At 39.6% G+C, this 144,179-nt stretch overlaps 1 protein-coding gene and 2 long non-coding RNA genes across 5 annotated transcripts in view; 1 reads left to right on the top strand and 2 right to left on the bottom strand.

Annotated features, from left to right (window-relative positions):
- Positions 1–70,961: 70,961 nt before the first annotated feature.
- LOC309720901 (uncharacterized protein) lies at positions 70,962–111,240 on the bottom strand. Of its 3 annotated transcripts, none has more exons than XM_082558137.1 (4): positions 110,493–111,240; positions 108,683–109,748; positions 75,789–75,846; positions 70,962–71,428 (listed from the first exon to the last, which is right to left on the bottom strand). In XM_082558137.1, exons 1-4 carry the CDS (start codon positions 110,715–110,717, stop codon positions 71,407–71,409), a joined length of 1,371 nt encoding a protein of 456 aa, XP_082414263.1. In that variant the 5' UTR covers positions 110,718–111,240; the 3' UTR covers positions 70,962–71,406. The 3 variants fall into 3 exon arrangements, 2 of the variants coding, with proteins under 2 accessions (XP_082414263.1, XP_082414264.1); XR_014280588.1 differs by having other exon boundaries at positions 71,401–71,428; positions 108,672–109,748; XM_082558138.1 differs by lacking the exon at positions 75,789–75,846.
- Positions 111,241–129,512: 18,272 nt separating this feature from the next.
- Positions 129,513–131,965, top strand: LOC309719840. The gene is made up of 3 exons (XR_014280334.1): positions 129,513–129,613; positions 129,905–130,772; positions 131,202–131,965. It is a non-coding gene; the product is annotated as an uncharacterized lncRNA (long non-coding RNA).
- Positions 131,966–143,251: 11,286 nt separating this feature from the next.
- Positions 143,252–144,179, bottom strand: part of LOC309720706 — a 4,526-nt gene continuing 3,598 nt past the window's right edge. Inside the window, exon 2 of the long non-coding RNA XR_014280560.1 lies at positions 143,252–144,179. This exon is cut by the window's right edge and continues 372 nt beyond it. This is a non-coding gene — a long non-coding RNA (uncharacterized lncRNA).

Here is a 144,179-nt window from a genome sequence, read left to right as displayed (position 1 = left end):
AGTTTACTATTAGTCTAATGCTGATCGCTAAAGACAAAACCAAAAACACACAACTAAAAATGATCGTATGAAAAATGTAGAGAAGAAGAGTTGGATCTCATTCTGAGAAAAAACATAAACAAAGAATGTGACTCAAAAAACAAATAACATAAGAAAAAAATCACTTTACAATTAGAATGATGAAATCAAGTCAGGAATCCAAAGCAACACAATTACTATACAGGGACTGCAACTCAGATACACTATGACTCATGATTACTATGACGATAATAGTAATTAAAAAAAAAAAAACTCCAACAGAAACCAAAACTTCCAACACTTACAATAACAATAAAGCTTTTCAATATTTTCAAAGAATTCACAACCCATAAACAACAAAACACCTTTGGCCATGACCATTAATGTGAAAAAAGCTAGCAACTATTATTCATCGGTCGTTGTGTGCGAGACAGTTTACTGATTTGGGGTTTACTTTATGAAAGCCATTATGAAAATAAAATAAATAAATGTCATCATCAGTCTGACCCTGTTTATAACACACTTTTTTCTTCTTCTTTTTTTTTAAACCTGGCAGCGTGCTGAATAACAGCCTGTTACAGAAGCTCATGGTTTTTGTTTTTGCTTTTCACCTTCTTTCTTGAAGTGAAGGGAGGAGGCTGCTATTTGTTTCCCAAGTCTTGCAATTCTGCTTGTGGTTTTTTCTTTATAATATAGAGTCTTTGGCAGCTGACTGCACTGGCAGTTCAACTGGCTGAAAGTAATCCTGCAGTCCTGGAAAAGCTACAAAGAAGACAAATGATTTCCAGAGCTGGAGCAGTTAAAACTAAACTCGCAGAGTTTCTGGTGCTCAGTCAGCTCAGACCATTTTATTGTCCATAGACATCACATTCACCATGATGATTGCTTTATGTTTCATGGAGAGATCAATTAAATCACACTCTTCAGCCCACAGTGTGAACAAACAGTAAACAGCAGGATTAAGGCAAAGAAAGAAACATACCCATATTTCTGCTTAGTGTTAAACACATCTGATCATCCAAACCAGAATTCCCTAGAAAGGGTAAATTTCCAGCTGTTTATTTCACTTGTTGAATTGCATTTATGCACATCCTGCAGCTGAAAGCTTTGCAGTGCATGGTGTCTCAAAATTGTTACACACATGGCTTATTGGCTTTGCAACTGATGGGACAGCTGCTGTGATGGGCCGATACAGAGGAGCAGGCACACTCCTGGGTAAAAAAAATCAATTCTAACATAACCACTATTTATTGGCTTAATTGTGAGTTGGAGCCTATGGTCCATAATTGTGTAAAACACACTGAAGAGCCTCCTCATTTTCACAAACTCACAAAGTCGGACTTTTCTTTCCTTGAAAAACTGTGGCAGAGGAGTATACTTTGTAAATGTAAGTTAATTAAGGCTTAAAAGTGGTGGTGGTGTATTCCAGATTTTAAGTGGTATAGAAATGTTTTTGGTTTACACATAAAACTCAGACTTCTGAGCAAACTTTGTAAGTATTTTTCATAAGATCTGACTGATAGCAATTTTTCTGTGACCACAAAAATCAAACTTGACTTACATGGTTCAAACCATTTTCTCATCAGCAACCTAGGGTTGCAGGGGCATAAAAAAAAGCCATCAATCAGGTGATATAACCAATGGCGTGTCCAGCGGGGTGGCCTGGGGGGGCACAGGCCACCCCCCCAACCAGACTGGCCACCCCAGGTGCCACCCCAAAGGCAAAACAATAAAATTCAATCAAATATCAAATGTACGATTATGTTTTCACGGTGAAGCTCAGATATCCAAGTGTAAGTGAATGCAGCATCGGCTTCTGCGCTATGTGCATCACGTTAGCAAAGGTAGGAGAGCCAAGCAGAAAGACGGCACTGCAGGAAACAATTTTTCGGTGAAAGAAAATGAGGACAGAATAAATGTCCCGGTAAGTAATATTAAGTTTGTTGAGTTTAGTAAACTTCGGTGAAATTAGAATACCAAGGAAAAAATAACACTTAAAGAATTATTGCAGCCCTCGAATATTTCTGACAGTATGCTACTGAGGGCAGCTAACATAAGAGTTATGAGTTATAAGATATAATCTAAGTCGTAACATTGCTGTATGGAGCTGCAGATTTGGTTGCAGGTTAACATAGCTGGACTGGCCATCGGGTATATGTCCAGTGACTTATTTTTTATTTATTTTTTGTAATGGCATGAACAATGAGAGGTGGTGGATTGGCCAGATGCAGGTCAATGTGTAAAAATGACTCAGTTGTTTGGTGGTGGCTATGGCGGGGCTTCCACAGAGGCAACAGGTGGATGAGGGAAGGGGAGGCAGGAGGAGGAGAGACCCGAGGCGGCCACCAGTCCGAGTGTCAGGTGAACTGAACTTCAGGTAAGAAGTTATGAGCTGCAGTCTATCTGGGTCAGATATGAACCAAGTTTAGGTGGAGTTTATTTTCGTTGTGCTGACTTTTTACCCTCAGTTGCAATAACTCGTACTGCTTTCTAGCCAGCTTGATGGAGTTTTTAGGTGGGTGGGTGCTATGATGTTACTGATAGTGAACTTTATTTTATTCATAAGGTTAGTTAGTAGAGTTGCCAACGGCTCCTTAAAAAAATGGAATGGTCCCTCAATCAGAGAAAATATTACACGTTTCGTATTGAGCTGAGAAGAGACGCAGTTTGTCCCGGACTTTAGCTAGAATGGAAAAAGACACAAAGCTGGAGTTATTCTGTCATTACGCTGTCAGCTGCCTCTTCTTCTCTCATTCTCTCCCCCCTCCCTCTCCTGTTGCTACTTCAATCATGAAACTGATCAATGATCAGCTGATCGTCTCTCTTGTTTATTTATCGCCCACTTTGTGCCAGAAAGAGGAAACCAGCAGATGTCGCGCTAAACAACAGCAGCACGTTTAAGCTTGATCAGCTGTTGTTAGAATTTATTTAATATTAATTTCTAGTATCAGCTGATGTTTGCTGGAGCCACAGCTGTAAAGCTGTTGGTCATGATGTCGGTTTGGATATGTGGTGAGAGGGAAACATGAAGATGAAACCAGGAGATGTCCTTACTGAATCATCAGAGCTGTGATGGAGAAACAGGTTTACCTTTTGGGTGACATGAATGAGTTGAAGGGAAGTTATGATCTGTTTCTGAGAGACAAATAACACCAGCATCCCTTTCTAAGCAGCTGACAGCTGGTAACTGTGCAGGGGCAGATCTAGCAAAGTGTTGCCAGGGGGCAGGTAGGGCATTAACAGGGAAAGGGGGGCACAAAGAAATACTTTTCTTTCTTATTCTCATTTAAAATATCTCGCTTTTATTAAATAATTATCTAAATCTTACAACCAAAGTTTTTATCTGACGTAAAATGTATAGAAATCATACATATACCAACAAGACTGTACATCACTGTCACAACAGCATTTGTTTTCAGTCAAAGGCTTTATGGCTTTAATACCTGGGGGGCCGGTCTCTAGTCAAAATGCCCGATTTTCTGTCCCAGTCCAGCCCTGCAGGTTAATACTGGCAGTGTCACCATGCCAGCTGACTGGATTTCATCATCAGCCAGTGTTGTTCTTTATCAATATTACCAAAGTTTACCATAAGGCAGCATAGAAAGTATTTGTATTCTATTTTTATCTTATTGTATATTTATTTTATTTTATTCTACTGTATATAGTATTTTATTTTATTCTATTCTATACAGTTGTGTACTGTATTTATTCTTATTGTATTCTAATTTTTGCCTCATAACTTTTGCACTGTCCACTTCCTGCTGTGACAAAACAAATTTCCCACGTGTGGGACTAATAAAGGTTATCTTATCTTATCTTATCTTATTTACTTGCCTTTAGGTTTCATTCAAATGTTAGTCTTTTCAGTTGTTTCCCCACTTTTTTCCTGTTTCACAATCAAACACCAGTTTGTGAGAAGATTATCTTCTTTTTTTAACAGGCAGATAAAGTTTTGCATTGGCTAATTTGTCAATTGTTTGTTACAAATGTTCATATTTTAATATTAAAAAATGTTTTTGCCCAAAACATATGTGTACTATATGTCAGTAAAAATACTATGCAAATATTGCTGTCTTTGAATGCTGAGTAAACACTGACAAAACACTGATTGTATCTCTTGTCCTTTATCAACGCAGTATCTAAAAACTTTGCACAGTAGTGGTTAAAATCTCATTCTAATAAGAGTTAAAAGCGCATTCGGTTATTAGGTTTACAGGGTTATTGAATTATGGTTAATAGAATTGTTTTTAACATTATCTGCCAATTACATCTGCCACCCTTCTCCAAATCTGTGCCCCTACCTGGCCCCCCCAACAAAAATTTTCTAGACACGCCACTGGATATAACCACACACCACCAGCAGGATGTGCTAAGGCTTGCTTAGCTCATTTCCTGTTATATACAGATGCTTTTATTTTTCGATTTGTATTCATAAACCAAACTATTTTTATGTATATTTCTTAAAATGTAAGAACGTTTATGAAGAAGATCTATCTTTTCTACTTTTAGACCTTATGTGTTTAACCAGACTGCAGAATAGCTCAATATCAAAATTCATTTTGCAGAATATTTCTTCTTTAGTCAGAGAATAAATAATTTTTATGTTATTATACAAAATGTGAGTTCTGTATGGTTATTTCAGACAGATGGAGTTAGTAATTCAAGAAAATTTACATTACCTTTTTATACAATATTATATTATCCTAATAGCTACCTATTTTTAGAGGCTCAAATTAATTGGACAAACTATTATAGATTTAAATATAAAAAAATTTTTTAACAATAATAATTGGAGGAAAATCCTTACATTCGGTCACTATTTAAACTCACTAACTTGATGCATGATGCATTTACTCTCTTGAGATGCTATGCTAGACCTTTATCTCTGTTCCCTTCATTTGCTGCTTGTTTGTGAGTGTATCTCTCTTCAGCTTTGTCTTCAGTAACTTAACATCATGCCCTAGTGAATAAATATCAGCTGACTGACTTTGCCGCTGAAAAATATAAATGTTCTTTGCACTGGCAGACATGCCCAAACCATAACAGTGCCCCCATCATGTTTGACAGATGTGTTTTTATTTCAAATCATATGCTGTTTTTTTTCCTTATATCTACTTTTGTGAAATTTATTTTGTCATCTACATTTCTTTAAAGGATAATAAGATTGAAATGATTTTACTAGAAGATTTTATTAGGATAGTGGAGAGAGTTGACAGGAAAGCTGGAAAGAGTGGCATGCACAAAATGGTCTGAGACTAACCTGAACACAGGTTATCTGCTCAACCAGGTGAGCTATAGCGGTGCGCATCCATACTTATACCATTCTTGTTCAAATTGATCTTGGTTTCATCTGTCCAAAAAGTTTTTCACCAGAACCGGGAAGGCTCGTTTAGCTGATTTTCTTGATTCCTGTTCTTTGTTCCTCGCCATTCCTGTATTTACATTCCCATCTGAAGGCCTCCTTCAGTTGCATTGACATTGCTTTGAATGCTGTACTGAAATATATGGTGAAAAGCTGCAAAATGCAAGTTCAACACCTGGAATCAGATATTATTTGGGAGAATGCATGGATTGAACATCTCCAATCTAGCCATGAACCTACTTGTCAAATTATTTTTGATCCTTTGAAAATGATGGACTATGTATAAAATGACTAATTCTTAAATGTTAATGCAATGCTTTTTTTAAACTCCTTGAAGCATAGCTGAAAGTCTACACTTCAATCAAATCTTAATTGTTAGATTTAGAATCCACCGATCAAGCCCATATAGAAAAAAAATAGAAAAAACTTATATAAGACTTGCATAAGATGTGGCCTACTTTATATAGTGAATCATATAAGGCTTACATGATTTACTCATGAAAGTGGCCACTTTCATGAGTAAATCATATAAGGCTTACATGATTTACTCATGAAAGTGGCCACTTTCTCATTACTTTCATATATTGTTTTAGTAAGTATCCAAAACATACAAGTTTCATTTATATAATTTTTCTATGGATCTTATATCTGTTTTCACTCTTGTATGCTTTTCATACAAGTTTCACACAAGACAGATACAAACTTTATAAGATTTATATACATCTTTTCCATATGGGAGTACAGAAGCAAATTCCAAAAACCTGTTTTTATTTCAGTAAATGGACCACAGGTCAACTCTTTCCTAGTCTTCTTTCCCAATTTTGAGCATTTTATTGTCATTTGTGCAGATGACAGACTTAATACTTTTTTAATGTGACCAGTAGGAATATACTGGAGCTACTTATTTATTCATGTTTTGTACGGAAATTATGATGTACTATTACATATTCAGATTGTTCTATATTAAATATTGAAATACAGTGACATGAAAAGGGGATTTATTCTTGGTGTAGTCAATGAACATTTACCATCCTGATTGATTGCATAGCAAGTGTCCATTCATTTAGTACAAATTCACAGTTATCCTATATATGTGCCACCCATTTCCTAACACACAAACAAAATTCTAGTCAACACAGACTGTATATCATCTGTTATTTTACCTACTGAAAAACACTGGCTCTCCAGGCATCAGTGAGTGCCTGTTTTATGTGTACATGTATAGTCTGTATTAGCTGAATAGCGTGAGGTATACTTGATATTCTGTTGCTAAGTCAGAGATGACACTGAGTGACTTGAGAAGGAAGCAGTCAGGACAAACGGCGTTATTACTCATTGGTTAGTCATGCAGAGTGGAAAGTGTAATATTAAGAAAAGAAAAGGCAAATTTTATATTTTGTAAGAGAAAATATTCTTATGCAACACACATGTTTAATGAGATAAATGTCGTTTTTGTTATTTATTAAACCATATAGCCATCCACAAATCTAGGCATCTGTCCAGCTAAATGTTATTTCACATTGATCTGTGGCTAATAGCTTGTGATACATCATTCACCGTCCACTCATGAAATGAGAAGACAGCTGCAGGATGAGATGCAGCCCCTAGCATTTGTCAAGTTTCATCCTCTCGCCATATGTCCTGTCACGCCTGACGCTGTGAAGCAAAAAACACAGAAGCAATCTTTAAAATGAAAGAAATGCATCTTGAGACCTGACAAATCTCTCACCACTAACAGGGGCTCGTATTTTGTCAGCTCTGTGATCTGTTGCCTTCTGGCAATGAGCTGACTGATTAGTTCATGAGCAACCTAAATTTAAAGGAGTGCCACACCTGCATGTCAAGTTCAGGAGTAGCGTAGGTGAGTAGATTGTGTTGATTTTGGCGTATTTCAAGGATGTAAAATAGACAACTGAAGAAGTAACAAACATGAGAGTTTGGTATCTCATGACAACATAAATGAATCAGCTCAGCAGGAACTGCAGCTCATCACCACTAATGTGTGAGCCAAGTTCAGCTTTGAGGCCTCTCAAAGTCCTGCGTTTGTCTGGCATTTAATGCTCTTCGTAAATACAGGCTTTGTAAAACTTTGTACAAAAACTCAGATTGCACTGACACAATGCAGTACTAAATCTAGCCCAAAAAACTTTGCATACAGCTGGCTAATTATATAGCATATGGCATGATATCACAAACAAAAACTTTTGTAAAGGAAAAGAAACACTTATACGTGTACACTAACATGTTTTTCTTCTGTTCCTCTTGCTTTCTTGGGAGGTATCTCACAAGTCAACTCTTTAGAAGAATTTATGAGTTGGTAAAATCTTTATGGATTGTGATGACTGCAGTTACAGCTACACAGTGGTAATATACCAAACATCAGTGTAGAGGCTTACTCATAACACTACACTTATATTTTTCTTTCTTTAAATATAGGATTTAATTTACAGGATAATAAAGAATTGGTTTAGAATTAATTTACATACTCTTATAATACTGTATTCTAAGATAAGTCCACACATTTTATTTTACACTGTTATGTATGATTTAATCTTTCTCTGTTTTCTGAGTTAGCTCTGTGGCAGCTGCTCCCAGTCCCTTGGTTGATGAGTAAGTGGAGACCTGATCATACCACTGGATCATGGGGGTGGGCGGGTGGAATTTGTTATGTTAGATTCAGTTGGGTTTTGTGTGTTCTACCCCTTTTTGTAAGTTTGTGTGCTGATCAGCCACTATTCGTCTCGTTGAGGTAGGTCAGTTTGTTTAAGTTAGTAGTATTGTTTGTGTTCAGCTTTTGAATCGAGTTTTGTTACTTTTATGGGCCCAAGATTTGGATTTTTCTGTATAATTTAACCAAATTTGTTTCTGGGTTAAATAAAAAAACTTGTTTTGGACTTTAACCTGTGCCTGACGTTCCTTCACTGCTCGGTCCATCACATGGATACATAGAAAATGTATGCATTTGTGTACATAAAAGTGACACAATTGGAAATGTAATCAGTTCAGTTTCTAGTTGATGACTCAACAGGTCTGATCCGGGTTACATTTTCACGTTGTTCAAAACACTATTCCTTTTAAGGTGTCTGTTGGATTTTTTTGGTGTATTTTATGAGTGTTGATGGTTATCTTTATTCCAAAGCAGTCTTCCATGACTTGTGTTTGTACCCATTTTATCAAATGATACCAGCAGTTGAGAGAAGTCTACACAGAGAGAGCTTCTCTCTGTGTAGACAAGTATAGGATTTATGCGCACAGCTGTGTTTTGTTGCTCTCGCTCCCTCCCCTTACCCCCATCCACTCTACTTTCATACAGTTTGTTTCTAAGTCCTTGAAATCATCACCAAAAACTGATTTTAGGACAGCACACCATAGGTTCTGACATAGTCCCCCCTATACAGTACCAAAAGAAAATGAGGACTGAGACATTTAGCAATAACAGCTGCCTCTGTTAAACAAGTAAACAATCATAATATTTTAATGCTGGATTCATAGAAACAAATAGACAGATACTGGAAGTAACAATATATGTTTGTAAGCATACTGGGTTACAGGGCTGTAGCTCATTCAGGTAGAGTGGGTTGTCTGCTGATTGGAAGGTTGGTAGTTTGATCCCTGGCTGCTCCAGCCTCAATCTGAACAAGGCAAGTTGTATAAAATCCTTTGAGTGCTCACCAATGTAACCAATATCACCTCCAAATCATTACTGTGCAAGTAGATCTGACAAATGAATTTGTTCTGTGAATGCATTGTTAGGAAATTTTACTGTTGAGCTTCACACTGTCACACTGCTTTGACACTGCTTGCAAACAATGAGAAAAAAATAAAATGGATACAGGATGAGGCATGTCCTTCCTGCACACTGGTACATGGCTGAGGAGCTGCAATATTGAGGGTCAACCCTCAATGGAAGATGTGGACTGGGAAATCTTAGACACTCGTTGAGCTATTAGCTCTGAACTGTGAAACAATTTGTACCCAGCTGCTAATAAACAACATTATTCAATCCTAACTGATCTACGGGTTACATCAACATCAAGGCTTCTATAGCTGAAGCCTTGATGTTGCTGCAATCACCCAGGCACACTGTCCCACACCATGATAACAATAAAACCTGTCACATGCACTAACATGTCATTTGCAATCGCTAAACATTGATTAAACCATTAATGTGTCTTAATATTCCAGGTGGGGGGTCAAGGTGATGAGACTTAGTGCTCAGAGAGAGAGAGCTCTGAGGGTATAATTTGGTCCTTTGTTAGCAGTTTTATATTTGTCCATATTAACTCAATCTTCAAGGGTGTGGGCACTTGGCTGTAATTGATTTTTTACTTGCTAATGGTGGTTGCCTGCACATGGGACTAGTAACTGCATGCTTCAAGCACTCTCTGTCCTAAAATGAATCAATTCCTTCGATTGGTATGATGTTAATTTTACAGGAAAATCTTTCTCCACTTGAGCCTGTGGCTTTCACTTCTTAGTCAAGAGGTTCACATGTAATAAATTGTTGTAATTGGAGATAGTCAATACTAAATTAGCACGGGGGGGGGGGGGGGGGGGGGGGGGTTGTTAAGAGAGCCTAGCAAAAGGTTAAACTATATAATGTATTTTGTTGCTTTCTATTTGAAGAAAACAAAAAGAAGTTTTAGTGATTCATATTGAGAAAAAATGTAAAAAATGTAAATAAAAAAAAAAGCAGGTAATTCAGTAACATAATTTTGTTACAAAGTCACAAACTATTTTCATATTTCACATATGTAAAACTATATCACATAATGAAACGGCACCCCAGTCACCACTCACAGACAGACCTCCCCTGTCCCGGCCTCACTGAAATACAGAAGGCTGTTGATTAGTAGATCCTCCACAGCTGCCCTCCCTGCCTGCCCACCACTACACCCCGAGCTTGCTGTGCCACCCCTCTCCTGTAGTACAGGGTGGGCCATATATATATGGATACACCGTAATAACAGCAAGAAGGTCCTGAGATCAATTCCAACATCAGGCCGGGGTCTTTCTGTGTGGAGTTTGCATGTTCTCCCCGTGTTTGCGTGGGTTCCCTCCGGGTACTCCGGCTTCCTCCCACCGTCCAAAGACATGCACTTGGTGGGGATAGGTTAATTGGATAACCCAAATTGTCACTAGGTGTGAATGTGCGAATGAAAGTGAGTGCGAATGGTTGTCTGTCCCTGTATGTTGGCCCTGCGACAGACTGGCGACCTGTCCAGGGTGTACCCCGCCTCTCGCCCTATGACAGCTGGGATAGGCTCCAGCGCCCCCCGCGACCCTGAAAAAGGATAAGCGGAAGCGAATGGATGGATGGATGGATGGATACACCGTAATAACATGGGAATGGTTGGTGATATTAAAGTCCTGTTTGTGGCACATTAGTATATGTGAGGGGGCAAACTCCTCAAGATGGGTGGTGACCATGGTGGCCATTTAGAAGTCGGCCATCTTGGATACAACTTTTGTTTTTTCAATAGGAAGAGGACCATGTGACACAAACTTATTGGTAATGTCACAAGAAAAACAATGGTGTGCTTGGTTTCAACGTAACTTTATTCTTTCATGAGTTATTTACAAGTTTCTCTTTGTTCACAGCCATTGACATGTCGAAGAGGTTAACATGTGAAGAGCGGATCGAAATTGTGTTGATATCTGGTGAACGCAGTAACCGGGTCATTGCAGCAGATTTCAATGCAAGACACCCTACGAGACCACCCATCTCCCATGCTACAGTTCAGTGTTGGATTTGCCAAAATGTGGACGCAAGAAAACTGTCACTAATGAAGAAACATCAGTGGCTGTCCTAGCTTCATTCAGCAAGAGCCCACAGCGTAGCACTCCCTGCATGTCACTGGAGAGTGGCATTAGTCGAACATCCCTTCGGCAGATATTAGCTACTCACAAATGGCAGCCTTACAAACTCCAGCTACTGCAGCATCTCAACGAGGATGACCCAGATCGGCGCAGAGAATTTGCAGAATGGGCAAAACAAAAATTGGAACAGGACCCTCAGTTCACGCAGAAGATTTTGTTCAGTGATGAGGCAAACTTTTATGTGAATGGTGAAGTTAACAAACAAAACCACCGTTATTGGTCTGACACTAACCCACATTGGATGGATCCCTCCAAGACTGTTGGAACAACAAAAGTGGTGGTTTGATGTGGTATATGGGGTACAACGATAGTGGGTCCAATCTTCATCAATGGAAACCTCAAGGCCACTGGATATTTGAAATTGCTACATGATGATGTGTTTCCCTCTTTATCCACTGAAGCTGGCACGTTCCCTGAGTTTTTCCAGCAAGATGGTGCACCACCACATTATGGGTGCCAGGTCCGAGCATTCCCAGATGAACAGTTTCCTGGAAAGTGGATTGGTCGTCGTGGGCCAGTTGAATGGCCCCCAAGGTCTCCCGATCTGACCCCCTTAGACTTTTATCTTTGGGGTCATCTGAAGGCAATTATCTGTGGTGTAAAGATACAAGATTGGGTTCCGAGAGACTGGATTCCTAATAAATCCCAGGCCTGTTATGTTTTTTTTTTTTTTTAAAAACCATGGTGTGATATAATCGACATGTCAGTACTGAGGCTCAAGAAAATACATCCAGGTAATAGCCTGCATGCAATTTCTTGTTTGTGTTTCTCTCTCGCTCACTCACTCACTCACTCACTCACTCACTCACTCACTCACTCACTCACACACACACACACACTTCTTACTGGTGCTATTATAACAGTAATGTCGCATACTGCTGTTTCTGATGTCATTTAAGAAAAAAAAAAAAAAAAAAAAAAACACACACACACACACACACACACACACACTTCTTACTGGTGCTATTATAAAAGCAGATGCCATCATTCATTATATACTGCCATTTTGCCTGCAGCTCCACAAACAGCACAAGGTTAGGGAGGGTGGGATTCTGCCTCTCATTAAACCACCTCGTCAGTTAGGGTGGTAATCCAAGCCATATCAATCAAGCCTAATTGGAGTAAGGCTGCAGAAAATGCTGCACTAACAGATTAATGATTCCCTAGTGAGTGAAAGGAGATGGTAAAAAAGAGAAGTGTGTGTAGGTGATGGGATTTTCTGCTGGGTCATTTATACCACTGGCTCCTTAAAAAAAATCCTGATGGCGCTTGTTAGCTTTAAGTCATACTGCATTTTTGTTCAAGGTGTATGTGACTTTGTCTACATTAGGAATAAGTACTGATCATTGACTCCTTTTTATTAAGACCCATAAAATGCAGAAGTGTTCAATTCCTGATCCACAGATACTGCGAGTTTTCTCTTGTTCAGTACAATGGACTTATGGTTCTGTGGGATGAAAATAACATGCAGAAATAATTAAAAATGCTTCAAATAAAAATTTTCTAAATGTCTTTTTCTTTTTGATGTTATGTATTTTATACAGAAGAAATTCTGCATTCTTTGTTATTTGATGTGATAAGAATTCCATTACTCAATTCAATTTAAATTGTATTTATGTAGCACCAAATCACAAAAACAGTTGCCTCAGGGCACTGTATATTTTAAGACCCTACAATAATACAGAGAAACCCCAACAATCATATGATCCCTTTTGAGCAAGTGCTTTGGTGACAGTGTGAAGGAAAAACTCCGCTTTTGACAGGAAGAAATCTCCAGCAGGACTCAGGCAGGGGCAGCAATTGGTCATGACCAGGTTAGGCTGAGGGGAGGAAAACACAGTGAAAGAGACCCAGAGATGAATGATAACTGATGATTTAATGCAGTGGTGTATAAACATTTAATGAGTGAAATAGAACAACTCAATCCATCATGGGAAGCCTCCAGCAGCATACACCTATTACAGCGTAACTAAGGGAGTTAGAGATTCAGGGTCACCTGATCCAGCCCTAACTGTATGCATTATGAAAAAGGAAAGATTTAAGCCTAATTTTAAAAATAGTGAGGGTGTCTGTCTCACAAAAAAGTAACAAAGCCTGCTAACTGGGATCTCAGGGATCCAGGTGACCTTTGCAGTTTCTTTGAGGTCACATCTGCAAAGTAAGCGCATCTTAGGCACGTTGAGATCAGTGGTTTGTGCTGCAGCTCATAAACCGCAATGGTTTGTTTTTATTTCAGCTAAAGCTGCCACTCTGAGGGAAATTAACTAGCTTGCTGCTGGTTATATTCAAGGGTCAGTAAACTTAAAAGTAAATGTACAGTAGGTTCTAGGAATAACCAGAATGCACAAGCTTAATATAAAGGAGTATTTAAATATTTCTGAATATTTTTATTCAGAACAGTGAGCTTAATGCAGAGTAAACATGCAGAAAACCACACCGAGTACCACTTTTGTCAGGAAACTGAGGCTACAATTTGCACCAAGAGAAGAGAGAAGTGTGTGTGTAAAAATGTTTCATGGTCTGAGTCTCAATTTCTGTAGCTACATTCGAATGAAAGAATCATAATTTAGTGTAAAGCACATGAAAGCACAGATACGCCAGACTGTGTATCATAATAGTTGGTGTTATTCAAAATGGCTGTTGTTCTTGATAGAGTTTCACAAAATGTGAGTTAATGCAATTCATAAATTAGAGTCTTTGATTTCACAAGTAATGTTACAATGGCCAGTATAAAAACAATATTCATAGTTGTCTTCATTGACTTATCCCTGCAGGGCAGGGATAGCTCAGTAGGTAGAGAGGTTGGGGGTTTGACTCCACTGAACAGCTACCCTGAGGTACCCCTGAGCAAGGTACCGTCCCTACACACTGCTCCCTGGGTGTTGCATTGGGTGAATGGGTTAAATTCAGAGGAGCAATTTCCCTACGGGGACCCACACACATTATAAAACATCACTTTACAACAACAGTTGTCTCAGTGTGCTTTATATTGTAAGGTTCTACAATTTGCCCACAAATGTTAAAATTAAAAATTAAAAAAAAAACCTTTGAACTATGATGGTCTATATACTATATAGACATATATGTAGCATATAGACTAGTATCGGCAGTTGTGGATTAATCTGCTGCTAAAGGTAGATACCAACAGTTTCAACTCTTGTTGCCAAAGCATAGTAAGCAGCTGTTTTGAGAAATTCTTCTCTTTTCCTAAAGATGTGTTTAATCATTAGGAAAGTGCATGGAATGAAACACACCTAGTTTATAGGATATCCACTTTAAGACTATGAAAAATTGAAAGGAGAAATTTGACACTAAGAATTTTGACAAAAATAAATTACCGGAATTTTAAGCAATCAATCAATGTCAGTTTCACACACAGGACTTTTAGCAGAGCCTGGTATTTCAGCACTGCTGTCTCAGCTCTGTAAAGCATTATTCTCAGAAGGAAACTTTGGGCTGCACGCTAATTCTTCTCAGCTATGTCACCATCTGATGCTCGCCTATTTGGCAGGTAAACACTTGGGATCTTATTGTGTGTCTATATTTAGACTGGAAAGCTGCTCAGTGTGACACCAAAGGTGCAATTGTACACAGCAATGTATATCTATCTATATCTATTCAGTGAAAACTATGGAATTAGATTTCTATCAAACGATGTGTGTGAGAAAAAGCTTATAAGCAAATAAACAGGGGCCACTACTGTGTAGAGGGGAATTAACACCACACCATAAAATTAATTGGCTGCACTCTGTCACCCAGGAGGCCATCCCCAGATCCCCCTGTCTCAGAAACAACAGTGCTATTGCAGGTCACCCTTTGCACCCTGCCCATCAACTGTTTGGCCCGCTACCCTCTGGTTGGTGCCTCAGGTCAGTCAGGTCCCACAACTCCATTAACAGGTTCTCCCACTGGACCGGTCGAACTGTTTTTTGATTCTCTTTTGCCACTGATTAAAGCATGCAACTAAAGAGGCATCTTAGCAAAGTGCCAGTCATGGAGAAAAATAGGGACAAAGCAAATAAAAGAACAGCAAACAGATGAAAGGGGAGTAACAGTTAAAATGACTGAAAGATGTATTGGAGGATGACAAGATGAATGATGGATGGTAAAAGAACGGAGAGAAGATATAAGGGCTGGTTCTGGGGACTGCAGCGTGCCTGACACCATGATTCCTTTGAAATGTTACTAAGCCTTTGCTCTTCTGTGTTGAAACAATTCATCTCAATTTACTCTGCTGACAGTTGTGAAGCAACACTTACAACTTACTCTCTCTCTCTCTCCCTGTCATTTCTAACTTGATCTCTTTTCCTCCACCAATCTAGTTTATCCCCCATACTGTGGATCTCTTCTTTTGGTGGTGGGGGTGGGGGTTAATGATTTTATTGATGTTTTTTGTCACTTCTGCTACATCTGCTGTTGTTATTCATTAAACAAGAAGTAGCTAATCACAATTGCCATGTTCAGTATATTTATTACTAGTGCTATAATTTCAGTATATTAAATGGTACATATGTGAACTCAGTTTACTCACAGTGAACTCCTTTCCTTTCAAATGAGGAAAAAATAATAATTTGGAAAGGTTGGGAGGACACTGGCAGCACTGCAGCTTCAGCCCTGGTGGTGTGTGATGTAGACTGTACATTTGCACTCTTCATCACAAAAATGGCCACATGTATCTCCTTAGGGGTCCCTAGAGAAAAAATGTTGCTGGTGGGCTCCTTACTTTCATGATATGCGAGTTTGATTATTTTTCCAGACCTCCAGAAACCAATCAATAAAGCTGAAATGATCATTTAAAGTTGATTTGTCAGGTAACAAAAAAATCTATGAACTGGTTCTAGCTTGTCAATTGTGGAAATCTTCTGGCTTTCTATGGCAGTTAATCCAAAATCTGTCCTTACTTAATTTTCTAAGATATATTTTGTGGTATATACTGAATTATTAAAGAAAATCGCTTTTAGTTTACTCTGTTGTTAACCAGCTGTAAGTAACATGAATTATACTTAAGGGGCATCCACCATGCTGAATCACAATGATTTTGAGCAAGAATGCCAGACCTTAATTTTTCCTGGCTATCACATCCAGGTCTTTGGTGGAAATACCACTGACATTTTCAATACAGCTGAGAGACATAATCTCTAACAAGGCCTAACTCTGCCACTCTGAAATCCCCTCCCAAATGTAATGCTTTACTAAGGAGGTATCCACATTCCCTCTTAGTCTGATCTCTATCTACAGGGAGTGCAGAATTATTAGGCAAGTTGTATTTTTGAGGAATAATTTTATTATTGAACAACAACCATGTTCTCAATGAACCCAAAAAACTCATTAATATCAAAGCTGAATGTTTGTGGAAGTAGTTTTTAGTTTGTTTTTAGTTTTAGCTATTTTAGGGGGATATCTGTGTGTGCAGGTGACTATTACTGTGCATAATTATTAGGCAACTTAACAAAAAACAAATATATACCCATTTCAATTACTTATTTTTACCAGTGACACCAATATAACATCTCCACATTCACAAATATACATTTCTGACATTCAAAAACAAAACAAAAACAAATCAGCGACCAATATAGCCACCTTTCTTTGCAAGGACACTCAAAAGCCTGCCATCCATGGATTCTGTCAGTGTTTTGATCTGTTCACCATCAACATTGCGTGCAGCAGCAACCACAGCCTCCCAGACACTGTTCAGAGAGGTGTACTGTTTTCCCTCCTTGTAAATCTCACATTTGATGATGGACCACAGGTTCTCAATGGGGTTCAGATCAGGTGAACAAGGAGGCCATGTCATTAGTTTTTCTTCTTTTATACCCTTTCTTGCCAGCCACGCTGTGGAGTACTTGGACGCGTGTGATGGAGCATTGTCCTGCATGAAAATCATGTTGTTCTTGAAGGATGCAGACTTCTTCCTGTACCACTGCTTGAAGAAGGTGTCTTCCAGAAACTGGCAGTAGGACTGGGAGTTGAGCTTGACTCCATCCTCAACCCGAAAAGGCCCCACAAGCTCATCTTTGATGATACCAGCCCAAACCAGTACTCCACCTCCACCTTGCTGGCGTCTGAGTCGGACTGGAGCTCTCTGCCCTTTACCAATCCAGCCACGGGCCCATCCATCTGGCCCATCAAGACTCACTCTCATTTCATCAGTCCATAAAACCTTAGAAAAACCAGTCTTGAGATATTTCTTGGCCCAGTCTTGACGTTTCAGCTTGTGTGTCTTGTTCAGTGGTGGTCGTCTTTCAGCCTTTCTTACCTTGGCCATGTCTCTGAGTATTGCACACCTTGTGCTTTTGGGCACTCCAGTGATGTTGCAGCTCTGAAATATGGCCAAACTGGTGGCAAGTGGCATCTTGGCAGCTGCACGCTTGACTTTTCTCAGTTCATGGGCAGTTATTTTGCGCCTTGGTTTTTCCACACGCTTCTTGCGACCCTGTTGACTATTTTGAATGAAACGCTTGATTGTTCGATGATCACGCTTCAGAAGCTTTGCAATTTTGAGACTGCTGCATCCCTCTGCAAGATATCTCACTATTTTTGACTTTTCTGAGCCTGTCAAGTCCTTCTTTTGACCCATTTTGTCAAAGGAAAGGACGTTGCCTAATAATTATGCACACCTGATATAGGGTGTTGATGTCATTAGACCACACCCCTTCTCATTACAGAGATGCACATCACCTAATATGCTTAATTGGTAGTAGGCTTTCAAGCCTATACAGCTTGGAGTAAGACGACATGCATGAAGAGGATGATGTGGACAAAATACTCATTTGCCTAATAATTCTGCACTCCCTGTAAAAACTTCAGCCACACACTCACGTCACCATAATAACATTTAGATTTCTGTGGGAAATCAACCTTCTAACATACATACTAACCGGAAACCTTTTATCCCTACACTGCAACCTTCAGTGTCATTCAAATATACAGCAATTGCTTCTTTTGCTGAGTGTTTGATTCACTGTTGTATCCTTGTATTTAATGTTTGCCTCTTTTATGTTATTGCCACAAATCTCAAATTTGGATTATTTAAAAAAGAATGGCCATGTTTTAAGTATGTAGCATTATATGCTCTTTGAATATCTGATTATTTCCATGTTGTTATTCAGCTATAACCGGTATTCTACATTGTTGGAGACATTTGAAACCCACGTTGCACACTACTGAAAGACAGGTGACTAATACCTACAGTAGCGGTCCTCATTTTTTTTGGTCTTCATCACACACAACTAAATAAATGCAAGCACTGAGTCAATGAAGACTGCTCTTTACTAGATGGATGATGTTTAAATAGCAATCCATAAAATCGACATGCGGAAACAATGGAGAATTTTATATGGCTCTATTAGGCTTCCTTGCTCGTAGAAACCAAAGAGAGGAATGATAAAAGTGAAATGCCTGACTTTGGACATTTGATTAATGTTCCTCGCTCGACTCTTCCTGCTAAAAACATCTCTTTCTGTTTTTCCTCCACATCTTCCTCCCTTCTTCTCTGGCTCTCAGTCCTTTATTTTGTTTCCTTTTCTCTGGCAGTATCAGTGTCTGTTTATCACATCACTGTTCACTTGCCAAATAGGCCCACTGTCAACAATAAAAATCCAAATTTAATAACCTCAATATCTCACTGTGACCAGTTCAGTGACTGCACTACTACTGTTAAACGCTCACAAAGAGACAAGAAGGCTAGGTTTTATATGAATTTGTTAGGAAATACATTTGATGAAATTTAGCATGAACACAGAAGATCAAAGTCGTTGTAACTGAAAGCTCCATCAAAACATATCTTGTAATTCTTTTCATCTAATTAAATGTATTTTGAATCTCGATATTTTTTGAACCACTTCTCTATTAATTTGCTTTTCATTTAAATTCTGTGTATTCACCTCAGCTGCTGCAGTGATATAGCACAGCAGAATCCTTGATAAAATATCCCTACACTGAGACCAGAGTCAAGAAAAATATGTTGTGGCATCTCTTCATAATTAAAAACTGAATTTAAATGGCATTATCCCTACTGATCGAGGTTGGGATGGTTAAATGTTTTGTTAACCAAGCTTTTATAGAATGCTTAACTGAAAAAAAAATGGCAACGTAAACGTGAATACCTGACTACTTAATATTTAGAGATTTATGTTATTTCACTGGATATAAATCTGGTAAAATGTGATTTTAGCAATTAAATTAAGAAAATTAAGGACAAAAAAGAAACCATTTAATAACATCTATAACATAATGTAAATACTCACACACAGTGGTAGAAAGCTTGGCTTAATATGGGCATGGGGTTTTAGTCCAAGCAAGTGTTGAAACTGTTAAAATGGTGGATGAAGGGGAAATAATATTTAGTCATTGTGCTTATTGGCAGTCACATGTACAATTGACAACTGAAGATGAAAACATCAAAAGGGCGGCACGGTGGTTAGCACTGTTGCCTCACAGCAAGAAGGTCCTGAGTTCAGTTCCACCATCAGCCTGGGGTCTTTCTGTGTGGAGTTGGCATGTTCTCTCCGGGATCTTGGACTGTGGCTTCCTCCCACAGTCCAAAGACATGCACTTAGTGGGGGTAGGTTAATTGCAAACTCTAAATTGCCCATTGGTGTGGATGCGGGAGTGAATGTGAGCGCGAATGGTTGTCTATGTGTGTGACAGACTGGAGACCTCCAAAACATAACTATCCAGAGTTGCGACCAAGGAACAGATTTTTAGTCTCATATGCTTCACTCCTCCTTTCATCACCTAAAAGCTATAGAGACCGTGTCTTCTCCCAGACCACCAAAAACAAAAATCAGCAAAAAACGATTTAAACATAAAAGAAGAACATATCTTCTTCCACTGCAAGAGTAAAACTGTGAAATGTGGATTTTTAAACATTATGTCTCTCTCTTCTAAGCCTGTTTAGTAAATTATTCAACAACTGATCAACATATTGATTTACAGAAACCTTGTATCAGAATCAGAATCAGAATACTTTATTGATCCCTGGGGGAAATTATTTTTTGTTACAGTGCTCCATTTTAAACCAACATTAAGACAAGACAGACAATACGCTAACTAAGAATAGTACAATATATACATATATATACATACATACATACATAAGTCACTTATAAATAAATATTTGGAAAAGAAACATGTGTAGTTGTAGCAGCAAACAGTGTGTTAAGTGGATGCGTTGTACAGGGAGATGGCCACAGGCAGGAATGATTTCCTGTGTCGTTCAGTGGTGCTTTTCGGTAATCTCAGTCTCTCACTGAACGAGCTCCTGTGACTGACCAACATGTCATGGAGTGGGTGGGAGGTGTTATCCAACATTGTCTTTATCTTGGACAGCATCCGCCTCTCCGACACCACCTTGAGGGAGTCCAGCTCCATCCCCACAACATTGCTGGCCTTACGGATCAGTTTATTAAGTCTGTTGGCATCTGCGACCCTCAGATCAACAGGATTATTATGTTAATTTAAATGACTTACAGTAACACCTCCGAGTCATACTACTGTAACTGTCTGAATCCTTAAACCAGAGACTGAAAACAATGTTTTACTCCAGCTTATTAATCAACCAAAGACTCCCCCGACAATTCATTTGACAGTCTAACTCTTTGCCTTTGTAATATTATAGAGTCTTTACCTTACAATGTAAAACCCCTCTGAGGCAACTGTATAAATAAAAAGTACATACACTGTTAAGATTAACAATTTATATAAAACTACTGACAATATTAGAATACTATGAAAATTGGTTGCATTATCTTTTTCCTCCACATTTTTGTGAAAATCACATTCAGGGTGTACACTTCACCCCTAGCGTCGTTGCCCACCTCTCAATTTTGAATACACTTAGACATTGAGGGCTAACAGGAGGAACTATGCGCTTACCTGCTGCTCTCTGGCAGGTAGCTCCATGCCCTCCTGGGTTTTAATTGCACCTTAGAACACACATGCATCAACACTACAATGAGCGGGTGGAGGGAGGTTTGGAGTCTTCTCTCACCCCCATTCTCTGCGGCCTGCTGGAGCGGGGGGGCTAGGAGGAGTTAGCCGTCCAACTGCGGTCTGGAGTGTGGGGCCTCCCTGCTGCTGCGGAGTCGGGGCGGTCTGCCTCTCCCCACCGCAGGGAAAAGGGTAACACCACCTGGGTCTGGGTGCAGTTCCCCCCTCCAGGGGCAAGGGTACCTAGACCCGGTTTGTAGAGTACGCTTGGGGAGTGTGATCGTGTGTACAGCGTCTCTTTATGTCTGTCTCCACGTTGGTTGAGTGTGGAGTAAGTGCATATGAGAGCATGAGGGTGGGAATGGATGTTTGTGTCTGTGTGTGCCTGTATGTCTATATGTCAGGTTGGGTATCAGATGTCACCTCTCTGGGGACATCTCAGGCCCTCCAAGGTTTGGAGGCCTATCTCCACCCACCACTTCCCCTGCCAGTGGCGGACTCCCTCAGGTGTCGGTGCGTTGGTGGTTCTTTGTGTCTGGGGGTGGGCGTCCGGGTACACACCGGCTCACTCCTTGGCAGCCGCTTATCGGGGCCTGGATCCTGGGGCTCGCTCGGGCCACTTCGGAGGTGGGGTGCCCCCGGCCTCTCGGCCTGGGGCTCGGTCACTCAGGCACAGCTGGCTGCCGGCGGAGCTCACGGGCGCGTCACTGCAACTCCCCCTGGCTTCTGCTCCGCGGCTGCTGAGTGAGCCCTCATCTGGGACTCTCCTCAGCTCTTACTGGGACAGCGGCGCGGCTGCCCCTCTGTTGGTCTTCCTTGGTCTCTTGTGTTCTGGGGACCTCTGGATGTCTGGAGTTTTGATCTCCTCCATACCTGCTTCATGCCCTGGAGGACGGGGCTGTGGCTCCCCACACTCCCTAGCAGATCGTTACATGGAGAAACCTTTGGAATGCAAGCATGTTGATCCACACAGGTATGCACACAGGTGTCCACACGGGTATTCACAGACGCGGACTACAGCTTTCTTGGCTGCTGCCTCAAAGCACATTGTGCGCTGTCTATCTTGCGTGCTGCACAATATCGTTTATTATCTAGTATCTACTGATATCTACTGCTAGCTAGTTTATTGTGATGGTGCCGTTTTTTTTATTATGTTGCTCTTTGTTGTTTGCTTTCTCTTCTGTTTTTTTTCTCCATACAGGTGACCCGGGTGGGTTTTTTTTTTTGTTTGTTTTTCTTTCTTTCTTCTCCCCCTTCTCACCGTCTCTTCTCCCCTTTGGTTTTCTTTCTCTCCCTCTCTTTCTTTCATTCTTTCTCCCTGTCCTATCCCCCAGTCATGTCTGTCCCGTTTGTAGCAACTGAAAATAAAATAAATTCATAATTATAATAAAGGTCAATCAAATGGACCAATATGGCAAGGCCATGATGATCCACTTGGTAAAATAAATCCGCTTGGCATCTTTCTTGGCCTTAAGACAACAATTCTGATGGCTAAAGATCCAAACGGGACACAAAAAAATAAATAAATAAATAAATAAAACGACTTCCGCAGTCACCAGATTTTAATCCAACTGTCATGGTCCGGGTGTGTACGGGGTTTTTCCACTCCGCTGGGTTCCACCTTCAGGCAGAGACTCCAATCAGCTTCCACACCTGGTTCCAATCAAGTCACCAGTATATAAGACCAGCATTCACAACAGACCTCTGCCAGATCTTTTGCTAACTCACGACCCACCTGGCAGTCGCACTTCCCAAGCTAAACTACTCACATCTCCGCCTGGATGCTGGTTCTGTCATCTGGTTGCTTCCTTTCCATCATTGGACTACACCTGCCTGCCTCCCTGCCAAGTCCCTCACTCCAAGTATATTCTGGATCCTCTCTGGACACTCCTCATCCGGAACCCCTTGGACACCCCCTCCTCGCATGACACTTTAACCTACAACGCTGACTGCGTACCTCCATCCAAGCCGCTGCCCCTTTTTCCATTCCCAGGATCCATCCGTGAAATCTAGCACCTAGTCATAGCACTCAGAGTTTCATGTTCATAGTTTGGCCTCACAATTCACAGTTCATAGCTTCCACAGTTTCCTGCTTTCTAAGTTCACTAGGCACTGTAAATAAAGCACTGTGTTCACGCCCAAAAAAAAAAAAAAAAAAAAAAAGATTAACAATTTATATAAAACTACTGACAATATTAGAATACTATTAAAATTGGTTGCATTATCTTTTTCATCCACATTTTTGCTTTTGGTGAAGGAGACTCCTTCTCAAATAAAAGATAAGTTTAGTTGATGCTAACCTGATCTCATGGCAAAAAGTGAAATACACGTCATCCATGGACAAAAGCTTTCCTGTTACAGTCATCATCAAATTCAAACAAATGCCATAACTAAAGTGAAAAATAACACTAATGAGAGCATAAAATAATCTACATAAGACTCCAACTATAGGTATAATTATAGCTGTAAGGGATCAAAGAGGCAAACAATGACCCCTTCAGTCTTAAAATATGGACCATTTCATTCCTTTAAATTGATGAAAAATGTCACTTTGTTTACATTGACACAAATCAATAGATGTGAGCTTTCCCTGATGAAAAATGTTGCTCGTGGAATCAAAAAACAAAACACAAATAGCAAAAATCCACAACCAGGAGCGAATCATTACAATAAATGTCATGAAGACTGTGTTGTGTGTGAACATACAGAAAAAACTGAAACACTAGTCCATGTGAAGTGCAAGTACAGTATCTTTGTATGCTGGACAGATACTTTCTGGGTCTGAAACCCTACAACAAGAGCCCATCTGTGCTTCACCTGCTTTCTCCTGTAATCCCTCATTCTCCAAAGCAATTACTAGAGCTCGGAACTTCAAGGTGTCATCCAGTTAATTTTCAGTGACGTGCCACTCTGGCAACATGTGTGCAGAATATTCAAGTCGGGATCGATAGCGACGCCTCTTCATCAGTCAGCAGAGCAGCTCAGTGAATTGAACCCTGCCACCAATGTCATTTTCTGTTAACTTAAATTGGCTAAATTGCATCAGACTACTTTGCCTATCATACTATTTATCCTACTGATACAAGTCCTATATCTCCTCCATTCTGTGTGTACAATAACAGGGGTAAGCTAATTGCTGCACCCATACAGAAAACAAGAGTAACCTTCAGATATGCTGTCTAAGCTGTTTGTTTTGGTTTCCTTGCTGGTAACCTTTTCACAGTAAATCCTGCCTCTCTTTCTTCCACAGTCCTTTGCATTCTGGGTTGTAAGGATCTGTCTACTGTCAGATAAATTTGATTATTTACCCCAATTATGTCATTTTGCTCACTGTCCAGGAAAGATGGTAATGTATATGTGACTCACAGTGACATTTATAGGTAATGGAAGATACCATGCAAATAAATTATGTTGCTATTTCTCTTTCTCTGTGTCTTTTCTCGTAGTGACTTTATGCAGGGATTGGAGTTATAAGGTTGGCATGTGTGACATAACTGTCTAGTAAAAATATTCTGATATTCCTGCACCAGCTGCAGGCTCAAATTCATCTGTAGTGCTCTGTCTCAGCATGAATTCACACTTGGCAAGGTTTTAATGGACCCACATACTCACATCTGTTGTTCAATCCATAAATACATTTTACTTACAAATGTGTCACCATTTAAGGTGAAATAAAATAAAATATAAAATAATTTCTTTCTCATCACACAAAAAGAAAGAAGAAAACAAAAATATTCAGGAGCTAGAAAAAACCATCAAATCCTTAGAAGAAGCCTACACGTGCGACCAAGATCAAGAAATAATGAACAAAATATGCAAAACAAAACTAGAGTTAAATGAAATTATTAATAAAAAAAACGCACTTCCTAGTACAAAGACGTCGCTTGCAGAATTTTGAACACAGTAACAAATCAGGTCGATTTCTAGCTAACCAGTTAAAAATAAATGAAGAAAAAACAACTGTAGGTACTGCTAAAGATTTATCAGGAAACACAATATATGACCCTGGAAAAATAAACAACATTTTTAGGGATTTCTATGAAACTCTATATTCACCACAAATAAACCCATCTAAAAATGAAATTGATCAGTTTCTTGACAACGTAACTCTTCCAAAATAATGTTTAATGTTTAAAAATCCACATTTCACAGTTTTACTCTTGCAGTGGAAGCAATGGCACTGGATTCGCCACTGACGCCAGGTGAACTCCAGGAAGCCCTGATAATTTTAAATTTCTCAATTTTAAATCCATGTAGACATTGAGGGTTCTCGGGAGGGGCCGTGCTAACACCTGCTGCTCTCTGGCAGCAGCACCATGCTCTCCCGTGTTTTAAATGCACCTTAGAACAACACGCGGCAACACTACACATGAGCGAGAGGAGGGAGGTTTGGGGTCTTCACACATCCCTGTTCTCTGCTGGCCATCAGGGCGGGGGGGCTGGGAGGAGGTGTTGGCCGTCTGATTGGGATCTGGGATGCAGGGCCTCCCTGCTGCTGCGGAGCCTGGGGCGGTCTGCTTGCCTCCACCCCGGGGGAAAGGGTAACCTCACCCCTGGAGGGGGAAACGGCACCTAGACCCGGGGTATATAGTATGTTTGGGGAGTGTGACTGTGTGTACAGTGTCCATGTATGTCTATCCCTATGTTGGGTGAGTGCTGAGTATTTGTATATGTGTGCATGAGGGTGGGAATGCATGTTTGTGTCTGTGTGTGCCTGTTTGTCTGTGTCTATGTGTCAGGTCGGGTCTTACGCTCCACCTCTCTGGGAACTCCCAGGCCCTCCAAAGGCCTATCTTCCCTCACCACACTCCCTGCCGGTAACTGATGCCCTCAGGGGTCGGTGCGTTGGTGGTTCTTGGTGTCCGGGGCTGGGCGCTCAGGTATGTACCAGCTCACTCCCGGTGACTACTTGGCGGGGCCTGGTGCCTGTTGCTCGGTCAGGCCTCCTCCGGGGCAAAGGGGGCCCTCGGGCCTCCGAGCCTGCGGCTTGGTTCACTCTGGCACATCTGGCTGCCGGCAGAGCCGGCGGGCACGCCACTGCAGCCCCCTCTGGCTTCTGCTCCGTGGCTTCCCAGGAGGGTGGCGCGGATGCCCCTCCGGTGGGCCTCCTTGGGCTCTCGCACTCTGGGGCCTCTGGATGTCTGGAGCCTGGATCTCCTCCATGCCTGCTTCATGCCCTGGGGGACGGGGCTATGGCTCGCTACATCCTCTAGCAGACCATTACATGGGGAAACCTTTTGAATACAAGCGCGCTGATCGACACAGGTGTGCACACCCGTGTTCACTGTTCATAGACATAAACTGCACCTTTATTGGCTGCTATTTCCAAGCACATTGTGCGCTGTCAGTCCTGCTTGCTACACAACAATATTCAATATTTAGTATTTATTGCTGTTTACACTTAGCTAGATTAACGTGATGGTGTTGTGTTTAGTATGTTGCTCTGGGTTTTTTTTTTGCTTGTTTTCTCTTCTTTTTCTCTAAACAGGTGATCCAGGAGATTTTTTTTCTCTTCTTCAGTGAGAAAGTGCCTTTTCTCACTGTCCCTCTTCCCTTCTGTTTTTCTTTTCCTTCATCTTTCTTTCTCCCTTTCCTATCCCTCAGTCATGTCTGTCCCGTCTGTAACAACTGAAAATAAAATAAAATAAATAATAACAACAAAGGTCGATCAAATGGACCAATATGGCAAGGCCGTGATGATCCATTTGGCAAAGTAAATCCATTGGGTATCCTTGTTGGTCTTCAGACAACAATTCTGATGGCTAAAGAACCAAACGGGACAGGCAAACCAATGTAATTGGTGTCCTCCCTTTGGAAGGGGGCCTGTGTGTCCTGTTCTGTCGCGGCTACCTGAGCTTGAACATGTTGTTTTAGAGCTTAGGGAATCTGTGGGTCCCTGAACAGAAAAATTCCACCTAGGATTTCAAATTTATACTATAGGTGCATCTTCCAAAAAGTCTCAGACTAGTTTGGATCTTAGTGACCTTCACCTCAAGGTCAAGTTTTCTTAAAATCCTGTGAATGGGATAAGTCAAGAAGGAAGCCACCAAGAATTTTCAAATTAACATCGTAGATGCATATACTAGGAGGTTAAGGTGTAGCACTGGTGGCTGTCAGTGTTTTCAGACAGTGCATTAATACTTGGCAAGTGAAGGGCCTTAATCTGTAGTCTGACACATAACAAACACAATTTGATAATGAATTGTAAGGTCTATTGGCAACTAACAGAAAAAAAGCATACATTGCAGTAATCTCATTACTGCAACAAAGCAATGCCATTTCATTATGAAACGGTCACCACAAGGTCCCTTGAGGATAATTACATGCCTACCATTTTTTTTGTGATATACACAAACCTATCCATTGAGACCATACAATATAGTGCACAAATGATATATGTGCCCTTTGGTTACAAAGATGTATAGCATGAATGTGTGGTGTCTGTGTCCTCAGTAGAAAATAATCTTTGCTTAATGAGCTGAGGTAGAGAGCTTTGCTCTTTTGCTTTTAGGTGCTTGGGTCATTTGATGATGACACCAGTGGGTTGTTTCCTAGCATGGTGGAGTCAACAAGGACCAGGAAATGATCCTGAGGAAGATATTGTCATTATCCTTGTTTAGACTGCTGGCGCTGAAACCCAGGTTTGAACACAGTGCGTTCGTACCTTTTCTGAATGACGTCTAAAGAAACTGCCTAGTTATTGTTTTTAAAAGGATCCCCTTAAATTTTTCATTTACCCCAGATTAAAACAAGAAAAGCCTAATTGGCTCAGGTTATTATCTCTACTCATGTGCTTGTTGAAGCTTGGGTTACAATCCTGCTCTTATGCACCTCATTATTTCTTAGAGGTTCTGTTTTATTCTGCTCCCTTTATGTCTATCAGTATAAAGCTCTTGTAAACACACACACACACTGTCACACACACACCCACAGGGTAATGAAATAAAAAAAAAAACAGCCTTCATGTCATCTGTGTTAGTCTGTCTGTGAAGATCTATGACACCAAATGCAGTCTTAAAGACCTTTGAGAGATTGCAGCTGTGCTTTTGCTGACACAACAAGGTTATAGAGAAGTGACCATCTGACTCTGCCAGGCTGAAGGACGTTTTCAACAAAGCAGCATGTGCTAAAATATAAAAAAAGGAAAGGAAAAGAAAGAAAAGGAAAATAATTAAATCATTTGAAAGCAGGAGTACCCAGAGCCATTTGCCCACATCATAACCAATGTCCTCCAGCAACTGTTGATAACAGTGTAGTTGAATACGCTAGACTGGTTGGATGGGATGTATATCTTCGACATGAAAGCCATGGGCCATTTCATTTTTCTATTATAAAATCACAAATAAACTGCACAGCAAGATGTCCTACATGCATTGCTCATATGGCTGCAGATTTACAGCACCACAAAATTAACATTTAATTACATTTTATCAGGACTTTAAGTCTTCTCACTGATTTCTGCAAATGAATCATGACAAATGTTAAGGGTTTTTTTTCAGGGAAAATATAAATTTGACAAAGTTATAGTCAAAGAAAATAATGCATAGTGATGATCAGGTTGATGGACTGTACTACAGTCAACTCTACTCGGACTCCTGTATTCATTGACAAAGGTTTAGCTTGTTCTTTAATCTGAGTTGCTACATATGTATAATTCTGGTGTGCCAGTGCTTCACTTGGATATTTCCTTATTAATCTCCTTTTCTGTGTTTGTGTTTATTACATTGTGTTTTTGAGAGAAATCAGCATTTTAACTGCACAAATTTTTTAAGAATAATATAAATATTATTTATATTATTATATTATATTATATATTATTTAACACTAAACTCACCACACACACATGCCTGTATTTTGTTGTGCCAAATTGGTGTGAAAAAAGTTCTTGGGGCTGTAATTCCAAAATATTTGGAAAACTATTACTTTGAGAACTGCCATATTGACATGACTGACATTTTTTAAATTTTTTCAGCTGCATATCCATATCTGTTGTTCTAGCACATACTGGTGCCATACTAGACTGAGATATAGTGACTGGAGATATCCATGAATAAAAACAGTTCAAGGCAGCTAGTGATTCGTTATCCAGAATGAAGTGAGAAAACTGCAGCTGTGGACAGAAAAGGTTGAACATGGTCAACATCAATACATGGATAGGTTGTTGCATTCAAGCCTTGAGGTGTGCCAAGGAAACATTCCCCACACTATCAAACCATCTGGGCTGCAGGGTTGGGCTGACGGATTCTTGCTGATGAAGCCAAATTCTGAGCAAACCATCTGTAGCCTCAGCAGAAATGGAAACTCATCAGACCGACCTATGTGTTTCCAGTTATCACGTATCCAGTTTTGGTGAACCTATTTAAGCTCCAGCCTCAGATTGTTGTCCTTGGCTCAGGGGAATGAAATCCATATGCGTTCTTCTTTGTAACCCCAAAAGTAAAATACAGTATTTTAATATGATTAAAATAGTGTTGTTGTTTTTTGACTACACCTAATGCAATTTTATTATTATCTAAAATATACTGCGAGAAACATTAGTATCAAACAAGAAGACACAAATAATTTATCAACTAAAGAAACCCTTACAGGAGTAAATAAAACAATAAACAAGCCCACTAAGCTGAAAAAGTGTTAAGAGTAAGTCAGATGACTTTTCTCAGCATTCTTGTAATACTGAGAAAAAGCTATTTTTGGGAAGACTACAGTTACATCACCACCAGATCATGTTTGTTGTCACGTTCATAAGAGAACACACTCACACCTCCAGTGAATGTCATGCAGTAAAGGGGGAAAGCAATCAAGCTCAGTAGCGAAGTCACCTCAGTTCACCTTCTTTTTTAAGTTGCAAAGTAAAATCTCTTTGCATCTCTTTGTTTCACTGTCCCTTTTGTCTATTAACATTTTTTAATGTTTTAAAAAAATTTCTTTTTTGTGTTCTTTTTTCAAACACAACATTTTATATGTTGTGTTTTTTCAAACACAACATATAAAAGAATGCACCATACTAAGCAAAAGGCTTATCCGCACCACCTCACTGAAGAAAACGTTTTAGTCTCTTCATTACTCAGAGTTGTTCTGAGAGTGTTCCTAAATCACTCTATGCTGGGAGTCCTTGCTATTAGCCACAGAAAGTTGCTTAAATGAATGAGCACCAAAAATGGTTTCACATACTCTTGATTACAAGTAAATGCGACCAGTGGGACATTTAACATCATACAGAGTGGACATTCTGACCTCTACGTACTTGTCTTCTTTCCTGTTAACGTAATATAAACAGTATAGTCAATTTTTTTTATTGATTTAAAGAATAACTACGTTTTCTTTTATAAAGTATCTAAGCCATTAAGAAAACTCTTAAAGTTAAAACTCTGTGTGAGCAGAAAATAGCAGACAGTCATAGGAGTGAAATAAAATGACTCACCTCCACAGTTGGAGATGGTGGGACAGATGGTTGAGTTTATGAACTATTTTTGCAGTCCAAAATTAATTGTGTGGTTGTAGTTAATTAATGTATGTAAACTTTTCAAAATAAAAACAGTTATTACATATTGTAGAGAAGAATCACAACTCAGTCATAAAAGTGTGTGATATCATTTTAAAGAAATACAAATATTGTCAAACATTAATGACAGTGAGTTAATGAAACTGCACAGATCTCATTATTGAGATATGCTTTTTTATATTGCAAAACTTAAGTCTCACAAAATATTGATTTTAAAACAAGAATACATAACAATAACATCACAGGGAGAAGAAAAAATGGCATTAACTTGAGTGCATGTGACTAGTATCATCATTTTAGTCGATATAGGAAATGAACTGGTTCTTGTATACCGCTTTTCTACTCTGAGCACTCTTTCTACAACTTGCCTCATTCATCCCTATTCATACAAGCACTTTTTCTATGTAAGTCCTTTCTAAGATTCACACACGTTCATGGCTGGGTGCACCGGACAGCAACTTGGGGTTAGTATCTTGGTCAAGGATATTTGGCACTTGACTGATTGATCTCTTTATGAGGTGATGTGAGGTGAGCCACCTTCAGCTGAATGTGGCCAAGGCTATGTCTACACTAGCCCGGATAAATTTAAAAACTGCGTTTTTGTCTGAAAACGCTCCGGGTCCACTTTATCGTTTTCAGCCGGTTTCACAGAGTTGTGCGTCCACATTGAAACGGCCGAAAACGCTTACGTTTCAGTACTGCGCATGCGTGTAAAACAAGACGATTCGACTTGCGTCATTTCTTTCTGCCATTTACGTACTTTCCGGCTCTTTGAAACACCAGGTACAAAGTTGCAAAAGCAAGTGAGAATTAAAGAATTTGAAGAAAAGCTATCTGGAGAATGTACAAACTGATATCAATCTTTAATAGGGCTGTCAATATTGAGCGCAAACAAAACTGCTGTATAATCCCTCCGCTATCTTCGTTTAATTGGTCACATGACTGCATCACAGGACTAAAATGTGTCATCGTTTTCGTTCGCTGTCCACACTGCAATGCGAAAATGGCGTTTTCAAATGTATTTGCTTTGGAGAGCGTTTTCAAAACGCTGCATTTTCCTTGCCTGAAAACGTCTCAGTGTGGACAGAAGGCCAAAGCGGAGAGAAAAAGATGCATTTTCAAACGAAAATGTATTAGTGTAGACATGGCCTTGGTTAGCTCCGTATGCGTGGTTTGAATATGAGTGGGAGGCAGGACATGATACGACATTGGACTAGTTTAACACATTATAACAGGTGTCAGATCAACTGGTTGGTAGCCTGGTAGATCTGCAGTCAATTTCACATGCTAAGACATGTGATATTGAATATCATGGCATTATTGTATGCATTATTCCAGCTCAGTACAACCCTTGAATGGCACTGAGACTGACTATCATTTAGTTTCCCCTGGTTTGAAAAAAGGTTCTGATTTGATTTGGTTCTGGTAATGATTATAATTTAGAAATTTCTATATTTAATTGCTGGGCTCCAATCTGCCTTACAAAGCAAAAAACACACTAACTAGCTTACACACTTAATAATATCAATTTAAGAAAATAAAAGTTTGTTGTTAAAATATACATTCAATAACAATGGATATTTTTTGAGGGTGGAACAAGGAAAAGCAAAAAAAAAAATTAATACCTTCACTGAAAATGAAGTTTCAACCCTCGTGGAAAAAGCTGAACAAAAATAGTCCCTCAGTATAGGCTGAAAACGATTATATTATTATTATATTACTGAACACTGAAAATAAAACCTCAATTCTCAGTCTTTCTCCTATAAGTTGCCCAGGCCTCTCTGATGCCTGTAGTGCATTGCACTCTATCGTTGGAACTGAAAGCACATTGCATCAGCAGGACCTGGACGTTTTTAGTCATTCAAGGTCTCCAGATGGAGATCTCCAGATCTCTACAGTGACATGTATTATTGAATTACCACGTACTATTATGTACTATTGGATAAACTGATATGTATTATTGCAGAGATTTCAACTCTTTTTTTAGATTGCCTTTGTTATTTATTCCTACATTTTGAATGCTATTAGTTTTGCTATTGATTTATGCTCATAGTTATAGTTTATAGTTTCTTAGTACTGCAATTCCTGCTTAGCTACCTTACATACTTGATAATATTTATTTGAGAAAAAAGCCTTGGCAGTTTACCATTTTTTAAAAAAATCCATATTTTTTGAAGATGGAACAAGGAAAAGCAAGAAAAATATATACGCTCACTGTCTTTAAGACTAGCTAAGAAGTAAATCATGCTAGAGAGAAAAAAGAAAAACTATTCTGTCTACGTAGATAGAACAAACTAATATAGAAAAAAGACACCTGTGCCTGTCATGTCATGTTGGACATCCTCCTTGAACATTCTTTGGATCCATGTTTTAAACTGTTTAGCAAGGGAAGGCTTAGTTAATTAACTGATGGATTAGACTTGACTAAGAGAAAAGTTGGAGTTGGAAATTCATGAATAAAAAAATCCCCACAAATCTAAAGCTGGTGTAGATCCATCCTGCAACCCAGGTTCATAATACTGACATGATACTGAATCTATACATTCAGTACATTACATAAATACGTCCCTTACATTTACAGGAGGGGCATGGGCAGTGATTGCATCCATTCAGTGGCTGTTGTGTGATTGGCTGTTCAGAACCATATTATAACCAAACAAGCTGTCAATCAAAATCAGTAAAATATGACAAAAATAGATGTGCGTCTGTTTTGATTGCAACTAAAGGATCCCTGTCTCATGCTCTGTAAGAAGACTGTCTGGTTGGACAACTGTGGTATGTGGACACAAAGTGAACTTCTGTCTATATACTGCGCAGGTTTTGCTTCATGCTGCAACCAGTTTTGGCTAGGGAGATGACATAAATAGACATTCTTGTTTTCTTTTATGAACATTCTGTTGGCAATACTTAAAAAACCAATGCTGATTGATATTATATGGTGAGAATGAAAAGGTCACCTGATCAATAACATTATTAATTACACTCAAATAAATTTCAGACTCCATGTGACTCGAACTGAGACATTAAGGACATTTTTATTTCCACTGAAAATCTGTTTCACCTTATTCACGACTACCATTTCCTGTTTTCCTTAGTGGGAAAATAACAACAGACTGCTACCGAGGGCTCACCATGTAAGAGTGAAGGCTTTAGGGAACTGAACTGAGGATGTTTGCTTTGTGACTCAGTTGTTTACAAGCTTTTTCCACAGTAAGAGAAGAGTGATGTATTGGGAGCTGTCAGCTGGCCTATAAAACTGTACATCAGGGAGAAAAGACAGCAAGAAGAAAAGCTCTTAACAAGTTCAGTGGAAAACATTTAAGTTTTAATTTATGAATAAAAGAAATCCACTGATTTTTCAAATAATATAAGAACTGTATTATTTATCATGACCACTGCAGTCAAATTATTTAAGTCTATGAATGACTTCAGATGACCTTTGAAATTTCTGGCTTTACAAAAATTAAACCTTGCAAGGCAGTTTTCAACTGCCATGAAACTAAGTACCTGACATCACACAGTTGTCAAACTGTTGCAATTTATTTCTGTCTCAAGTTTAACATAGCCTTCACTCTGCCTTCAAAAAGGAAGCAAAAAGCATTTTCTCTTCCCAGTCACTAGAAACCAACACATCCACCTGAATTTGATGTAATTTTAAATCAAAATGATGTGTAGCCATGACAATCCTTGCTTTCCTAGTGTTTTATGAGAGGCAAAGCAACTTAATAAAAAGTTCCTTTAATTGACCTTCAGCAGTCTAGCTTTATAAAAAACAACAACAACAACAGAAAACTGGCTACTCTTCACCACATAGAGCTTAACAAGGCTTCAGAACACTCCGATCCATTCTTCCAACAGTTCTACTTGAGCTAAGCAGGGCAAATTAATGTGGAGCCACAGTCACCAGAATGTGGCAGTAGAAATGGAAAGTTCCACTGGTGATGGCAGCCAGTAGGATATCTGGCCTAATGTGTCCTTTGATGCATGGGCCATGAGGTAGTATTGTTACCCTCAATATAACAGTCATCTGTTAATGGAGTTGTACTACATCTCACATTTAATTGAAATTGCTTTAAAATGACTTTTTCCTCCATGCCTATTGCCATGACACCTCTATCCTAATGTCTCAGTAAGAGGATAGTATGACTTTCAGTGTGAAAGCCATCCTCTGTTTAGCATTCCACCTCAACTGAGCTGTTTGCACATTATCTGTGGAGCTGTTGTCTTTTAAGAGAAGAGGTATGTTATCAAAGTAAACAACATAATTTCATGACAATAGCAAGTGTTATTGTGAAAAAGGCCTTTTTAATTCATCTTCGTCATTGTGTATGTGGTGTGTTGCAGTGATGGATTGTAACAATATGACAACTCAATCAAAGCAGGGCTGTGATAAAACCCACACAAATGGACAAAACTATCTCAAAGACCAACTCATAATCTAGAGTCACCCAGAGTTTTTTTTTAAGGAAGAGATCTCTACCAGAACCAGGGATAAAGGGTTACGTCAGGTCTTAGGTGAAAGAAAAAAAGGAAAAAGAAGAGCAAAGAGGCCACAAGGCTAAATGAATACAGGGAAGCCTAGATAATAACTGCAGTTAGCATTCTAGACAACAGCTACTCACATTGTTGAATGTAATCTGCCGTTTTCCTTACTCAGTGATCACATTGCAATAATGTTTTTCATTACAAATCACCAAACATGTCTTTGTTTCCCTAGCAGTGTGCTACAATCACCAGATTTCAGTTCATGTAGAGGAAGAAAAAGGTGGAGCCATCTTACAACGTTCGAGGAGTGAAGATACGGGCACGTCTTTTTTTAAATTATACAAAAAGATGAAGACGACATTAAAAACAGGAATCCAGGCACCAAACAGCTGTTAACACACAGCACTCACAAAAACAGCATTGTAACACAACTTTACAGTGATATTCAAGCCGAGTGTGTCGTTACCTAATCTTATATATGTAACAAAAGCAGTGATGAGCAGTCATTGTGGCTTCTAGATGTATTTTTAAAGCAGTTTCGCTGTGGTTGTGACTGTGTGGAACTACTCTCTGCTTGGTAGTGAATGATTACCATGCAGATGTCAAATCTGTTAAATGTAAGCAGAGCAGTGAAAAATAATGTGACTGACATTAACATGGGGATTACTTTTCTGATAAATACACCAGCCTGGAAGGTAAAATTAGCTTTTTTTGTTTTTATTCAAAATGGCTGATAGATAAACAGAGTGGTAAGAACAACTACAGATTCAGCGTGGCCCGTCGTGTGAGCATGTCTCTCTAAATCCTGTCACACAATCACATGATGAGATAAGCTTTGATTACATCTACTTCAAAAGATACTGAGCTATTGACTGAGCTATTGTGCTCACTCAGTCAACACTTTGCCTTACTGCAGCTCTGAAATGCTGACTCTGAAACAGCCCATGAAATGGAATAATATTGGGTATCCACCTAACTCCTGACTTTAGATTATTAACACTCACCTTTGTTTTGATAATGAAGAATTTCTCAAACCGGAGAATTGCTGTTCTATACAAATCAAGACTAAGTACAATACTCAGGCTGGTGATGCATATGGATCTGTGTGCAATTAAAGAAATATGAGATTGTTATTTTGTGCACTTTGTTCATATGATTTAAATATTTGTTGTTTGAAACAGATCAACCCTGGACACAGCAAGTTAGAGTGATTTTTTGTTCCATCTCCTGTGACTTAAGACTATGAATAAAACATTCAAGATAGAAGGAAACACAGAGGGCACAGCCTCTGATCCTCCCACAGGCCAGAGCAATGTAAAGGTTTTGGTTTTGACTTTTTAAAAGAATTTATTATTTTACTTGAGTGATTCTTTGTTTCTCTTTTCTTTTTCTCAGTGAGTGATTAAAGAAAATTGACCATGCATGTCTCACATCCTGTGTTTGGATTGTGGAAGAAGGTGGAGCACTTGGAAGACTGCAGGTAGATACTTAACAGTACTATCATCAGACTGCATCATGGCTCCCAACGAAGAAATCAAACTGCATGAAATACAGTAACAAAGGAAAATCATCATCTCTACTCATCTTGGTTTGTGTCAGTAATCAAATCACTTAACAATGCACTAAGCTAAAGTTATAGCTAAAGAAATATAGTGATTATATATGAAGTTATGGTGTAGAGTTAAGAGCAGTATCCATTTACATGTACGTAACGTAAGTCATGATGTAGATTTCCAGCTGAAGCATAATTCAGGCATTAAGCACAGTCCCAGATAACCTGTATTAAACTTGCACCCTGTATTGGTTTTATGGGTTAAAGTTAGGCCAGTCTGGTGTGTCTCACCTCTGCCAATTTGGACCTCTCATGATCATATTGTTGCTTTTTTCAGTATTTTTAGTATTTCTTTCAGTTGTCAGACACTTAATACATGTGAAGATACAGGATGATATTTGTGTTTCAGCTGGAAAGGTGCAGAATGCTAACAGAATGCTAACTAAGCCTGTTAGCTTTACCTGATAACTTAGCACTTCACCCTCCCTTCCCTTCAGTCTTTTGTCAAGGTATTGAAAATCTCAGCACCTCACCCTTTTAGGAAGCCCCCGGTTTCATCACATCATGCAACTAAATATCCACAACAATGGAGGAGAAACTTGTTGCCTTCTGTGGTGCCAGCATGTCATTTCAATACATTATGCAGTGTTAAGATCATACATATCTCTTTTTGATCAGACTGCTTCCTGTATCCTTTTAAAACATTCTATTACCATGTTATTTTGGCACACATGCTCCACTACACCCCCACACACGGTTCAGTTTTTAATGTGCTAACTCACCCCAGGTATCATCTATTCTTCCTCTTGCCCTCAGGGAAGAGATTTAAATCAAGTCCAAAACCAACAATTAAAAAACTGCTTTTTCCTGCTTCCCCAGTAAAAAGCGTAACCCCTCCACCTCTCCCTAAAAGTAGAGCTGGATGTTGGATTTAAACATGTTGCTCTCATCTATTGTTCTACATTCTTATTTAGAGCTTATCTTTAGTTCTGTTTATTTATACTTTAGTCTTTTGGTATTTTCATTTCTCGCTGTTTAACAGTTTCCATGGTTTTTCACTGTTTTGTGACCACTGACAATAAATATCTATATGTCTTCTTATCTTTATAAGTTACCGCTTTTACACAATGAAATTGTGGGCTTTGTTTGTGCTCTTGGTTAAATGCAGGCAGCTTTTGCAGAGAAATGATGAATGGATTTTTGACTGTTATGAAAATTGCATTGGCTATAAATCGGTTTTAGTAACCCTCTGGGACTCTCAAATTTGTCCTCACAGAGAAAAACCAGTCAGCATCCATCTTCCACAATAATCTATTGCTCTACACTTTTTGTCCCTGTAATCTATGGGATTAACAAGATAACTAGCAGCTGCTCAGCTTTTGCTGCAAACAGCTCTACAATAAAGCAGGCCACCAGTAGAGAAAGAACTTAAAATGACCCCATGGCCAAGTCTAATAATAAAAAGTATTAATTTGCTCACTGATTGTTTTTTGTTTTTTTTGTTTTTTTGAGAAAAAAAAGCAAAGCTAAGTCAGACAAAACACACACGAAAAAAATTCACCAATCAGACATTTTGCAACTATATTGAATGCTGTTCCTGCCCTCTGTCTTTAATACATACCCAGAAACATTTGCACTGTATCCCTAAACCCGTCCTACATTGTCCAAAGGTCATATGTGAATTTCCACAGTTTACTCTGTGCAGAAAAGTAATTCATGCATGATTGAGACTTTTATTGCTTTTTAAAATTGTATTATTCTGTTCTAATTTAGAATCTCAAAAGTACTGAAGATTCATTAAAGGGTTGTGGGGAAATTATGATGTGTTTCTAGTATTTCCTACTGAAGATGCAAAAGTAGGACTAGCTGTTGTATTTTTACCTTTTAATTTCATCCCACCCATTTAATGATGACTTGGGGTTACAGCTTTATCCCATAAAACTGGAGCTGTTAGTCAAGATGAAAATATATAAAATGCTAAGTGTGTCTAATTCTCTATTACACTGCACAAGACTCTGGGAAATTTTAGAAAGCTTTTAGGAGGCATGATATGAGAATGTGCTCATATCATGCCTGATCCTTCTGCCTTCACTATGGCACAAGACACTTTAACACCCCACTCACACAATGTTCATTCTCAGATTTCGAACTGTAAATTTACAGATTGTTTTATTTTATTTTATTTATATATAACTCACTCACTTACTGCGCATAATGTCCTCTTTGTATATATTCACTCACTGCATACAATGTTCTTTCTCTTTTTGCACAGTCGAGTAGCGTATCAGGTCACATTTCACTACACGTTGTACTTGTATAACTATGTACGTGACAAATAAAGAATCTTGAATACAGAAGAATAGACTATGTGGTTTTTATCATAGTAGCCTGTGAGAATAATTTCTGAGTTTGCACAGAATATTATGCACATAATTGTGAAGCCAAAACAACTCTGACCCTTCAGAACATGGACACTGGACATATGGGATGTCCTGTGGAGTCTGAAACCAGGACACTGGCAGCAGATCCTGTGGGTGTTTGGGGTTACAGAATGGAGCTACAGTGAATCAGGCTTGTTATGGTGAATCTTGTGGATGCTTAGTGTGATTGGCATATGCGAGGGTTAGAGGACTTGATTTTTTTTTTGTTGTATTCCTCAAGCCATTTCTGACCAGCTGATGGAGTGTCTGGATTGGTCTGGATGGGTGGTGCATGTCAATCTAAATCTAACCTAATTCAGAGTCAGTCATGAACCAAATTTTAAAGACCAGACAACTGACTCTACTCTATCCTTTTTAAATGTATGCACCCATTTGTGCTCATTTGTAAATCAGTAAATTTTAGGACCTTGGTTAGAAACGTTAGGTTATGTTTAACTTACAATAAAATAAAGTAATTTAGTGTTTTCCATGAAGTGATGGAAATACAATATGTGTGTAATTATATTACTTATGCTGTGGGGGTATAAATTTGTAGGGGGCAGAAGACCAGAGGCAGGTTACCATTACATAAATAGTTATATTTTAGTCTGAAAACTGAAAAGGTAAAGGTGAAGATTCATTATTTTTCTAAGAAATGAATTTAAGCAAGTGTAATGCCTTCCTAATGATGGACACACAGCTTTGTCTTGTCTGTATCTTGTGATATCTCGTGATTATAGACAGAAGTACTTCTGTCACAGGAGCTTTTCTATCTGTAATGTTGTCTCAAGAGTCACATGCCTCTGTTGACTACATGTATTTTCAACACCTCGCTGTTATGGCCTGAGGTGAAGGAGACACAGTGAGAGAGAAAACTGAGACAATAAGGCCTATCCCCAAAACAAAGAAGCAAAAAAGAAGGGGCCATTCTACTGTTGACTCTCTTGCATCTATCTCAGTGGGGAATCTAGTCAGAGGTTGCTAATGCCGTGTTCACACATGCGCCTGCATTCTGTTGTCTCCTGCTGTTTGTGTTGCATACACAGGAAGCTGGGGACAAATCCCACAGTCAGGAAACAGTGGAACAGGGAGTTGCTGAGTAACAGTGAGTGGTTTTCTGCTTGAATCTTACAATTCAATAACACGATGCACACATTACTAAAACTTCCACGAACACAGGCTACTCAACAGAGCATCCCTGGTAGGAAGAGAGAGTGTTGCCATGGTAATGCACAGGGAAGCGGTCAGCCAAAGCCCTAAAGGTGGACCTTCCTGAAAAGATGCATATATGCATTCCCACGGAGACTCAGCTTCTTGTGGCAAAAACACAAACAATAAATCTTCTCCTGTCCTTTACAGGACAACATCATGAAAACATCAATTAGTTATATTGCTGCTCTACATTGCATGGTATAATGGTGTACCACAGCATAAATCAATTCTTATCAAGAAATATAAAAGTGTAACCATTACATTAGGATACAGTAAAAACATCCGAACATGGATTAGTTGGTATCTAAATAAAAGGCCGCATAATGCAAGTTTCTCTTTGTATTATTTTCTTCAGTCAGAAAGACTTACACCAGAATTTGTTAATCCTATGACTTAAATGTGTTTATTTATTGGGACAGCCTGAGCCTGTGGGTTTTCATTTGGGATCTATTGGTTTTCAATTGTAACTTACATCTGGACTGAGTTTAGCTTTTGCTTTGCAAATCAGTGACTCTAAAATATAACTATATTCTGACATTGGTAATACAGAATACAAATAAAAAATAAATATGAATACAAATAAATAAAAATGTCACATTAAACTTGGAGGCTATTATTAAGTATCTAGCCTGTAACCTCACAGTACCATGAACAGCAACTTCAAGAACGCATGCTGAAGACTTTAACAATTTCCACTGTCGCTGCAGAAACAAAAACTCATTCTCTTTTAAATTCCCATTTTGCATAACACAAGCTTTTCTTGGCGTCTCCCCATCCACTGATCTCTGGCTCACATTCATTGCCAACACCCCTCACCACTTCTTTATGTTAAGGTGTGAATGAAACATGTCTGCCAGGGTGAAACTAACACCACTCATTTCCAAAACAAAGGAAAGTTTGCAAAGTTGCATTTGTCATGTGAATCCTCATCAACGAGAGGCCGCAAAGACCCAGCACAGAGGGCCAAATGGGAAATTGCATTACATTAGATAAGCTATACTAACTTCCGTGGTGAGATTTAGTATGCAGTCGTGTTACACTGGTTTCATTTGCAGACTGATAATGCAGAGTTTAGAATTCAGCACATGGCTTTCCAGCTCAGATAGGGTCATCCCATACACTTGAAGAGAAATTCAAAGAGCAAACTATCCACAACCAAATGTGCAGTGTGTCAATGATGTTTTTGTTAATAACTAAAAAATATTTTCTAAAAAGCTCATCACTGCAAAAGACTGAAAGTTTACACTTACACTTAAAGGTTGATGCTAAATTTAGTACTTTCTACACTGTGATGAAACACATCAGTGCTAGTGTTAATGTTGGTATTTCTACCAAAATCTATCGACCTATGTCATGGAATGACCTTTTAATGAAAGACTAGCATCCCTCTAGCTGCTCTTAAACTAAAATCTACCTCAGTGTTTTAAACTAGCACAGACAGAGTCTGCCTCAGTTCCCAGATATTTCCTGTTGTGAAAAGAAACTAGTTGCTGTACCTATTCTTGTCTGACACAGAGCAGTCCAGGCTCTTCTATGTTGAATTGTTGTTGTTATGTGACGTGCCAAATGTTTTGCAGCTGGCTCACTCTGGGAAAATATCTGTTATCACACAGTGTTATGTCCTGTTTTACCTAATACATACAAAAATAACATCCACAGTGATTTCAATATATTTTATTGAAAACTAAAATGAGAAGAAAATTGTGAAAGTGTTAAGATTTATTATGTAACCACTATTGCCAAAAAACTTTAAACATCAAATCTGTATCATTACAAAAATTATGATCATTACAATTTTGCCATAGCAATAATAATTCAACATTTAATCACACTTAGCTTATTGCAAACTAGACTGGGAAACTGCCCATTAACCACAGTCGCTGTAATGGCAGCTGAGGTGTCTTCAATGACCTCCTCAACCCCTCTTTTTATTTTTGTGTATTTTGGTCACTTTGGAAAAGTCACCAAATTTCAGGCTAAAAGAATGACATTTAGAGCATTTTTATTGCTCTCAAATTTCATAACTGAGAAAGTAAAACTTAACTTGAACAGCATGTAAGGGTCACCTGAATGCCAAAAGGTCAGAGACATATTTTTTATGTACTGTGGCTGATGAGATGCTCAAAGTCTTTGTGACTTTATTTTGAAGTTACCAAGAAGCCTTTATTTTATCTGTGGCCTGAATTTCTTTCTGTATTTGGTAACATGGCAGCTCCAGCTACTCAGATTTAATTCACTAACGAGCAGGTAGCTTTGAGTATATTATAGCTTGCACTAACTTTGTATTCAAATAGTGCATGGAGTATTGTACCACATTTAGCAACTTATTTTAACCTAGTAACAGTGAGAACATGTTGCTCTCCTGTTTTGTTTGCTTCATTTATAAGTATGTCAGAAATATCAATAGTTTGACTCACACATTATTTTTAATTTCTTTCATGTGACCAAATATTAAATGACTTTTGAAATGTAACCCCTCTATATTTCTATGCATTTTTAAAGACTTCAATTTTAACACTGTTTATATCCTGGCCTTCAGGAGTGGGCCCTTCACTCCAAAAGACCTGAGTCTCAGGCTGTACCTGCTGCGGAGACTCAGGTCTTTTGGAGTGAAGGGCCCACTCCTGAAGACCGTCTATGACTGTGTGGTGGCCTCAACCATCTTTTATGGTGTGGTCTGCTGGGGTGGCAACATCTCTGTCGGGGACAGGAAGAGACTGAACAGGCTGATCTGCAGGGCCAGCTCTGTTCTGCTATCTCTGTTTTATTATTGGAAAGCACTTTGGTCAACTTTGTTGTTTTTAAAAGTGCTATATATAAAGTTGGATTGGATTGGATTGTTCTAGGATGCCCTCTGGACCCAGTGGAGGTGGTGAGTGACAGGAGAATTGTGGCTAAGCTGTCATCCCTGTTGGACAACATCTCCCACCCCATGCAGGAGACTCGGACAGCACTGAGCAACTCCTTCAGTGGCTGCAGCACCCGCTATGCGGGACGGAGAGATTTCGCAGGTCTTTCCTCCCCACTGCTGTCAGACTCCACATCAAAGACTTTTGCAGCTGATCAAACACACACAAACCCACACATGTGCAATAAGACAAAGTGCAATACTCTTTTTCTGACAAAGTTGAACTCTCATCTCATCTTCTTTTAAAGGGTCCTGAAAGCCACAACTACAACACTCTATTACTAAAGAACCTAACCAGTAGCAGTCACACTGTATGTGTGTGTGTGGCACTGGTTTTAGTGAATGTGTTTTGAACAAAATAGGAGCTCCAGTCCAGCTGTGAATTACAGGTGATTTCTCCATCAATACAGCAGGCACTTTTGAAGTAAATCAGATAAACAGTAATAGCTTGCACAGGCTCCTAATTCATGGGTGTTTATGATATATTTTTATAACTTTTTCTTAGCTTTTTTTTTACTCTGGTGCAGCGGTTGTCCAGTTGTAAAACCTCACATGGATGTTTTTTTTTTTCCTTTCAGACTTTGATAAGGTTTATGACCAAAGCCGATGCCATGAATTTATTTGTCACGAAGGCGTCATGGTCAGTCCTTTGCTACACTAACGTTCATTTCAGGGGAACGTGGAGGCTTTTGCAACCTTGTGTTTCTTACCTCTTAAAACCTCAAGCTTGGGGTGAAGTTACATTTTAGTTAGAAATTCAAATGCAAATTTTAAAAAGTGTTCCGCTTAAGTTGCTCAGATGCAACTTAAAAGGTAATGTACTCACTATTTTAATTAGATTCCAACAATTATGTTACACTTTTTTGTGACATTATAAAATAAGCATTAAAAACAGCTCAACACAGCAATCAACCAATGAATCCCTTGAATTCAGAGCTGCACTACAGGAGACAAAGAGACAAAAAAGGCAGAATGTTAAGTATCCCACACTAAAACTTTGTGGATTTCTCCCAGATAAACGGAAGATGAGTTCAGTAGCATCCATAAAGGTTCTACTGTGACTGTGAGTTAGTTTGGAAGTGTTCACAGACATGTCTCTGTGCCACCACCTGATAGTTATAAGATGAACTTGGTCAAGGTGAGAGGAAACCCCAGTTTGGGGAAGAATCCTAAATATTGTAGCATCTCTACAAGACTTCTAATGAGGGGGGAAACTGCTGAGTCCTCTTTCTCACACTTTATGCTGCTCCCATGACATTATCAAAATACAGTATTTTTTTCATGACTGCAAATAGCTGGGAGCCAGTTTTGTGCTTTTGGGGGAAGTATTTGACCAAAATTAGGTTTATTGATGAGTATTTGTGTGTGTGTGTGTGTGGGGGGGGGGGGGGGGGGGTGGAATCACATGCACCAGCAATCGCAAAGGTATCAGCTTGTCATTTTGGAATAATACAATAAAAAATATATTTTTATTCAGTTTTTTTACTGGAGATAATTTGGTTAATTTGGTTTTTCCTGTGTAAAAGTATATAAAATTGAAGCATATAAGTGAAGTATATAAAATTAAATAAAACTGAGTGAGTTACTCAGAAACCCAGTGCTATTTAATTAAATGACTTAGGCATTGGGAATCGTAAATGTAAGCTTGTCCATGAATTTGGATTGACTTGCAAAGGTTATCTTAATGTTGAATTAGAACTCATGTAAAGCAGTTCTGCACACACTGATAGTTCTTCCCATGGTGCTGCTAGTATTACCGCTGTGACTACTGGAGTATAATGCAAACAAAAGCAAATGCAAAATGAATTAAGATAATTGAACATCTTTACATCCACAACATCCCCAATGACCTGTTCATTATTAGGGCTAGGATCGTGCTACAGCTTTATATGATAATTTCACCTATTTGGCAAATGAACGGTGACTTAAGAGGTTACAAGATGTGTCCTTTGTGTGCTTGTGTGTGGTCTAGGTATTATACATGTTGTGGGGACCTAAATATCTTTATACAGTCCCATAATGGAGATAACATAAATTAAGACATTTTAAGGGGGAAACATATTAGAATAGCTTTGATAAAGGTTTGGTTAGTACTTTCACATTTTCGGTCTCTCTCTCTCTTTTGTGTGTGTGATTAATATTATGCATTTGACACTATGTATCTAAACGAATTCAGCACTACGGTGCTAATTAGAGAAATGTTTATCTACTGCCTGATTGTCCCCCACTGCCCTCTATTTGGGCATCTTTGTGGGGATGTGACTCATACTGTGTTTACCACATACAGTGCATCTTTATCTTTATCCTAAAGCAATTATATTACAGACTGGGTGGACGAGAGGCTCTGTGTGGTGAGAAAACAATAACTGTGGAAAAATTACGTTTTTGTTTGTTTGTTTTTAACTGTGTGTAGCTTAATGCTACTCTAAGAATGCAAAAAAAGTAACTATGTCTTCAGTTAAATGTATAATAATAAACATGACATAACGTTCTAATAAATAATAGTTATAACACGTGGATTTTATTCACTCCAAACACTTTTACTTTGTTTTTTTTTAAAAGCTGTTTCTAATAGTTTTTGCACGCTTTTAGTGAGACGGGTTTTTTTTTATCACAGCACTCTTTCTTGCAACTGAAAAATATCCCATTTTGGATTTAGGAGTGTAGCACATGAGGAACTAAATGAATATTTTGTCATTATTTCTGGGTCAAGGTTTCCTTCTTCTCTGTAGGAGAACTGCCTATAAGACCAGTGCTCAGCAGAAAATCAGCAATGGCACTAATATTTCCACTCATGTTTTTTCCAAATAGCAACATGAATCATGAATTTGAGCGGTTTTAGTTATTATAATTTTTCAGCAAAGAACAGATGCTAAAGATACAGGCATATTTTAAAATCTCAATCACATTGATCTGAGTCATCCACATAGCATCAGACCAAATGGATCTTTAAAAGAAGATTATTAGGGAAATGAGTCTATTCACTTTCAGCATTGTGAAATAAATTTGCAACATGATACAGTGTGGGCAAACAGCATTGATCCACCAAAGTGACATATCCCATTTCCAGGTACGAAGTGGATGGAGGATATATGAATTGTGTGGAGTTGGGAACACATCCCCACAAGTCTTTAGTCAGACTGTTTAAACAGCAGGAAGAGTGAGCCCATCCATCACCAAGGGAATCTCATTTCGACCGTGTGTCCGATGCAAATGAACATCGCTTGCAATCAGAGAGCTGCAGTTTTGCCAATAGTAGCACAGGAGTGGAAGGAATGTTAGCTCATCCATCTTGGCTTGGTTAATAAAGCACTGTTTAGATGAGAGATCTCAAATCATATTTGCATTCTGGGAACATATTCACAGTTTGCTCTTTGTTATTGTGCGTTATTAGTACTGTACGTTCATTGAACGAAACAACAAGTACAATTCATTATGCTTCTTGTTTAGAAGCATAAACATAGAGAAATGCGAATAGGAAAGAAAAGAATACAGAAATCCTTCAACTGTAATCCAAGTCATCAGATGTGACCCTTTTTATCCACAGCAGTCCTGTCATTGACTCTACTTTTACTAAGGAAAATCTACAGCACCATCATTATGGAGTGCACATGGTGATTTTGGCTCTACAGAGTAAGTTCTTAAAATAAATACAACTACAAGAACAAATTTTGGCATATTTATGCATCACACAGTGTTCACCACATGAAGTACATAAGCTCTCATGGATGTTGCTGTGCTCTGGTATGCTACACTTTAGGATTTTATTTTTAATTCTTTGAATATTTCATTTTTTTTATTTTATTTCTGATGCTAGAAGCTGTTCAACCAAATGTCACAAAAGTGGAGTCACAATTAAAGTCAGCTATGGCTACATTTATGGCTTCCAGGTGCCCATTTCTGCATAACGTGTAAGAATGAGAAACAGAATCAGAATACTTGATAATCACTGAGAAAATTATGTAGTCACAGCTGCTACAAGAAAGCAAGACGATGCTAGAAGTCTGAAGACCTGCAGCAGTATGGCAGCTAAGAAGGGTTGCTGCAGATTCAAGCTCAGGGACCAGGTATCAATGCATTTTGAGAGGCTGTTGTTTAGTATTCCTCTTTCAGAAAAACGTTTTGCAGTCATACTAATCAAATGTATTTTATTTATTTATCAGCAACTGTGAGCACCTCTATACAAGCACAAGTTTTGGCAGTTTCCTTGGCTTGAGCATTCAGATGTGTGCCAAGGAGGAATGACATCAGCATCGAGGAAATTGCTTATCCCATCAGTCCTGGAAGGTTCATAAGGTCATTTCCACACAATTTGGAGTTCATTATTCTAATGTCAGAAAAATTATTTACAAGTGGAAAACATTTGAGACAGTTACTTATCTTCTCTGTGGATGCCCCAGCATATTCACCTCAAGGTCAGTCAGTGCAAAATTCCAAGAATTTAAGAGCTACATTTCAGACGCTACAGGCCTCAGTTAATGTGGTAAATATTAAAGTTCATAACATCACAGTTAGAAAAAGACCGAAGAAGTATGACTAAGGAAGAAAGACTAAAACAAATATGGCAGCACAGTTTAGTTGTATCTGAACAAATGACAACACTTTGTCAACTGTAAAGCAGAGCTCTTAACAATAATCACCAGTGATGAATTAGTCCAGCAATCAGTGTGTTCACATTGCATGATCATGTTATAACAAATTCTGCTTTTCTTATGATATATCGTTTGAATGACTAGTGATTCAGAAGTCACTGTATGTTCAAAATAATATTCCTGATTTTTTTTAAAGAGTTGCACAAACCTTAATGAACTTAAGCAACACTGTGAAGAAGAGAGGACTACAATTCCTGCATAATGAAGTTGCTGCTGAAGGTACACTGCAGGAGCACTTTCTTTTTTCCGTTACTGTAGGTTGTGTTTGGGATGTTGTAATATGACATAACACTTTTTCTGGCATGAATTTTGTCTTATATTCTCATTTGCTCATTTTTTGCATGTTACAGTCCTAGATCATAATGACTTTATCTAAATTCTACTTTACTATTTCAAAGTTACACATTTCCATATTATGACAGTTGCTCTTTTGAGCAACTTTTTCGTTGCCATTTAGTCTAACACAGGGGTGTCAAACTTAAATGAGCTGTGGGCCACTGCTGGCACTCTCATCTCAATGGAGGGCCACTTTAGTGTTCAAGTAGTACAAAAACAAACAAACAAACGAACAAGAAAACACCAACAAATATTTCTGAAAATGTAGTGTTTTGTTTGTTTTTTATTTCAAATATTGTATAACTGCAAACGTGAACACAAATTTTGTTTTCTCACATTAGTTTTTGACTGCTAGTGAAAATTGTTTTCTTTACTCTCTCACTGAACTAACACAGCCAATCCCTCAACATGTTATTCACATTGTCTTCATATTAAATACTTTTTTGCTTTTTAAAGAACTTATTTTACCATTGCACTCAACAACAAACAAATCCTCTCTAACAAAAAAAGTTCAACTTCAATTGCATTATATATCTTCACATCAATATACAAGTAGGGGTGATGTGGGATGCAGCGAGTTTGAGGCCCCTGGTCTAAAACAAGTACTTGCTGATTTCTTTTAAAAATCTTCTTGTTAACATAACCTTCTCCTTCATTACGTTACACTTATTATGAACAGTGCTGTTCTGTAATATAGTCACGATTATTTATGGGATCTATAAAAATGATGTAAACACATTTTCTTATTGTCAGAGGCTCGATGACCATGATTGAAAGTAAAACGAGGAAATGACATACTCTGAGGCTACCTTCCTAGCACTGCACAGGTTTCATACGTTTGTTGAAAGGGGCTTATGAGTGAGAGCAGAGAGGGGACAAGGCCTTTGGTTGAGATTTCAAGAAAGTTCCATCCTTGGCTTTAAACTGTCATCTAATTAAAAACATTGTGGCTAATATCACCTTAAGGTAAATTTGCCAGCAGTTTGTTGCCTTCGGCTAACATTGCGCCTTGTGAAACCAGTTTTATGACCTCTGTCAGTTTTCTCTTTGAGACATTTTCATGAGAACAGTATGGAGCTTTCCATCGTTCACCATTCTTGATCCTTCTTTCCTCTGTGGTCTCCATTCCTGTAAAGTGGCATTGGATGTGATTTGTTAAACACCATTTCTCTCTTTCTCTCTGTCTCACACACACACACACACACACACACACACACACACACACACACACACACACGCACACATATACAACAAAAGAGAGGGAGAGATTCATAACCTCACAGTTTTTAAGCGTGCTGCTGAGGGATTCAAACAAGAGAATTACAAAGCAGCTCTTTACAATCATAAGACTAACCTACATTCAAAAGACTATTCAAGAAAATATAGCTTTAATTTATGCATTTGCTTGAGTTGGTTTTTTTTTGTTGTTTTTTGTTTTGTCCATGGTGTTGACAAAATTGTGTATAGCACAGTTTTGGGTGTTTTTTGGGGTGTTTTTTGAAAGAAGAGTTTTCACAAAGAATATAAGGCCAAAATACCATTCCCACAGATAAGAATCTCTCTCTCTCTCTTTCTCTCTCTCTGTGTGTGTGTGTGAGTATGCAAATTAGTTTAAGAGACAAAGAGAAAGAAAGTGGCAGACACACAGACTTGAAGGTGAAACTGTAGGTGTGAAACTCAGCAGGCACTAGTATATTGAAATTGAGGTGAATTCTTAGGAGACTCTAAAATAAATATTTGTCTGCAGCTGCATCAAAAAGCGCTGAAACATGTATGTCAAAAGAGAGAGAAGAGCATTATAGTTTGAAACCACTCAGCAAGTAAAAAAAGACAATCAAAGATTGCATTAAAACACAGTTTGGTTCATAATAAATCCTATCAGGTATACAACAGTATCAGTGAACAATATATCAGCTTTCACGTTAAGATAACTACTTAATCATAACATAATTATTCTAGCTTTCACTGATTTACACTAAAGTAAGTGCTAATTTTTCAGGTTAAGGTCCTTTTCTCAGTAGTCATGAAAATATCATTATAGACTTAAGTCATTATTTTTTAACCCAAGTTAAATGCTATAAGTGAGGAATTTAACTGATGAATGACATATGGGAAACCATAGATTGCTATCACAGACAAATATGACTTATATATGTTCTGTATTAAGGAGATTTTAAAAACTTTTGGCTGAAAGTTTTTATTTCTAATTTTTTTCATGCCATTTCTAAATATCACTTTAGCCCTAGTTCTATCAAGTAAATCTAACTCCCGAATGTCTGATGACCTGAGTTAAGGTGTGACAATGGTTCTTTGTTAATCATGGTTGGTCGTTGGCCAGCCATTATCTAGACCATTTAAAATTTGGTGTGAAAGAAGGCGGAGTTGGGTGGAAGAGGTAGCACCCAGCAGTTAGGAGTACCCTATAAGTATATCACCACATCCACTGCAAAAGGGAAACCACACGGCAGATGCTACAAACCATGTTCAACTTCATCGGTAAGTAAGCATGTTCTTTACATATGTGTTATTGATCCATTGGTTTTATGTTCTATGATTTTTACCACATTGTCTTATTTAGTTCTGTTTATAATTATCCTTTGATGGAAGTAATCCAAAGTATACTTATCATGAGAACAGTAACTTTGGTTTTTTTGTGTTTTAATGAAGTACTTCTGTTAAGATACTTGATCATGTTAGGTGTCTATTTATAGTTCTATCAGGGTCACATGATGATATAAACTTCTGAATTGGTCACCAACATCACAGCAACATGAGCACTTAAGTGAATTCTGAAAGCATCAAGTGCTAATTGTTGTTGTAATGCTGTTGTCCACAACAAACCATAAACTGACTGAAAACAGTAGGATTAGGTTGATTTCTGAAAGAGTAACTGTGTATGTAAATGATTTAGTAAACTGTATTCCTAAACCATAATATTGAATTGTGACTCAAGATGCAATTAAGCTTTTTTTTTTTTTTAAAGAAAAGGTTGGATTTGATTTCAACTAAAAAATCACAGATCACACGTCTTTAATTAAAGTGCTTTGCTAAATTAAGTCACCAACATTACGGCAACATAGGCACTTATTTGAATTCTGAATACAGTAAGTGCTCATTGTTGTTGTATTGTTGATGTCTTCTACAGTCAAAATTCACTATAAAATTACCGTTGCATTATGAATTGTAGCTGACTTTGTCCAACAGAAATCTTTGTTGAAAATATTTCCTCTTTGCCAAGGTTGATAAGATAAGATAAAACTTTATTAATCCCTCGGGTGGGTTGCTCTGGGAAATTCGGTTTCCCAGGTTGCAAGACTTGATTAAAAAATGCATGTTAACTTTAGTTAAGAAGACTTTACATTTTCAGGACGTATCACATTAAGATCACCTCGAACGGAGACACTGATGGTTCCATGTTTTCCTAAGTGCTTCCTTTCGAAGTAATCTTGATTGTAATACATCAGGATCACACAGCCAGGTTATTTCAGGAATTGTTCACCATCATTTAAAACAACTGTCACCAACTAGAAATTTAAACTGCAGTAAGTGCTAATTGTTGTACTCCTGATGTCATCAACAAAGAATGCTTTGCAGGCATCGTCTGTCTCAGTGGATGTATGGCTTTTTATGTTTTTCATCAGGGTCAAATGAAATCACCATTTCACAAATTAGTCACCAACATCACGACAACATAGGCACTTATTTGAATTCTGAATATAGTAAGTGCTGATTGTTGTTGTGTTGCTGATGTCTTCTACAGCCAAAAATCAATATATAATTACCATTGCATTATGCATTGTAGCTCATTTTGACCATCAGAAATCTTTGTTGCAAATCTTTCCTCTTTGCCAAGGTTGCAGGACTTGATATAAAGATGCATGTTAACTTAAGCTGACTTTAGATTTTCAGGACATAATATAATTAAGATCACCTCGAACGGAGACACTGATGGTTCTTGTTTTCCTAAGTGCTTCCTTTCGAAGTAATCTTGATTGTATTACATCAGGATCACGCAGCTACCTTTTAAGAATTAGTCACCCATCATAAGTAAAACACCATTACCAAGTCTCAGTGGATGCGTTGCTTTTTTATTAGGTTATTAGGTTCAAACGAAATCATGATTTCAGTAAATAATCACCAACATCACGGCAACATGGGCACTTATTTGATTTCTGAATATAGTAAATGCTGATTGTTGTTGTGTTGCTGATGTCTTCTACAGCCAACAATCACTGTAAAATTACAGTGATACATTGCATTATGCATTGTAGCTCATTTTGACAATCAGAAGTCTGTTTTGCAAATATTTCCTCTTCGCCAAGGTTGAAGCACTTGATTAAAAAATGCATGTTAACTTTAGTTAAGCAGACTTTACATTTTCAGGACGTATCACATTAAGATCACCTCGAACGGAGACACTGATGGTTCCATGTTTTCCTAAGTGCTTCCTTTCGAAGTAATCTTGATTGTAGGATCACACAGCCAGATTATTTCAGGACTTGTTCACCATCATGTAAAACAACTGTCACCAACTAGAAATTTAAACTGCAGTAAGTGCTAATTGTTGTACTCCTGACGTCATCAACAAAGAATGCTTTGAAGGAATCTTCTGTCTCAGTGGATGCATGGCTTCTTATGCTTTTTCATCAGGGTCAAATGAAATCATCATTTCACAAATTAGTCACCAACATCACGGCAAAATAGGCACTTATTTGAATTCTGAATATAGTAAGTGCTGATTGTTGTTGTGTTGTTGATGTCTTCTACAGTCAAAAATCACTGTAAAATTACAGTGATACATTGCATTATGCATTGTAGCTCATTTTGACCATCAGAAATCTTTGTTGCAAATCTTTCCTCTTTGCCAAGGTTGCAGGACTTGATATAAAGATGCATGTTAACTATAGTTAAGCAGACTTTACATTTTCAGGACGTATCACAGAAAGATCACCTCGAACGGAGACACTGATGGTTCTTGTTTTCCTAAGTGCTTCCTTTCGAAGTAATCTTGATTGTATTACATCAGGATCACGCAGCTACCTTTTAAGAATTAGTCACCCATCACAAGTAAAACACCATTACCAACTGTAATTCAAACTAGAGTAAGTGCCAAATGTCATCAACAAAGAGTGTTTTGAAGACATATTCTGTCTCAGTGGATGCGTTGCTTTTTATTAGGTTATTAGGTTCAAAAGAATTCATGATTTCAGGAATTAATCACCAACATCACGGCAACATAGGCACTTATTTGATTACTGAATATAGTAAGTGCTGATTGTTGTTGTGTTGTTGATGTCTTCTACAGCCAACAATCACTGTAAAATTACCTTTGCATTATGCATTGTAGCTCATTTTGACCATCAGAAATCTTTGTTGCAAATCTTTCCTCTTTGCCAAGGTTGCAGGACTTGATATAAAGATGCATGTTAACTTAAGCTGACTTTAGATTTTCAGGACATATCACATTAAGATCACCTCGAACGGAGACACTGATGGTTCCATGTTTTCCTAAGTGCTTCCTTTCGAAGTAATCTTGATTGTAGGATCACACAGCCAGATTATTTCAGGACTTGTTCAACATCATTTAAAAGAACTGTCATCAACTGGAATTCAAACTACAGTAAGTGCAAGTTTTCGTGCTGTATAATTCATCAACAAAGAGTGTTTTGCAGGCATCTTCTGTCTCAGTGGATGCATGGCTTTTTATGTTTTTCATCAGGGTCAAATGAAATCATCATTTCAGAAATTAGTCACCAACATCACGGCAACAAGGGCACTTATTTGAATTCTTAAAATAGTAAGTGCTGATTGTTGTTGTGTTGCTGATGTCTTCTTCAGCCAACAATCACTGTAAAATTACCATTGCATTATGCATTGTAGCTCATTTTGACCATCAGAAATCTTTGTTGCAAATCTTTCCTCTTTGCCAAGGTTGCAGGACTTGATATGAAGATGCATGTTAACTTAAAGCTGACTTTAGATTTTCAGGACATATCACATTAAGATCACCTCGAACGGAGACACTGATGGTTCCATGTTTTCCTAAGTGCATCCTTTCGAAGTAATCTTGATTGTAATACATCAGGATCACACAGCCAGATTATTTCAGGACTTGTTCACCATCATGTAAAACAACTGTCACCAACTAGAAATTTAAACTGCAGTAAGTGCTAATTGTTGTACTCCTGACGTCATCAACAAAGAATGCTTTGAAGGAATCTTCTGTCTCAGTGGATGCATGGCTTCTTATGCTTTTTCATCAGGGTCAAATGAAATCATCATTTCACAAATTAGTCACCAACATCACGGCAACATAGGCACTTATTTGAATTCTGAATATAGTAAGTGCTGATTGTTGTTGTGTTGTTGATGTCTTCTACAGCCAACAATCACTGTAAAATTACCATTGCATTATGCATTGTAGCTCATTTTGACCATCAGAAATCTTTGTTGCAAATCTTTCCTCTTTGCCAAGGGTTGCGGCACTTGATACAAAAATGCATGTTAACTGTAGTTAATCAGACTTTAGATTTTCAGGACGTATCACAGAAAGATCACCTCGAACGGAGACACTGATGGTTCTTGTTTTCCTAAGTGCTTCCTTTCGAAGTAATCTTGATTGTATTACATCAGGATCACACAATCCACATTATTTCAAGACTTGTTCACCATCATTAAAAATAACTTTCACCAACTGGAATTCAAAGTACAGTAGGTTCTACATTAAGGTACATGAAGTTTTCCTCCTTTTTAGGTCATTAACAAAGAGTGTTTTGCAGGAATCTTCTGTCTTAGTGGGTGTGTTTGTTCTTATGTTTTTCATCGGGGTCACATAAAGTCATCATTTCAGGAATTAGCCACCATCATTGCCAACATCGCGACAATATAAGTAGTTATTTGAATTCTGAATATAGTAAGTGCTGATTGTTGTTGTGTTGCTGATGTCTTCTACAGTCAAAAATCACTGTAAAATTACAGTGATACATTGCATTATGCATTGTAGCTCATTTTGACCATCAGAAATCTTTGTTGCAAATCTTTCCTCTTTGCCAAGGTTGCAGGACTTGATATAAAGATGCATGTTAACTATAGTTAAGCAGACTTTACATTTTCAGGACGTATCACAGAAAGATCACCTCGAACGGAGACACTGATGGTTCTTGTTTTCCTAAGTGCTTCCTTTCGAAGTAATCTTGATTGTATTACATCAGGATCACGCAGCTACCTTTTAAGAATTAGTCACCCATCACAAGTAAAACACCATTACCAACTGTAATTCAAACTAGAGTAAGTGCCAAATGTCATCAACAAAGAGTGTTTTGAAGACATATTCTGTCTCAGTGGATGCGTTGCTTTTTATTAGGTTATTAGGTTCAAAAGAATTCATGATTTCAGGAATTAATCACCAACATCACGGCAACATAGGCACTTATTTGATTACTGAATATAGTAAGTGCTGATTGTTGTTGTGTTGTTGATGTCTTCTACAGCCAACAATCACTGTAAAATTACCATTGCATTATGCATTGTAGCTCATTTTGACCATCAGAAATCTTTGTTGCAAATCTTTCCTCTTTGCCAAGGTTGCAGGACTTGATATAAAGATGCATGTTAACTTAAGCTGACTTTAGATTTTCAGGACATATCACATTAAGATCACCTCGAACGGAGACACTGATGGTTCCATGTTTTCCTAAGTGCTTCCTTTCGAAGTAATCTTGATTGTAGGATCACACAGCCAGATTATTTCAGGACTTGTTCAACATCATTTAAAAGAACTGTCATCAACTGGAATTCAAACTACAGTAAGTGCAAGTTTTCGTGCTGTATAAGTCATCAACAAAGAGTGTTTTGCAGGCATCTTCTGTCTCAGTGGATGCATGGCTTTTTATGTTTTTCATCAGGGTCAAATGAAATCATCATTTCAGAAATTAGTCACCAACATCACGGCAACAAGGGCACTTATTTGAATTCTTAAAATAGTAAGTGCTGATTGTTGTTGTGTTGCTGATGTCTTCTTCAGCCAACAATCACTGTAAAATTACCATTGCATTATGCATTGTAGCTCATTTTGACCATCAGAAATCTTTGTTGCAAATCTTTCCTCTTTGCCAAGGTTGCAGGACTTGATATAAAGATGTATGTTAACTTAAAGCTTACTTTAGATTTTCAGGACATATCACATTAAGATCACCTCGAACGGAGACACTGATGGTTCCATGTTTTCCTAAGTGCTTCCTTTCGAAGTAATCTTGATTGTATTACATCAGGATCACACAGCCAGATTATTTCAGGACTTGTTCACCATCATTAAAAATAACTTTCACCAACTGGAATTCAAAGTACAGTAGGTTCTACATTAAGGTACAGTAAGTTTTCCTCCTTTTTAGGTCATTAACAAAGAGTGTTTTGCAGGCATCTTCTGTCTTAGTGGGTGCGTTTGTTCTTATGTTTTTCATCTGGGTCACATAAAGTCATCATTTCAGGAATTAGCCACCATCATTGCCAACATCGCGACAATATAGGTAGTTATTTGAATTCTGAATACAGTAAGTGCTGATTGTTGTTGTGTTGTTGATGTCTTCTATACCTAATCATAACTGTAAACTTAATCTTGGATTTTGATTTATATTGTATTTTGACATTCCGAAATCTTTATGTCCTTTTAAAATAAAATTCCTTATTACAACTTAAGCGTAAAACTTTCCTTTTTGCTAAAGCATATAGTTAGGGCTGGATCAGGTGACCCTGAGTCCTCCCTTAGTTATGCTGCAATAGGTGTAGACTGTTGGGGGATTCCCATGATGCACTGAGTATTTTCTTCTAGTCACCTATCTCACTCAACATGTGTTAATAGATCTCTCTGCATTTAATCACACTCGTTATTAATCTCTGACTCTCTTCCACATTAGGGAGTTTTTCCTTCCCACTATCACCAAGTTCTTTCTCATAGGGGGTCATATGATTGTTGGGTTTTTCTCTGAATTTTTTATTGTAAGGTCTACATAATATATAAAGCACCTTGAGACGTCTGTTGTTGTTATTTGGTGGTGTATAAATACAGTTGAATTGAACTGAATTGTCAAGATTTCATGGAATGAAAATGGAATGATTCTTTTTTTCCCAAGTGCTTCCTTTGAGATAACCTTGGGTTCACATCAGGATGAAACAATGACATAATTTAAGGAATTATTCACCATCATAACAAAAAAGACTATTACCACCTGGAATGGTAGGTACAGTGTTACAAATTATACTCTTGATCTCAGCAACAAAGTATCACATTCAAGACATCAGCTTTTTCAACGATACCCTTGTTATATATGTATTCAATAAGCATAAGATTGGTCATGAACATTACAGAGACTTAAGCACTTACTTGGATTCTGAGTACATTAAGTGCTAATTATTGTAGTGCTCATTAGTAATCATGGATTATAGCTATACATAACAAATTCAAAAATATTTGAAGCTACATGTCCTGTGCTTCATATCAATGGTGGTTCTTTTCCTAAGTGCACCCAATAAAAGTGAACTTGCATATGAGTTTACAGCAATTAGACACTTTAAAGCAAACTTCAAATAGAGCACCAAATAGAGGAAAATTCAATGTGACTTCACTGTATATGTTTCACTTAAAGAATATATCAAGTAGAGACCCCTCAAATGGAAACAGTTGAGGTTTTCCTCTTTACTTAGTGCTTCTATTTGGGGAATTCTTTATTTTGAATAGTTCAGGGAATCGCTGATTTATGTGTTAATAAGATAACTGTGATTAGAACAGTATAAAACCTTCAACAGCTACTGGAGACAAAGGATGACAACAAAATACAATGGGCCGCTACTACAGTCGTTAGCCATCCATTTGTTTCATGATTGAATCTCGTTGATTTAAATGTGGGTGGGACTGAAGTTTACAACAGTTAGACAGTTTGAAGCAAACTTTAGATAATATGTTTCATTTAAAGAAGATCTCAAATATAGACTCATCGACTGCTACAAATTCTACGTCACTCTCCATGTTAGGTCTATCAAATTGAGTTCTATGTTTCATATCAAGATCACTTTGAATGGAGACACTGATGGTGGTTGTTTTCCTAAGTGCACCCACTCAAAGTGACCTTGCATATGAGTTTACAACAATTAGATACTTTGAAGCAAACTTTAGATTATATGTTTCACTTAAAGAAGATCTCAAATAGACACACTCATCGACTGTTACAAATTCTACCTGAGCCTGCATGTTACATCTATCAAATTGAGTTCTATGTTTCATATCAAGATCACTTTGAATGGAGACACTGATGGTGGTTGTTTTCCTAAGTGCACCCACTCAAAGTGACCTTGCATGTGAGTTTACAGCAATTAGACACTTTAAAGCAAACTTTAGTTAACACGGTTCACTTACAGAAAATCTCAAGTAGAGACCCCGCAAATGGAAACACTTGTGGTTTTCCTCTTTATTTAGTGCTCCTATTTTGGGAATTCTTTATTTTGAATAGTTCAGGGAATCATTAATTCATGTGTTAATAAGATGCCTCTGATTGAAACCGCACAACTCCTTCAACAGCTACTGGAGACAAAAGAGCAAACCAAAATACAATGGGCCGCTACTACAGTCATAGCCAACCATTGGTTTCATGACTGAATGTCCTTGACTTAAATGTGGATGGGACTGCAAGAGGAGTCTTGAGTTCATATAAAAGGAGACTCATGTCCAGGTATCCCTCATGGATTTGGAAACACAGACAACACAGGATTTTCCAAAAGAACTTCGGGACTCACTGGTAAGGAAGAGCATTCATTACAAGTCTGTATTATTGGTCCAACTCATGCAAGAACTTGTCTCTTGAATTCAGTAAGTGCATTTGCTTGGACCAGTTGTACACAACAACTGCTACAAATTCTACCTGATTACATCTAAAAAATTGAGTTCTATGTTTCATATCGAGATCACTTTGAATGGAGACACTGATGGTGGTTGTTTTCCTAAGTGCACCCACTCAAAGTGACCTTACATGTGAGTTTACAACAATTAGACACTTTGAAGCACACTTTAGATTATATATTTCACTTAAAGAAGATCTCAAATAGACACACTCATCGACTGTTACAAATTCTACCTGAGCCTGCATGTTATGTCTATCAAATTGAGTTCTATGTTTCATATCAAGATCACTTTGAATGGAGACACTGATGGTGGTTGTTTTCCTAAGTGCACCCACTCAAAGTGACCTTGCATGTGAGTTTACAGCAATTAGACACTTTAAAGCAAACTTTAGTTAACACGGTTCACTTACAGAAAATCTCAAGTAGAGACCCCGCAAATGGAAACACTTGTGGTTTTCCTCTTTATTTAGTGCTCCTATTTTGGGAATTCTTTATTTTGAATAGTTCAGGGAATCATTAATTCATGTGTTAATAAGATGCCTCTGATTGAAACCGCACAAATCCTTCAACAGCTACTGGAGACAAAAGAGGAAACCAAAATACAATGGGCCGCTACTACAGTCGTTAGCCAACCATTGGTTTCATGACTGAATGTCATTGACTTAAATGTGGGTGGGACTGCAAGAGGAGTCTTGAGTTCATATAAAAGGAGACTCATGTCCAGGTATCCCTCATGGATTTGGAAACACAGACAACACAGGATATTCCAAAAGAACTTCCGGACTCACTGGTAAGGAAGAGCATTCATTACAAGTCTGTATTATTGGGCCAACTCATGCAAGAACTTGTCTCTTGAATTCAGTAAGTGCATTTGCTTGGACCAGTTGTACGCAACAACTGCTACAAATTCTACCTGACCCTCCATGTTATGTCTATCAAATTGAGTTCTATGTTTCATATCAAGATCACTTTGAATGGAGACACTGATGGTGGTTGTTTTCCTAAGTGCACCCACTCAAAGTGACCTTACATGTGAGTTTACAGCAATTAGACACTTTGAAGCAAACTTGAGATAACACGGTTCACTTACAGAAAATCTCAAGTAGAGACCCCTCAAATGAAAAAAGTTGTGGTTTTCCTCTTTACTTAGTGCTCCTATTTGGGGAATTCTTTTTTTTTTTTTTTTGAATAGTTCAGGGAATCGTTGATTTATGTGTTAATAAGATGCCTCTGATTGAAACCGCACAAAACCTTCCAAAAGCTACTGGAGACAAAAGAGCAAACCAAAATACAATGGGCCGCTACTACAGTCATAGCCAACCATTGGTTTCATGACTGAATGTCCTTGACTTAAATGTGGATGGGACTGCAAGAGGAGTCTTGAGTTCATATAAAAGGAGACTCATGTCCAGGTATTCTTCATGGATTTGGAAACACAGACAACACAGGATATTCCAAAAGAACTTCCGGACTCACTGGTAAGGAAGAGCATTCATTACAAGTCTGTATTATTGGTCCAACTCATGCAAGAACTTGTCTCTTGAATTCAGTAAGTGCATTTGCTTGGACCAGTTGTACACAACAACTGCTACAAATTCTACCTGATTACATCTAAAAAATTGAGTTCTATGTTTCATATCGAGATCACTTTGAATGGAGACACTGATGGTGGTTGTATTCCTAAGTGCACCCACTCAAAGTGACCTTACATGTGAGTTTACAGCAATTAGACACTTTGAAGCAAACTTTAGATAACACGGTTCACTTACAGAACATCTCAAGTAGAGACCCCTCAAATGGAAACACTTGTGGTTTTCCTCTTTACTTAGTGCTCCTATTTTGGGAATTCTTTCTTTTGAATAGTTCAGGGAATCATTAATTTAGGTGTTAATAAGATTCCTCTGATTGAAACTGCACAAATCCTTCCAACAGCTACTGGAGACAAAAGATGACAACAAAATACAGTGGGGTGCTACGACAGTCGTTAGCCAACCATTAGTCTCATGATTGAATCTCGTTGATTTAAATGTGGGACTGCAAGAGGACTCTTGAGTTCATATAAAAGGAGACTCATGTCCAGGTATCCCTCATGGATTTGGAAACACAGACAACACAGGATATTCCAAAAGAACTTCGGGACTCACTGGTAAGGAAGAGCATTCATTACAAGTCTGTATTATTGATCCGATTCATGCAAGAACTTGTCTCTTGAATTCAGTAAGTGCATCTGCTTGGACCAGTTGTACACAACAACTGCTACAAATTCTACCTGATTGCATCTAAAAAATTGAGTTCTATGTTTCATATCAAGATCACTTTGAATGGAGACACTGATGGTGGCTGTATTCCTAAGTGCACCCACTCAAAGTGACCTTGCATATGAGTTTACAGCAATTAGACACTTTAAAGCAAACTTTAGTTAACACGGTTCACTTACAGAACATCTCAAGTAGAGACCCCTCAAATGGAAACACTTGTGGTTTTCCTCTTTACTTAGTGCTCCTATTTGGGAATTCTTTATTTTGAATAGTTCAGGGAATCATTAATTTATGTCTTAATAAGATGCCTCTTATTGAAACCGCACAAATCCTTCAACAGCTACTGGAGACAAAAGAGGAAACCAAAATACAATGGGCCGCTACTACAGTCGTTAGCCAACCATTGGTTTCATGACTGAATGTCATTGACTTAAATGTGGATGGGACTGCAAGAGGAGTCTTGAGTTCATATAAAAGGAGACTCATGTCCAGGTATCCCTCATGGATTTGGAAACACAGACAACACAGGATATTCCAAAAGAACTTCCGGACTCACTGGTAAGGAAGAGCATTCATTACAAGTCTGTATTGTTGGTCCAACTCATGCAAGAACTTGTCTCTTGAATTCAGTAAGTGCATTTGCTTGGACCAGTTGTACACAACAACTGCTACAAATTCTACTGACCCTTCATGTTATGTCTATCAAATTGAGTTCTATGTTTCATATCAAGATCACTTTGAATGGAGACACTGACGGTGGTTGTTTTCCTAAGTGCACCCACTCAAAGTGACCTTGCATACGAGTTTACAACAATTAGACATGTTGAAAGACACTTTAGATTAAATGTTTCACTTAAAGATCTCAAATAGACACACTCATCGACTGCTACAAATTCTACCTGACCCTCCATGTTATGTCTATCAAATTGAGTTCTATGTTTCATATCGAGATCACTTTGAATGGAGACACTGATGGTGGTTGTTTTCCTAAGTGCACCCACTCAAAGTGACCTTACATGTGAGTTTACAGCAATTAGACACTTTAAAGCAAACTTTAGATAACACGGTTCACTTACAGAACATCTCAAGTAGAGACCCTTCAAATGGAAACACTTGTGGTTTTCCTCTTTACTTAGTGCTCCTATTTTGGGAATTCTTTATTTTGAATAGTTCAGGGAATCATTAATTTAGGTGTTAATAAGATTCCTCTGATTGAAACTGCACAAATCCTTCCAACAGCTACTGGAGACAAAAGATGACAACAAAATACAGTGGGGTGCTACGACAGTCGTTAGCCAACCATTAGTCTCATGATTGAATCTCGTTGATTTAAATGTGGGTGGGACTGCAAGAGGAGTCTTGAGTTCATATAAAAGGAGACTCATGTCCAGGTATCCCTCATGGATTTGGAAACACAGACAACACAGGATATTCCAAAAGAACTTCCGGACTCACTGGTAAGGAAGAGCATTCATTACAAGTCTGTATTATTGGTCCAACTCATGCAAGAACTTGTCTCTTGAATTCGGTAAGTGCATCTGCTTGGACCAGTTGTACACAACAACTGCTACAAATTCTACCTGATTGCATCTAAAAAATTGAGTTCTATGTTTCATATCGAGATCACTTTGAATGGAGACACTGATGGTGGTTGTTTTCCTAAGTGCACCCACTCAAAGTGACCTTAAATGTGAGTTTACAGCAATTAGACACTTTGAAGGACACTTTAGATTAAATGTTTCACTTAAAGATCTCAAATAGACACACTCATCGACTGCTACAAATTCTACCTGACCCTCCATGTTATGTCTATCAAATTGAGTTCTATGTTTCATATCGAGATCACTTTGAATGGAGACACTGATGGTGGTTGTTTTCCTAAGTGCACCCACTCAAAGTGACCTTACATATGAGTTTACAGCAATTAGACACTTTGAAGCAAATTTTAGTTAACACGGTTCACTTACAGAACATCTCAAGTAGAGACCCTTCAAATGAAAACACTTGTGGTTTTCCTTTTTTCTTTGTGCTCCTATTTGGGGAATTCTTTTTTTTTTTTTTTTGAATAGTTCAGGGAATCGTTGATTTATGTGTTAATAAGATGCCTCTGATTGAAACCGCACAAATCCTTCCAACAGCTACTGGAGACAAAAGAGGAAACCAAAATACAGTGGGGTGCTACGACAGTCGTTAGTCAACCATTAGTCTCATGATTGAATCTCGTTGATTTAAATGTGGATGGAGCAAGAGGAGTCTTGAGTTCATATAAAAGGAGACTCATGTCCAGGTATTCTTCATGGATTTGGAAACACAGACAACACAGGATATTCCAAAAGAACTTCCGGACTCACTGGTAAGGAAGAGCATTCATTACAAGTCTGTATTATTGGTCCAACTCATGCAAGAACTTGTCTCTTGAATTCAGTAAGTGCATTTGCTTGGACCAGTTGTACACAACAACTGCTACAAATTCTACCTGATTACATCTAAAAAATTGAGTTCTATGTTTCATATCAAGATCACTTTGAATGGAGACACTGATGGTGGTTGTTTTCCTAAGTGCACCCACTCAAAGTGACCTTACATGTGAGTTTACAACAATTAGACACTTTGAAGCACACTTTAGATTATATATTTCACTTAAAGAAGATCTCAAATAGACACACTCATCGACTGTTACAAATTCTACCTGAGCCTGCATGTTACGTCTATCAAATTGAGTTCTATGTTTCATATCAAGATCACTTTGAATGGAGACACTGATGGTGGTTGTTTTCCTAAGTGCACCCACTCAAAGTGACCTTGCATGTGAGTTTACAGCAATTAGACACTTTAAAGCAAACTTTAGTTAACACGGTTCACTTACAGAAAATCTCAAGTAGAGACCCCGCAAATGGAAACACTTGTGGTTTTCCTCTTTATTTAGTGCTCCTATTTTGGGAATTCTTTATTTTGAATAGTTCAGGGAATCATTAATTCATGTGTTAATAAGATGCCTCTGATTGAAACCGCACAAATCCTTCAACAGCTACTGGAGACAAAAGAGGAAACCAAAATACAATGGGCCGCTACTACAGTCGTTAGCCAACCATTGGTTTCATGACTGAATGTCATTGACTTAAATGTGGGTGGGACTGCAAGAGGAGTCTTGAGTTCATATAAAAGGAGACTCATGTCCAGGTATCCCTCATGGATTTGGAAACACAGACAACACAGGATATTCCAAAAGAACTTCCGGACTCACTGGTAAGGAAGAGCATTCATTACAAGTCTGTATTATTGGGCCAACTCATGCAAGAACTTGTCTCTTGAATTCAGTAAGTGCATTTGCTTGGACCAGTTGTACACAACAACTGCTACAAATTCTACCTGATTACATCTAAAAAATTGAGTTCTATGTTTCATATCAAGATCACTTTGAATGGAGACACTGATGGTGGTTGTATTCCTAAGTGCGCCCACTCAAAGTGACCTTGAATGTGAGTTTACAGCAATTAGACACTTTGAAGCAAACTTTAGTTAACACGGTTCACTTACAGAACATCTCAAGTAGAGACCCCTCAAATGAAAACACTTGTGGTTTTCCTTTTTTCTTTGTGCTCCTATTTGGGGAAGTCTTTATTTTGAATAGTTCAGGGAATCGTTGATTTATGTGTTAATAAGATCCCTCTGATACAAATTCTACCTGACCCTCCATGTTATGTCTATCAAATTGAGTTCTATGTTTCATATCAAGATCACTTTGAATGGAGACACTGATGGTGGTTGTATTCCCAAGTGCACCCACTCAAAGTGACCTTGCATACAAGTTTACAGCAATTAGACACTTTGAAGCAAACTTTAGATTATATGTTTCACTTAAAGAAGATCTCAAATATAGACTCATCGACTGCTATAAATTCTACGTCACCCTCCATGTTAGGTCTATCAAATTGAGTTCTATGTTTCATATCAAGATCACTTTGAATGGAGACACTGATGGTGGTTGTTTTCCTAAGTGCACCCACTCAAAGTGACCTTACATGTGAGTTTACAGCAATTAGACACTTTGAAGCAAACTTTAGATAACACGGTTCACTTAAAGAACATTTCAAGTAGAGACCCCTCAAACGGAAACACTTGGAGGGATTTTCCCCACGGGGACCAATAAAGTACACTTTCTTCTTCTTTTCCTTTTTCCTTAATTCTCCTATTTGGCGAATTCTTTATTTTGAATAGTTCAGGGAATCGTTGATTTATGTGTTAATAAGATGCCTCTGATTGAAACCGCACAAATCCTTCAACAGCTACTGGAGACAAAAGATGACAACAAAATACAATGGTGGTTGTATTTCTTAGTGCACCCACTCAAAGTGACCTTGCATATGAGTTTATTCACGTTGAAGGGAACATTAGGTTATATTTTTCACTCAAAATGATTTGAAACTGAGACACTTTAAATGAAAACATTTGTGCTTCTCCTCTTTCTTTATTCTTTCTTTATCTTTGTTTTGGGAAATTCTTTATTTTGAATGGTTCATTGAATAGTTAATTTATGTGTTCAATATCTTTCAAATATTCAGAGAAGTCCAGTTGTCTTTCTTCAACGCTCCTGAGACCACCAAGAGGTAGATAACTGAGAATTTGATATGATATAATACATATCATACTTGACATGATACATATGCACTTTTCATTCCAAGCCAATAAGTAATTGGGAACCATTTTCACTGTCAGTCATTGAACTCAGTCTCTTCTCCTTGCATGCAAGAGCATGCACATGTACAAATACATGTACTGTATACTAATGTTCTAATTAAATGAGTAAATAAATAATGTCATACTGTACACACAGTGCAAGTTTTTAATGGGGTAGTAGCAAATTGTGCTCCTACAAAATTTGCTATATGTAGCATCTACTGAAACAAAGCAGCATGTTACTTTTGGACGCTTGGCTGGAAAAGGCTTTTCCTGCTCCAAGTTTGCATTTTGTCCTCAGAATGAATCAACGCAGTTGAGCTTACCACTCAGCGTCTGTAGCTTAGGAATGGCCTGTTCTAAATAGAATGAGATCTCATTTGTGGGTATTATTACTCAACCTTTACTCACCACCTGAAAAAGATGGTTGTCCATAAAATTGGCACTGATTACTCAACCATTAATCCAATAGTTGTTTACAACTCTATACTCTATACTTCAATTGGCTTTTAGTTGCTTCATCGTGTGTGTGTGTGTGTGTGTGTGTGTGTGTGTGTGTGTGTGTGTGTGTGTGTGTGTGTGTGTGTATCCACCAATTCTAACTCAACTGAGCCATTTTTACATAAAGTCACTTTATTAGCTTTTACATATGTCTCTGAATAGAATAAGTAGTTTTATAATACCAAGAAGTCAAAAATAATAACCTATATATTTATAAAACTAAGTAGATTTACTACTCTTGACTTTTTAAAAACAAACAAGGTCTTTGATAATATAGTAGTATTTTCTGCCTTGTTAACCTTTCAACAAATCTAGACACTCAGGGTGAAGAGGTTATACAGAAAAGAGTTTGGATAACTGTATGTGTGTGGATGTCTGTATGTCGATATTACTGTGAGTCATTAGGTATGCACCAAGTAAAATGTTTTCCACACATCTGAGCAGTAACAAGAAAACAGATAGTGAGAAGCAAACAGTAGAAAACAATGGTTCAGTTCTGCCCTAAAGTGAAATCAGAAGCATTTCTGGTACTCTGAAACCTTTGATTGTGTGCATTTTAGCTACCAATGGGCAAATTGAAAGTAGTGGTAAAAACTTCAAATAGTTTCAATTGCTTTCTATTTCATGTTGAGCAAAAACAGAGAGTTTATAAATAAAGTAAGGTATCATTGGGGGCGAGAGAGTCTGTACTTAAATCAGTACAGTCTGGAACATATGTGTTAAGTGCTAGGATCTACAAGATGCTACTATGAAATTGCTAACGGAACAGTGAACAGTTAAGAACAGTAAAGAATGGCTGCATTATTCTAAATTCTATAATCTGTTCTTTAGTGTGTCCTTCCAAAAAAGGACGTGTAATAAAATGGGGAAAGGGGACAAGGAGCAAGTGACATTGAAACCCCAACAACTTTAAAAATTGATATAATAAACAAAGCTTGGCTTTTATATTTACCAACCCATAGTAGTTAATCCCTTCACAATTTTGGGGGGGGAACTGATATCAGTATATCCTGTGGTTAACTGACATCTGAAAAGTCTAAAAGTCTTAAAATGTCTTTAAAGCTAAGAAAACATACCAGTTAAATTTTTAAGTTGACAAATTTTTCTAGTGTTTTAACTGAAAACAGTGTCTGATAGTAGTAATTTTCATGCCTGAGTTTCTTCCCATCCAATGAGAAAACGTTGCTCAAGCCTGTTATCCATAAAACCCAGAGGTGTGGAAAACGAAAAGCACACACAGCTACATATATGATTTGATGTTGACACAAGGTTTAGAGTACATGATGTTGTTGGTATATGAACACATCTTGACACAAAGCTGAATAAGGAGCAGAAACTAAACAAGAAAATATTTAAACATATATCCCCTCGATCCCTGACATCCTATTCTCACAGTAACCCTTTAAATAAATGTCTCATTATTAAGCAAGAACTTTATTTCACAAAAATTCAACAATACTTCCAAATATAGTAAGAGGAATCTGGAATTTGATGTGGATTTTTTTAATTAAAAATCTATTACAAGATGAATTTTGTAACAATTACTGTACTTGTATAACATTTTGCAGAGGTATAATTTTGTTTGCACCAGTGAATGACGTGAAAAAACAAGGGAAAGACAAAATTTAGGTTAACGTTTGTTGTAGGTCAGGATTAGGCTAGTAGTGGTTATGGTTGAAAGTGACCTATCATGCTAATCGCCAGCTCCATATTTTTTGAACAATTTTTTTGACAGTATAAAAGATGGATGTAGGTGCTGGGTCTGGAAGGTGAAGCCAGCATGCAAGTGCCTAAACCTGCATTTCTTTTTAATGTCCACCATAGAGCCAAACCTGTGGTTAAAAAAGACGTAGTCTCCTTCGAAAGTCTACAGCCCTCAGATTTTTAAAGGCTTTTCTGCTGTAAAGGCTTTTCCGCTCATTTTGGGGTCACACTAAAAATAAATAAAATAAGTAAATTTGGTAAATCTTAGTCATGCTGTGTTTTAGGGAAGAGAATTATTTGGGGTATGCTGAATGATTTATCCTGTTTTCCTTCTCTCTCCCCAACCAGTCGCGGCAGATGGCCCCGCCCCTCCCTGGGCCTGGTTCTGCCGGAGGTTTCTTCCTGTTCAAAGGGAGTTTTCCTTCCCACTGTCACAAAAGTCCTTGCTCATAGGGGGTCATTTGATTGTTGGGTTTTTCTCTGTAGGTATTATTGTAGGGTCTACCTTACAATATAAATTCCCTTGAGCACTTTTGTGATTTGGCGCTGTATAAATAAAATTGAATTGAATTGATATGGGGTTTCAAAATAAGACTTGTCTATCTTTTCAAATGTGGTTTCAGAATACTAAGATGGCAATCGCAAAACTCTTTACCTTGACGCTTCAAGATGGGACTTTAGAAACCAAGACCTACATCCATCTTTTATATTTGAAGATAAATGGTTTGTGTTTCCAGTTTGAGCTGCTTTTTTCACAGTTTCACTACAGATGAACAAGTAGTTGGTGAGTTTTTGCAGACAAGTCAGCAGCTTCCATGAAAACTATGGGTAATGGTTGCCACAAGGTCACTGGCCAGTCTCTAGGGCTAGCAACAATCAGCAACTTCCACAACCGCTCACCAACTGGTTAGGAAAACACGTCTTTTCCTATCGACCGGTGATTGCCAGCGGCTTCCAAACGTTCTCTGGGCGTGTGTGAATGGGGCCTTAAACCCTTTTAAAGATTGTATTCCTTTAGAGAAATGAGTTTGAATGGCACCTGTGGTGGCCAGAAGTAGAGAAAAAGTGAAAGTTAAAAAAAAAATTCATTCTGAACACTGAGCTTTTGAGATATTTCTCCAAAAGTTGATTCTGTTCATCTGGACGTAGCGTTTTGTGGCAGAAACGTTTCGTCACTCATCCAAGTGACTTCTTCAGTCTCAGCTGACTGCAGGTTTCCCCAATCTTATAAACAGTACATTTGCATAATGACTGAAACCAGCCCACTGAAGGAACAATGGGCTGGGAGGTCAGCTCCTTAATCTTAATTATGCAAATTCTCATGACCATTGATCAACAACCACTGACCAAAACCCACTGACCAAAACCCACTGATCAAAGACTACTGATCAAAGACCACTGATCAATGGCCATGAGTACCATTCACAGAGAGTTGGGGAATGGCTGCAATCATAGTATTGTAAGATGGCGAAAGCTCCTCGATTCAGAGATGGTCTTTCCCTTTTCACGTAAATGGCTTCCTTGACTCCGCGCTCTAACCAGCATTCCTGGGTTAAGATTGGGGAAACCTGCAGTCAGCTGAGACTGAAGAAGTCACCTGGATGAGTGACGAAACGTTTCTCCCACAAAACGCTACGTCCAGATGAACAGAATCAACTTTTGGAGATTTACTTACCTGGATGATTGCATCAAGACGTTTTGAGATATTTGTTCATTCACTGACCTCATTATCTAAAACATATATGTATTTAATATATGCATCCACAATTGTAACAAAAGGAAAGGAAAGGCAGAATGGGTACATTTAGAGCAAATCCACAGGAAATTAATGTAACTTACTGCAAGAGAACACATGACTGTGTGTGTGTGCGCGCGTGTGTATATATATATAATACTCATTGTGTAGGAACAAAAGCATGTTTACAATCACATTTTGGGGCCCCTACCAGAGACCATATTTGTTCCCCATCACCTGTGTGTTGATGTTATGATGATGTATGTTTTTAATCCATATTTGCTTTTATTACTTTTTTGTAGTGATATGAATTTTTAGTGTTTTATGTGTATTCTTCATTACATGTGTGTATATAATTATAGGTACATATGTTTTTCTATATATTTTGTAGTCAGGGCCTGTACATGGTTGGCTCTAATACTGCACACTGTGGTCATGCCTCAGTAGATGTATGTAGTAACAACTAGCTAAAACTCAAAATTGAAAGTGGCTTGTCCCATCCTTTGTGACTGCCAATTGTCAAATTAGTTTCTTGTCTTACATCTTGAGAAATTCTGTAGTGAATAGAAATATAATTTCTGACAATTATGGCCAAAACTATCAAATTTATCCACAAAAAATGTTAACCTCCTAACATCCACCAGGTGAACCAAATAAGGAAAAGGTTATAATTAAGTTTAAGCCACATGCTAAACAAGCATAGTTTCATAAACTAGAAAATGTTGCTTTTCAAATCAGTTCTTTTACATGCATGTTGGTCTAACAGTTTTAAGATTTTCAATTGGTTACAATTCAATATAAAAAGTAGACATAAACCTAATACTAACGCAAACTTGTCACTGGTAATCTAACAGATGTTGAGAGGTTAAAGTAAACTTTGTGCTTCAATTCCAGATCCACAATTACTTTGTAAAAGTAGTTACCATTACCTAAAACTGCGTTTTCACACATTTTAATTTTCAAATGCTTACAGGTGTGACAGCGAAGAGACAGTTAGCAGGAACAACTACTCTTGATATATAACTTAATTTATCCATAAGGGCTCTGTCTTTCCAAAGAGGTAGGGCTTTATAATTGGCAACCGCAGATTCTCAGTTGTTTTGTTTTCTTCTGTTCCTTTTGGCAATGCAGGGACAAATCTTCGCCCATCTGAACAATGACATTCGTTTTTTCTGGTGGTCCTCAGTAAATGCATAGCAGCATCAGTAGCAGCAACCGCAGAAAAGGCAGAGAGAGTATTTATGTCTGCTTGTAGTCGCTGTTCACTGCGAAGTTTTGATTGGCCTGATCATTTATGCGACCGGTTATGTATCGATCCTCTTGCCCCTTCTGCTCTCTCTGGGGTGCATGTTGTCACAGCAGCATCTCATCAAGAGGCATGTCATGGTAAGGAAGCATCGAAGCTGAAAGACAGGAAAGAAACAAAAAACGTGCTGTCATTTGTGTGTGTGTGTGTGTGTGTGTGTGTGTAGCTTCTGGGTTCAGAATGCAGAAATCTGTCAACTCCAGGTAAAGATGAAGGTTGATTCATTCATCCATTAGGAACTTCTTCAACATTAAATATTAACCAAGTCCCATCACTCAGTTGATGCATTAAAGCAGGGATTACACAAGGGTGACCTCTCACACACACACACAATTTGCCTTTTCCAACACTATCCTATACCATGCACATTCACCCAATGTGTGTGTGTGTGTGTGTGTGTGTGTGTGTATATATATATATACACACACACACACACACACACACACACACACACACACACACACACAATTTGCCTTTTCCAACACTATCCTATACCATGCACATTCACCCAATGTGTGTGTGTGTGTGTGTGTGTGTGTGTGTGTGTGTGTGTGTGTGTGTGTGTGTGTATATATATATATACACACACACACACACACACACACACACACACACACACACACACACACACACACACACACACACACACACACACACAATTTGCCTTTTCCAACACTATCCTATACCATGCACATTCACCCAATGTGTGTGTGTGTGTGTGTGTGTGTGTGTGTGTGTGTGTGTGTGTGTGTGTGTGTATATATATATATATATATATATATATATATATATATATATATATATATATATACATATACAGTGGGGCAAAAAAGTATTTAGTCAGCCACCGATTGTGCAAGTTCCCCCACTTAAAATGATGACAGAGGTCAGTAATTTGCACCAGAGGTACACTTCAACTGTGAGAGACAGAATGTGAAAAAAAAATCCATGAATCCACATGGTAGGATTTGTAAAGAATTTATTCGTAAATCAGGGTGGAAAATAAGTATTTGGTCAATAACAAAAATACAACTCAATACTTTGTAACATAACCTTTGTTGGCAATAACAGAGGTCAAACGTTTACTATAGGTCTTTACCAGGTTTGCACACACAGTAGCTGGTATTTTGGCCCATTCCTCCATGCAGATCTTCTCGAGAGCAGTGATGTTTTGGGGCTGTCGCCGAGCAACACGGACTTTCAACTCCCGCCACAGATTTTCTATGGGGTTGAGGTCTGGAGACTGGCTAGGCCACTCCAGGACTTTCAAATGCTTCTTATGGAGCCACTCCTTTGTTGCCCGGGCGGTGTGTTTTAGATCATTGTCATGTTGGAAGACCCAGCCTCGTTTCATCTTCAAAGTTCTCACTGATGGAAGGAGGTTTTGGCTCAAAATCTCACGATACATGGCCCCATTCATTCTGTCCTTAACACGGATCAGTCGTCCTGTCCCCTTGGCAGAAAAACAGCCCCATAGCATGATGTTTCCACCCCCATGCTTCACAGTAGGTATGGTGTTCTTGGGATGCAACTCAGTATTCTTCTTCCTCCAAACACGACGAGTTGAGTTTATACCAAAAAGTTCTACTTTGGTTTCATCTGACCACATGACATTCTCCCAATCCTCTGCTGTATCATCCATGTGCTCTCTGGCAAACTTCAGACGGGCCTGGACATGCACTGGCTTCAGCAGCGGAACACGTCTGGCACTGCGGGATTTGATTCCCTGCCGTTGTAGTGTGTTACTGATGGTGACCTTTGTTACTTTGGTCCCAGCTCTCTGCAGGTCATTCACCAGGTCCCCCCGTGTGGTTCTGGGATCTTTGCTCACCGTTCTCATGATCATTTTGACCCCACGGGATGAGATCTTGCGTGGAGCCCCAGATCGAGGTAGATTATCAGTGGTCTTGTATGTCTTCCATTTTCTGATGATTGCTCCCACAGTTGATTTTTTCACACCAAGCTGCTTGCCTATTGTAGATTCACTCTTCCCAGTCTGGTGCAGGTCTACAATACTTTTCCTGGTGTCCTTCGAAAGCTCTTTGGTCTTGGCCATGGCGGAGTTTGGAGTCTGACTGTTTGAGGCTGTGGACAGGTGTCTTTTATACAGATGATGAGTTCAAACAGGTGCCATTCATACAGGTAACGAGTGGGGGACAGAAAAGCTTCTTACAGAAGACGTTACAGGTCTGTGAGAGCCAGAGATTTTCCTTGTTTGAGGTGACCAAATACTTATTTTCCACCCTAATTTACGAATAAATTCTTTACAAATCCTACCATGTGGATTCATGGATTTTTTTTTCACATTCTGTCTCTCACAGTTGAAGTGTACCTCTGGTGCAAATTACTGACCTCTGTCATCATTTTAAGTGGGGGAACTTGCACAATCGGTGGCTGACTAAATACTTTTTTGCCCCACTGTGTGTGTATATATGTGTATATATATATATATATATGTGTATATATATATATATATATATATATATATATATATATATATATATATATATATATATATATATATATAAAAAATGTTCTTCCTCCACCCCCCCCCCCATTTTTTGCACATGTCGAGGAGCATGTCAGGCTACATTTCACTGTGTGTTATACTTGTATAACTATGCATGTGACAAATAAAGAACCTTGAACCTTGAACCTATCCATTGCCCAAGATGACTTCTTATGTCAGCACTTCAACTACCAAAGGTGTTACCTACTCCATGTTTTTCCAAATTTTCATAACCTGTAGATGATTTACATTCTCTGTTCTCTCTGAATTTATTGGGTTTTCACATATTACCGACTGAATAAATTAAAAAGCGTTGCCAAATTTGATCATTTCTGGATTTGATACTGGACTTTTTTTTCGTTTCATCTCAACTGAACTTCAGACTAATTCTGTCTTAATAGCAATGCTTTCCTGTGAAATCGTCTTGCTTGTTCTCACTCTTGTTATATTTGGTGTAACACTTGCATATCATTTCACTTAAGTAAAATAATATGTGTTAGGTTTTGTATTGTTGATTGTCATTTATGCTTAGAAATATTTAACCATATATGCTTAGAGGTGTATAATCAATTGTGTAGTGATAGGACTGTGATCTTTAGCAGGCTGCAAAGGCTTGGTGTGCATTCTAGAGTGGAATGCACACCCACATCCTAGGAGCATAAGAGAGGTCCTATCTTCTCTTTGTTGATATAGCAAACACACGTATATCTCTTTAAGTATAAGAGCCTTTTGTTCAGATGGACCCGCTAGACTCTGGCACCAGCTTTGGGGAGTCTTCACAGGGTCACATCTTGACCTCACACAAATCACACACACACACACACACACACACACACACACACACACACACACACACACACACACACACACACACAAAGGCAAGGTACTCTTTGTTTGTATGTAGACGTCATATGTTAATGAACCTATGCATATTCATGTAACCTCAATAAAAGAGCAGTGTTACGGGAGAACGGACGAGAGCAACTGGGGTCAAGCGAAGGAACGGCGTTTGTCCGGTTCTCTCCCGTGCACGAGAAACATGAAGAACTTTGCCTACTTCGTGTCTTGCTTGCGGTGTAATTATATTGCCTTCAACGTTCCAGCGAATAGGTTCAAGCTACAAACCTATCAATATGTTCTTATCAAATATAAATATTATCCTGGTATGTGTAAGTCATCATTTGTGATGACTTATTTCTACCCTTATTCCAACCCTAGGCTATTAGAATTATATCAGTAGTTTTATTTATTTTTATTTATTTATTTTTAATTTTTATTTATTTAAGAATTATTTATCCAAGCACAATCAAAGGACAAGAAAATCAGTCATTCACTCAGCCTGAGAGCAGGGGAAGGTGGAGCTAATTTGACTGTAAATGTTAACTGCCTCCATCAACTCGTAAACTGAGCTAAACTTTTTTTTCTTTAATCGTTTGATTTTATCCTTTGTTAGTTAATTACTAAACACCTGTTTACCAAATGTATATGTTCGGATTATATTTTATGTTACATTTTAAATGACAAAGTAAGGGAAGCAATGTTTACGTCAAGTCTGGTGTTGCCTTGCAAATGATCTGATAAATGATTATCAGAAATTGAACAGTGGTATTGGCACTGTAGTATTGAGAGAACTGTGCTGATCTGTGTTCCAACACACTGGAACTGGAAAACATCAGACTGGTACATAGTTACTCACAAACCTGTTCATTTGATATAATGACAGTTAAGATAACTGAAATAAATAAATAAAGATCACAAAACTTTTTCCGCATTAAGGTCACTTGTGATAAAGTCTTAGCACTCAAAAGTATTTTGCACACCGGACTTTTATGTTAAAAACAGCTCCACCACATAGTGATTTAACCATATCTTCTAAATATAAAATAATATAAAATAATATAAAAAGTTCAGATATAATATATAAAAGATAAGAATTCTGGGGACTCACCTGTCCCAAAGTTTAACACTCCTACATGAGTTGGTGCAGCAGCCAGCAGATATCAGAGCTGTAAAAATAAACCAGCAGAAATCATCAGAAACTGGATACTCTTAGTTAAGATTAGTAATTGTTGTACACACATGCACACACAGTGAAAAAATGTATCTTCCCACACTGAATTGCCTCAATGATGAGTGTTTTCCCTTGATGTCAATCCTCCTTCGTTCTCTTTTCAATTTTGAATACATACAAGTAAGAGTCACGCTATGCTTCCACAGTCAGCAATAAATTACTCAGTGATATAATGACTGCAAAAACTGGTTCTCACCCCTGTCTTGAGTTGTGACTAATTGTGTTTCTGTTACTCAAATACGTGCCAGTCAGTCAGGAACAGAGCCAGCCATGCCAAATATTGTCACTGTCTACCACACACATAATTACACTGAGGAGGAGGAAAAAGGAAAAACTATTAACCAAATCACTCGTGAATCTTATGTTGTTGTCATAGAGGGAAGTTGTCCGAGACAAAGAAGTCAGCTCTGTCTGAAGAGGTTAAAAGAAGACTTCCTAGACCTCAAACAAAACATTGCGCTCATTGATATATAAATGCCAGGGAATTTTCATTTACATTAGTTACTTGTAGCTTTAGTTACATACAAGGAAGGTTGCCGGTTTGAGCCCCGGCTCCGACAGTCTCGGTCGTTGTGTCCTTGGGCAAGACACTTCACCCGTTGCCTACTGGTGGTGGTCAGAGAGCTCGGTGGCGCCAGTGTCCGGCAGCCTCGCCTCTGTCAGTGCGCCCCAGGGTGGCTGTGGCTACACTGTAGCTTGCCATCACCAGTGTGTGAATGTGTGTGTGAATGGGTGGATGATTGTGTATAGTGTAAAGCGCTTTGGGGTCCTTAGGACCAAGTAAAACGCTATACAAATTAGAGATGGACCGATCCGATATTACGTATCGGTATCAGTCCGATACTGACCTAAATTACTGGATCGGATATTGGAGAAAAATAAAAAATGTAATCCGATCCATTAAATATCACGAAAGCACCTCACAAAACTTGCAACACGCCGTAACTCACCTCAGGTTAGCACGTCGGAGCAGTATGCATCACGTGATAGAGCGGCTGTGGCATGCGGGACCTGTCAGTGGTCTGGATAGCATTTGGAGCTTCGCTAGCAACCCGGCATTTCATCTCCGACAAAGTTATCCCGAGAGAAATAAAGCAAGTGTGTAAGTCCATCTCTGAATGTTTGTAAAGCATTCCTGCGTTAAGCTTAACAAGCGACTGCCTCTTCTTGCTGCTACTTCAATCATGAAACTGCTAATGATCAGCTGATCGGCTTTTCTGTCGTGAGTCTCTCTTGTTTGTTTTTGGCCCACTTTGCACCAGAAAGAGGAAACCAGCGGCTGAACAACAGCAGCACGTTTAAGCTTGATCAGCTATTGTTAGAATGTATTTAATATTACTTTCTACTCGAGGATCTTTTTCTACGTAGCTGACGGCTGGTAACTGTGCAGGGGCGGATCTAGCAAAGTTTAGCCAGGGGGGCCGATAGGGCATTAACAGGGAAAAGGGGGCACAAAGACATACTTTTCTTTCTTATTCTCATTTAAAATGTCGAGCTTTTAATAAATAATTATCTGACAGCCAAAGTTTTAATTTGATGCAAAATGAATAGAAGTCCATTACTGTATATAGTAACTATTAAATCTAATATACCCTAGTAAGCTATACTACTTTTTCCTTTGGGAAGGTACCATCTGCGCAGTCTGCAATTTTGTTGAAGAAAGATGTTGAATCTATTTAATATTTCTTGAAAAATAATTGATTTCTGTGCATTTTTTTTTCCACACTGCATCAAATTAAGGTTGATTACGTCGATTAAGCATCATGAGGTGGAGCGTGAGGGGTGGTTCCCTATTTTTTATTTATTTATTTTTGTTGTTGCTGGGAGTTGGAACCCTATTAGTTAGGTTGCTTAATATTTATGCTAAGTACTCTTTAAAATACCAGAATAGGGAGGATGGTGTAGGTTTAGGTTTATTAGATTGATCAGTATTGCTGTACTATGAAATATTTTTTTTTGCATACAGGTATAACAGAATAGCTTTAGTGTAGTTGTTGTTTTAAACTTGAGTATGAACTTATACAAAATGCAGCAAGATATTTAAAAAAAAAACAGTTTTGTTGATTAAAAAACACCATATCGGATTCATATCGGTATCGGCAGATATCCAAATTTATGATATCGGTATCGGTATCAGACATAAAAAAGTGGTATCGTGCCATCTCTAATACAAATACAGACCATATACCATTTACCAAATGATGGACACTAAATGTAAACCTGCCTTTACATTTAAAAAGACATATATTATCAGAAACTAGAAGATACTGTAGAAGATACTGTAGTTCAAATGACGTCTCTCTTCAAGTTTTACCATTAAATGCTTTTTCCAGAATTCCAAACTGTTATAAATTTGAAAACCCCACATCCAACCCAAACCTTAGATGGGTGACCAGTGTTCTCTTGGAGATTAAGGGCTTGATTTAGTAACACGCTGTGCCAGTACAAACTGGGTTTTGCTGTAAAAATTGTTTTTTTTTTTAAAGTACTGTATTTACAAGGAAAGTGCAGTGATAAGACTGCACGTTACAGAGTTTTGTGACTGGCCCAGCTTGATATTGAAATGAACCAGCTGTGCCTGTGTTCAGAAAACAGTTTCAACAACTTTCATAAATCACCCGTAAAACTAACCACATATACAGCTCACATGAGGTTAACAGTAATCGATGAGGTATGTGGGAGGATGTTCATATATTAAGTGGACTCGGGTTAAACAGCTGTTGAACCAAAACTCTTAGTGCTGCTACACTCATCAAAGCTGGACAGTGCAGGTGGAATACTGACAGAGAAGACGACCAAATGCAGATGTGTTTGTGCTGTGTAAACAGGAGATTTTGCCCAGACCACAGTGACAGTGAACACATGCTGTGATTATATAACCAGTGTTTCCGGCAGTTTACCATGCTTACACTGGAGGCCTGCTGCATGTGCTTCACCACTCCAAGTGAGCATGTGGCACAGCAGCTGTAGGGAGGAAGAAAGGCTGACCGCTGACTGTGGTCATCTATCAACTCTAACACAGATTAACCACTCACTTTGTGTGTACCCGTGTGTGTGAAGATGCTGAATATTCTAATTAAACAGCAAGCACAGACAGTTCTTTGAGTCAACGGTGCTACTCTCTGATTGTTTCTCGTGCACTGAGAGTGCCCTCATTCTCATGTTGACCTGTTTACACCTCTGGTTGTGTCCCAGTGGTCCAAGCTGTCAAGACACACAGACATACACAGAAAGGGAGAAAGAGAGAGAGGACAAGCCCCTGGGCTGGTTCACAGCTGTGTGCTCTGCTTCACTTGAATGCACTTCGCTGCGTGCGCCATGAAGAGTGATGGACAAAAAGAGGGATAGTGTGTGTGCACATGTTTGTGCCACTGTTCAGTATTTTACTCTGTAGTTTATTTTTCCATTTTTGTTAAGAAGAGATGGAAAAATGAGTTAGAAAAGAACAAGAGCAAAGAGAGAGAAGAAATGAGTGATCAAGGGAGAACTGGTCTTTTGTCCAGCATCAAAGGGCACAAAAACACACACACATCCGATAGGTGGTAGAGGGACAGAGCAGCAGCGTTTGTAATTTCTGCAATGCGCAATTATAAACACCCACGCTACCACACACACACGCACATGCAGGTGGTGAATATGTTGCATTTATTTGAATACATAATAGATAAACCAACCTTGGAACTAACACCTGGTCACTTGTGTTTCTCAGATGCTTGTATCTACAAAGGGATGTTAAATGTGTTTGTGTAAAAGTCCGGCAAGTAAAAATGATGATGGTCAGTGTACCAGAATACAAAAGAAAGCTCAATTAATATGTCAAATGTGCCTGGTTTGAAATAATAAGAGGAAAAAGCAGGCTTCAAAGCTGACTGGAGATGAATTGCCAGGGAAGCAGCTGTTGGCCTACTTAGCAGGCCTGTCCTTAACACAGGACCTCTGATCTCACACACATACGCACATGCGCACACAAGCACATTTGCAAACTTTCAATTACACAAGCTACACACATAAATTGAACTTGCACATGCAAAAGCAAGCTCCCAGCTTCTGTTGAACTTTGCCATCACTTTGCTGACCTGCCTGTGTGCCTCACCATTGTATGTGTGTAAAATTACACATTTTTGTGTGAACTCGTGATTTCACTGAATTGTGCCATCCCATCATCCAACAGACCTTCAGTTCAACCCTTAATGAAGTTTCCAGCTAAATGTTCCCAGGCCTTTTCACTTTCCTGACACACTTTCTAATAAAAGAGGTCCCAATATTCTGTGTAATATATAGTAAACCTGTACCGGCAAGGTTTTTATGTGAAAATAGGGGAGGTCTGTCAGCCTGCATCATAAAATGCATAAGGGAGATGCTGTAGATGAACAGCTAAATTCGTTCCAGTGTCAAGCATGTTTACATCTGGGAAATCAACTCCACCCATGCAAAACAACAAATCAAATTTTACATGCAAATAACAAAAGCAAATAACCCCCATGAGCTAAATCTAGATGACTGAATCTACATTTGTTATAATTTGAAGGTAATCAAGTAAGCTATTTAGCCTATAGTTGCTCAGCAACTATCAAAGATTAAGCTAATAGTTCAACAGTTTTAAACTGATGCATCCTCATTTGGTTTCCAAGACTAAGATGAGGAGATTGATACCACTCGCATGTTTGTGTGTTTGAAATAAAAGATATGATAACGAAATTGCAAAATTGTCCCATAAACACAGGGTTTAAATACACTGGGAAGTAACGAGGGGAATGAGACACAGAAGGAGAGCGCAGCTGGGGGAAATCAGAACTGACGAGACAAGGAAGCGTAAACTGAACACACTGAGATAAGACAGAGACCCTCAAAGTAAAACAGGAAACACATAACACAGACTGAACAAAAGACACAGACTCACATGCAGGCACTAAAACAGAGGGAACAGAGATGTGGGACCAGGGCAGACACAGGCACTGACTGGACACGGGGATATAGCGGACAGGGGAGACAGCAACTAAGGATTACACAGAGACAAACCATAAGACATAACTCTAACAAAGAAACCAAAGAATAGAAATGATAAATAATATATAAACTCAAAACCCTGGGTCAACGACCCAGCCATCCTAACATGTATCCATATAAATGGCCCACCCTGTATAACCATATTATTGGTTCCAAAAGGCATTCAACACCACAAACACTGTCAAGAGGTCCAGTTAGCAAAGGTGAGGCTCAGCAGACACAAGTTGACCACACTTCCATGTGTCAGGGTATTATCAATCAAAGCAGGCCCAATGCCCATCAGCTCCATCTCGTTACCAATCACAGAAAACAGAAAAGTAATAAAAGGCTGAAAAAACATATAAGAGTTCAATCTTAAGTAGGCTGCGTGAAAAGTGCTGCTGTAACAGTAGCACATCACTGGTCTATAGATTCTTACAGAAAACTGCTTACATATGCATAATGTGGAAAATGTATCCTAGTGGATACTGAAATCCACACAGGACTGTACACCACTTCCTCTCTTTTTCTTATTACTTTGACTTCATAAGCCTTTCCTGAAAAATTGCTTCCTTATCAGTTTTTGTCTTTTGTGTAGTGAAAAACTGTAAACAGGCTTATTTGGATTGAGTCACATTAAGGCAAAAATGCATCAGTGGAACATAAACTATGATCGCACAGAGACAGCAGAAAATAAGAGTGTCATCACAAGCTCAGCACTGGCTTACTTGCTTTCTCTGCATTGATGCTATAGGCATGCTAGTTGTCCCGAGCTAATGCAGCCCGCTAATACAGGCTGGTTGGAAAGTGCACAATAGGCAGGTAAAAAAAACATTACAACAAAAAACTAGTATTATAAGTAACAAATAACCCTAACCACCTTGGGGTTTTTGCTTGGATAATGTTATTCAATTTAATTATATGTCAGTTTAAGTAGTGATTAAATTATTTTCTTACTTTAGACAGAGGTGGTACATACTTCAGTTGAATTTGTAGGTTCTTGTACTGTACTTAAACATTCTTTTTTTTTTTTTTTTTACTGAAAACAAGCCAAAAACAGTTATACTGAGGTAAAGCTATGTGATGTTGAGTTATGTTAACTCCACAACCTTTCCTGTAACTAAGCAGCCATATGAATGCAGGTTTGACAGCTAACTCCGCAGTTCCCTAGCAACAAAAAAGGACACTTGGGCTCTTTAGGGTTTATCACTGAGGGTTACGTGTTAATTTAACCTAATACTAGGGAAGTTCTTTTTAAGCTCAGCTTGTAGGATTCACATCAGTGGTTGCACCTGTTTGTGAAAGAAATAACAGTTGTTTTCAACAGGCTCTATTTGATTTGGAATGCAGCTTATTCATCTGTACTGAATGATACACAAGAGGAATTGACTGACAGCGAAAAAGAGAAGTGAAAAAGGTACGCTTGCCTCCACAGACCCACTGCTTTGACACTTCAGCCAGGCTCCAGTTCTAGTACTATCCAGACATCATGCACAAAGTCACACCTTTTCTATACATGCAGCATTTATTCGGTGGCTGAGAGTCACAGGGAAATACACTGTGCTTTTGCATGAATATCTGAGTGGACTAGAGGTGACAGCAAATTCTTTACCGCCAGAGTGTGTGGCGGAAAAGATGTTTATATCATGTTCCAGTACATCTATATTAAAAACATTAGAAGCATATATGTGTATGATTTGTTCACAATATGGACACAGCCAAAGTCCTTTCTCTTGATTTGTGAATTTTAAAACAATGAAAATATATGGAGAGATATTATTAAGACCCACAACTTGAATTAGCTTGATCTTGACTTTTTCCCCTTGATATTTAAAACATTCAGTTAAGTGCAGAAAAACATTTTACTTAACATAACACTTAGTAATGAGTAAAAGTGAAAAAAGCACAGAATTACCATCATATTCATGAAATATGCACACTTCCAATGTATTTCTTAGGACCTTGAATATCTTAGCAAAACAGAATTATTCTAAATCTGTTTCTTCCCTGTTTCTCAAACTTGAGACTCTGAAGCACTTGTTCTTTTGCTTAGCCGTAAACACAAGCATTGCAGATTTCTTCCAATCTCATTAGTCTGTTTGCACTGGTTTGTTTTATTTTGGCAGTTTTCCATGCGGAACAGTTTCTGTTTCCAAGAACGGATTATTATATAATATTATATAAGTTTCAAATGAAAGTCCTTCATTATTCAAGTTGAGACTGTAATATACACTCAACAAAAATATAAACGCAACACCTTTGTTACTGCTCCCATTCCCCATGGGATGGACGTAGAGACCTAAAATTCATTCCAGATACACAATATAACCATCCCTCCCAAACAGTGGTCACAAATCAGTCCAAATGTGTGGTAGTGGGCACATCTGCTATATTGAGATAATCCATCCCACCTCACAGGTGTGCCACATCAGGATGCTGATCTGACATCATGAGTAGTGCACAGGTGTACCTCAGACTGCCCACAACAAAAGGCCACCCTGGAATGTGCAGTTTTTTGCGCTATTGGGGGTCTGGGGTCCCAGAACCGGTCAGTATCTGGTGTGACCACCATTTGCCTCATGCAGTGCAACACATCGTCGCATGGAGTCTATCAGATTGTCAATTGTGGCCTGTGGAATGTTGGTCCACTCCACTTCAATGGCTGTGCGAGGTTGTTGGATATTCGTGGGAACTGGTACACGCTGTCGTATACGCCGGTCAAGCACATCCCGAACATGCTCAATGGGTGACATGTCCGGTGAGTATGCTGGCCATGCAAGAACTGGGACATTCTCAGCTGTCATCTGCCCTGAACAATGTGAACCATGATTCATCCGTAAAGCGCACACCTCTCCAACGTGCCAGACGCCATCGAATGTGAGCATTTGCCCACACAAGTCTGTTACGGCGACGAGCTGGAGTCAGGTTCAAGGTTCAAGGTTCTTTATTTGTCACATGCATAGTTATACAAGTATAACACACAGTGAAATGTAGCCTGACACGCTCCTCGACATGTGCAAAAATTGGGGGGGGGGGGGTGTAGAGGAAGAACATTATATATATATATACATACATATAGTATATACACAGGGTGAATGTGCAGTAGTAGCAGCAAGCAGGTGAATTCTGTACATTAATATGAATAGACATCTGACTATTTTACAGGATAGACAATATAAACATATTTAAAATTAAAGGAATTGAAATGTACATTGTGCCTTGGTTTAGTGTCTGGAAGAGAGTCCTGTCTCAGTCAATTATAGATGATGTGAGAGGGCGGGTGTGTGTGTTTAGGGCACGGATGGCTTGGGGATAGAAGCTCCTCTTGAGTCTCTCTGTCCTTGCCCGGAAGATGCGGAACCTTCTACCAGATTGCAGAAGTTGGAACAGTTTGTTGCCTGGATGGGACGGGTCCTTCAGTATCTGCGCTGCTCTAGTCCGGCATCTCCTGGTGTAGGTGTCCTGAAGCGGGGGGAGAGCAATCCTGCAGCAGCGTTCTGCTGTACGGATCACTCTCTGGAGAGCTTTTTGGTCCTTCACACAGCTGTTCCCAAACCACGATGTCATGTTCTGTGTGAGGATGCGCTCCACAGCGCCTGTATAGAAAATCCTGAGGATCTTTGGAGAGACCCTGAACTTCCTCAGTTGTCGTAGGTGATACAGGTGCTGCCTAGCCTTTTTGGTCTGGACCTGAATGTGGGCAGCCCATGTCAGGTCTGAGGAGATGTGGACACCAAGATACTTGAAGGACTGCACCCTCTCCACTGGAGCTCCATTGATGATGATGGGCTTGTAGTCTCTGTGCTGACCCCTTCTGAAGTCCACCACCAGCTCCTTGGTCTTGCTGACGTTCAGCTGGAGGTGGTTGTCCTGGCACCACGATGCCAGATTCTTCACTTCATCCATGTAGGCCGCCTCATCGTTGTTGGAGATGGCACCCAACACCACTGTGTCGTCAGCAAACTTCACAATGGTGTTGGAGCCATGGGTGGCCACACAGTCTGAAGTGTAGAGGGAGTAGAGCAGTGGTGAGAGGACACATCCCTGAGGTGCTCCTGTGTTGATGGTGATGCTGTTGGAGAAGCACCTGCCCACCCTCACCACCTGAGTTCTGCCAGTGAGGAAGTCCAACACCCATGCACACAGACGGCTGTTAAGTCCCAGATCCCTCAGCTTTGTGAACAGTCTGCAGGGCACTATTGTGTTAAACGCTGAACTGTAATCAACAAACAGCATTCGCACATAGTTACCCTGTTTCTTGTCCACGTGGCTGAGAGTGGTGTGTAGGACGTGGGTGATGGCATCCTCTGTGGATCTGTTGGATCTGTAGGCGAACTGCAGCGGATCTGTGGTGTCTGGGATGGAGGGGGAGATGATGTTCTTCAGCAGCCTCTCAAACACCTTCATTACTACCGAGGTCAGTGCAACTGGCCGGTAATCGTTCAGGGATGAGGGTTTGCTGTTCTTGGGCACAGGGATGATGGTGGATCTTTTGAAGCATGTGGGGACCACAGACTTCGCCAGGGACTCGTTGAAGATGTAAGTGAACACACCTGCTAGCTGGTCAGCACAGCAGCGCAGCAGACGGCCGGTGATGCCGTCTGGCCCCGCCGCTTTCCTTGTGTTCACTCTCCTCAGTGCCGCTCGGACATCATGCTCCGCGATGCTGGTCACTGGTCTCTCGCTGATGACGTCACTGTCCTCGGTAGTCAGGCAGTAGATAGCATTAGCCGCCTGGCTAACCTCGAAACGGGCGTAGAACCGATTCAGCTCGTTGGTGAATGCAGAGTCGGCGTTGATCGGCGCAGTGTCCCTGGCTTTGTAGTCCGTAATGGTGCGTAGTCCGTGCCACATACTCCGTGTGTCACCCTGGTGGAAGCGGGACTCCACACGTTCCCGGTACCGGCGTTTGGCATCTCTCACCGCGCGCCGCACGCCGTATGAGGCCGCTTTGTAGGCGCTCATATCGCCAGTGGCGAGACCCGCGTTGTAGGAGGCGGTCCTGGCGTTTACGGCAGTGCGGATCGATCTGTCCATCCACGGTTTCTGGTTTGGGAATGTGGTGACTCTCGCAGTGGGGATAATCTCCTCCGCTAGCATATTGACGAAGCATACTGCTACTTCCGTAAACTCATTGATGTCGACTGCGCATGCTCTGAACATGTCCCAGTCGACGTCGTTGAGTGCGTCCTGTAGCGTAGCTTCTGATTGGGCAGTCCACCGTTTTACCTCCCTCTTGGTCACGTCTTCCCTCCGTATGCTTTGTTTATACTGGGGAATGAGGAAGATGGCGTTGTGGTCAGACTTCCCAAAAGCCGGGTGTGAGACAGCTTTGTAGCCCTGCTTGTATGGCGTGTAGCAGTGATCCAAAATCCGATCCCCTCTCGTTGGACACGAGACATGCTGGTAAAAGTTTGGCATGACTTGTCTGAGGTTCGCTTTGTTAAAGTCTCCTGCTACAATGAGGGCTGCGCCCGGGTCCTTGTTTTGAAGCGAGCTCAGCACATCATGTAATTCGGACAAAGCCATACCTGTGTCCGCTTGGGGTGGGATGTAGACCGCCGTGGCGATGACTGAGGTGAACTCACGGGGCAGATAGAAAGGGCGGCACTTAATGCTCAGGAACTCCAGATGTGGCGAGCAGCCGCTGGAGAGAGTAGAAATGCTCCTGGCATCACACCACTTTCTGTTTATCATGAAACACACTCCCCCACCTTTGGTTTTGTTCGACTCTGCCGTTCTGTCCGCGCGGAGCACAAAGAATGAATCCGACGGAGTTACGGCCTGGTCCAGCACGGTGGGGGTCAGCCATGTCTCCGTGAAGCACAGAATGTTGCAGTCCCTCATGTCACGTTGGAAGGTGACCCTTGCTCTTAGGTCATCGAGCTTGTTCTCCATGGATTGTACATTGGCCAGTAGGATACTGGGCAGTGGTGCGCGATGCGCCTGCTGTCTCAGTCTGTTCCTAATACCAGCGCGTTTTCCCCGGCGCTTCTTTGTTCTGCGCCTCGGATGAGCGGCCCGTCCTTTGTTGTTTTCCGCGCCGCGTAGAATCTCTGGCGGCCAGTTTACAAGTGATCCGCTGTCGTATACTATAAGACTAGAGGATTTTGGGATGTAAACCAGAGCAAAAAATAGGTAAAAAACAAGAAAAGTGGATAGTCGGAGCGGAGCGGTCAGGAAGGCGTCTGGACGTGGCCGCGCCATCTTGTGTCAAAATGTCAAGACCCCGATGAGGACGACGGGCATGCAGTTGAGCGTCCCTGAGACGGTTTCTGACAGTTTGTGCAGAAATTGTTTGGTTGTGCAAACCAATTGTTCCAGCAGCTGTCTGGGTGGCTGGTCTCAGACGATCTTGGAGGTGAACCTGCTGGATGTGGAGGTCCTGGGCTGGTGTGGTTACACGAGGTCTGCGGTTGTGAGGCCGGTTGGATGTGCTGCCATATTCTCTGAAACGCCTGTGGAGACGGCTTATGGTTGAGAAATGAACATTCAATGCACGGGCGACAGATTTGGTTGAAATTCCTGCTGTCAGCATGCCAATTGCACGCTCCCTCATTGCTTGTGGCATCTGTGGCATTTTGCTGTGAGACAAAACTGCACATTCCAGGGTGGCCTTTTGTTGTGGGCAGTCTGAGGTACACCTGTGCACTACTCATGATGTCAGATCAACATCCTGATGTGGCACACCTGTGAGGTGGGATGGATTATCTCAATATAGCAGATGTGCCCACTACCACACATTTGGACTGATTTGTGACCACTGTTTGGGAGGGATGGTTATATTGTGTATCTGGAATGAATTTTAGGTCTCTACGTCCATCCCATGGGGAATGGGAGCAGTAACAAAGGTGTTGCGTTTATATTTTTGTTGAGTGTAGTAGGGTTGTGTCAATGGACAATGGATGGCAATCACAGCATTCAAGCATATTTTACCAGTCTAGATAATTAATATTATTATTACTATATCATCACTAACCCCACTGTAGTTTCATGTTAGCATCTCTGCATTTAACATGCCCAGATGTGCATACAATTCCCTGCACTCGCTCCCTCCACAAAACAGTGCAAACAAACTAATGAGATTGGAAGAAATTTGCAATGCTTGTGCACTGATTCATCATCTCAAAACCAGAGACGAAGAAACAAAGAGTGGGTGTTTCTCTGTTAGCCTGGTTTTAAAATTGAATTTAAGGTAACAGTGCATTTTTAGAGATGGTCTGTCCTAGGGCTGGGCGATATGGCCTAAAATTCATATCGTGATATAATTTGAAGCATGTGCGGTAATGATATATATCACGATATATTCTTTTCTTCTGTATAACGTATTTTCCGCACTATAAGGCACACTGAAAATCCTTTAATTTTCTCAAAAATTGAGAGTGTTCCTTATGTTTGAATTCTGGTTGTACTTAATGACCTCGAACTGATTTTGGCGTGCAGAAATCTGTTAAAAAATGTTTTAGTACAACTTTGGTAAGCCGCACTGCTTGATGGATTGTCAGAGCATTACGGCTGCCGTAGTGAGGAGCTTCGCGGAGTAATCTGGGTCCAAAACTCCGTCCATTTCAGGTCCCAAAGTCAAACGAACACTAAGAGTTAAAAACGGTCTAAATTCTCTCATCTTTAATTAAATCATCAACGTTGCTGCTTTATCGGGTGTAACAATTACGTTTTACAACCATGCATCCATGAAAACAGAATTTATTAAATTTAACGCAGTTAGAAGTTAACAGGAAGTTAGCTCGCTAGTTTAAACCTAAACATTTCATACCATGTTCTGACTGAGAGATTTTTGAAACGAATTAAAACGTACAGCTCTGCTACCACTTCCAACATAAATGAAGACAGAAAACTAAACAGCAGTGGCGTTTGCAGGGTTACTGAAGTTGGACTACCTGGTATATAATGTTGTGCTACGTGATTGCTAGCTAACAGCTATGTTAGCATAACATTAGCACAGTGAAGCTGGAGGATGAACGGCAACTTTTTTTCCACTCCATAAAAGTTCACGTGAGGGATTCTGGTGGTCAGGGACAAATGCAATCGCATAGCAGGATGCTATACACGGGCCAAACTTCAGTCAGGAGAACAATTGAGATTATTCATCCACAATACGAGGTTAGTTATTAATATACTGCAACAACATGGGAATAGAACAGCTGCGAGAGAATTCAACATTAATGAATCAATGTTACGGAAGTGGAGGAAGCGTAGTTTTTGGCTTTCCCCATATTTCAAAAGTGCTTCATCTCTTTGCTGTGACTGTCGCCTGCCATAATTTGCAGATGATAATGGTTATAGCCGCTGCGATGCTTTTGACCAAAACAGGCGCAGCTTGATGACATAATCAACATGCGCTATCGCGATAGAGCGATATAGTCAAAATCTCTATAGCTGGCCAAATTTATATCGTTTCTATTGTATATGGTTTATATCGCCCACCCCTAGTCTGTCCCCTAATAAACTTTTTTCATTCTTTGTAGTTGAAAGACTTTGTTGTGCATCCGTAAGGCGAAGACTGGTGGAAGACAGGCAGAAGATAGAATGGGGTGGAACCTGGAATCCAGTTAATGAGCAATATGATAGTCAGATTAACACATAATACTAAGTGAAATAATTTTTCATGTACTGCAGCCTGGTATTGCTCCCAGCTGAAAGCATAAAGATACTTGGTCACCAGTATGAAAGCAATAAAGAATGTCAATAAAGTTGTAGTCAAGATCATAAATCTACATTAGCTGTATTTACCAGTAAGAAAAAAATATTTGATGAAGTCAAATATTTTTGTTTCATAAATAAATAAACTTTAAAATGACTTCAAACTTTTGGCCAGTATATATATATATATATATATGTGTGAAACACTTAATGAAAGACTAGTGTAATTTCTACAAAGAATGAATAGGAAGTAATTGGAAGAAGGTATAGATGCATGTTTGTTTTACCCAGTTACTCACAGTGATCATGAACGGCACAGCGACCTTCAGCTTGGCACACAGCTCTTATGACACATCACCAAGGTAAATACTCACAGCCTGCGTCAGTCTATCAGCATGCGTCATGCACTAGTTAGTCGTCAGACAGTTTTTATTCAACGACAGATGACAGACTGCTCTTACACACACAAACACTAAATTGGGCAGATTGTAGAGGCTTAGCTTGCACTGACTGTCCATTCCAAACTTCCCATTCCCTTCCCTTTCCCCCCAAAGAAGGAATTCAGATTGAGGCAGTGAAATCTCCCTTCATTTTGGCTTGCTGAATCTTCATCCAAACATACCACTCATCTCCACCCTATGTGTTTTCTCTCTCTGTGGAGATGAAAGACGATCAGATGTAGGTTTCATCCTTGTAGTAACAAATGTTACGTCAAATTATGAAATCAAACATCTCAGGCTAGAATGGAATATTTACAAAATAATTAAAAGTACCATTAGCTCTAATATGAAATTAGTGCCATCCAATTCCGCAACTCCTTTTCAGTGCTCATTTTCCAACTCTTATAGTTGCCATAAAGTATTGCTTTACTCCTGGAACTACATTGCTGCAAACCAAATACTTATGTTCATAATCCCTAACACCAATAGCATAGCTAAGGGAGCAAAGTGAATTTTATTCCTTCATCTCTTTTGCCAAGTTCCTCAAGAGTAATTCTGGAAATAATTCAAGATAATGTCTCTGTTAGGCCATTTCTGCAGAAATAACCAGGCCTTTACATGTAGAAGTTATACACAGCAGGTTCTATTTTTCTCAGTTTCCCATAGAGCTGGGCGATATGAGATTTTTTCATATCACGATATGTTTTTTTCATTTCAGGCGATAACGATATCTATCACGATATAAGCCAAATAACTATATTTGTAAGATTTAAATGTGCCGTTGCTCACAAGTAAAATGTGAAATAATCAGCAGCTTGTTTTTATTTAAATATTTATTTCCCATAATAAGTTCAACAGGGTAGATGTACTTAAGGAACATGAGACTTTTTCAGATAAATAAAGGCAAATATTGCAAACTACACAAAAGGCAGCCACTAAAGCGTTTAAGTTTCAAAATAGAACAAACAAAACAGACTAAATTGTCAATTCCACTTAGAAACAAAATATTAATTCTAAAAATAAATCTTAGTTTGTTTTACAGAAGAACAGACAAAACTGACTAACTTTTGTCAATATCAAATAAACTGAGAACTAAAAGGAAATTCTCAATCTCTCCTTGTTGTATAGCTGAGCTTTTCAAACAGTTTTAACTGTTACTTTAGTCTGACAAAAGCCGAATGACGAATTAGCGCTTCCAGTCAGAGACTGAGGCTACGTCCACACGTACACGGGTATTTTTGAAAACGGAGATTTTCCGTTTGTGTTTTAAAAAATAATCCCGTCCACACATAAAGGCAGAAATGAAGGAAAACGCTGCTATGAACATGCCAAAGCAGCAGGTGGCGCTAGATTCCTAACCGTGCAGAAATGTTGGCCAATCAGAAGTCTAGAAGCCTCGGTGGGAAAAAGTAAACAAAGCTGCGGCATAGAAGCAGAACTGAGTCGTATGTGTGGAGGGACAGTAACTGTGTGTATATGTAAGCATTTAAACACTGCAGAGTGTAGAATTAACAGTAACAGTATTGTAGAAATTCATTTCACCGAAACAATAACGTGGCGCACAGTGTGACGCATGCACCAGTTTATTGTATTTCCAGACTTGCTTTCGGCACAATTTACAGTGCACGCTACTCTGTTTTTTGTCAGACTTGAAATAGCCGAAATACCTTCACACTACGGAACTTCTATGGCTCTTCCGTTCGACAATCTCTCCGGCATTGGAACCATCATCTGTTTTCTCTTCGGTCACGCTCGGTTGATTTTTCTAGTCGGCACACTCATTTCCTCCATTACGCGCTGGCTCCATTACGCGCTGGCTGCTTCCCAAACAAACACACGTGCGGCTTGGCACTTGTGCTGTACGTAACAAGTCACGCGACGTGACGCTGCGGCTGTGATTGGTTCGGCTCTGCGCTACTTAATTTGGATTGGCTGACCTTTTTTTTTTTTTTTTTTTTTTTTTGAGGACAAGAGCGGCGAGGTCTATCGCGATAGCTTAATTTCTCTATCGAGTAAAAGTTATATCGCGATACGTATCGTTATCGTTCTATCGCCCAGCTCTAGTTTCCCAAGTATTTTCCTCTATCTTTTAGTTTTAATCTCTGTTGATGCTGCTATGTTGCTATGCTATGATGATGGTGCACAGCAGATGGCCGCCCCTCCCTGAGCCTGGTTCTGCCGGTTTCTTCCTGTTCAAAGGGAGTTTTTCCTTCCCACTGTCGCCAAAGTGCTTGCTCATAGGAGGTCATATGATTGTTGGGTTTTTATCTGTATGTATTATTGTAGGGTCCACCTTACAATATACAGCGCCTTGAAGTGACTGTTGTTTTGATTTGTATAAATAAAATTGAATTGAATTGAATTGTAAGGACTGTGTCCTCTAGAGTCAAATTAAAACAATACTTCATTTGTTTCCCAATCACTAACACAGGCCTCGTCAGCTCTTCGTGATATATTCCAACTCCAGATTTCAGAAGAACCAAGCACAGTAATGTCCTTGACATGAAAGCAATAATTGTGTTTTATGTGGAACAATCAGCCTCTTATCTTTAACTGGTTCTTAGTGTTTGTCCCATCATTTTAGAGAGCCAAAAGTCAATGTCATGCAATGCAACATGATTTAGAGCAATCATTGTTATGATGGCAGAGGGACCTGCTGTCTCAGAGGCACTTAAATTAAATCCCATTGCTGATGGATGGGAATTATTTGATTATTGAGGGATTTAGCATTGTGATCATCTTCTTCAGTGCACTAAAGCATTATTAATGGGGGCTCATAATGCAGCTAAACCCTGACCCAGAGGCATCACAGGAGAAAAATCCTTATATCAATCATAATTTCAGATTATTTATAGCATTCTTTGTGACCAACGGCAACTACAATATGGACTATACACATTTGTGCTTTCATTATTTCAAGAATCTACTACTCTGTTATAAATACACTAGCAGTGAAGATAAACCAGATCAAAGAAATACCAAAAATATAGAGCTGCTGTAGTATCTCTCAGCAAGAATGGACACTAATGAGGAAAAAAAGATGGAGCCTCTTGTTCCAGATATGTTTTTCTCAGCTTCACATAACAAAGCACAGCATATATATTATCATCACAGTATGCTACAAAAAAGTATACAGGCCAGAATGTAAGCATTTTGCTACTATAGCACACCTAAATCTTAGGCTAAATTCCTGACAGTCAAGTGGCATTGTCAATAACGTAGGTGCCAAATTTATTGGGGTACACAGTTTGCTATTAAAAGCAAACATCTGTAGTGCTCCTTCTTTGCATGAAGTCATACTGCTGCTCACTGATCATCACCTCTCTGCTTAACCTAGCTTCAACAACTTTCCGATATCTTCATGGTGTGTATAGCTCTGTACAGCACTGTTGCTCTTGAAAATCGGTACCAGTAGACTCTTCTCCATTTCTCAGAAATCCTTCCACTCACCAGAATAGGATTAAACAATCTAATTAAAAAGCACACATCTCCATACCTCAGCAGGTATGTAATCTGGACCTACTGCCTTTCCACTATTCATGATTAGGGATGGGATTAGGTTTTATCCGATACCGGTGCCAAATCGGTACTTTTGAAACGGTGCCGGTGCTTAAACGGTGCTCGAACCGGTGCTTAAAGAATGGAGAACACAAAATTGGTCCAAAAACCTCTCATGTTCAGCTGGTTTTTTTTGTAAAAAGATAACAATGTTAGCCTTTTCTGCAGCTATGGGGCATATATGGCATCACTCTTGGCTGGAAGCAGTGCTTAAACAATGGAAAAAACACAAACTTAAACCCTCTCATGTTTAACTGTTTCCCACTTTTTCTTTGGTCATTTTAGCCTTTTTGGCCAGGGTGAAGGGAGTATCTGCCATCAAACAAGAAGACAGCCGCATGTAGCTATGATCATGTTTGCTAGTTCACCTGACATGCATTAATGTAATAACGTGGTTAGCCTACTCAACGTAAATTACACACGAACAACATGAAGCTACTCACGCAGAGAAGAACGGCTGCTGCCATCATCATCTGTCATCATTTCTGCTACACTGGCAGGGCTAGGGGCCAGGACTCTATTCTTCGGGTTTTTGGGGGATGTTGCTCCGGGTCCGATAACTGGCAACCCACCCGACGTGCACGGTATGAGGTCTCGCAGCAAGCTATCAAATACGGCGCATTTCTCGGCTTTTAAAAAAAACGCTATGCGTCGCCAGGTGTTTCATCGGATTTGAGGTGTTACCTCCTTTGACAGTATCACAGTATCAGCTTAAAGCACTTGTTGCAGGCTGCTGAGTTTGCATATTTTGCTGTGAAGTACAGCCAGACTTTTGACCGCTTCGCCTTGGACATTTTTAATCTGTAGCTCTGCTCTAACAGAACGTACGTACCTGGCCCCGCCTACTATCCTCGGAAACGTAAAATGATTGGCTAGAAGTGTATCACAGCTCAGGAAAAAAAAGCACCGAAATAAAGCACCGAAATGTGCGCTGCTTTTCGGTCTGGTTACTACCGTTTATGTCATGATGGCACCGGACACCGGTACCCATCCCTATTCATGATCTTATATAGGTTCTTCCACGTCCTCCTACTTTGCACTTTGTGATTCACTAACTTTCCTCCAGCTGTCCACTTTTCTCTTTCTCTCTCGTTCTCATTTTCTTCACTCTGACACTCAACACACGCGCTTCACTCACTTGTACATTTCCATCTCTATCTTTGATCACTCAAACCTGCTGCACATCCATTAACTATTACACATATAAATATTTTATATTTTACAGCCATTTAACATCTTTAATAACATTATTTGATAACATCTGATTTGATTTTAAATTACACTGAAATGCACTACATAGAGCCCTGTACACAGCAATGTCAGATTAACTTGTGGGGTCTGCTAACAGTTGGCGGGCTAGCAATAGCAGACCTTTCTTTGTAGATTAATGTCCATGTGTCTGTGCTGAATGTCAGTACTCACTGCTTTGAGTGGTTATATGTCAGTTTAGTCTATATAAAGGCATTAATTTTCTCCATGAATGATACTCACAAGCCAACAAGCTAGTCTCTAGTACTGGGATGCTACAGGCATCAGTCTATTTAATAGTAACCATAGTAGTAATTTTTAAACACCTATAATACCACAAAACTTGGCACTATGGAACTAGACTATAAGTTTAATGATTGAAAAAGTCAGCCCCCCTCCTCGCTTTAATATTACTGACAAATGGCCAACTAAACATTTTTGATCGTAACACTTATTTAATATGGAAGGTACTTCCGATGTTCAAATGTCACATGTGGCTTTTTACGTAACAGCGAGATATACTTAAGTAGTTCAGATGTTCAGACCATCTCTGAATGTGTTTATGCCCACATTTGTTTTAGTGACAGCTCAAACAGTGCAGGTATCCACAAGTACATAGCTTGTGTTTGTTACTAGCAGCAGCAGTAGGGTAATATATTATGTGCTCCCTTGGCACTAACTAGATGGTGATGTGTTTGTCTGTGTATACACTCTGAGCTTTCCGTGAAGATAGGCTATTTTCTGCCTATGCACAGTAATGTGAGCCCAGGTCAGCAGAGCCCAACAAAACTGCTGTGATTTCACTTGATGAAGCACACATACACACAAACAGAGAGAGAGAGAGAGAAAGACACACAGAGAGATTAGCAGAACTAGAAAAACTACAGTCCCTGATAAACAAGTGTAACCTGTGCAAAGTATGATAAACAGCCAACTTGAGCTACATCAGGGGAAAATGTCTAAATTTGTAGTGAAACTGATAAATTTATGGGATATCACACTCATTAGTAATGTTAATCAAGATGAGCCATTGTTGGGGATTGAGTCTGTTTAACTCTGGGACCATTAACAGATGAATAATGACAAAAAGAGGCCTTTCTCATTTCCTAAATCGCCTGCTGTGATGTAAAAGCAACAAATCCTTTTGCTGCAATTTCAGCCAGAAGGATGTAATGAAATATCCAGTAGGTGTACATAAATCACAACAGTTAAGTGATCTTACTCTACCTGCTCCTAGGCTAATAGCTTTGCCTATTTACAGGCAACAGAATTCGAAAAAGTGACAGTGGCAGGAAATAAATTACTGTACTACTTTAGAAAACTAGGCTTCATTGAAAACAACCTTTTGTAAAAATTTCTGAACAAATGATGGAAATCTGAGAAACCTATATTAATTTCAAGGAGATTGTAATGATGGCGACAAACAGAAACAGGAGACATGTCTGGATAAGAAGAAACAGGGAGAAATTAAGTGGTAATGAGCTATTTTCTCTTTCTTAGTAATATTAAAAAAAATGAAGTTGACAGCTTTCTTTGGGAAGAATGGTCCAGAGACAGTGGACTTCAACGAAGATAGTCTGAATCGTTAAAGTACACTACAAAAAGACATTGAAATTCACAAAACTGATTTTTACAATCTGGACCATAGTCAGTAATGTAATACCAGTGGTTGGGGTTTTTTTTGTTGCCACTATTATTAAATTAAATTACTAAATCCACCACATATAATTTTTGTAAAATGAAATTCTGTAACCACACATGTACAGCTTTTACAGTAAAGATTTATGTAAGTATGTCTTAAGTCAGGGCAGTAGTTCATGATGAAAAACCACCAGTTCCCAAACAGGAAAGGCCTGATTTAGAAATAGAAATGGACAGAAAAGGATGGGAGGAGAAAGGATGAGCAGATGTAGGATGGAAAAGAGATGCAGTCCCGGCTCCATCTCTCCCTCCTACAGTCAAGATCTCTGAGAGACACAAATTACATTCCAGTTTGACACCAAAACAGGCCAAGTCGACGTTATGCTCTGATGCCTTGCGTCAGAGTAAAAAACACACACACACAGTCACACAAACTGTCTGCAGCACAGTAATTCAATTAGACCAGCACTTGCTAAATAGGCTTATCTGAAGAGCGCAAGCTTGTTACATGACACCCTTAAGCCCCTGTCTCTGTGTGTGTGCGTGCATGCGTGTGTGCATGTGTGTTTGTTTGTGTGTGTAAGACAGAGAGAGACAGAAAAATATAAAAAAGGGCTGAGAAACCACAAAATGTGAACAGATATGAAGTCAAAATCTTCAAAAAATGTATTATTTTAATTATGTAGCAACGGATCACAATCATCTGAAGGTGTTTTACACTGTAAGCGAGATCTTGTAACAAAACCATGAAACGAAACCACACCTGATGTAGTTCTCCCTGTGTATGGCTCGATTCTCCAGCTTCTTCCTAGAGTCATGTTAACTTAATGAGTGAAAGGTGTGAATGTGACTGTGAATGATTGTCTTCTCTTTCAGGCCCGGAACAGACTAATCACCTTTCCAAGGTGCAGCCCGCCTCTCACCCTATGACAGCTCGGACAGGTTTCAGCCAGAAGGTGGCGGAGCACCATTCCAGATCATCTCAGCCCAGCGTTACCCTACTTCTCTTACTAATAATTGTAGTTCTACTACAATATTGAGTGACTATTTGGTTTTGGCATTATAGTTATATATGACTATATACAAGTGATTCAAAACTTTATTACTAATTGTAATTATCTGAATGTTTTTTAAAGGTATACTATGTAATATTTTGAGGCTAAGAGAAAAAAGAGAATGTTGCACTCCACTGTTTGTGGAAGCTGTCTTGTTTCCCTGGAATGGATATCACCATCACCATTCTGTCTCATTTCTGGATTTTTGATTGAACTAAAGTTCAATCAAAAATCAAATCAAAAATCCAGAAACACATTACATAAAAGTTATGAATTGATTTGCATATTAGTGAGGAAACTCAGTATTTAATCCCTGCCTCCCACAGATTACAATCAATAATTCTTTAGGAATTTTGTGTACAAAGCACACCTGTCCACAGAATCAGTTTCTTCCATTCCAACCTCTCCACCACCATGAGCAAGACCAAAGAGCTGTCAGAGTACATCAGACAGAAAGAAGACCAGGCTGGAAGAAGCTTTTTGAGAAGTCCATGCTACTCATCTGGTGTTGTCATTAAAGTAAAAAGTAAAGCAAACATATTCTAAGATATTCTAACAGTCTCTGAGTTTCTGTTGTCAGAAACTTGAATTTTTAACTGAAGAATCCAATACTGATGCAAAACAGAATAATCGCCAGTAGTGATCTGAGACCTATAGACCTCACTCTATCTACCAGGAGAACAGTACCTTCAGGACTGTTCAGTATGTGTTAGTTCTAGTACATGATTCAGCTCATGGTTTGTTAGAATGCCAGTATTTTTTCTGCACACTGACATTAGGGTTGGCTGTAACTCAGGAGGTAGAGCAGGTCATCTACTGATCGGAAGGTTGGCAGTTCGATTCCTGGCTCCTCCAGTCTGCATGTCAAGTATCCTTGGGCAAGATACTAACCCCAAGTTGCTCTCCAATGCATCCATCAGCGTATGAATGTGTGTGAATGTATTTAGAAAGCATTATCTATAATGAAAGTGCTTGTGAGATTGGGTGAATGTGGCATGTTGTATAGAGCACTTTGAGTACTCGGGAGAGTAGAAAAGCGCTCTATAAGAATCAGTCCATTTACATTCTTGGAGAAGCCAGTTTAGAAAGTGATATCTCTATTCTTCCCCCAAAATTTGGAAATCTTCAGATGCTCCTATTACTTAATTCATAATTTTTCTCTTTAATTAGAGAGCTTTTTATGCTTGTACAAATAATTGTGTGTTTATGAAATGGGGATGCATTTAAGGGTTAGTGTTTAATGTTTGCATTGCGTGCACCTGTGGCTTGTGTCTGTGCATGTAGCTACAAGATATATATAGATATAGATAGAGAGAGATAGAGAGAGATAGATATATAGATATATACTTATTTACACACACATCCAAAGTTGTGTGTGTAAATAAGCTTGTGTGTGATTATGTGATATGCAGCTGTGAATGTACCTGTGTGTATTGGTATAGCTGTTTCCATGATTGGGTCTCTGCCACGCATGCTTCATTCAAGATAATAGTTTTTTTTTAAAAAAGCACAGAAAATCTTCTGATCCCCTTCTGTGCAAGAACAAAGACTTTGTAACTAACCAACCGCCATTAGACCGTACTTTGGGTTCTGGCTATTTACAGAGCCTAATGAGTTTGGCACACTCATTTTTCCCATCTGATTCAGCACAAATATAACCTGAGTTGACAGCCAAACCAGCTGGGCTCAATATAACAGCTCAAACCACTAAACAAAAGGACTAACAGAGACATCCTACATGTGTCTATCTCAAACCAAGCAGATCCTTCAACTTCTTTTCATTTCTTTGGGGAGCAGAAGAGGGAGATAAATCTTGTGACTAGGGCATGTGATGAGTGAAGATTATGTAATGTATATAGTATTGAAAACCCTGTGTTTTAAACATGCTCTGGGCCAGCATGTGATAGCATGATAGAAACATGCATAACACTGCCCCCTGGGTTTTACTGTGCACAACACCGTGAATACTGGATAAGCATGCTCTTATTCTTGCTCATCCTCAAAGTGAGGTACTGCCTTCAGGTTTGGAAAAGTGAGACTCTTGGGCCATTTGGGTCAGCTGGAAAGAGAATTTGGTGTTTGCTCCCTGCAAAAGTTTGCTGACCATGTCAAAGCTGTGGAGGGCACAGTGTAAGGGATCAAAATGGGACCAGGGAGCAATCTGAAAAAGCTGTTACTTGTCCAGCTGTCTGGACAAGCCTGGGAAGAATGGGAACAGGATATTGGCCAAATAAAATCAGGTAAGATTTTTTCTAGGTAATTCTTAGAGCTTTTTGATCATGCCTCATACTCCAGAAAAAACAATTGTATGGTCCCACTAGCTCCAGAAGAGCTTTGTCAGAACTGAGAAAAATAGCACTATTGGATTTCACAATAATAACAAGCTCGCTCAGGAGATAGCAGAAGGAGATAACAGATTTAAATCCTGTGCAATAAACCAGGGGCCAAAATAGAGCTGTGGATGCTGGATGTACATTTTATCATTTCCTAGACAAAAATACTAATACTAATAATTGGTGATTGCAATTTTACTAACATATATTTTCCCCCTTTAGAAGAACTGTAACAGCCCTTTATATCTAGGACTAATCAATGAAATGATAAAGCTAGTTATGCTAAAATAACTTTTCTGTTGTCATTGTAAAGTCGATAGAACTCATTCCATCCACGTTTTGACTGATAAGACAAAAAACCACTGACAATGAGAATTGTGTCACGCTAAATCAATCATGTGGTTGGAACAACACATGTTTGGGCTGCTGCATCTGTGCCATTGAGCTTGCTAGGAGCATGGGCAAGATAAAAGACAAAATAACAACAAAAAACCTTAATGAAAATTTAACAACCCAATGGATGCAGCCCAAGGCTCATAAGACAAGGATCCTTATTTGCTGAAAAGATGGGTCTAAGGAAGTCGGTAGTGTGGAGATATTTTACTACTTAAGGTCTGCCAAGAAATCAAAGCACCATACAAACTGTGTCAAAAACATGTTCCTAGAAAGGCAGGTAATACCAAAATATATTTTTTTCTATCTGAAGCATTGCCAACATGCTTTTTTTCTCATTTTCTGTTTTCTTTTTGGTGCGGCCATGAATAAATTTGAACATTGCACAGTTGATTGTTTAGCTGCAGAATGCAATCCGTGCATAATTCCCAGAAATTTCCTCCCGTACCGTATGACATAAAAAAAACCACAGCGATATCACAAATGCAACAGATTTTTTTTTCATGATTTATGTCATGAATAAAATATTGTGATGTAAACATGACTAAATGTGGAACATGCCAAGCACTGTCAATACTTTCTAGATGCACTGTATATCCCTCAGAATAACAATGAATATTTACTGAAGCACAGCTCTTTTTTCCCCCTTTGAAATAGTGTAATAGGTGCTAAAAGCTCACTGTCCTACCTTAATAAAGATGCCATAACTGCTACAGCCCACATCTGATTTTATATGATTAAATTTAAAATTGTATCATGGCATCTTCTACCCATGCAGTATGAACGAAAATAAAATCACTATCAGTGAATAGTTGCAAATAACATATCTTTAAATGGCATTAAAATATATGACGAACTTTAAACTTGAGTATATTTATACCCAGTTATGGTTGATTGGTTGATTGAATCTTTATTTTGAACATGTTGAAAAAGTACAACAAAATAGAATTAAAAGAGACAAATGAACAAAGAAAAACAAAAGGAAAACGAGCAACCACAACTCCAAATAACGTTCTTGTTCTAAAAGGAGCAGGAAGAAGCATAAGCTTATTTAATCCCACCCCTTTTCCACTATCTAGTATCAATAGACTACAGAAATACCTCATTGCAATTACATTATATGTTATGTGTAATTTTTTTTTTTTTTTTTACAGTTCATTCAGTGTCATTTGTCATGATAAAGTACTGTATCTAATATCATTTAATGTGTATATCTCTACAATTGACATACCTCAATTACAGTCCCAGTAGACAGCCTGAGGGTCACATTACATAGACACCATATACTGATACCAGCATAGCAGTGCTACTATAAAGGGTGAAAATTACATAGCGCCTAGTCAATTATTTAGTGCACCAAGACTGGAGAGCAGAGAGCATATTGATGTTAATGACCTCAATTTGTAAAGGTGCTGGCCCTTGATGGAACCTGCTTAATGAAGATTTAGACTGGCTGTGTGTAAGTTTGCAACAAGAAGTGAAGAGCTTCAGTTAAGAATTTGTATTATCCAACTGCTATAGTCCAAAGGCATGAAGTAGACAGAAAGGAGACAGCACAAAGGAAGCAGAAGCAGAATGAATGAGCAGTAGAAGAGATAGATGATCTTAAAGAATAAGAGGATAAGAACGTTGCAGTGATCATTTCATGAACCAATCAAAGAAAAAAAAGTAGAATGAATAATAATTCTTTTATAAAATAACCAATGAATTATTTCTACTAATACTAAATAAGTCCAAACATATCCAATTTGTAGTGCAGCAACAACACTTGGATGTCACAAGGAGCTAAAACTCTGGATGTTCTTCTATCATACCACTTGAGGTAGAATGGGCAGCAAGTGCAGGTGCAGCCAACAGTCTGTAGTGACTGAAATATTTGTAAAGAATTATTTAGTTAGCATAGCATCGGTTATTAATTTATATATATATATGTATATATATATATATATATATATATATATATACGTACAGATAACACACACCAATTAGTTAAACTGCAGGAATGTCTTAAAGACATAAAGACCTGGATGGCCGCTAACTTTCTGCTTCTTAATTCAGATCAAACTGAGGTTATTGTACTCGGCCCTGAAAAGCTTAGAAATATGGTATCTAAGCAGATTCTTCCTCTGGATGGCATTACCTTGGCCTCCAGTAACGCTGTGAGGAACCTTGGAGTCATTTTTGACCAGGACATGTCCTTCAATGCACGTGTTAAACAAATATGTAAGACTGCGTTCTTCCATTTGCGCAACATCTCTAAAATTAGAAATATCCTGTCTCAGAGTGACGCTGAAAAACTAGTTCATGCATTTATTACTTCCAGGCTGGACGACTGTAATTCATTATTATCAGGATGTCCAAAAAACTCGCTGAAAAGCCTTCAGCTAATCCAAAATGCTGCAGCAAGAGTCCTGACAGGGACTAGAAAGAGAGAGCATATTTCTCCTGTTTTGGCTTCCCTTCATTAGCTTCCTGTTAAATCCAGAATTGAATTCAAAATCCTGCTCCTCACATACAAGGTCTTAAATAATCAGGCCCCATCTTATCTTAATGACCTTGTAGTACCATATCACCCTATTAGAGCACTTCGCTCTCGCTCTGCAGGCCTACTTGTTGTTCCTAGAGTATTTAAAAGTAGAATGGGAGGGAGAGCCTTCAGTTTTCAGGCCCCTCTTCTGTGGAACCAGCTTCCAGTTTGGATTCAGGAGACAGACACTATCTCTACTTTTAAGATTAGGCTTCAAACTTTCCTTTTTGCTAAAGCATATAGTTAGGGCTGGACCAGGTGACCCTGAATCCTCCATTAGTTATGCTGCAATAGACGTAGGCTGCCGGGGGATTCCCATGATGCATTGAGTTTTTCCTTTCCAGTCACCTTTCTCGCTCACTGTGTTAACAGACCTCTCTGCATTGAATCATATCTGTTATTAACCTCTGTCTCTCTTCCACAGCATGTCTTTTATCCTGTCTTCTTTCTCTCACCCCAACCGGTCGCAGGAGATGGCCCCGCCCCTCCCTGAGCCTGGTTCTGCCGGAGGTTTCTTCCTGTTAAAAGGGAGTTTTTCCTTCCCACTGTTGCCAAAGTGCTGCTCATAGGGGGTCATATGATTGTTGGGTTTTTCTCTGTATCTATGAAGCGCCTTGAGGCGACTTATGTTGTGATTTGGCGCTATATAAATAAAATTGAATTGAATTGAATTATGTATATATCAATGTATGTAGGTAACCAAAGTGAGGGTAATTAAAAAAACTATTTATATGCTTTTAGAGATAAACACCTGAGCACTGATAGTTTGAAGGCCCTGTTGTATCTTATTATTTACACAAATAAATATCTTATTTAGGGCCTAAACATATTTAAAAGCTCATAAAAACTTACACACATCACAGGTGTGCTGAAAGCTTGTGTCTCTTAAATGGGTAGAACAAGATGCCTCTGCCCCACCGCTGTGTTTCATGTATATGTATGAAAATGCTGGACTCGAAAGGCAACAGAAAGTCATTTTGGCACCATTTTTGTGACTTTTTTGGGATGAGGCCAGCTGCATATTTGGTCAGATAATACTTTGTTTGGCTTATTGAAGAGTGTGTTGTTGATTTCTTCACCATAGTGTGTATAATCCAGATTCATTCACTTTAAGCTTCAGCTTCCCTGCAACTCTTCCTGCAACAGCATTTCCCTCTGAATATCTACAAAGAGCATTTAACTTCATTTTAATGCCAAAAAACTCATTAAGTCTCAATTTGGAGCAAATTAAATCTTAATAAACTAAATCAGCATTTCTGTTCCTGCCTCCTGAATTTAGTCTCCTGCAGCTAAAATTTCAGCTATGGTGACATCCGTGTTCTTAGTTAAACCATTTATAACCAGACCGGGTTTCATAGCATCCGACTCATTTTTCAGATCGATTTATTTTTTTAGGTCTATGCATCTTTTTGTTACTTGCTATTCTCTCTGAGAGCTAATAGACAGAAAACTTCTGAGGAGCTTGTGATTTTCTATACTGTAAATTCTACCAAAAGCATATGCTTTGTTCTCTTTCATAGTAGGATGTGTGAAAAGTTGTGCAGCATCTCAGTTTACAGTACAGTACATCCAGCCACTATTGTTTCCTAGTAATAGCTGAGTCAGGCATCCTGTGTCCACCTAAGGTACAAAGCTATTTCCCATGGTCTCAGCTGTAATATAGAGCACTTCCACTCAGCACAGTAGAAATCATTACTGATGCTAGACTACCACAACACAGTATTTATACAGTCATGTTTCAGTAGGAAGGGTCATGTGCACTTTGTAATGTAGTGCTAAATACAAAGACCTAACTGCAACCTTTAATGTTGTCTTACAATGGCAAAGTGATAGTGTGCATCATACTTTTTAACTATTGTTTAAAATAACAGATTGAAAATACACAAATTAAATCAAGAACACTTCATTTTGTTCTACTTATATTAGTGCTGAACTAGTATGTCCTACAGCAGCCATGAGCTTCATTACTGAAGGCTAGAAACAAGGATCTCCCGGGAATATGAGGATTTTTAAGACAGCATTTGCCATTTTTTATGTAAACGAGCCACTGCACAAGCAGACAGACATAGAGCATGATAAGATTTGTCACTCCCCACTGTGTCACGTGTACGTTTGACAAATCACACTTTCCTTATTTATATAGCCCTCATGCATATTTTCAAATTAGTTATGTTCCCTCTTATTTTGAAAGGTCAGTCGCTGCTAAGCCCTGTCCATCACAACTTTTAATCCTGGCAGTGAGAACTGTGTATAAAAAGAGATGTCTGTTTGAAACAGTTGTTTAGTTCAACCTTGAGAAATAAAGCTGAAAGACTGTACTTAAGTCACATCTTGATTGTTTGATTTAAATTCTACTACGGTGATGTACAAAATTATAAAAACATGTGCCATTGTATTTCATATACTTGGTGGTATCTGAACTGTCTACCCTGATTTAAAATGTGGCCAATTTCTGGTGTAAGATCGCCGTCTTCTGAACCTATTTTAAGACTGAGCCACTTCAGTATGGTTCTAACCACTTCCTCACTTGCCTCTGCAGTTCCCTCTGGTTCTCCTACTGTGTGTCAAAACCTAATTTCATTTTGGATGTAGGGAGGCAGGTTTGGGCAGGAGATAAACAAAGATTGTGTTATGGCCTAAAAATACATGATTTATTCATGAACTCTATGTTTTTTACAGCACAAGTGATATGCTGTAATATGAGGCAATATTCTTCTTCAGATGTTTTAGAATAAAACAGTCATAGTTTGTGTTGACAGTCTAGCCCAAGAATTCACAACATACAATCCTGTGAAATTAGAAAAATCATGAAAATGGCCTGGGTTGTACAGACATGTAAAAAAGTAATTTAGAGATTAGATAGAGCCAGTTGCTGCAGATCAAATGCATTTGATTAGTTGATCAACAAGTGTGACACCCCTCTGTCAAATCGTTTTGGCAGTTTGATCATCTGGAGTATTCAGGTGTGTGTTAATACTTTCCAGAAGAAGGTCAGACTGTAGTAGACTCCTTGAAATTCCAAAAATCCAGAGACTTGCATCTCAGACCCTAAAATCCTCAGATAGTATGTAAATCTTAAAGTTCGTGACAGTGCAATTAGAAAAAGACTGAGGAGAAAGCCTTTTCTCTCTAAAGAGAACATGGCAGCATCACAAAGGTTTGCAAAGTTGCATCTGAAGAAACCACAAGAGTATTCCTTTGGACAGACAACACTAGAGCATTGTGATTTGCTGGTGTGTCCTTGGGATCATTGTTCTGTTGCATGTCCCAGCTTTGGCAAAGCTGTCAGACAGATGGCCTCATATGTGACTCTAGAATACAAAGCTGCTACTACAGAGGAGATCATGCTCCACTCATTGACTGCAGAAGAGCATTATGGAAAAGTTAAAGCTCACTGTGAAAGATTAAACTAGTCACTTCCTGCATTTTAAAACAAAATAAGAAACATTTGAATAAATTATTGTGAAAGTAAAAAAAGTTCATCATCTTGTCTGCATCTGCCTGTAGCCTCTCTCATATCTACCATTTACGCTTTTTCGTCTCAGTCTGCAGCTCTCAACATCCTCAGCTTTGCTCTTCAGACCTTAAACCATCTGATTGTGGTGCTCTGCTCGAGTTTATTCTGCTTGCTCGGATTAGTCGTCCACTCTCTGGATACTCTGCTCAGTTCAGCAACAGTTCCCCCACTGCTCTGCACAGCCAACAACCATGGCTCAATATTCCATTTGCAACTCAAGTCCACGAGCCGCTACGTAATTATAACAGGTGGCTAATGCGGCTAATGAGTAACTGCTAATAGTTAAGGAGCTAAATGTGCATGTGCACCAGCCAGGTTAACATTTTTTATAACTATTTATAAATGAATGTTTTGAAAACATTTATTGACCACTAAAAATCATCCCAAAGTGTAGTTCAATATCATGAATGTTAAATACTTCAACTGTTAGTGAGGGGAGGAGCTGAACGCCCGTCTGTCTGCAGCGGTGCAGCTAGAAGATATCGATCGTTGCAAGTGAACACTGTAATATTGTATGAATTGAGTGATTTAATTTAGTATCAATTAATATGTGAGTATCGATTTTTTGGACCACCCTAGTTGATGTGAGCTTGTTGTGCCGATGCTGTTTTTCACATGCAAAGCCGACACTCAAAAACACAGAGAAACAACTAAACCAAAGAGTCACAAGGGAGGACTTTGGAATATTTAATGGAAGCCAAAATTAAGTCAAGCTTAAAAGCCAAGCCAATGCATTTCAAATCCGCTCAGCTGTTTCAAAGAATGTCATGAGTCCTTTTGCTGTCAAAAATTGAAGGGGCCTGTGCAGTGTGCATGTGGAAAAATTCCACGTGAGCGTTTCAGAAGAGCTGAGCAGCTGTCAGATGTGAGCTAATAAAAATGAATGGGTACAAAGTCACACTTACCTGTGTCCCTGCATGCATACTACACTATATATACATGCATGTTAAACTCTCTTTATTTGTTTCCATGCCTAAATACTGTCTACTCATCCTTCAGTTGTCACTGTGTGCGCATGTGCATCCAAACATGTATGTGCGACTATAATTGTAGGTCTAGCTCATAGGCCACGTCTAAACCTAGCTAAGTCCTCAGCAGTTTCTATGAGTTAACTCAGTCTTGTGTTTCCTTGAACCAAGGTCATCCATTACTGTGACTTTACACTTAAGAGTTTGGGAGTACCACAGCATAGAAAGTCCATGAGCAGTCCATTAGTTTGTATAATCTTTTATACTGAAAGATTATAAAATAATGAGAATTTATCTCTACAAATTCTCACTTCCATTCTCCACTTCCTGAACTGTTTTGATATTGCATCAGTTTTTGGTCAACTGAGTTATTGTTAATAAAAGTATTACATGTGCTTCTTTCTGTTTTTTAATTATATTAGCAACTAAAAGCTTGTTGTTATAAATACAAACTTCCCAGAGAACACTGGCAAATAAGCCGTAAGTTAATATTTTTTCATTTAACTTACATTGAAAGGCTCAACTTTTTAATATATGTAAAGATATACAAAAATGAATCTGAATCACAAATAATATAAATGAAAGGTGGAATATGGGAGTAGAAGCCTGGTTGAAAATTATTAAAATGGTCAAGTAAAAAAAAGCATTAGATCAAATAGACTAAGGTGTATTTACATAACAAATCTTCTATATGCTTATTAGGTTTTAACAATCTGAAGGAATACGTTAAAAAATAATATACTGAGATGATGGCAAACAAATACTAAAGCATTGATATCAGCTATGTAGTTCCTTTACATATCTATATTATTGCTAATATATATTGTAATATATCTATATCACTGAAGAACTTCTGCATGGATGCAAACTGCATTTCGTTGCCCTGTACCTGTGCATGTGCAATGACAATAAAGTTTAATTCTATTCTATTCTATTCTATTCTTTATCTTGTTGCTTTAATAGGCACACCGCTAACATGGACTCCAAACAGTAAACAGTTTAATAATAATAATGGATTGCATTTTTATATAGTGCTTTTCGGGACCCCTCAAAGCGCTTTACAATACCACTATTCTTTCACTCTCGCATTCACACACTGGTGGAGGCAGCTACAGTTGTAGCCACAGCTGCCCTGGGGCAGACTGACAGAGGCGAGGCTGCCATATCGCGCCATCGCCCCCTTTATCCTCATTAAGTAAAGAAATGCAATAAATGTATATTGTTGAAAACATTCAAATGTTTGTATGCTTGTTGTGAATGTACGGCTCATGTAATTGATAAAAATATCTCTATTTGGTCATTATTAGTACTTGCTTCCACCATTTTCTAGTTAGATAAAACAATATGTTAGTGCATCTCTCTATAAATGTATAAGTGTTCATTTATGTGTCATAAAATGGTTTATGAATGAAAAAATACAAGATAAGAGTTACCATGTGCCTACCGTTGTACAGACTCTGGTGGTGGGGGGCAATCTCTTCACCCGCTGGTCTCCTGTGACTTCCATCCCTGCCAGGGGAGCCACTACTATACTTCCCCTTGCTGTGCTCCACCCCTGGGCTCTGATGATAGTGATAGTGGTGCCGTATAGACTCTGGACTTCCCACAATCACCCGCCCTTTTCTCAGGTGCTCAGGTGTGCCCATTGCTACCTGCTTGGCTTCAGGACTCCCAGCCCCTGCTGAGTTTACCTGCCGGTGTCGCTGACTCAGATCTGGGCTGGACTTAGCTGAGCCCTTGTCACTGCCTGGAGATGCCTGTCCTGACATCAGTAGCTGTTTCTGTGCTAGTAGGTCAGAGCTGCAGGGTTTGGAGTGGGAGCCACAAGGTAGCCTGGTAGGAGACTTGCTGTGTTTCTCTGGGCTGTGTCCTCGAAAGCTGTGAAGCTCTAGGTTGGTGAGGGAACCTCCACGGGGCCGGCAGGACTGGGGAAAGGTGTGGTACTCCGTGGTGGAGCTGCGCCTCCTCCCGCTGAATTCACAAACATCTCTCTTTTGTCCTGAAGAGCTGCATCTTGAGCCAGATCCAGGGCTTGAATTGGAGCCAAGAGGGGAGGGTTTATGGTGAGGGTTATCTGGGCTGTCTGTGCTCCCTGCGCTGGAGGTGCTGCTTCCATCGCCAACATCCCGCAACAGGCCTGGTGTAGGCATGCCACCGCCCAGCTGAGACAGGCTACTTTGACTGTCAATGGAGCTCCTGCAGCCAGGCCCTCCCTGACCACCACCACTTCCCCCTGTGCTTGCAGCCACAACTGTGGCCCTCTCCTCTTCTAACATGAGACACACCTCCTTAAGCTCCAGGTTCTCCCGGATCACCTCCATCTGCCGCTGCTCCAGCTCCTTAAGCTTCTGCAAATAGATAGCCACTTCCTTCCTCATCAGGCCAGCGCTGTAGCGACCCAATCGCTGCCATTCCCGCGACACCCGCTTCCCTTTCTGCCGGTCGTCATCCAGGAAGCAGCACAGGTCCCTCAGCTCCTGGTTGTCCTCCTGCAGTTTCTGGTTCACGTCCTGGTTTACACAGAGCACGCGCGCACACACACACACACACACACACACACACACACAGAAGCACATAGAGAGATTACATAGTCATTCCTGCTATGAATGAAGCTTTGATGAAGAAGATTACGTGTGTGTGTGTGTGTGTGTGTGTGTCTCTGTGTGTCTCTGTGTGTGTGTCTGTGTGTGTGTGTGTCTTTAGCTTCTGGACTATTAGGGAGGCAGGGCAGAATGATGGACAATTTTATCTATTCTTCAACATTTTATTGGTTAAAGGATAAAATGGTTTGTCAAGGACGCAACCAATAAGTAACCACTAATGAAACTGGAGCTTCAGTCAATGATAATTGGCAGTATTAGTCTACCAGCTCCACTAACTGATTTTTTAGTGCAGAAAATTAAAAAAAAAAAATGCATTACAAAATAGTTTCTCAGAAAACCTGTTCTAAGTTAATATGTTGTTTAGCACATAATAATAAACCATAAAACAGAGGTACAAGGTACAATTTTCCTTTTATTAATGTTTCCAAATTCCTGCATGGAGAAGCAACAGGTTTAATCTGCTTATTTAAAGCTAAATTTGACCTTAAATCTACCCCTGTAACCTGGCCGTATTTCTTCTCATGCAGAGCCCACACTTGTTTCAGTCAGTAGGCTGTCTACACATAGTCTACACATTGGAAGAAACCCCACACGGGCCCTGGCACAGCCTGGCTCCCCGGGATCCCCTTCATCAGCACCACCCGACCTCACCTTCAAACTCCGTATCTCGTTCAGGTGTTGTTGGAGTCTCCGGTTCACCTCCCGCATCAGATTGCCGTGCTCCACGATGACGCCCCTTTTTTCTGCTTCTGCCCTCCGCAGCCGCCTCACCAGCTCCTCTTTACCCCACTTCAGCAGCTCCTCATCGGGTATTTTGGAGATGTCCTCTGCTGGTCTCTCTGCGCTTTTGGACTGCTGCTGTGCGCTTTTCTCCATCCCTTTAAACTCCGGTGAAGGTAGACCGGGAGGTAAAACAAAGTGTTGTGTCTGATGAATTTTAGAGCAACCAAATCGAAGCTTTCAAATGCACAACTCTGGTCCAAACGTAACTCGGGTTCCCCCCACCCACCCTTCTTATATCTGTGGAATCACATCGCTGTCATTGCGCCTCTTTCCCACGCCCATGCTGCAGCTCTGATATCCACCCGGTGCTCTGCTGCTATATCACTGTCGTTAGAGCATCGTTCCGCATCCTGCTGCGTCTCTGGTTAAGCCCTTGGCCGGCTTGGCGGGGCGGTTTCTCTCCAGGTGCATGCCGACCGCTTTGCGCACTCCCGCTGCTGAGCGCGCACTACCTCAGTCCGACCGCCGGGCGGAGGGCGGAAAAAAGAGGAGGATGATAAGAAGGGGGGCTCCAAGGAGAGGTTGCAGGTGCATAGCCGAAGAGCCAGGATGATAAGGTGTGATAGTGTGGAGAGCCTCTCTCGTTCTACCATCACTCGCTTACTCGCTCTCTCCTTGTGCCTCTTGGTTTGTTACGCCATCTGCTGGAGTTAGATGTGAACAGTGCTGCACTCTGATTGTTCAAAGTGACGGGCTGCTTCTATTTTTAGGTTCGTTTATAATCAGGGCAGATAGCACTGATCATGGTTTGCTCTGATATTTATGGAAGCGTGACCTCTCTTCTTAAGGATAGCAATCACTAAAAGGGGAAGAGTCAATCCTCATTTCCAAAAAGTGTCACTGCCAGATTGTAAGCTAAAAATACAACTCCCAGGAGCATTTCCAGGATTTTTATAAATGAGATGATACCAAAACCGGTCAGGAGAGGGCCAAGGAAAATAGAAAAAATCTAATATAATCTAATATAAATAAATACAGTAAAAAGAACGCACACCCTCTTTCATTTCCAAGGTATTACATATCAGGAGATAATAAAACATAGTGTCATGTGTATTAATTAATCTAACCTCAGATGAATAACAAAACACGATATTTTACACAATGTCATTATTTATTTGACAAAAATTAAACTAAAATGCAGAAGCAGCATGTATTTACACATGATTACTGTGACACTATATCTATGAAGAAATACACTCATGTAGAGAGGTCTGGTATGTTTTAGGTGTTTTGTTTTTGCTTGAGGCCTCCCAGCTGAGACAGGTGAAAGTCTGACGTGGAACAGAAATAAAGATTAGCTGTTTGATAGTGACAGATTGATGCTGTTTTGATTTATTATTATTAAGAAGAATAAGAAGAATGAAAGGCACTCATGGACAGGCATTTAAAAATCACAGTATGGATAAAATAAAAGTTGGAAGCACTATAGATATCACGTGACTATGGCTTTTTGAGGTTTTGGTGTATTTCACCCCAGTTTCAACAGATGGCTTACCGCTGCTTCTAGGTTTGATTGAGAGAGTGTAGAAAAAACCTGATGACACTGCAAACTCTGACAGAGCTTAAGAGTCAGCAGCATCACTACGAGTTTAAGTGGCAACAACAACAATGCACTCAGACAATTTGTGGGAACTTTTTGACAGTGTAAACCACAAGACCCACAGTGCAACTGCTGATGGTGCTGTAGTGGACAAAAAATATCTCACTAATACATTTGTTCCAAGGGCACATGAGCCAATCATGTGTTGCCTTTACATTTTTGCAAATAATACCTATGGATAACCATAAGGGTCACACTATGATTAGATATTTTTTGCATGTGGAGTAGTTATTCATTAAGAAAGGAAGCACTCTCCACCCAAAACAGTTGAAAAAAATATTATTTTCATATAAAAATCTTTATATCCATTGCTACTCAATTTCCCCATATTCTTTTTCCATGAGCATGGTGTTCATTTACTACTTTCTATTGTTGACTAAACATCTTTCATAAAGATTATAGCTCTATACTTAGCCTATCCACAAAGCAGGTGACATTTATCCATCCATTGATCCATTTGCTACCACTTATCCTTTTCAGGGTCGCGGGAGCCAATCCCAGCTGTCATAGGGCGAGAGGCGGGGTACACCCTGGACAGGTCGCCAGTCTGTCGCAGGGCTAACACACAAGGACAGACAACCATTCACACTCACATTCACACCTAGTGGCAATTTGGATTATCCAATTAACCTATCCCCACAAGTTGCATGTCTTTGGACGGTGGGAGGAAGCCGGAGTACCCGGAGAGAACCCACGCAAACACAGGGAGAACATGCAAACTCCACACAGAAAGTCCCCGGCCTGATGGTGGAATTGAACTCAGGACCTTCTTGCTGTGCAGCAACAGTGCTAACCACCGTGCCACCGTGCTGCCCTTTTCAGTGAAAGATTATTTCTTAATTTTAGTTTCTGGACAAAAGAGTGCCCAGGCATCCCGAATGACTTTTAAAAGGTTCAAAGAACATGGCAACATGGCTTAGATTTGCAAAACTGCATCTGAAATTAAACAAAACACAACCAAAGACTTACTGAACAATCTCTTTTGGGCCCACCAAAGTAGAGATGCTTGGTCATAATGCATAGCATCACATATAGTTAAAACCAAACATAGCGTATCAGCACAAACAGCTCATACTAACTGTCAAACATGATGATGAAAAGATGATGATGGTTTGACTTATATTACAACCTCAGAACCTGGCCACCTTCCACTCATTGACCACAATGTGGACCGAAGTGTTCTAGAGTCACATGTGAGGCCATCTGTCTGACAGCTAGAGGTTAGGTCAAAGGTGGGCCAGTGATCCCAAGCACAGCAGCAAATCAGCAGCAGAACAGCTGAAAAAGAAAAGAATCAAATTGTTATAATGGCCCAGTCAAAGTTCAGAGCATAGGGTTAGGGTTAGGCTGACCTGCCACAGCATTTCATTCGAATGAAATGCTGTGGCAGGTCCTAAAGAGAGTTGTACATAAACAAACCCTGGCGGACCTCAATGAACTGAAGCAATGAGAAGAGGAGGCCACAATTCCTCCATAATAATGTGAAAGATATGTATGAGAAGTCATACTGAAAAGCTCACTTCAAGTTATTGTCGCTCAAAATAGTGCTGCAAGCTATTGAATCTGTGTAGGTAGTTTGATTGATTCTGCATTTTGTCTTAGTTTCTGTTAACATGGCGTAATTTTAACGCCTGTTAAACAATAGATTATTAGGACTTGATGTGTGACGTGAAACGTAAAAGAGGGCAGGCATTCTTTCTAAACCAGTGGAAAATTAACTAAAAATTTAGTGAATCCTAATGACTGTAACCAATGTTCCCTCTAAGCTGCGGGTGTGCGCAATTGCACACTGCGTTGCGTACAAAAAAAAAATCTAACCTGAATTGAAATTAACATTAACACTTTAACAATTCTGTTTTGCAGTGTTAGTCAGTAAGTGACTGGCTGCTGTATGGGATTAGAACGATGTTGCCTTATCCCATAGTCCAGCCAATAATGCGATTCATCAGCGCAAAGCACAGGGCTCGCGTGCGGAGTGAAGCGGAAAAAAAGTGCGAGAGAGAGGGTGAGAGAAAGAAAGAAACCCAGGGCTCGCGTCGTTCACTTCAAAGAGTCGGCTCAGTTTCATTCGCGACCGACACATCACTACTATGAAGAACACCTCAGGCTGTCAGGTTAAAACAGTCGGTCGTGTTTTCGTAACGTAAACGCTAGCCCTCCTCTCACAGCCTACGCTCCATCTGCTATTCCCGAACAGAGATACGCAAGTTTCTCCGTGACTCCAGTCAAAGCTGCTATGATGACGTTACACCCCAATTTAACATCACCGTGGTAGAAATTAGAATCAAACTTATGGGAAACGAGACCCCTTGGACATAAATCAGCGTGATGAGAACTATTGATAACAAAGGAAGAATCTTTGGAAAAACATGATCTGAGGAGAATTAATTTATTTTAGTCTGACCCTTGTCCCATCCGCTAACATGTAGGAGGCGGGGTTTATGACCTGTACTACAGCCAGACACCAGGGGGCGATAGAGACGTTTTGGCTTCATTTTTGGGGAGCTGTCGCGTCGTCCATATTTTCTACAGTCGCTGGGGGTCACACATTGAAACAGACTGACGTGCAGAGGTACAAGGCAGCCCAGACAGAGAATGTTGCTTTTAGACTTTGCGACTCATTTTATTTCTCTATCTGATAAGAAAACTATTCAATCAGATAGTTATTTGTAGTGAATGAAATACGGTTACAGTTTCAAGAGGTTTTAAGCACCAAATCTGAAATCCAATACTACAATATTATAATCCAAGATTTTTCAAGCATTTCAAGCACCCGTACGAAACCTGGATATGAAGTTGATGATTGCTAAAATAAAATAGAACATTTTAATCAATTTCTTGTTTGCTCCAAAATCTACGACATGACTATATACATGACTATATATATATATATATATATATATATATATATATATATATATATATATATATATATATATATATACATATAATTCCTAATTCATGTGCTTTACACCACTCAGGTCTGATTTTCCTCTGCAGAAATACACATTTCCAAAATCAAAAACTGAAAAGAACTGAAAACATATTTTGATTGAGGAAGCACTTGTTTTTACTAAACCATTTAACCCATGTATTTTCTCAGATGGTTGCGATATTATGTCATATCCATATCACAACAGACAACATATGCTCAAGTGATGAGTTTTCTTAGTTATATTTTGTAGGGTCTTAAACCTACACTGTGAAGTGCTTTGGCATTCATTTTGTTGGCACCATACAAATAAACTGAATTGAAACTAGAAAAATTTGCATTTCCTGCGAAAATGCAGTGTGGATGCTTTAAGCTGAAGCTGTCTGCAAAAACTAGCTGAAAAAGCTGAAAAGTTGCAGAAATTGTAAAAACTTTGCAGAAGCAAAAGAAGTTTGCTAAAATGTAATAACTTAGCAGAACTGCAATATCTTAGAGGAAACATAATACTTGGCAGAAATACAATAGCATAGCAGAACTTAGCAGAAATATTGTGATTTACCAGAGACACTGTGATGAACTATGAATATTGTAATTTTAAATTAATACTATGTTTTAGCACAAATACTATAATTTGACAGAAATACTATCATTTGGCAGAAATACTATGTTTCAGCACAAATACTCTGGTTTAGCACAAATATTATAACATAGCATAAATACAATTATATAGCAGAAATGCTATATTTAGAAAGAAAAATATAATATAGTAGAAATAGTATGATTTAGCAGAAATACTGTATTTAGCACAAGTACCAAAAAGTAGCAGAAATACTATGATTTAGCAGAAATACTATGATTGAGCAGAAGTACTAAGATGTAGTAAAAGTACTTTGATTTAACAGAAATACAATTATAGAGGAGTAATACTTTAAAATGGGAGAAATATTGATACACACACACATACACAGAGCCTAAAGGGAAGAGTATTTGTGCCATGGAGTGTTAAGAATGTGAGGTCCATATTAGAAAAGCTGGTAAAATCATAACAGTTTGCAGAATTGTAATAAATGATGAATATGAATTACTGGTCTGTGACAGTGTATTAATTTGTAGGGAAAAAAACATGTTGACCAAGGTGGAATCGAACCCACGATCTTTGGCTTGCAGACCCGTGTCATTACCAACTGCGCCACTGGGAAAGAGAGGAGCCGTCTTGAAAAACAGGGTGATGAGGAGTCAGAATTAGATCGCTGTCAGGGTCCCTGTGCCTACCCGGTCGGCTCAGTACGGCTACATATGTTTTGTATTCCTTTTTTTATTTTTTCCTGCTCTCTCCTTTCCCCTCTTTCCCTCCTCCCTCTGCCTGGGCGGAGCTTACCTGCGGGCTCCTGCCCTTGGCCCACGCACCTGTGGCTCATCACGAGTGATCCAGCTCTTTTATAAGACGGCAGCCCTGTGTTTCTCGTCGCTGGACCGTTGCCGACCCTCGTCAGTGTAACCCCAGCTCAATGACTTCAGAAGTGTTTCATAGCGATTTACCTAACTACCCATTCGTGTCTCTGTGTACAGATTCCCTGGACCTACCCCTGTGTTACCCGAGTGAGTGGAGTGTGAGGAGGAGTGGACGGAGAGTGTGCGTGTCTTTCCCGTTCGTGTGTGGACCCCCGGAGCCCGGCTTTCCCCTCACTTTTGTAAATAATCACCTGGTGCATCATAATAAAGACTCTTGTGCTTTCAAGACCTAGAGCCTGCGCGTGAGTCCGTTCAGTCCCGTTGTGACAGAACGGTCCAGCCACAATGGACTCAGCAGGCTCGGCGTCACCCGCCCCAGCCCCGGTCTCGTTGGATGAGCTGTTGCAGCGACACGAGCATATGTTGATGCGGCTCAGTGGAGACGTTGCCGCTTTGTCTCTGGCTATCGCCCAGCGGACCCCGTTGACTGACTCTCCGCCCCCGCCAGCCTCTCCGGCAGACGAACCCATCCCGGGCGCGAGCGCGTCTCAGCCCGCAAGCGCGGCCCAAACTACACCTGTGGTCGTCGGGCATCAGCCTCCCTCTCCTGAACTGTTTCATGGTGAGTTGGATAAGTGTGCAGGATTTCTCACACAACTCACTTATTTTTTTCGTCAGCAAATTCACTGGTACCCTGGCGATGGAGATAAGATTTCCTTCTTTGTGCAACTGTTACGTGATCGCGCTCTACAGTGGGCCCAGGCAGTGCTACGATCCCACCCCGACATCTCCTACCCCGAGTTTTTGTCTAAGTTTAAGAGCGTTTTTGACAAAGGATCCGAGGCTGCCGCCGCCGCTCAACGCCTGTTAAATCTTAAACAAGGTAGACGCAGGATGTCGGATTATTCTGTCAATTTCTGGGTTTTGGCTGAGCAAACGGGGTGGGGGCAGGAGGCGCTAAAGAGTGCCTTGCTTAATAACATCTGTGATGAATTAAAAGGCGAACTGATAATGCATGACCTGCCTGCCTCTCTTGACTCTCTAATGACTCTGTGCATTAAGTTAGATGATCGCCTTCAGGCTCGCAGAGACCTCCGGGGGCGGGCCTTTCAGGAGCCACGGGCGCTCTTGGGCCCACCAGCGGGGGAATGGAGGGCTAAACCCAGTGCTGCCCACAGTGGCGAGCTAAGCGAGGAAGGCGAGCAGCCCATGCAGCTGGGTCGCTCACGGCTAACACCCGTGGAACGTCAGCAACGCATGGTCTCTGGTGAGTGCCTGTACTGCGGCCGTAAGGGCCACTTCATTGCCACCTGTCCATCTCGACCAAAAGGGGGCGCCCGCCCGTAGTTAAGGGAGTACTGGTGGGCGACCTGTCTAGTAAAAGCTCCCTTCCACGCTTAATGTTACCGGCCAAGTTAACAGTTCACACAAAAACCCATTCTGTGATGGCGTTAATTGACTCTGGCGCGGAACAGAGCTTTATCGATTCAGCCCTCGCGGAAAAATTAGGGGTTGGGTCTGACCCTCTACCTCATCGTTTACATGTCACCGCCTTATCTGGGCAGCGGCTGCCTGATATAACCCATGTCTCAGAGCCCGTGTCACTCACACTCTCCGGCAACCACACCGAGGTTCTAAGCCTATTCGTGTTTAAAGCTCCTCAAACACCGCTTGTCTTAGGTCACCCCTGGTTGCGACAGCATAACCCTCATATCGACTGGAAATCTGAATGCGTGGTAGGCTGGGGAGTGGATTGTCACATGAACTGCCTCCGGGCTGCAACTCCGCCCTCCGCGTCTCCTCCAAATAACCTGTCTGAGCCTCCGGATCTCACCTCTGTTCCACCTGTGTATCACGACTTGGCTGAAGTTTTTCGTAAAGATCTTGCACAATCGTTACCACCTCATCGGCCGTATGACTGCGCCATTGATCTTCTCCCAGGCACCACACTCCCCACCTGTCGCCTTTATAGTCTCTCCCAACCTGAGAGAGCGTCTATGGAGAAATACATCACGGACTCACTGGCAGCAGGCATAATCCGGCCGTCCTCTTCCCCTGTGGCAGCCGGCTTCTTCTTTGTAGAAAAGAAGGACAAATCTCTCCGGCCTTGCATTGATTACCGCGGCCTTAATAACATTACGGTTAAGAACAAATACCCCCTACCGCTCCTTTCCTCGGCTTTTGAACTTCTGCACGAGACAACGATCTTCAGTAAATTAGACCTCCGCAATGCCTACCATCTAGTTCGGATCAGGGAAGGCGACGAATGGAAAACAGCTTTTAACACCCATCTGGGGCATTTTGAGTACCTGGTGATGCCCTTTGGGCTGACTAACGCCCCAGCAGTTTTCCAGGCCCTCGTGAATGACGTCCTCCGGGACTTTATCAATCGGTGCGCATTTGTCTACTTGGATGATATCCTTATCTTCTCTAAGACAGTGGCGGAGCACGTGACACACGTCAGACAGATTCTGCAGCGTTTGCTGGAAAACAGACTGTTTGTGAAAAGCGAAAAGTGTGACTTTCACGTGGACTCCGTGGCCTTTCTCGGATACATAATAGAGCGGGGTGATCTGAAACCCGACCCGGCGAAGGTCCAAACAGTGCTTACCTGGCCCGAACCCCCAAACCGTCGACAGCTCCAGCGCTTTTTAGGCTTTGCCAACTTCTACCGCCGCTTCATCCGAGATTTCAGTAAACTCGCTCTGCCTTTAACCAGACTCACTTCTCCTAAAGTGTCTTTTCAGTGGGACCAATCCGCGCAGGAGGCCTTCCTACGTCTCAAAGAACGGTTCGCTACAGCACCTATCCTCTGCCAACCCGACCTCCAGCAACAGTTCGTCGTTGAAGTGGACGCATCGGATTCCGGGGTCGGGGCGGTGTTGTCCCAACGGAGGGAGGGTAAGCTCCACCCATGTGCCTTTTTCTCTCACCGTCTCTCCCCAGCAGAGCGCAATTATGATGTTGGAGACCGGGAACTTCTGGCTATCAAGTTAGCACTGGAGGAATGGAGACATTGGCTAGAGGGAGCCACTCAACCATTCATCGTGTGGACAGACCACAGAAACCTTGAGTATCTCCGAGCCACAAAGCGACTCAATCCCCGGCAAGCGAGGTGGGCTCTCTTTTTCACGAGATTCAACTTTTCAATTACGTACAGGCCCGGGAGCCGCAATGTGAAGCCAGACACCCTCTCCCGACTGTATGACTCCTCTGAAGCGGAACCCGAGCCAGGTCCGATTCTTCCTGCCTCCTGCTCCATCGGCACGGTGACCTGGGAAATCGAATCTCAGATTAAAGAAGCTCAGAAAACAGAACCAGATCCCGGGACCGGGCCCCCAGGTCAGTTGTTTGTGCCCTCCTCTGTTCGTTCTCAGGTACTGCAATGGGCACACGCCGCCCGGTTCACCTGTCACCCGGGAGTACACCCCACCATACGATTCCTCCAGCGATACTTCTGGTGGCCCACTTTGGCTCGGGATGCACGGGAATACGTCGCCGCCTGCACGACCTGCGCCCGTAACAAGTCGTCCAACCAACCTCCCTCCGGTTTGCTACAACCACTGCCCACTCCGGGACGGCCTTGGTCCCACATAGCCTTGGATTTCGTCACCGGATTACCGGCTTCAAAAGGTAACACAGTCATTCTAACCGTTGTGGACAGGTTTTCTAAAGCTGTCCATTTCGTTGCCTTGCCCAAGCTGCCTACGGCCCTGGAAACCGCTCACCTCCTGACCACGCATGTATTCCGCCTCCATGGAATTCCGGAGGACATTGTGTCAGACCGTGGCCCCCAGTTCACTTCACGGGTCTGGAGGGAGTTTTGCTCCGCCCTCGGCGCTAAGGTTAGTCTGTCCTCTGGCTTCCACCCTCAGACCAACGGGCAGGCTGAGCGGGCGAACCAAGACCTGGAGGCTGCTCTGCGGTGTGTGGTGTCCACAAATCAAACGACCTGGAGTGACCAGCTGCCATGGATTGAGTACGCCCACAATTGCCTGACTTCCTCAGCCACTGGAGTTTCACCTTTTGAGGCGTCATTAGGATTTCAGCCTCCGCTCTTTCCGGCCGTTGAGGGTGACCTCTCTGTGCCATCCGTCCAACACCACCTGCGTAGATGTCGCCGGGTGTGGAGAGCCACCCGAGCTGCCCTCCTCCGGACGACGGCACGTAACAAACAGCTCGCAGACCGCCATCGGACACCGGCTCCTGAGTATGCGGTCGGACAAAAGGTATGGCTGTCCACCCGCTATGTGCCCCTCCGGGCGGAGTCCAAGAAACTGTCTCCTACTTTTATTGGGCCATTCGAAATCGGTGCGCTTGTGAACCCTGTGTCTGTTCGGTTGAACCTTCCGCGCAACATGCGTGTCCACGACGTTTTCCATGTCTCCCAGATTAAGCCCGTGCTCTCCAGTCCTTTGTGCCCTCCTTCCGGGCCCCCGCCTCCCGCCCGGATCGTTGATGGGCTGCCGGCGTATGGGGTCTCCCGCATTATGGACTCTCGGCGCCGGGGGCGGGGGGTCCAGTATTTGGTCGATTGGGAGGGCTACGGGCCGGAGGAGCGCTCCTGGGTGCCTCGCTCGGCTGTTTTGTGTCGGCGCCTGCTCCGTGACTTCCATCGCCGGCACCCTGGTAAGCCCGGTGGGTCGCCGGGTGGCTCCCGTTGAGGGGGGGGGGTACTGTCAGGGTCCCTGTGCCTACCCGGTCGGCTCAGTACGGCTACATATGTTTTGTATTCCTTTTTTTATTTTTTTCCTGCTCTCTCCTTTCCCCTCTTTCCCTCCTCCCTCTGCCTGGGCGGAGCTTACCTGCGGGCTCCTGCCCTTGGCCCACGCACCTGTGGCTCATCACGAGTGATCCAGCTCTTTTATAAGACGGCAGCCCTGTGTTTCTCGTCGCTGGACCGTTGCCGACCCTCGTCAGTGTAACCCCAGCTCAATGACTTCAGAAGTGTTTCATAGCGATTTACCTAACTACCCATTCGCGTCTCTGTGTACAGATTCCCTGGACCTACCCCTGTGTTACCCAAGTGAGTGGAGTGTGAGGAGGAGTGGACGGAGAGTGTGCGTGTCTTTCCCGTTCGTGTGTGGACCCCCGGAGCCCGGCTTTCCCCTCACTTTTGTAAATAATCACCTGGTGCATCATAATAAAGACTCTTGTGCTTTCAAGACCTAGAGCCTGCGCGTGAGTCCGTTCAGTCCCGTTGTGACAATCGCGGTGAGAGGCGAAAAACGCCGTTTTTTGGAGTTACAAAACGTTGTGTAACTCAAAAACTAGGTGGACTAGAGGCATATTTCTTGTGCTGGGTGAATCAGCGGACTTTGGTGTACTTTGACTGCGATTTTCATTGCTCTTTGTACAACCGTCGCTGAGATATGACGAGAGAGGAAACGGAAGACCTCAGACATGATTGGCTGGCTGGGAAGCCGTGCAGGCCCTGATATGTGATATGTGTCTGAGTTCGCACAGAGGATTGGCTGCCTGGCAGAAATATATAGAAATAGTATGATTAAGCATAAATACTACATTTAGCAGAAATACTATATTAAGCACAAATCCTATAAAAAGCAGAAATAGTATATTAAGCACAAATCCTATAAAAAGCAGAAATACTATGTTAAGCACAAATCCTATTAAAAGCAGAAATAGTATATTAAGCACAAATCTTATAAAATAGCAGAAATAGTTTGATTTAGCACAATAGTAATAAGTTAAACAGAAAAATTGGAAAAGCAAAATGGACAGCTGAAAAAATGCTGAACATGCTGAGAGTCCCTCAAATATACTTGTTAAATGAAAAAAATCAGCAAAAAAAAAATATAACAGCCACACAATCAGAAATATGTACACAGAAGGAAACACACATGCACAGAGAGACACACACACAAGATCCAATTCAGTCAACCAGTCTAAATATATTGAATTTGAATCTTAGAATGAGATCATCCCATTAAAAGCCTTTCTCTCTCTCTCTCTCTCTCTCACACACACACACACACACACACACACACACACACACACACACACACACACACACACACAGGGAGAGAGAAGTAAGTTTCTAGGTCAGCCTGGGAGCTGCTGAATTTGAATCCACCAATCAGAGTGGCTGTTTACGTTTTCCCGCCAAAACAGGTGCATCTGTTTACACAGGCAGCACAGAGAGGCACAGGATTATTGCAGTCTATTTCTCATAGTGACGACTCCCCTCAAACAAATGACCATAATTTCCTAACCGTAGGGGCTAGAGCGGTCATTCTTACACCGTTTTGTTCAGAAGAGATGGGGGAATCTTCCAGTGTTAACAATTTATCATTAAAATATGAATTATTAAAGATATTTGACTTGTAATGCACCATAACTGAGTAGAGTGAAGCAAAAACTGCCTTGACTTGCCCTCAAACAATGCTTTGTAACTCGAAATCTATTTGGAGCATTGATATCATTCTTTCACCGTAAGAGACAGCAGGCTTTGGTGAACAGTCATGGAAATTTTCAGGTCTCTGTGGAAATCCAACAAAAAGTTATGACGAGAGAAAAAAGTGGTTCATTTCCAGAGTTTGAAATCTGAAGAAATCTGTGCGACGGACGAATTTCCTACCCTCAAACAAGTCCAACTCATTTCAGAACGGTAATAGGTGAGAAAGAAATTCTTGAATTGTGAGCGTCAGGAGTGTCTGAAGATATACCGGGACAAGCCTCATGTCTTAAAGTTGCTTCGTTAAGGAGATATGACGATTCAAATATGCCTCTCATTACAGAAATCCAGCGATGATTTTGAACAAGCTCTCCATTGACTTTCTATGCAGAGTTTTGAGAGTTTGTGTTGGTCTGAGGAGATTTGCCAAAATTCTATAAATCCCACAACAATGATAGTGACATTTCCTGAAAGCCAGCAAAAATACCTACGTTTTGATGTATAATTTGTGGAAGTTGAGTGAAAATTGAGCAAGTAGCAAACAGTTGTTCGGACATGAAGAGAAGACTGCAAAAGCTTCAGTGGCACACTGGAAGCCAAGAGCATAGCAACCATAACAACGCATGTATTTTGTGAAAAATCACAATTGTGCAACTCAAAACTTTAAGAGGCATAAAAGTAAAACGGTAAAAGATTTGAAAAAGCTGAATCACACATGAATAGCCCAATAATTTGTGAACATTTTAAAGTTTGAATGCTTGTTCTACGTGAAAATATGAGGAAGTAGTTAAGTTTCAGAAACAAGCAAATTTTAGCAGAATTGCAGAAGTTTCCCATTCATTTCAATGGGACAAATTAAGCTTAATATTTTAAAAAGTATAATAGTGAAAAATACCAAAAGACATAGCACACATTAGCAGAAATAGCAGAATAGTTTAAAATTTGAACGGTGAAAATCGGCTGAAAATTGTGGAAGTAGTTAAGTGCCAAAAAGTGTACGGAAGTCCCAAGAGGAACTCAATAGTGTGGATGCTTAAAGCATCCACACAAGGAATAGAACATCAAGCCCCACACTTCTGCCTCTATATACACTTATCCAAAATACTGGCTCACACCACCAAATCAATGTACAAAGCAGGGTCTACAAGGACATGGAGGAGCAGGACCTGCACTGAACCCTGATCTTGCTTTGTGGACCGAGTTCATTGATTTGTAGGGTGAGCTAATGCATGTGACAATAAAAGTGTAAGTACCTGAAATAAATTTTAAGAAACAGGTAAAAGAAGGGGGAAAAAATCAAAACTGTTGCACTCATAAAACCTATTGGACAGAGACAGCTTCTTGCAAGGTGGCAAAAGAGCTTGTCTTCATTGTTGTTCGCCTCGTGTAAATGTCCAGAAAGCATGGGCCATGGATCATCTGTGGAGACACAGGTAACAATACATTGTTCACTTAAATTATGCAAGAAATTTACTATAAATGGCAACAACAGTTACCTAATTTGAAGTTTTCCACTCAAATTCAGTAAGCCGCTGGAGGAAAGTTGTGACATGAGGGTTAATGTGAACAACCTTTCGCTTCACAGTGGTCCCAGTCTTTCTGCCAGCCCACTGAAGGAACATTGTTCCTTCAGTGGGCTGGTTTCAGTCATTATGCAAATGTACTGTTTATAAGATTGGGGAAACCTGCAGTCAGCTGAGACTGAAGAAGTCACTTGGATGAGTGACGAAACGTTTCTCCCACAAAATGCTACGTCCAGATGAACAGAATCAACTTTTTGGAGACATGAGGGTTAATGTGAACAACCTTTCGCTTCACAGTGGTCCCAGTCTTTCTGCTTGTCCCAACCTTGGAGGTACATTTGGTTCCCTCTTCAGGGTTTATCCTTACAAAAACCCTTAAAGCATGCCACAATAAATAGTAACATACAGTAACATTGAGTTGTGATGTGAAAAAAATGACCTACTTAGGGATAATTTATTCATCATCTGTCACAATTAGCTAACTGTTAAAACATACCTCTGAATTAGTTCCAATGTTGCACATGCTGACTCCTGGTATTCCAGGTTCAATACATAGAATGAACCAAAGAAGACTGACATTGCATCAGCAAAGGTGTTCTCTTTGTCCAGCTCAACAATTACACGCCCCTCTGCACTCACCATCCAGCAGGTGGCGGTCATTAAACTTTGTCTTTAAATGTACAGGGGCAACATTGTCATTATGTAACACAAAATAATTTCAATACTTCACTTCTTCACACTGTCTAGATAATCATAAAGGAAATAGCTACGTACAGTTAATTAGTGTGAATGCTTGAAAAGCATTCACAGTATTGTTGTTGTAATCTTTATTATTATTATTATTATTATTATTAGTGTGAATGCTTGAAAAGCATTCACAGTATTGTTCTTCTAATCTTTATTATTATATTTTATCTATTCCGTACGTTTTTTGAAAGCCTACTCCTTCAAAACCGTTCAACTTAGAAAAACCATTCAAACATCGTTAGATTCCTATTCTTTTGGACACTGTTGCTTGTATTTTTCTCATTTTTAACATTTATATTTTTAATTTTATTCAACTTTATTCAACAAAAATTTCCCATGTATTTCAATGGGGAGACCCTTCAAATTCTCATTCAACTTACTCATTTTTAAACTCTTACTACTTCAACATACGTTCACATAGAGCCACCATTCAAACTTTAAAACGAAGACAAGACATTCAACTATTCAACTTGTATTTATCTTTTCAATATCTATTATACATTTTCTTCAGTTCCAGTTTAAGTTTCATGATGTTTTTTCACCCGTTTCAGAGTTTATAATGGGTGTGTATGGGACGGAATGTTGGGGCTAGAGTGAGGCAGCTCAACTGCTAGAGTGAGAGGAGCAAAAAAAATAATCTTAAAATCTTTTTTAAAACTGCTGCTGTGTCCGCAGCGTTTGCTCTACAGGTATGATTTTACCCTCAAAACGTAGCCATGGCTGTCCTCTTTCATCCAATGTGTTTACTATTGTACTAGGTGTTATGGTTCTTTCATAAATGTCACCAATGCACAGCCTCCTCCCTCCAACTCTTCCATAGACTCTAATGTTAAAATGGCTCAGAAGGTTCGTTTGAAAATCAGAAGAGCATGGTGTCTTTCCACTGTCACCACGTCCATATAATAAACTCCACAGACATGAAAACTGAGAATTTGGTAGACTAGACATTGCTGTCGCTCACAGTGAAAGAATTTTGTCAATACGACTTTTACTTTTCATTTGGGAACGATTTGTTTCAGCCTGACTTTTCTGTTCATTTTAAGCAGCAAAAGTGAGGCGCATGTCTGTGTACGTGTGTATGGAGCCATTGGGTGCGGTCACTATAGCAACCAGGCTCACACCTGCCTGCTTAACGAGCTCTCTCTCTCTCTCTGCCAAGATTCATCTTAAACACTTCTCTTTCAACTGCTGCTGTGTCCACAGTGTTAAAGCCATCATTTTACCCTCAAAACGTCGCCATCGTTGTTCTTTTTCCAACATCTTGTCTTTCAAAGCTCAGAGATGTAAACTTTTTAAACTGTGTGGGTCCAAGTGGAGGGATCACATTTTAGTCATTCAGTGATTCAAAGAATATGACCTTTTAATATTCTTTCAGATGTTTTCTGACTCTAAATGTTCTTTTCTCATTTCTTAGGTTTTTCTAATTTACAATTAAAACATTTTCAGCTTTTTTCCAACTTCTTCTTCTGTGTAACCTTCAGCTTTTAGCAGTTCAGCACTTTTGTTTTCAGGTTAAATTCGGGTTTTTCTTTTTAATCTCATTCAAAATTTTTAACTTAAATTCAGTAATTATTTCATTTCAATGCATACATTCAGATTCAAGCATTCACACTGCAGTTTCTTCAGAAAATGCACTTTCTAGTTATATTTTATTATTTTTCCGTACGTTTTTTGAAAGCCTACTCCTTCAAAACCGTTCAACTTAGAAAAACCATTCAAACACCGTTAGATTCCTATTCTTTTGGACAACACTGCTTCTATTTTTCATATTTTTAACATTTATATTTTTAATTTTATTCAACTTTATTCAACAAAAATTTATAATGTATTTCAATGGGGAGACCCTTCAAATCCTCATTCAACTTACTCATTTTTAAACTCTTACTACTTCCACATACATTGACATAAAGCCACCATTCAAACTTTAAAACGAAGACAAGACATTCAACTATTCAACTTGTATTTATCTTTTCAATATCTATTATACTTTTTCTTCAGTTCCAGTTTAAGTTTCATGATGTTTTTTCACCCGTTTCAGAGTTTATAATGGGTGTGTATGGGACGGAATGTTGGGGCTAGAGTGAGGCAGCTCAACTGCTAGAGTGAGAGGAGCAAAAAAATTAATCTTAAAATCTTTTTTAAAACTGCTGCTGTGTCCGCAGCGTTTGCTCTACAGGTATGATTTTACCCTCAAAACGTAGCCATGGCTGTCCTCTTTCATCCAATGTGTTTACTATTGTCCTAGGTGTTATGGTTCTTTCATAAATGTCACCAATGCACAGCCTCCTCCCTCCAACTCTTCCATAGACTCTAATGTTAAAATGGCTCAGAAGGTTCGTTTGAAAATCAGAAGAGCATGGTGTCTTTACACTGTCACCACGTCCATATAATAAGCTCCACAGGCATGAAAACTGAGAATTAGGTAGACTAGACATGGCTGTCGCTCACGGTGAAAGAATTTTGTCAGTACGACTTTTACTTTTCATTTGGGAACGATTTGTTTGGGCCTGACTTTTCTGTTCATTTTAAGCAGCAAAAGTGAGGTGCATGTCTGTGTCGTGTGTATGGAGCCATTGGGTGCGGTCACTATAGCAACCAGGCTCACACCTGCCTGCTTAACGAGCTCTGCCTGCCACTGTGCCAAAATTCATCTTAAACACTTCTCTTTCAACTGCTGCTGTGTCCACAGTGTTAAAGCCATCATTTTACCCTCAAAACGTCGCCATCGTTGTTCTTTTTCCAACATCTTGTCTTTCAAAGCTCAGACATTTAAACTTTTTAAACTGTGTGGATCCAAGTGGAGGGATCACATTTTAGTCATTCAGTGATTCAAAGAATATGACCTTTTAATATTCTTTCAGATGTTTTCTGACTCTAAATGTTCTTTTCTCATTTCTTAGGTTTTTCTAATTTACAATTAAAACATTTTCAGCTTTTTTCCAACTTCTTCTTCTGTGTAACCTTCAGCTTTTAGCAGTTCAGCACTTTTGTTTTCAGGTTGAATTCATTTTTTTTTGTTTGTTTTTTTTATCTCATTCAATATTTTTAACTCAAAATTCAGCAATTAATTCATTTCAGTGCATACATTCAGATTCAAGCATTCACACTGCAGTTTCTTCAGAAAATGCACTTTCTAGTTATTATATTTTATTCTGTATTCCGTACGTTTTTTGTAATCCTACTCCTTCAAAACCGTTCAACTTAGAAAAACCATTCCAACACCGTTAGATTCCTATTCTTTTGGACAACACTGCTTCCATTTTTCATATTTTTAACATTTATATTTTTAATTTTATTCAACTTTATTCAACAAAAATTTATAATGTATTTCAATGGGGAGACCCTTCAAATCCTCATTCAACTTACTCATTTTTAAACTCTTACTACTTCCACATACATTGACATAGAGCCACCATTCAAACTTTAAAACGAAGACAAGACATTCAACTATTCAACTTGCATTTATCTTTTCAATATCTATTATACTTTTTCTTCAGTTCCAGTTTAAGTTTCATGATGTTTTTTCACCCGTTTCAGAGTTTATAATGGGTGTGTATGGGACGGAATGTTGGGGCTAGAGTGAGGCAGCTCAACTGCTAGAGTGAGAGGAGCAAAAAAATTAATCTTAAAATCTTTTTTAAAACTGCTGCTGTGTCCACAGCGTTTGCTCTACAGGTATGATTTTACCCTCAAAACGTAGCCATGGCGGTCCTCTTTCATCCAATGTGTTTACTATTGTACTAGGTGTTATGGTTCTTTCATAAATGTCACCAATGCACAGCCTCCTCCCTCCAACTCTTCCATAGACTCTAATGTTAAAATGGCTCAGAAGGTTGGTTTGAAAATCAGAAGAGCATGGTGTCTTTACACTGTCACCACGTCCATATAATAAACTCCACAGGCATGAAAACTGAGAATTCAGTAGACTAGAAGCTGCTGTCGCTCACGGTGAAAGAATTTTGTCAATACGACTTGTACTTTTCATATGGGAACGATTTGTTTCGGCCTGACTTTTCTGTTCATTTTAAGCAGCAAAAGTGAGGTGCATGTCTGTGCAGGCTCACACCTGCCTGCTTAACGAGCTCTCTCTCACTCTACCAAGGTTAAACCTAAAAATGTTAGATTGTAGTAAGATTAACTTTTTCAAAAGTACAATAAGACAGATTTGACAGGGTTTTGCCACAGATTAATTAGTATATGCCAACTAAGTAGAGCATTGTGATTGGCACAAAGGTTTTTCAGATCTGGGCAGTTGGAGTCAGTTGATGACTTCAAAATCATCCTTTCTGACTGGATAATTAAAGCTCTCAGCATCTATCGGTCTGTAGTTAATTTCCCCACCTTTTAACTAACGTTTAACTAACCTAATCTCATTTAATGTCTCTGTTTATAGTCTGTATAGTTTATCTCCCGACGAATACACTCAAAGTAGTCTTAAAATAAAACCCACAAAACAGTTCAAGATTTAATACTTTTTATTTGCTCATTTAATGCCAGTTGCCCTGTTTTTCTGTATGTCACTCATTCGCTTATACTTGGGCAAAAAGGACCAATTTGTACACTAGTATAGTGTATTTTTTCCCTCTATCTCTCTATGTCTGTCACACACAGAGACCAACACACAGACATGTATATGCTCATTATTGCTGTTCAAACTGATGGTCAAATTTCCAAGCACCACCTGAACGCCTCATCTGTTTTTAACCTATCACTGGACCAACTGTCGTCATTCCGCTTTGCTCTCTGCTGTGGTAAGTACAGTACACTCAGTACTGCAGTGTTTTATTTTTATGATGGAAAAAATACATGTTTGACATTTAAACTCACATATCAAGTCCAACAGAGTTAAAAACAATTCAAAGAAGAAAGAAAGAAAAAAGAATAACCTTCGCTATCATTTATATACGTTTATTACGTTTTGCTGTTAGCAGCAGTGCTAACGCTAGCTTCAATGCTAATGCTAGCAACAATGCTAACGCTAGCTATAGTGCTAACACTAGCCTTAGCAGTTGTTAACTGACAAAAATAATATTCCTGTGATATTTCTTGCTGGTCAGTGAGACAAAAGTAAGAAATTAGCTTTATTATTGCCATTGTGGCTCAGTTTTAACAGTAAGAGTGCTAGCGCTAGCAGCATTGCTAGCGCTAGCGGCATTGCTAACGCTAGCTGCAATGCTAACACTAACTGAAGTGCTAATGCTAGCCGGAATGCTAGCGCTAGCAGCAATGCTAAGGCTAGTAACAGTCTAACAGTAGCCTTACATAAGTGGCAATACTTCAGTTAACTAGTTTGAATTGTAAAATGACTGCTGTATCAGTTGGTGTGCTATATTACTCTATAATTACCCTGCTGACTAGAAGTTCAGTGTATCATGTCGTGTGGGCTTTGTATTTCTGTTAGTCTGATAACACTGTACAGACAACTAACGTATTATTTCTCGTTTCTTTCAGGAACCTGACTGACACTGTGCTTTGCCTGGTAGGTGTGCACATACTGTAAGAGAAGTAGACCAAAATAAAAAAATAATATGACTAATATAAGCTGTAAAGTGATGGGTTCAAACTTTGTGCTAGACCTTTTAAACACAATTTTATAATAAATACACATAAGTGCAGCTTAACAATTGGGCTAAAATATTTTTTTCGTACATTTTTGTAGTCACACTACATGTGATTAATTAATGATTCACTCAATCATATTTGTATTTAAAAATATTATTGCTGAATTTAATTAAATATTTATTCTTTTAAAAAGTGCCCAATTATGCAACTTTTTGCACATGGCAGCCGACAACAGTTTAGCTTGAATATTTGTTTTGTCCTTTTGCAGTAGTCACATTTAGTTCATACAATTACCATGTGATATAATTTTAATAAAATTGTTTTTTTTTTCTTGTTTTTTGTTCAGAGTGTGTAGAAGAAGAAGAACAAGGACCAGATCTCCAGTCTTCTCTCTCACATCCCAACCCCCCAACCCCTCTATCCTCTGTCCTGCTCCACCTATTGTCTCTGCCTTCTTTCCATCTGTATTTCACTCTGTGGTTTGTGAGAAATTTTGCCAAACCAACAATCCTTTTGCGGTTTGATTTAAAGCCGTGTCTCTCCTGCTCTGTCTGTTCTCTCTGCTAAATTTTCTCTCTACCTGTTTTTCACTCTTGGCTTGCTGCTGAAAAACGCCAAGCCAACAAAGCAATAAAGAGTGCATATTTTGCCTCAACCTATGAACAAACTGAACAAACAAAGAAAAATCTGCGGTTTGATTTAAAGCCGTGTCTCTCCTGCTCTGTCTGTTCTCACTGCTAAATTTTCTCTCTACCTGTTTTTCACTCTTGGCTTGCTGCTGAAAAACGCCAAGCCATTAAAGCAATAAAGAGTGCATATATTGCCTCTACCTGAGAACAAACTGAACAAACAAAGAAAACTAATTCACGGTTTGATTGTGATTTCCCAGCCGTGTCTCTCCTGCTCTGCCTGTTCTCTCTTCTAAATTTTCTCTCTACCTGTTTTTCACTCTTGGCTTGCTGCTGAAAAATGCCAAGCCAATAAAGAGAGTGCATAATATTCTCTCAACTGAAGAACAAACTGTCAAACGAAAGACAACTGTTTAAGACAAATAAAAACTGAAATATAAAAACAAAGACAACATCTCCTGGTGTGTGCCACTCTTATCTTGTGAACATATTTTCTAAAGACTAAGAAACACTTGCAGGTGTGTGAAAATGCCAAGGAAGCAGAAAAAGTCACAAGCTGCAAAACAACACTGGAAGAAGTTTCATGAGTTTCATAAAGTACCAACATGTGAACAAGCTGAGTTTGATTTTCCTCAGAGCTCTGCAGAAGACAGTGTGTCTACAAAGACCAATTCTGACAGTGTCAAACAGGCAGGTCAACATGTTCCTGCACATGTACAACAGGTATCTTATGCTGATGCTGTAAAGAGTGGACTGCAGCATAAAGTTAATGAACAACATGAGGTGTCAAGTGCCCCACAGGTGGGTTATGCTGACTTTTTGAAAAGAGGCTGTCACAGTGATGTGGCAGGACCATCTCATGCAGAAAGAGTGAACCTTGAAAACCAGCCCTCTATTACACTTGTCTGTGCATCTCGCAGCCAGGCACATCCTAAATATGGAGACTCCAGAAACAAGCAGTGCACATGCAACTCACTCACATTTCTTGCATTCCTTCATGAGAATGAAAACATGACTTCAGCTGACCTTAATCTGGTCTTGGATAAAGGTGATGTGATGTACAAAGAGGCCAAGAAAAGATTTCCTAAAAATATTCATTTGGCAACCGATGAGCTGCCAGACAAAGTTGATGCTCGCTGGTCTATGTATGATGTCGACATGACACAGCCTTCCCGGTATGGGACATTTGAAGAACCTCCAGAGGAGGCAGTAGATACCTTTCTCAGCTTAGAAGCAGGACTGAGCTGCCTGTTGTCAGATGTGCAGTATGCCTTATTGATTATGAGTGGATTGTGTATCGCAGTGTTCAGATCCACATCAGGCAAATATGGTTTCTTTGATCCACACTCCAGAACACCCAGTGGTCTTCCTCTATTACTACAGTCACGTAATCGTGGTACAGCAGTGATGCTGAAATTCACACTCCTCAGTGACATGATTAAGAGGATCCAAGATTCTTATGAAATGATGGAGATATCACCCTCTTGTAACTATGAACTGAAGCCTGTGCAGTTCTACAGTATGAGCACAGTCAACCTGAGTGATACTATCACAGACACAGTCTGCAGACCAACAGCTGCCACTGCTGTGGCATCTACTCACTCTGATAGAACTGTTGATGAAGCAAACTCCTCTACTCCAAGGAGAAACACAACGACTGATCTGACTGAGAACATCTTTTGTCAAATGTCCATTTGTACGCCACCGGTGAAACAAAAAGAAGTTCACGTGACTCAGTTCACATCATATGAAGATCAGAATGAACCTCCTAATATACCAACTGAAGAACTATGCAGTGAATTAAGTTTCCTTCCATCAAGGGATGCTTTTTTATGTCAATCAAATGCTGCAATAACAAATGTTGCTTCCTGTGATCTTTCTGATATAGTTTTACAAAAACTGAAAAAAGTTAATAAACAACAAAGGCACAAAATGAAAAGAAGATTAATGGCATCAGAGAAACCCAGAAATCAGAGAAAAGAAAACCAAAAAAGGAAAGAACGACAAAAGTATGCTTCAAACAAAGAGTACAAAGAAAAGAAAAAATCTTGCACAAGCAAGGCATATAAAAACAATCCTGAAGTCAGACAGAAAAAACAACAGTATATGAAAAGACGTTATTGTGAGAATGATGAATTGAGACAGAAACAACAGAGATATATTAGAAGACGTTACTGTGAAAATGATGAATTCAGAAAGAAACAAAAACAATATGTTAAAAAACGTTTTTCTGAGAATGCTACAGTTAGAAAGAAACAACAACAATATATTAAAAGACGCTACTGTGAGAATGATGAATTCAGAAAGAAACAACAACAATATATTAAAAGACGCTACTGTGAGAACGATGAATTCAGAAAGAAACAACAACAATATATTAAAAGACGCTACTGTGAGAACGATGAATTCAGAAAGAAACAACAACAATATATTAAAAGACGCTACTGTGAGAACGATGAATTCAGAAAGAAACAACAACAATATATTAAAAGACGCTACTGTGAGAACGATGAATTCAGAAAGAAACAACAACAATATATTAAAAGACGCTACTGTGAGAACGATGAATTCAGAAAGAAACAACAACAATATATTAAAAGACGCTACTGTGAGAACGATGAATTCAGAAAGAAACAACAACAATATATTAAAAGACGCTACTGTGACAATGCTGAATTTAGACAAAAACAAAAAAACTATATAACTAAAAGGTATCAAGAAAACCCAGAATTCAGAGAGAGACAGAGATCTCGAGTGACTCAGCGTTATGCACGTGATAACGCATTCAGAGTAAGACACAGACAACTAATGAAACAACTAATGCGAGACAGGTATCAAAGTAATCTTGCATTCAGGATTATGCACAACATGAGATGTGCAATGAAAATAAAAAGGAAATACAGATGGGTGAACAGACAAACCCAAGAGAGTGACAACAGTGTGATCAACGAGGCCATATCTGTGTTCAAATCACAAATCAAAGCTGGACCATCATACCCATGTACTGTATGCTTCAAGGCTTCATTTCCAAACCAAGTGCGACCCTGCACAAGGTCAAAGTATGTCAAAAACCCACATGTAGTTACAACATGTTTGACTGGAAGATTTGTTCATGTTTGTGATGAAAACTGCAGAAATGAGCAGTGCAATGTTCCCAATGAGAGAAAGAGAGAGTGGATTTGTCACACCTGCCACAATCATCTTAAAAATGGATCCATGCCAGCGCTTGCTGTTGCCAATAAACTGGATCTTGCTGATACTCCACCTGAACTGTCTGATCTCAACATACTGGAGAGACATCTCATAGCCAAGTGCATACCATTTGCCAAGATCATTCCTCTTCCCAAAGGCAGACAAAGAGCAATTAGAGGAAATGTGGTCTGTGTCCCATCAGAGGTACAGGAAACTGTTGAAACACTACCTCGATTGAGAATTAATTCTCAGGTGATCAGAGTGAAACTGAAGAGACGCTTGTCTTACAAAGGTCATCAGCTGTTTCAGACTGTAAGCTGGTCTAAACTTGTGCAAGCACTGCATAAACTCAAGCAGATTCATCCACAGTATAAGGATGTGAGCATCAGAGATGATGCTGAGCTGTGTGATCCAACTCTTCCTGATGAAGATGATGAGGATGATGATGATGAAAACATGAATGAGGACGATTATGATGAGGCTGATTTAATGGAAATTGACAGCTGTGAGAAAAATGCACTGAGTGAAGCACAAAATATAAATGAACAGGACATTGACATGTTACCCTGTGATGGTGAACAATCGCATGAACAGATGAGAGATGATTCAGAGCAAGCAGATGGACTGACTAATGGTGGTTTTGCACTTGAGTCCTGTTTGCAGCCCCCTGATGTGGCTGAGGAGATATTATGTTTCAGTGAAGGAATCTACTCTGTTGCTCCTGCAGAGAGAAACAATCCAATAAGTTTTTTCAAAACACCTAAACTGGAGGCCATGGCCTTCCCTGTGCAGTTTCCTACAGGCCAAAACACACTTGATGAAAGAAGGCTGATCAAAGTATCCCCCAGTGGGTATTTCAAATCAAGACTTTTCTGCATTGATGATCGTTTTGCCAAAGACACAAACTATTTATTCTTTGCACAGTTTGTGACTGAAATACACTTGGCTACATCCAGCATGACAGTACAGTTAAGGAAGGCAAAGCCTCTGACCAGAGATGGTAGAAAAATAACCTCAGGCATGTTACAAGATAAACATGAGGTGGAGAAACTGGTGCGAAATAAAGATGCAGTGAGATTCATGCAGCCTCTGAGAGGAACCCCAGCCTATTGGGAGAAAACAACAAGAGATCTTTTTGCCATGATCAGACAGTTGGGAACTCCCACGTTCTTTTGCACATTTTCAGCTGCTGAAATGCGCTGGCCTGAAGTGATCGAGGCAATAACAAGGCAGCAAGGTGAACAAGTGAATTTTGAAGGACTCGACTGGTCAGCAAAGTGTGACATCCTGAGAAGCAATCCTGTCACAACAATGCGCATGTTTGACAAGAGAGTTGAAGCATTATTCAGAGATTTACTCTTATCTCCCGCAGAGCCACTTGGCAAAGTCATTGACTACTTTTACAGAGTTGAGTTTCAGCACAGAGGAAGCCCACACATACACTGCCTCCTGTGGGTAGAAGGTGCTCCTGTGTTTGAGGAGGATGATGAGCAAACTGTTCTTGATTTTATAAACAAATACATCACAGCTCAGCTGCCTGATCCACATAAACAACCTGAACTGTACAAAAAAGTAACAGAAGTGCAAAAACACAGTAAGAACCACACAAAGACGTGCTTTAGGAGTTTAAGCTCCGGGTGCCGTTTTGGTTTTCCCAAACCACCCTGCAATGAGACAATGATCACAAGACCCAGTGAGGATGATGCACTGGAAGTAGAAACGGCAAAGAACAAGCTCAGACCACTGAACCAGCTGCTGAATGAACCTGAAACTGCTTCCATGAGTTTAGAGCAGCTCTTGGAAAGATGCAAGTTGACACATGCAGAATATGAGAGATACCTGAATAAAATGAACATGAGGAGTACGATCATACTAAAGCGTGATCCAAAAGACTCTTGGATAAACGGCTATAATCCACATCTGCTTGAAGCCTGGAACAGTAATATCGACATAAGCTTTGTTTTAGATGCTTTTGGTGCTGCAAATTATTTAATGAAATATATATCAAAAAAAGAGGGCGGGCTATCTGAGTACCTGAAAACTGTCATTGAGAACTCCCATAAAGACAGTGTAAATGAGTGCGATGAAATGAGAGCCGTCATGCAGGCATATTCAAAGAAGCGAGAGATCAGTGCACAGGAGTGTGTTGCTCGTGCATGTGGTCTTCACATGAAGCAATGCTCACGTGCTGTAATATTCATTCCAACTGATGATAATCCTGTGAAAATGAGTCGTCCCCTGTCAGTTCTGGACAACACAACACCTGAGTCTTCCAATGTTTGGATGACATCTTTGAATGACAAATACAAAGCCAGACCTGAAACACCAGAGTATGAGGAGATGTGCATGGCAGACTTTGCTGCTACTTGCAGGATTGTCTATGGCCAACAGAAAAAAGGTAAAGATGTTTTGCCCCTTCTCAATGAGATGGGGTTTGTGCAAAGGCGCAAAAACAATAAGCCTGCTATCATCAGATTTCACCGCTGCTCACAAGAAAAACATCCAGAGCAATATTACGGAAGACTGCTTAAACTGTACCTTCCTCATCGTTCAGACCACGAACTGAAAACACCATCGTTGCCAACCTATCAGGCTTTCTATGGTGCTGGCTGTGTACAGCTACCAGGTACTGACCATCTTGAGTACGTGCAACACATTGTCAAAAGAAACAGAGAAAAATATGAGAAAAACAGTGAGGAGATCGAGAGCGCTGTTGAGGAATATGAGCAGAACAGAGGTGTGACTGACGAATGGTGTAATCTGGCACCTGAATCAGATCTCGTAAGGTTGCCACTTGTCGAACAAGAAAGAGAGCGAGACAATGAAAATGAACAGGAAGATGTGCCCGACTACAGCCGTCAGGCTGATGCTTCAACAGAAGTCAGAGCCATCAGGGAACCCCCTGCTATTGATCCCACATTGTTACGTCAGATGTTTCAAAATCTGAATAAGAAGCAAGCCTGCATATTTTATGCAGTTAGAGACTGGTGCATTAAAAGAGTCTGTGCTCTAAATCCAGAGCAGTTTTTCTTTTATATTAATGGTGGTGCTGGAACAGGAAAATCACATCTTATCAAATGCATCTACTCAGAAGCATCTAAGATACTGAGCAAAGTGCCCAGATATGCAGACGACGTTGACATATCAAAACCCACTGTCCTGTTAACTGCTTTCACTGGGACTGCAGCTTTTAACATTTCTGGAACAACACTGCATTCTCTTCTCAAGCTGCCTAGAAGCTTAAAACCTCCCATTCAGGGACTTGGCAATCAGCTGGATGAAGTCAGATCAGAACTTTTGAATGCTGAAATAATCGTCATTGACGAAGTGTCTATGGTGTCAAGACATCTGTTTGCATATGTAGATGCAAGACTCAAACAGATCAAAGGGACTCGGAGACCCTTTGGAGGCATGTCAGTCATTGCTGTCGGAGACTTCTATCAGCTACCCCCAGTGCGACAGTCTAAACCTCTCTGTGTGCACGACCCGTCTGAGATTGACCTGTGGCGGGAGCATTTTCAGATGATCACTCTGACTGAGATTATGCGTCAGAAAGATGATGTTGTCTTTGCAGAGATGCTGAACAGAATTCGTGTGAAAGGAAAGTTGGATGAGCTTTGCGAAGCAGATAGAAATTTGTTGTCACAGGCCATAACTGAACCAGGCCTTTGTCCAACTGATGCGTTGCACATTTTTGCAACTAATAAAGAAGTGGATGCACACAACTCTGCAACACTGGCTCTGCTCCACACTCATATCATTGACATCCATGCAGATGATTATAGAAAAGATCCTAGAACTGGCAGAATGGCACTTCAAGACAGACCATTGAAAGGAGGTAAAAACGAGTTACCAGACACACTGAAAGTTGCAGAAGGAGCTCGTGTCATGCTCACCAGAAACATTGACATACAAAATGGTTTGGTTAATGGAGCTTTTGGAATACTACTTAGAGTAGTTCACTCTGAAAACGACCAACACATCATCAAACTTGGACTTAAAATGGATAATGAGACATCTGGAAAGAATAACCGCACACCAGCAGACGACATGGTGTACATTGAGAGAGCAGAGGAGAATCTGAAGCAGAAAGGAGTGGTACGAAGACAGTTCCCAGTGAAGCTGGCCTTTGCATGTACAATACATAAGGTACAGGGTATGACAACTACATCAGCTGTTGTCTCTCTTAAGAGCATTTTTGAGCCCGGCATGGCCTACGTAGCTGTCAGTAGAGTGACGTCTCTCAGTGGACTGTATCTTCTTGATATGGAGGAGAAAAAAATATTCACCAACCCAGAAATCACTGCAGCGCTTGAGAACATGAGACAAGCCAACCTTGATGACATGATGCCTCTTCTACACGTGAGGCAAACACTGAGCAGGTCAGAGGTTTTCACCATTGTTCATCATAATACAGAGGGACTGCCAGCTCACATTAATGACATCAAAAGTCACCATGAATTGTGTCTAGCAGATGTTTTGTGCCTAACAGAAACACACCTGCGGGGCTCTTTTGTCGCAGAGAGTCTCCACTTGGAAAATTACAATTTGTTCAAACGCAACAGACACCTGTCCTACACAAACTTTCCCCAGATGGCAAACAGAAGTGGTGGTGGAGTTGCTGTTTATGTGAAAAGTGACATTCAAGTGCATGAAAAACAGTACATCCATAATGTAACTGACCTTGAATTTCTGGCTTTAAAGGTTGAAGCACCAGTCAGTGCTCTGATTGCAGTTGTATACAGACCTCCAGACTACACTCTGAGGCCATTCCTGAAAAACCTGGTAAGCCTATTAGACTCATTGGAGATCATGGACTGTCATCCCATCATAGTTTGTGGTGATTTTAATGAGAATGTTTTATCCAGTGCAAACAAACCAATCCTGGAGCTGTTTGAGTCTAGGGGATACGCACAGGTCATCACTGCCCCTACCACAGAGAAGAACACACTGCTTGACCTAATTTTCATTTCTCAGTCAGATCGATGTCTCCATTCTGGAGTCATGAAGACCTACCATAGTTACCATGACCCAGTATACTGTGTATTGTCCTGTGATGATTCATGATCTAGATCTTTGAATACAGTAAGTAATATCTATATTTTTGAATGACTTAAGAAAGTAGAGCGATGCTTGAACTCCAGAAAGAAGTCCAGACGCTTTTCTTTGCAAGCTCCTTTGACTACGATGACCTGGATGACTGAGAACCTTCACAGACATAAAGTAGAGCGATATTTAAAAGTTGACGCCCTGCATTGCAGTATAATGTTTGAATTGTTTACATAAAATACAATTACATGAATTAAGTAATGATATCAGTAAAAGATGACAATTTTATTTATTACAGAAAATCTAAAATTCACTAACAGTAACCTATAAATGTCAGAAAAATCAAATATAGCAGTTTAAAATGAATAGTGTAGGCATATCCTCTCTGCAGCCAGGCTTCAACATCCTGCCAGGCTGCCCCAGTCTCACTGTGGCTGGGAGGGAGGGAGGGTGGACCAGAGGATTGCCTACACAACACATAAATGTTCAACAGCTTCTTCATTGTTTCTGAGAGAACAATAATGACTAAAGGTTGCTTTTTAAAAAAACAAACAAACAAACAAACAAACCTAATTACAGCAATAATGACAGTTAAGCCACTTTATGTGTGCCTCTATTTTGAAATACTATTTACAAAAATGTTATTATTTTGGTTTGTTATAAACTTTAAACTTTTTCAAAAGTATACGATTATATTTTTGGACCAATTTTACTATGAAACATAAATTTTTATGAGCTTTTATCATGTTTCTGGCCAGTGCAATCATCAGGGTGGGTCTGGGTTGATAACTGCACATTTCTGGCCAGAAATGTTTCAGCAGTGTTACATATGTAGTGCATATGTTACACTTGCTTTCTGTTACCAGCTGATACCCTACATTTGTATAGACATTGGATGGTGTGAGGTTGGGGAGTTGAGTGGGAGGGGGGGGGAGGGTACGGTGGGAGTTGAGGGGGGGGGGGTTTCCTTTCCTGTTAGGATTCCTTTTTTTTTCTTTTTTTTTTTTTTAAGCAAGACACAGTCCTCCTGTGTCTTCTCCAAGCTTCACATGTAAAATCCAACAATGTGAAGCACATAGCAGCCAGAAACTGTAATGCCACAGATCAGAGAAACTTCATCATCACCATCTTCATCACCATACGATCAGAGCGTGAGACTTCACATCTGGAGCACAGGAGAGATTCTGTGATAAGTCTTCCTTCTAGCTTGTCCCACAAGCAGCCGGTGAGATTTACTCACAACAAAAAGGGTTAATGACATTATTTCCATGAAAACATGTATTCATTCTTTGTGAAGTGTTTAAATTGTGTTTTCACTTGACCTTAGGAGTGTTAGAGTGTATTGTAATGTCTGTACTCAGGTGTTTCCCTCTGTGATCCATCCCCTTCAGAGCTGAGACACTCAGGACTGAACAGACTGCACAGTTTCTGTGACTGAGCCTCCAAAACACCTTCTTTGAAACCACTCATGATAGAAGGGCTTCATATTTGCAGCAGCACTACTACAGGTATTCAGTTTATTACAGGATGTGTTTGTTTCTTAGGACCAGCTCTGAGTGCACACTACCTAACATATACACCTTTCTGTTCATTACAAACCCACTACTCTGGATCATATGGCCAGTTGGCAAGAATGTTGCTGCAGGAAAACATCCCTGGAGATCACCATCATTGTCAGACTGACTGTGCCTCCTCTGTGCAGTGTCAAGATCCTCCCTAAATGAGTGTGTAAGTTAACATTTCCATTATTTTATTCCCTTTCACAAGACAAGTATCACTGATATTTACATTTACAACTACATATTCCTGTTTTCTGCTCTTCTTTTAAAGTCCTCCGCTATCCTGCTTCTGTGCTGCTTGCCACACATCAAACACTGGTCGGATGACAGGGAGGATCCACTCTGCAGTCACTGGACATGATGAGGATCATATGGGACTTCATAGTTTCACAGAAACGTTGTGCTCTGTGATTACAGGTTTTAAATGGACATAATGACTGCCTCTCTCTGATCAACAGGCTAAAGGATTGTTGTCATTGTTAGTGCTCTGTACAATGTATGCTTATTTAGTATTTCATCACAGAGCAAACCTTTATTTATTTAACATTTTTTTATTTTGTTCTAATGTTGAATTAACTGTGGGGATTTTTTTAAGTGGGCACTCGGGATGTCATATGACCAGAAATGTGGTAACTGGAATTCAACAGTATGGAAGAAAAAATCTGCTAAGAACAAAACGCACACAAAACCCCCCAAGAAAATTCAAATTCATTCCATGTAATCCAATCTAAAACATTTTAAACTGCTGAACAGCAACACAAACAGTGTTAAAAAACAGTGTTAACAGAATGATTATGATGATTTTGTACCAAAGTTTCAGGTCACATGGCACACCTAGTGTGTAGTGTGGGGTATCAGCTGGTAAGTATAGTTTTTTTTCATATTTGTGTCCTTAGAGTTCAGATAGATAAAGCCTTGTGTATAATAATTAGTCATAACCACAACTCAAAGTCAGGGACTAACTAAATTTGGGACTTTGTGTCTGAGCCCAGGTTAAAACAATGTGTAAAAAAGCATTTAGCGGCATGGCTGAACAATGCTGTAAACTAATGATACTTATTTATCCATGTTCACAAAAAGGACTAATGTGCTTATTTGATTATTTGCATGTGTTAAACTGTGTCACCACCTTAGGCTTTCATTTGAGTTTACTCAAAAATCTCTATACAGTTCTCTTTTACCACAGTGTGGACTCTGTTTACATTAAAACGTAAAGAAGAATGAGTAATAAAACGATGTGTAGACAGATCAGAAGATTAAGTAGACCGATAGAAACAGCTGTTCAGCCATGTTCTAAGAAACCAACACAATTTAAAGGTTCAGGATTGTGGTTTTAAAAGTTGAATTTTCATGTATTTCATATCTTCCTTATTATTTTTATTTACTTATTTAATTTAGTTATTTTTATTTATTCTACTAGTCCTTTTCAGAAAGAAGCTGTTAAAGCTGACTTAAGATTTTTATGTTATTTTCTATGACATACAAAACAAATTGATGTATGTAATACTATTAAACATGATATACACATGTGTATATGTCTGAAAAACATTATGCTGTATATTAAAGTTTGTATTTTCTGCAGAATGTTTGTTCATCTTTTAAGTTCATTTCAATTAGAAGAATATGAACTTTTAATATTCATTCAGAGGTTTTCTGACTCTAAATTTTCTTTTGTCATTACTCATCTTTTTATTATTTACATTTTAAACATGTTTAGCTTTTTTCCAACTTCTTCTGTGTGAACATCAGCTTTCAAAAGTTCAGCACTTTTGTTTTCAGGTTAAAAATTCTGCATTTTCCAGCTCATTCAGAATTTTTAACTTAACATTCAGCAATTAATTCATTTCAGTGCATACATTCATATTCAAGCATTCACACTGCAGTTTCTTAAGAAAAAAGAAAATTCCCCAAAACGGTTACAGGAGCTGCTATGGAAACGTGAAACAAATGGATTTACACAAACAGGCTGTCTTTCTGAGGTTTTAATTCAACTTTGCAAAATTAAATTAAGGAAACAAATTATTAGAAACAAGTGATCTACCTACCATATTCACATAAAACAATCAGAACAATTAATATAAAAGAACACCTGTATATTCACAAAGAACTGTAGAAAGCTAAAACATGATACTAATCCATTCACCTAACGCAGCTTAACAGTCTCTTGGATGAGCAAATTTGGAAGCATCAGATGTATGCTGAGAAGTGTGCCCCATCCAGGTCAGTCAACAGTTGAAGGACGAGTGAGGCAACTTCTGGGGCCACCCACCACTTTGGTGTAAATGCATCTGTGAGTCGCTGATCTAATTCAGTATGTCACAGTCAGTGTCTTATAGAAGTTCAGTGCTGCAGTAGTATTACTGTGTACAGTTTGCTATCTGATGGGAGGAATCTCCTAAATTTATAATATTTTAAAGCCTTACATCCCAAATAAAAAGAAAAACACCACCTGATCGTGGCCAAACAAAAAGTGACTGATTGGCATTTCTTGCAAGAGCCAAAGCTGTATATAATAACACTATTGCAGCAGTATGTAATCTATTCAGATTTGTTATATTTGAAAGCTTGGCCTCACAATTTAAAGAGGGTAATAAGCAAAAAATAAAATATCTATCTATCTATATAATAAGACAGATATCTTACTATCTATCGATAGATGGGCCATCAGTCCCTTTATTTTCAGTAAATTTTGAAGTATGAGATGTTTACTTGTGAGCATAGATCTGATGCTTCGAAATTAGCTCTAATGGTACAGTATAATACTACTGCAATAGTATTAAGTTGTATAGTTTTGGCACTTGCATGGCATTTATTATAGTGAAGGTATGGGTCACACTGTGGCTTTAAGCATTTAAAAGAAAAAACAAAACAAAAAAACCCCCAAAAGTCAAATAA

This window comes from Aulonocara stuartgranti, assembly GCF_965226115.1.
Source record: "Aulonocara stuartgranti genome assembly, chromosome: 13".
NCBI lineage: Eukaryota > Metazoa > Chordata > Actinopteri > Cichliformes > Cichlidae > Aulonocara > Aulonocara stuartgranti.
The sequence above is the reverse complement of the archived record's forward strand: the minus strand, read 5'-3'. Positions and strand labels throughout refer to the sequence as shown.

What these genes read in the sequence shown, in the direction of transcription:
- LOC309720901 (XM_082558137.1), bottom strand. Translation starts at nt 110,717, where the DNA reads ATGGAGAAAAGCGCACAGCAGCAGTCCAAAAGCGCAGAGAGACCAGCA. An exon ending in ACGAGATACGGAGTTTGAAG is followed by an intron (nt 109,749 to 110,492) that starts GTGAGGTCGGGT and finishes TGTGTAAACCAG; the next exon opens with GACGTGAACCAGAAACTGCA. An exon ending in AGTGTTAAACTTTGGGACAG is followed by an intron (nt 71,429 to 75,788) that starts GTGAGTCCCCAG and finishes CCTGTCTTTCAG; the next exon opens with CTTCGATGCTTCCTTACCAT.